This window comes from Dendrobium catenatum, unplaced genomic scaffold (genome assembly GCF_001605985.2).
Source record: "Dendrobium catenatum unplaced genomic scaffold, ASM160598v2 fragScaff_scaffold_621, whole genome shotgun sequence".
Classification (NCBI taxonomy): domain Eukaryota; kingdom Viridiplantae; phylum Streptophyta; class Magnoliopsida; order Asparagales; family Orchidaceae; genus Dendrobium; species Dendrobium catenatum.
Genome location: NW_021319083.1, coordinates 22,519,254 through 22,663,432, shown reverse-complemented (window position 1 = coordinate 22,663,432; position 144,179 = coordinate 22,519,254). Strand labels below are relative to the sequence as shown.

Genomic DNA, 144,179 nt, shown 5'->3' with positions numbered 1-144,179 from the left:
CATATGAGTTCTATATAAGAATCCTGTTCAAGTATATACTTTTCGGGATTAATATTATCAATGCTGTCCTCTCATGCCAAATGAGATGCTTAGAGAACTCTCATTTTAAAAGATCAATGATTTTCTAATGTCCAAACAAATCAAGTCTCTTCATTTCAATTGAGTTGAAATGATTTTCGATAAATGTCAGTATGATAGAAAATTCACATATGACACAAATCTATAAATTTATTTTTTAAATATCTTTTGGAGGTTCGCGTTGATGTCCAGGAAGCAATTACACCTCGTAATTTTTTCGAAAATTATAATTCTACGGTTCAAATAGTTTGAAATGTTGTACTATATATTTTCAGACTCTATATGTTTCAATGTCCGAAAATAGGGGGGCAAAACTGTATATCATCAAAAAATTATCTTGATTGGGCAAGAATATCGAATTTTGATATCATTAAGACATTCAAATGCCCAATAAGCGGTCTATGATCAAAAGATTCAACATCGGACGTCGATTCAAACCACCCACAATTTACCATTGATCTTCTTGATATTTACTAGCCATGCCACTCTTAGCAAAATATAAATTGACCCCTCATTTGTCATAGAAGGGAGCTCGAAAGGGGGGAAGAAAGAGGCCCAAGCAAGAAGAGAAGAGAAGAGAAGGAAGCAAGGATAATTAATAAGGAAGAGACTCCTCCTCGACCACCACTGAACTTTCACCTGGCAGCCTACCGACGCCGAAGTTCTGCCCGAATTTCTTCTAACGCCAGAGTTCTGCCTGGGCGTCGACTAACGTCAGACTTCTACCCGACGCCGGACCTCTACTCATCGCCGTATTTCTACCCGATGTCAGACTTCTACCTAATGCTAGAGTCCTACCTGGCCACCAACTAACGTCGTACTTCTACCCGATGCCAGACCTGTCACAGCTCAATGCGATAAGACTTGTCCTGTTCGTGTTGAGTAGTGACAGAACCTCCGCTCATCGCCCGAATTCAACTCGATGCCGGACTTCAACCTGACGCTGGACTTTTACCCGACGCCAGACTTTCGCCCGTCGTCGGATTCCTACCGGACGCCGGACTTCCACCCATCACCAGAATTTCGCCGTATTTCTACCTGTCGTCGGACTTTTGCCCGTCGCCAGACATTCGTCAGACTTCTATGCAACACTGGACTTATGTCCAACGCTGGACTTCTAACCCACGCCGTCCTCCCGATCTTCGTTGCCAGACAACGGTCTTTATGACCTCCGGCGCCCACCAACTACTGTCCTTCTGACTTACGTCGCCCACCGACTACAATCCTTCCGACTTCCGTCGCCCACCGATTATGGCCCTTTCGATCATGTGAACAAATCAACAGTGATTCTTCCTAATTTCACCATGTAACATACTCTGGACGATGCATATTTGTTACATTAAGCTAAGGCCTTCCCCCAATAAAAGGTCTTACTTGTGATCAACTGCAAATATTAGTGGATTCATTCAAATTGGACTTGGCCCGTGATTTTTTTCCCTTATCAAAGGTTTTCCACGTAAAAATCTTGGTGTCTCTTATAAGTGATGCACTCTCTCCTTTTATCTGATTGCAACTAGATCTTTGTACAATGCTAAGACGCTAAACTTTATATTTCTCTACCGCCGCGAATACTCCAAGACACAACAAAACTATTTACTAAATTTATTGTAATATCAAAATTCAATAATGAAGTCATCTAATTCATGAGAGATATTTTTAAATTTAAGAATTCTTGTGGCATAGGATGTACCAGGCCAATACTCTTAGCATTCTGATTGGAATAAAAAAATTTAAGAATTCTTGTGGGCGAAATTCGAGCTCTTGTCCTACTCCAAGAAAAAAGAATGACTATATGGAGAGGACATGTGTCTATCACCTAACAGAACGCAAATAATTTAATAAATAAGAAAAAAGTAATTATTTTTTTAACTTATATTAAACTAATTAAATAGTAGCTAAACTTGAATAATGAAAATTATATTTTATCATTATTATATAATCAAAATAATTAGAATTAATGAAATTAATTAATTTTCTTACGTGTTAGAAATTTTGTGTCGGTAAAGTTGATATTTTATGTCTTAATTTTGGACAAAAGTTTAACATGCACATATAAAAGTTACATAAGTTAAAAAAACTTCAAATGTAAAACTTGAAAAGGTAAAAAAATTACCATAACCGGTCCGGTTGAAAAATCCACTTTATTTAATGAGATACAAGAATCTTTTCTTCCTCAGACTTGGATAAGAGAGGATTATTTGAAAATAAAATGTCTGATTTCTCTATTGTAAGGATTTTAGAAAATATGGTGTCCAAAGCAGGGAATTAAAGCCTAATAGTGTGATTAGATCTTGGCTGAAGTCTATAGAAGATGGCGATAATCGTTGGTGGAGGTTGTCCGCTAGAGTTGATGATCGTCATCGGTAGAGGGAATTGGTGATGGACATCGAGGGTGACGAGAGCTAGAAAATGCTAAGGATCTCTCTTCCTCTCTCAACTCTTGAATGCCCTCTATATAGACAATGAGACTCTCTCTAAATTTATATGCTTTTTATCTTGGAATCGACTAATCTTTGGCACGACGTTATATTCATCTCATCAAATTGCTCGATTTGGCTATTTTAAAATATAAAATTTGAAAATTATTTGGTCATCCAATACAAATTTAAAGTTTCTAATCATGCTTTAAATATCTGATTTGATCTCATTTAGCCTCGGATTGGAACACTTTGTGTATCATTGTATTCGACTTGTCGATACATTGGATTATAAGTTTGCAGAAATGAAAATTAAAATGATATAAATTTTAAATTATTGAAAATTTCAATTTAAATTTTGCATTGCGATTCATGCCACTCATGTCATGCCAATTTTTGGCAGATATGTAAATATTTAATAATTATTCAATGTAAATTGTAATTAAATAATTCAACTCATCCAAGATTTGTGATATTTTGCTTAACATTGTTAAAATCTATTACTATTTAAATATAATAATTAATCAAGCTTCCAAAACATGACAAGAGTGTCCGGGTGAATTTCAGCTAGTACACTATCTTTAAAGTTTTATATTAATATTACAAGGCATATATCCATATATTCAATGTTTTAGGTATTTAAAACGTGCGGATAAATATTTGCATATGTTGTACTATCAGAGGACATGTGGGAACTTCAAAACCCTCAGCTTAATTTTTGGGTTGCAGAAGATTTTAAAATTTTAAAATATATTTTTAGATGTAACATGAATTAATGTCGAAAAATAGGATGGCAAATGATACTATAAAAAATTCATACAATCGACACGAATCTTGATACACATTTGAATTGAAAACCTTCAAAATGAATGTCATGATCATCAAAACATTGATGTCAGCAAACTTATATTCAAACTGAAGTCTTGATGAAACGAATCTATCGATGCTGCAAATGATTCAATCCAATTCCGAATGGGTTCAAATTAAGCTCTTATTATAAATTAATTGATCGAACAACCTGATTTTGACATTATTAAGACATTCAATTATTTGATAAACAATCCACAATTAACATGGTCAATATGGACTGTAGGATGCAGTGCCTCAAATTATGACCAAAATGCTCATCTCAAAAAAGCTTGTAAATAGGGGTTAGGAAGGTTCAAGAGTTAAAATGAACTAAATAATTCTCTTGTATTTCCCACCAACTGTGTCATAGCCAACGAGCACCACCAACAATTGTCACCACCATCACCAAATTTCTTTCAACATATAACCCTATTGTTACGTTTTTTTAATCATCCATCTATGGACATTAGATTTCTATAATTCCCATAAAGAAACTCCGATAATTATTCACAATTATAAATAATCTCATCTTCTCCATCTGTGACGACATGAAGATTCTTATATCTAATATTATATAGTAGATTGCTATAACTAGACTAAGTCTTGTGATCTTTTCACTTCTTGGATTTTCCACGTAAAAAAAATTATTTTTCTTAATAAAAAAAACGGACCCACAAACAAATGGGTTATAAATTACGATTGAAACAACTACGTTCAGAGCAGAGATATTGCTTCATTACGGGCCTTCTCCAGCTTTTCTTCTTGATTTCTGCCTTTGTATTCTTTAATAAGAAGAATGAACTGCCTCCCTTCTTCTTCAAATCTTTGTCTTTCTACTGATTTTGTGCAAAAATTTGGCTTCTTCCTGCCATTAAAAATACCGCACAGCGCTCAGTCTTTCTCATCAACTCCATACCTTCGCCTTTGCAAGAAGTGTTACTCTGTTGCTTCGAACTCTTCCACTTCCCTTCGAAGAACAACAAATTATCAGCCGAGCTTATGGGATGACAGTCAAATACAGTCTCTGAATACTACTTCTTTCACTGTAATATACATTTATGTCGTTCAGTGCTCTTTTTCTTCTTGTTTTATTATATATCAAATGTTTCTACACAGGGAGATGTGCATGAAAAGAGAAGAGAGAAGCTGAAGGAGGATGTGAAGCGTCTTATTAAGGAGAAGAGTTTTGCTGATCAGCTGGAGCTTTTTGATTCATTGCAAAAGCTTGGGGTGGCTTATCAGTTTGAAGAGGAAATCAAATATTTATTAAATTTGATGAAATATTCAGAAGAGAAGTTAAGAATGGAATTCACTGAGGACGTTCATGTCATGGCCTTGTATTTTAGGCTTTCAAGGGAGCATGGCTTTGAGGTCTCCAAAGGTAATCAATTAGCTATTTGGTTTGATGAAAAAGAAATATAAAATATTAAGAAAATGGAGAACTTCAAATTTTGTGTTCCATTAGCTGAATAAGGAATACAATATAAAATTTCAATGATCTTTTTTTTCAATTCTTAGTTCATTTTTATGTATTGGAAACTCTCCTATTTTTTATCAAATTATATTCTTTTTTTATCGTAAGCTAGTTGCTGTGTTAACACTGCCTCCCGCCACCCATCATTATCTGTTGAAGCCCACCACCATCTGCCAATAAGGGTGTAAGTAAGCCAAGATTTTTCATGAATTGGCTCAAACTTGTCTCATTAAAGAGTGAGCGAATCAAGTTTATCGAGTCACGAGCCTAACAGTTTTCAAGTAAGCTGAGCTCGAACTCAGTAAGCAAGTTCGAGCTCAACAAGAATTGAACAAGTTTAGCTCGATTAGGCACACATTCCACTCGACTTGTCCACACCCATAGCCTCAACTATCAGCTATCAACGCAACTGATCCCTACAAACTATCACCATCATTTAATTTTATATTACATTCATTTTACTTAAAGTGATTAAAAAATATCTCCTACATTCTTTTTGCACACATCCGACATATTCATAATATCATGTGATAACTCACTCATTCTTCTTGTTTTCATGTAATAATTTAGTCAGGTGAAATTTCAGTTGTCATTTTTCAGGAAGCAAAATGCTAATGTTTTGGTACCAGGTGACTAAAATCCAGTCGGTCCTGATTTCCCACACATTATACGTGTGGGGTTCTATGGCTGTTTTTTAACCTCATGTGTATTTGTCTTTTAGATTTTTTTTTTTTTTTTACATTTTTACTTTTACAGATGATAGTGATATATGGCTCAAACATAAAAAAAAAACTATAATAAATTGGCCCTAATTTGATCAATATATGTTTTAATTTTCCTGTAAATTATTTACATTTAATTAATTTTCTTCAAACTATTAACAAATTATTTATAAACAAAATTTGTACTTCTGTATAGATTTATTCGGTAAAAGCTCCAAAGATGATTTTTTTTTGTTCAATCCTTAGTTCATTTTTTATGTTTATTGTAAACTCGCCTATTTTTATCAAATTCTTTTTGTCACCTCAAGCAAATTGCGTTGACACTATTTGCCACCACCCGCCATTATCTATTGGTCGTCGCAGCCATCGCCAGCATCCCCGCTCGCTAAAGGCCACCACCATCTGCCTACGGCCATCTCCACTATCGCTTCCGCTAGAGGTGTAACATAAGCTGGCTCAAACTCGACTCATTAAAGAGCTAATAAATCGAGCTTATCAAGCCACGAGCCTAATAGTTTTTGAGTAAGCTGAACTCGAACTCAGTAAACAAGTTTGAACTCAACAAGAATTAAACAAATTTAGCTCGATTAGGCAAACATTCGACTCGACTTATTTACACCCCTAGCCGCTACTACCAGCTCGATGGCAATTGACCTCTGCAAACTATCACTATCATTTAATTTTATATTAAACATTTTACTTAAAATTGTTAAAAAAAAAAATTTCTCCTACATTTTTTTTGCACTCATCCTATTGTATTTATAATCATGTGATAACCAACTCATTCTTCATGTTTTCATGTAATCATTTAGTTAGGTGAAATGTCAGTTGTCACTTGTCAAACGTTAATGTTTTGGTACCAAGGTGACTAAAAACCAGTCACTCCTGGTTTCTGGGGTTATATGGCTGTTTTTTAACCTCATCATTTAATTTATAACACTAATTTGATCAATATATGGTTTAATTTTCCTGTACATTATTTACATTTAATTAACTTCTTCAATATGATCAAAATTTGTACTTATGTGTAGATTTATTGGTTAAAAGCTACAAGGATGAGAAGGAAAAATTATTCCGTCAGGTTACCTGATGTAGAGCTACATCAGGTAGCTTAGGGGTGTCAATTTCGGGTCACGGGTCGAGTTCGGGTCGAACCCGAACTGACCCAGGTGAAAAATGGGTCGACCCTAACCCGACCCGAGTAGAGAAACGGGTCGAAAATCCGAACCCTAACCCGACCCGGCGGGTTGCCGGGTTGACCCGACCCGACCCGCGAAGCAGAGAACCCGACCGCGGCAGTATGCGGCAGTGGGCGAGGGATTACTATGTTCGTGTATTGCTCGGTATTTGCTCAGTATTGCTAGGTATTACTCGGTATTGCTTGGCATTAACGAGAAATACCGCTATGTGAAGACCAATACCCAGCAATACTGAGTAAAACTTAAAAGAACTCGGTATTGTTCGGTATTGCTCGGTATTGAACTTCACATAATAGTATTTTTTATTTTTGTCGAGCAAAATCGACAAATACCTAGCAATACCGAGCAACGCAAACTCCTAGGTCCATTCCGGGTCGATCGGGTGGTCGGGTCACGCGGTAAATAGTAAGTGCAGGTGACGATATATTATAGGCTACCTGATGTATCTCTACGTCAGGTAACCCGACGGAATAATTTTTCATTGAGGGATGCTTCAAGCCTTATGTTTTTGATGATATCAAAGGACTTCTAAAAAAAAAACCTCTTACATTTTTTTGCACTCATCGTACATATTATAATATCATGTGATAACTCACTCATACTTTTTTGTTTTCATGTAATCAATTGGTCTGATGAAAGGCCAGTTGTCAGGAAACAAAATATTATTGTATTGGTACCAGCTGGTTACTAAAAACCAATCTGTCTTCCACCCGCACAGTATATGTTTGGGGTTATATGGTTGTTTTTTAACATCATGTCTTATGCTTTTTAGATTTTTTTTTTTTTTTTTTTTTAACACTTTTACAGATGACAGTGATATATGGCTCAAATATATATAAACTATATAAAAAAAAATTAGCCCTAATTTGATCAATATATGGCTTAACTTTTCTTCAAAATACTTACAAATTAATTATGCGTAAAATTTGTACTTCTATATAGATTTATTGGTTAAAAGCTATAAAGATGAGAAGGGGTGCTTCAAGCCTTGTGTTTTTCATGATATCAAAGGATTGTTAAGTCTCTATGAAGCTTCATTTCTTTCTATGGAAGGAGAAGATGAAATAGATGAAGCAAAGGAATTTGCTCTAAAACATCTAAATGATTGCATGAGATCAAATTCTTCAACAAATCTAATCCTTGCAAAACACATAGCCCTAGCCTTGGAGCTTCCTTTGCACCATAGAATTCAGAAGCTTCAGGCTCCAATGTTCATCGAGCACGCTCGCAACATGAAAGAGCTTGATGTGGACCCAATCTTGCTTGAATTTGCTCAATTGGACTTCAACATGACCCAAAGCATCTACAATAGAGAGCTCAAGGAAATTACAAGGTACATGTTATTAGATATTATAAAAACATTACATTCTTATTTAACTGAATGAGGATTAATAATTCACAAGCATATATTTATATATTGTTATAATGTTTTAGGTGGTGGACAAAAATAAGTAATCTAGCTGGTGGTGAGTTGAGTTTTGCAAGGGAATGGCCTTTGGAGAGCTACTTCTTAGCCATATGTTTAGCAATGGAACCTCGTTTCTCAACATGTCGAAAAGAATTTGCTAAAGCAGTATGCTTCATAAATGTTGTTGATGATATCTATGACATCTACGGCTCATTGGACGAACTACAACACTTTACCGATGCTGTTGAGATGTAAGTAATCAAAAAGAACTTCTAATTGCAAGCAATTTTTTCAATGTTTTTTGTTTACTTAATAATAATCTATTTTTTATTTAATTTATTAAACTACTTATTTATGTCATAAGTGCTAAACTATTGATTGATTGATATATATATATTTAATCAAAATATAAGATATTGTATAATAATGATATATAGGACAACTATTTTGTCCTGCAAAATAACAAACTCATTTTATGGCATAAGATTAAATTATGTTATCTAATGTATTTTTTTATTATTTCAATCAACAAAAAACAGAAGAATGCTTACATAGAAAGTCAAGACATTTGTATATTAAATAGTAAAGTTATTTTATGACTAAAAATGGAACTCAAATTAATTATTTGATCCAAGAATTTTTTTTTATTAAATGCACTATTTTATTTATTTGTTTTGCCTTAAAACAACAACCACAATAAGCGTTTATTGCATATTACATGAATCATTTCTTTTTTTCCATTATGTTCTCATAAGTGTCAAATTCTCATTATTAAATCTAATAAAAAATTATTTTAATACTTTCAAACCATTTTTGACATGAATCCTTTTTTGCCATACTTGTAAAAAAACTAGTAGGAGCTCTCATGTCATAATGTTTTTGTGTATTTAAATTTGTGGGAAATATCACACAAACAAAACATGATAAAAAAATAAATATACATATAGGTTTTAATACATCTTCAATTGATTACATAGGTGGGACTTTGCTACAAGCAAATCACTTCCTAAATACATGAAGATATGCCTTTCAGAATTATTCAACACAGTGAATAACTTAGCATGCAAAATCATGGAAGATAAGGGGTTGGATATTCTCCCATATCTTAAAAGAGCGGTAAAGTTGTTAAAACTCATAAATAAATTCAAAATTCTTTTTCTTGTGAGAATGTTACCGAAAGTTCTTGAAATTTATTATTATATTTCAGTGGCTAGATTTATGCAAAGCATACATGGTGGAGGCAACATGGTATTACATTGGATATTGCCCTACATTTGATGAATATTTAGATAATGCGTGGATTTCAGTTGCAGCCCCTTTAACCTCGGTTATGGCACTTTGTCTGAGTGAGAACTTAACAAATTTATCACTCGAAAGCTTCGACTTCTATCCAAGCATCATCCGCCAATCATCTATTATTTTTCGGCTTTGCAATGATTTAGGAACTTCAAAGGTAAGTAAATATTGATATATATAATTTCATTTGAAGCTAATTTTACCACACATGTTATCTCTTAATACAATTGAACTATCACTAAAAATATAATTTCATTTAAAAAATAAATGTCGCAACCAGACTGTTAACCATTCATAAATACAATACAACTACATCATTTAACTGATAGTTTAGTTGTATTTTCTAACATTGTTGCTATATTTTCTTTTAAATTTTATTATAATATCAAAAGTTTAGTTGTAATGTGGGATAACATGTTATACATGAAATTAATGTCATACATTTAATGAAATTAGTCTCATTCTAATACAGAATGCTTTCTTCCAATTAAACATTTATCTAATGATGATGAAAAATAAACATATTTTTCATGAATGTAGGGTGAGCTCCGAAGGGGAGATGTTTCAAAATCCATCCAATGTTATATGAAAGAGAAGCATGTTTCAGAATCAGAAGCACAAAAGTGTATAAGGACTATTATAGATAAATGCTGGAAAGATTTGAATAATGAATGGATGGAAGCATCGAAATATGAAGAAACATTCAAAATGGTTGTGATAAATTTGCCACGAGTTGCTCACCTTTTTTATCTACAGTCAAATGATGAGAATGTTGGTGAGCTTAACTTAGAGAATATCAAAGGCAATGTTATCTCACTTTTCCTTGAACCCCTTACTTTGAAAGAAGGATGATTAATGGTCAATTTTATTGGTTTGTAAATGGAAATAGAACTACAATTGGTAAATGTTATAAAATTTTTACATAATATTTGAATTTTGTTTTAGCTTGATTGATTGGGTCTCTTATGTAGTAAAAATAAATATCAAAATACTTTCTTCTTTCATGATGCAATAGATTCATTGTGAATACAATTGCCAATTGATTACCTACATAAACTTATATAGGTCCATTTTGAGAAAACTCAATTTTTTTTATATGATATTTCATGGCACATGCATGAAGATGCTACAATATAGAGAGGAAAACAACTTGTTGCTTTTTTTAACACATATATTTTTTCTATCATCTTAATCTCCAAATCAATCACCGTTTAAGTGAAAAAAGAAAGTATAATAATCTATTATTTAATATACCTTTGATATAAAAAATTAATGACACATTTTATTAACTTTAAATGTGTCTCAAAAAGCTTTTCTATATAGCGGCGTGCAATTTCAATACCATACTATATATATAGCGGCATGAATGTTAAACAAACTATCTTTCTGCCTTAGCAAATGCTTTGAGATGCAACAAAAAACATTCTATCAGATTTGTGCAAATCATAACTTTAAAATTAGATTTTGAACCTCCATTCAATTTTATCAAAAATATTTAAAAGAAATAGTTGAGAATCAAACAAAAACTCCAATAGCTACAAACTTTTTTGTCTAATGGGTTGCCTCATTGCTACATTTCCATGGTTATAAATATCACTCTGTTATGTGAACATCTAGGCCACGTAAGATTTTGATCCAAAAAGCTAATTTGAATCTTGAAAGACGTGATCTAGCAAGGGATGGTAATCAGCAATTATCTCCCCTCTTGTAAACTATAGTGTTAACATTCATGACATCATATCGTCTTCAATCACGACGCCATGCACCGATTTTGTGTAATTTATTTTGCCTATATTTTGACAATTCATATAGTTCTCTTAGGCTTCGTGTGGGACGGCTTCTTAAAGCTACCTTCTAGCATGAAAAATTAAAATTTTTATACTGGAAAACTGCTTTAAGAAGCAGTAATACAACCATCCCGAATGAAGCCTTAGTCTTCGCAAATTATTTGCAATGTTAAATTGCTCTTGATGGGGCATTGTGTGTAAGGTTTCATTTGGCAGAGCTTCCTTACTATTTTTTAAAATAATTTTTAATACGAAATTTAAAATTTTTATACTAAAAATTTATTTTGATAAATAGTAAGAAAGTCTCAAATGAAGCCTAAAACTCATGCAATTCACATTCCATTTGTAAATATCATAGTAATAAATAATCTTATTTAAAAATTGTCCATTTATAAAGTGTGCGTAAATAATCTTTAGTTTCATACTTTCATTAATAAAAATGAGCATTCTGTGAGTTATGTCTCATGGAGGATGCTTTAGAATTTAAATAATCTGTAATTTCGAAGGGACACGGCTTTGCAGCTGGCCACATTTAAGAGCTAATTGATTAAGGAGTTTTAAGTGTATTATATTTAGATTATTAAACATTTGTGGTCAAATATGTAGCTCATAGGTATAAAACATTTTGAAATAGACCGTGCATGCGACATTCATGTTTTATTTTTACTCACGTCATTGGTTATTAACGGTCTAATCCACACCGTTGATGCCATGGTCTTCTCTGTGCATCTCTTCTCTAGATGTATTAGGTGATACAGTAAACTTGAGAGGTGAAGCATTTCAGACATAAATACATTCGTTTCTATTCCCTCCTTTCTCTACTTTGTTGTATAACACATTTTGCAGGTGATACGTCATGGAATAAAATAGGAGTTGAAGTTCTACATGATATCAGAGCACTGCTTGTGCACAACAAGTGAAATTAGAAGTTTTCTCTTCCATTCTTAGCGGTTCCATTAAGTATATGATGGACCTTTCTCCTGCTTTTTCCATCTCATTACAAGCCACACAAGTCGTTAAGATGTTAGATACTCCTATTCCATCACAAATGAAGTTTTTGATGAATAATGTGACGTCAGTTCTTAACATACAACTTACTGCAGACAATAATCAATTGTGGAAATCCCAGATTCTAAAACTTTTTACTACCAATGGGTTTTATGGTTACCTCGAAGGATCTAGACACAAACCTTCTAAAATTTTTTTGATTACCTCTGATGATATTCAGTAGAATCTTGAGTATTATACTTGGTTAATTGTAGATCAAAATCTAGTCGTCATCTTATATTCCACGATTTCACATAAATTTCTTCCATATGTTTTGAATCTTTAACTCCTATTTGGAGATTTGGCAAATGATGGGGGTGTGAAGGTATGGTGGATTTCAAAACAACAACATCAAGCATTTGTCCCACTACATGTGGTTAGCTACATGATCCTTTTTCTCTATTGTGTCATGTTAAATGTCAAATTCTCTTTTAAATCTAATAAAGAAATATCATTTCTAATTGTTTCTAACCAAAGTCTTTTTAGGTTTACTTCTACCTTTCTTAATATAAGTCAAATGTAACACCTCTACTTTCCTAACTGGGTCATCAGAAGGCCATTGTTTTATGTGACCAAACCATCTAAGGCGACTCTCTGTAATATTATCTTCCACTGGAGCTACTCTAACCTTTTCAGGTATATGCTCATTTCATATCTTGTCTCTAAGCGTAAATCCACTCATCCACCTGAGCATTCTCAACTCTGTAACACTTAGCTTAGTATTATGTTTCTCTTTTAATGGCCAACATTCTGCACCATAAAGCATTACAAGTCTCACCACCATCTTATAGAATTTTTCTTAAAGTTTGAGGGAAACCTTTTATCACACAACATGTCTGATACATTGCTCCACTTCAACCATCCAACTTGAATTCTACTAATAATATCCTCATCTATTTCACCATCACTCTGAATAATAGATCCATGATATCTAAAATGTGCACTCTTATTAATGGCTTGATCGCCCAAAGTCATAAACCCCCACTAGGTCTATTACTATTAAAATTACACTCCATAAGTTCAGTTTTAGATCTACTCAAACAAAAATTTTAGATTATAAGGTTGACTTTTATAATTCACGTTTACTTTCAACTCCCTCACTAGTCTTATCAACAAGAAGATTATCATCAGCAAAAAGCATACACCAAGGTACATCCTCTTGCAATGACTAAAACAGAAGGATATGGGGTTAAGGCTGATCCTTGATGTAATCCAACCAAAATAGGAAAATACTTGGTCAAACCACCTTGTGTTTGAGCATAAGCAATAGCTCCCACATACATATCTTTAATGATTTGAATATAAGTAATATTAATTCCTTTCTTTTCAAGAACTCTTCATAGCACTTCTCTTGGAACTTTATCTTATTCTTTCTCTAAATCAATAAATATCATATGTATATCATCTTTATTCTATCCATTTTTCTCAGTCAAACCTCTCAATAAATGTATGGCTTCCATAATAGACCAACCCAGCATTATCCAAATTGATTTTGACAAACATTAGTATCACGCCGCAACCTACGCTCCATAACTTGCTCCCATAGTTTTAAAGTATGACACATTAAATTAATTCCTCTATAATTCATACAAACTTGTGCATCACCTTTATTCTTAAAAATAGGAATCAACACACTCATTCTCCACTCATATGTCATCTTTTTAGTCTTCAAAATAGTATTAAAAAAGTTTAGTAAGCCAAGAAATCCCTTCATCTCCTAATTATTTTCACACATCAATTGGAATATCATCATATCCAATAGCTTTTCTTCTTTTAATTCTTATAAAACCTCTCTAACTTTGGTTTTACTAATATGTTGATAAAAATAAAAATCTTTATTTTCATTTAGGGTTCTAAGGTCACTAAAGTCAATTGTATTCTCACAATCTTCATAAAATTTTTTAACAAAATATCTCTCATCCACCTATGTTGAATATCATCTTCTAAGAAACGTACTTTTTGATCTTCATCCTTAATACACCACACTTTAACTAAATCCTTACTACTCCTATCTTTTTATTTGACTAGCTTATACGTATATTTTTCTCTCTCCTTAGTATTTAATCTATTATATAAATCATCAAAAGCAAAGATCTATGCATTGCATATTGCTTTCTTAGATTCCTTATTTGCCTCTTTATATCCTTCCCAATTATCAAATTTTTTACAACTAAACATAATTTTATAATAATTCTTTTTTTTTAATCTTTTCTTACAATTTGAATTTTACCACCAACTATTTTTATTATTATAAATTTTTCCATTTGTTACTCCAAGCACATCTTTTGCAATATTCTTAATATCACTAACCACTATTTCCTATATAACATTAGCATTCTGAGACCCAGATAAAATCTTAAGATCTAAACTCTTACTCTCAAAATTTTTTTGTTAATATTTTTTTAAATACCCCCATCTAATCCTAGAATACCGCTTTACGGTGGAATTTGAATTATAAAAATAAATACTTAAGGCTCTATCTTCCCTAAATAATGCCTAGATTTTATTTGATATAAATTAATAAATTACACTTAATATACGTAATTATATGTGCCGAATAAAGTAATAAAATGATAGAGCATAGTATTGAACCCACGAGAAAGTATATTTTTAGGCATCATCTACGACTATTTACTCTAACTGTAAAAATATCTTACTTAAATATAATATTTTGTTATGGGGATTCAATTGCTGAATAAAAAATAGTTAATCAATTGATATAATATTTAAATAAAATATATTGGATTGACGAATATAAATTATATATCTTTCATAATAAAATCCTTAATTGTGATGTGATTCAAAGTATATGCATCCTTAGATGTCTGTCAAGCTTGTAGGGGTAAAAGTAATATATGCTAACCTCCTACAGTTATATCATCTCCTTAAAAATCTAGCATATTTTACATCTTATGTCTAGGTATGCAAATATACTATTTTAATATTCATGTTTGTTCTTAAATTCTCTCGTTAAAGCTATACATCACACTAGATTTTAACTATATATATTACCACTATATGTATTAAATAAATAATGAGATAATATTAAAAATATCTTTTAACTTTAGAGTATAAGAATTTTCGTTAGTACTTAATATGTTCTCTACATCATCAATCCAAAATTAAGGAATTAGCCAGCTATGAAAGAAAAGATAAACAAACTTATTTTCATTGAAATCATAGAAGAATCAAAATACAAGAGAATGATATCACCATGAATATTCAATGTACTACACTCCTTCCTTCATGTATGGAGTTTCCCAAACAAACGCAAACTAAACACTCTAATGATTGTATCAAGTACTTCCCTATAAGAGATTTAGAGAAGTAATCTAAAATATATTAAAAGTATATAAGTGACTGAACTCCCATACAAATATAACAATGACTATTTATAACAAAACACAAAGTCGGTAACTAATGCTCCAATGATTAAAAGTTCGGCGTCGTTTCCCTAGCAAATGAACTAACATCGCTATGCCATTGTTTTGGCCTCATTACAGTGCTTGTTGATGTGGATCAGTTACTTAGTGAACAATTATGTCATTTCACTAACAGGTCGTGTCCTTGGGAAGTTACACCTACTATGCTACAGCGTTGCTGACTTTCAAAAGCTACAACGCTACAAGGGAAATTTTTGCGCCGAGGTGTTATAGATTGTGATGATGAGTATTGGAAGATAGAGAGAATGGTACTGTAAAGCTGACCATTTTGACACTATGGTGTTGTCCAACAGATAAGTTGGCACCGCAATGTTAATGTTGTGGCGCTCCGGTGCTGCAAGGTTGATTTGTCCGATGGCTTGATGCTAGATAAGGTTTAGAATTTTGTGCCCTTTTTATTTTTTTTTATACAACACAACTAAAATAATATATTTTCTCTGTAAATATAACACATAAAACAATACATTATTTGCACTTATCGATTTCTCTCAAGCTTAAACTCTTGCTTGTCCCCCATCAAATAAGAATAATATTATAATTTTGATTAAATGATTAACCAAAGTAAAAATTGACAATTTAAATTTAGTAAAATATAGGATAATACATCATGGTCTAGAAGTAGAATGAACAAGATTATAATTCTAGTTTAAAAAATACTAATAATTACACTAATAATCATCTTTGTTATTGCTTAATTTGAATTCATAAACTATATATTTAATAGTTAATTATGAATTTATAGTGAATAATATAGTTTAATGATTAAATATATTAATAGTCAAATCAAAATTTTAATTAGTACGTTCACTATCATTTGTACTAGTTTTCTTATTTTATTTTATTTATATGAATTTAAGTATAAGATTGTAATCAGATTCTAAGCTTTTGACTGATATCAATTTTTTAATGTATTTATCTTATCTTTTTCTTTTATTTTAGAACTATTTTCACAGTTTCTTCTATTTTTTTTCTTTTTTAATATGGAGTATATAGTTAATAATTTTGAATATCAGTTTTTGCTTTGAACTCTTTTACAATCTTAATGAATTTAATATAAGGATTTAATAAGATTATCAATTCTAAATCTGGATTGCTTATGATTTCCAATTTTAAATTTGAAATATTTAATATTTAATTGTAATTATTCATTTTTATTTTAAAATTACTTAAATATTGATATAACGTATGATATAAAATTAAAGCAATAGCTTAAATGGTTTAAGTAAGTTAATTATTAGTTTATTCACTATATGAAGTTTAAATAGTATTCACTGAACTATAATATATAGGCTTTTATTATTATCCTAATTTTATAAAAATTTTAATTATCATTTTTACTAAAAATAATTAAATAATTATAATACAAAAATTATTGTGAGCATGAGAAAATTTTAATAAAATGTAAATAAAAGAAATACAATTAATTAACACTATACATGCTTTCATACAAATGATAAAAATATAACAAAATATAACATAACATATCATAGGATACAAGATAGCTATTGCACTATGCCCCATGCATATCTTATCAAGTGGGTTTCCTCTCATAAACACTAAGTTTTAAATCTTCAGCCAGACTATCCATTATAACATATCAAAGTAAAATAAACATGCTACCCAATAAAAGTAGTCTCCAAACTCACTCTCCCTCTCTAAAGCAAAGTAAAAAAAATAACCACTAACCCTTTGAATCAGGGTCTTCTTCCTCTTCCTTGTCATTATCCTAATGAACTTTCTCTCTAGACTGCTACACAAATGGTCTATAAGTAGGTTCAAGGGGAAACTCGAGCTACTCAGGATGCTCCAAAAAAGGGCTACTCTTAAACATGCCAACAAGTGTTTCATTAAAATATGATGTATAGCTAAAATATTGCTCCTATTGGTCCATGCTATGAGCTATCCTCATTTCCATTTTCAATCCCTAATTTCTTTACAATAGTGAGTCACCACTTCTATTTTTCCCCTTAAATCAGCCACCTGATCTCCTAATATTTTTAGAGCTCTAGCACTCATACTACTACTGGTGCTACATTGTCTACTGGGTAATCTAAGCTCACTGAAATCACATTCCTCCTCATCCTTTCCTATTTGCTTAAAGCTCACAATATTTCTCTTTTTGATAGCATGAATAGGATATAACTATTCTTCATTTTGATCCCCCCTAACACTGCTGCTACACACAAAGCGTAAACAAGAGAAGGATGCCCTAACCCAACATATGTGGTACCCCTAATGATATACATAAGAGATGAATATATTAGTTTCCCTATATCAATATAATACCCCATTTGAATTAAGTAATTCAAAAGGACACGGTCACAAGTAACTTCACTAGTATTACAACTAGGCAACAATCGGGCAGAAAGGAAATAATGCTATGCTTTAGAGGTTTGGGTCATAAAAGAAGTAGGAAAATTGATAATTCTATTATCATTTTTCTTCCAACATGCTCCATTATTAGGTCCATACATGACATTCAATTAAGATGTCATCAGGATTTATATGTGTATTAATGAAGACATTGTCCTCATCAAATTCAAAGTATCTAAGTCAGTAAACCTTATTAAAAGCTATAGAATCAAAGGAAACCCACTTACCCCAAATTTATTACCTATTATCCATGGCCTCTTTTCCATTTTAAAAAAAATCATGAATAACATTAATTATATAAGCATAGGGTTCTTCACAAAATCTTTCCTAACTTCTACTTGCTATGATTTGCACGATGGGTGGAATAGAAATCTCAAAACCTATTTCTAGAATTAGTTGTTTGTTTACCACTGAATTCTTAAATCTAGATTTAACATCCGCACAGATAAATTTTCTCTTATCAAAAGAGGAAGATCTCTTCTTACCAAACATCTTAAGGGCTATTATTTCTAGAGAAGATTTCAAAGAAAAAAAAGAAGAGTTTGAAGGAAATATAAGGTGTTGAATGAAATGGAAAATGTTCCCATATTATAACGCGATGAAATGTTGTGGCGTTATAAGATATGGTGTTGCGGAGCTCAATGCAAAAACAAAAATGACAAAATGGTTATCTGGCAAGCGCTGCAGTGGTTCAGGCCATGTGGTACAGCAGTCTTGATTTTTGGAAATTAGAGTTTAACTTTAGGAAGGGCCACCGCTGCGGCGTTTGACACATGTTAATAACACGATGCTTAAGTTAGTGAACCGTTGTGTCACTATAAGTGAAATAATTATGATGTTTGGTGATGCGGTGCTCGCTAATTATACCACAACTCTCACCTAACTTTAATAATTCAAGTTATAACTGTATAATGTATTTTTGACTTTTGGCTAGGGTCACTTTTTAACTTAAATGATCGCGACACTAAAAAAAATAAGCACTGTGATGCTAAATATTATATAAAGATAACTAAACGCACTAATATTTAGACTATAACTTTAATTATTTTCACAAAAAAGAAAGCAAAATAATTTTAGACAACAACTAATGCAATAATGATTATGCAATCACAACAACACATAAAATAAAGAATATAAATAAGTCTAATTATGCAATTAATTCAATAATATTATTAAAATTTTATAAAAAGTTAAATACATCCTGAGTAAAATTTCAACTATATGATATCCCATATATTGAAAGGTGAAGCAAAATAATAAAACTATAATTAAAGCAAAATAATGAAACAATCTTAACGACGTAATAAGCTTATGCAAAAGAGGTTCTTAGTATATTTAGAATGAGAATTATCAACAACTAATCTAAAAGTGGTTCATAGAATTTGGCATGAATTATTGAAGAAGGATGAAGGATGGTGAAGCCAACTAATATCATAATTGGAAGTTTTAGATATTTAACCATATACATCATGAAAGAAGTAAATATTTTGATATTTATTTTCACTACATAAGAGACCCAATCAAGCTAATATATATATATATATATATAGTATAATTTTAGTTCAATTTCCATTTACAGCCAATAACAAATACAATTGTCCATTAATCATCCTTCTTTCAATGTAATGGGTTTAAAGAAAAGCGAGATGACATAGTCATTCATTTTCTCCAAGTTAAGCTCAACAACATTCTCGTCGTTTGATTGTAGATAAAAAAGGTGGGCAACTCGTGGCAAGTTTATTGCAACCATTTTGAATGTTTCTTCATATCTTGAAGCTTTTATCCATTCTCTATTTAATTCTTTCCAGCATTTATTTATAATACTCTTCATGCACTTTTGTGCCTCTAATTCTGAAACATGCTTCTCTTTCATATAACATTGGAGGGATTTTGAAACATCTCCCCTGCGGAGCTCACCCTACATGCATGCAAAAATATGTTTATCTTTCATCATAAGTTGATAAATGTTTAATTGGAAGAAAATATAATGTTCAAATATCCTAATACATTTTGTATTAGAATGAAACTAATTTCATTACATGTGACATTGATTTCATGTATAACATTTTACCCTCATAACAACTAAATTATTTAATGATATAGTAAAATTTAAAAGAAAATACGGCCACAATGTTAGATAACACTACTAAACTATCAGATAAATTATATAGTTATATTGTATTTTTGAATGAATAATATTATGGCCGCGGCATTTATCTTTTAAATGAAATTATATTATGTGATAGTTTAGTTGTATTGAGGGATGACAACATATGTATTAAAATTAGCTTCAAAGGAAACAAAATGTATCCAAATATTCTAATAGGACTTTTTTTTCATTTTGATATTTAGTTACCTTTGATGTTCCTAAATCATTGTAAAGCCGAAAAATAATAGATGATTGGCGGATGATGCTTGGATAGAAGTCAAAGCCTTCGAGTGATAAATTTGTTAAGTTCTCACTCAGACAAAGTGTCATAACTGAACCTAAAGGGGCTGCAACTGAAATCCATGCATTATCTAAATATTCTGCAAATGTAGGGCAATATCCATTGTAATACCATCTTACCTCCACCATATATGCTTTGCATAAATCTAACCACTGAAACAAAATAATAAATTTCAAGCACTTTAGATAACATTCTCACAAGAAAAAGATTTTTCAATTAATTTAAGAGTTTTAACAACTTTACCGCTCTTTTAAGATATGGGAGAATATTCAACCCCTTCTCTTCCATAATTTTGCATGCTAAGCTATTCATTGTGTTGAATAATTCTGAAAGGCATATCTTCATGTATTCAGGAAGTGATTTGCTTGTAGAAAAGTCCCACCTATGTAGTCAATTCAAGATGTATTAAAACCAATGTGTATATTTATTTTTTTATCATGTTTTGTTTGTGTGATATTTCTTCATTTATGCAAGCAAATCCAAAAAAAAAATGTCATGAGAGCTCGTTCTGGTTCCTTTTTTTTTTTTTTCTTACAAGTTGGCAAAGAAGGATTCATGTCATGACTTGATTTGAAAGTATTTTTATTATATTTAAATGAGAATTTGACTCGTAATAGGACATAATGGAGAAAAATGATTATGTAGTGCGGAATAAATGCTTGTTATTGTTATTGTTGTTGTTGTTGCACTTATGACATAAAGTAGATCAATAAATTAAATAAAACATAGATTATTCAGTAAACAATGAACATATAAAAATTGCTTGCAATTTAGACTTTTTTTTATTATTTACCTCTCAATAGCATCAGTAAAGAGTTGTAGCTCGTCCAATGAGCCGTATATGTCATAGATATCATCTACTACATTTATGAAGCATATCGCTTTAGCAAATTCTTTTCTGCATGTTGAAAAACGAGGTTCCATAGCCACACCTACTGCTAAGAAGTAACTCTCCACAGGCCATTCCCTTGCAAAACTTAACTCACCACCAGCTAGATTACTTATTTTTGTCCACCACCTAAAACATTATAACAGTATATAAATATATGCTTATGAATTATTTATCCTCATTCAGTCAAACAAAAATGTAATATTTTTATGATCTCTAACAATATGTACCTTGTAATTTCCTTGAGCTCTTTGTTGTAGATGTTTTGGGTCATGTTGAAGTCCAATTGAGCAAATTCAAGCAAGATTGGGTCCACATCAAGCTCTTTCATGTTGCGAGCATGCTCGATGAACATTGGAGCCTGAAGCTTCTGAATTCTATGGTGCAAAGGAAGCTCCAAAGCTAGGGCTATGTGTTTTGCAAGCGCTGGATTTGTTAAAGAATTTGACCTCATACAATCATTTAGATGCTTCAGAGCAAATTCCTTTGCTTCATCTATTTCATCTTCTCCATCCATAGAAAGAAATGAAGCTTCATAGAGACTTAACAATCCTTTGATATCATGAAAAACACAAGGCTTGAAGCACCCCTTCTCATCTTTGTAGCTTTTAACCAATAAATCTATATAGAAGTACAAATTTTAAGCATAGTTAATTTGTTAGTATTTTGAAGAAAATTAATTAAATTAAAATTATTTACATGACAATTAAACCATATATTGATCAAATAATTAAGGCCATTTTTTATAGTTTATATAGATTTGAGCCATATATCACAATCATCTTTAAAAATAAAAAATGTTAAAAAAAAAAAAATCTAAAAGACATAACATGAGGTTCTAAAACAACCATATAACCCCGCACGTATAATGTGCAGGAAACAAAAACAATGACGTTTTGCTTCTTGAGAACTTATCTCACCTGACTAAATGATTACGTGAAAACATGAAGAATGAGTGAATCACATGATATTATAAATATGTAGGATCAGTGCAAAAAGAATGTTGGAGAATTTTTTTTATCACTTAAAGTAAAATGAATGTAATATAAAATTAAATGATGGTGATAATTTGCAGCGGTCAGTTGCGTCGATAGCTAACAGTAGCGGCTAGGGGTGTAATCAAGTTGAGTTGAGTGTGTGCCTAATCGAGCTAAACTTGTTTAATTCTTGTTGAGATCGAACTTGTTTACTGAGTTCGAGCTCAGCTTACTTGAAAACTATTAGGCTCGTGGTTCGATAAACTTGACTCGTTAGCTCTTTAATGATTCGAGTTTAAGCCAATTCATGAGAAAACTTGTCTCACTTACACCCCTAGCGGCAGCGAAAGCGGAGGTGGTCGTAGGCAGATGGTGGTGGCCTTCAGCGAGCGGGGATGGCAGCGATAGTAGTGATGGCTACGACAACCAACATATAATGGTGGGTGGCGGGAGGCAGTGTTAACGCAACAGCTTATGATAAAAAAAGAATTTGATAAGAAAATAGATGAGTTTACAATACATAACAAATGAACTAAGGATTAAAAAAAAATCATTGAAATTTTACATTGTATTCCTTGTTCAGCAAATGAAACACAAAATTTAAAATTCTCCATTTTCAAAATATTTTATATTTCTTTTTAATCAAATCAAATAGCTAATTGAATACCTTTGGAGACCTCAAAGCCACGCTCCCTTGAAAGCCTAAAATACAAGGCCTTGAAATTAACATCCTCAGTGAATTCCATTCTTAACTTCTCTTCTGAATATTTCATCAAATTTAACAAATATTTGATTTCATCTTCAAAATGATAAGCCACCCCAAGCTTTTGCAATGAATCAAAAAGCTTCAGCTGATCAGCAAAACTCTTCTCCTTAATAAGACGCTTCACATCCTCCTTCAGCTTCTCTCTTCTCTTTTCATGCACATCTCCCTGCGTAGAAACATTTGATATATAATAAAAACAAGAAGAAAAAGAGATCTGAAGAATATTAATGTATATTACAGTGAAAGTAGTAGTATTCAGAGTCTGTATTTGACTGTCATTCCATGAGCTCGGCTGATAATTTGTTGTTCTTCGAAAGGAAGTGGAAGAGTTCGAAGCAACAGAGTAACACTTCTTGCGAAGGCGAAGGTATGGGGTTGATGAGAAATACTGAGCGCTGTGCTGTATCTTTAATGGCAGGAAGAAGCCATAATTAGGTAAAAAATCAGTAGAAAGATAAAGATTTGAGAGAGTAGGGAGGCAATACTTCATTCTTCTTATTAAAGAATACAGAAGGGGAAATGAAGAAGGAAAGCTGGAAAAGGCCTAATGAAGCAATATCTCTGCTCTGAACGTAGTTGTTTCAATCATAATTTATAACCCACTTGTTTGTAGCTCTGTTTTATTTTATTAAGAAAATTTGGGATTTGACTTACCTTCCAAAAGTTGCTTTCACCCAACTCGATTAATATGTTATTTCGTGAATGTGAAAAGCATTTTACATGCATGGCCGTCAGAATGAGACTAATTTTTCATTTTAGTGCTTGATTAGTTTAAGAAGACTTGGAAAAAACCTTTTTGTATTGACTTTTATTTATTTCTCAATAATTCAATAATATTTAGTGATTTTAATTTTATTTCATTTATATTTTAATTTTTATCAATTACTACTGTTACTTGCTAAAAAATTTGTGTCGGTAGAATTGTTGTTTAATATCCTGTCTATTGAAAAAAAAAATCCAAGAAGACTTAGCCTAATTATAATAATCCATTATATAATATAAGATATAAGAATCTTCCCTTCGTCATAGTTTGGAAAATATGAGATTATTTATGATTGAGAATAACTATCGGAGTTTCTTTGTAGGAATTATAGAAACTTAATGTTCATAAAAAGATGATTAAAAAAGCCTAACAATATGTCTATATGTTGAAAAAAGCTTGGCGGTGGTGATGATAATTGTTAGTGGTGTTAGTTGGCTATGACACAGTTAGGAAGTAGAAGAGAATTATTTAATTTTCTCAACTATTGAACCTCCATAGGCACTATTTATAAGCTTTTTGAGATGAACATTTTGGTTAATTTGGCCATAAGTCAAGGCATTTCATCGTACAGTCCATATTGATCTTGTTGACCGTGGATTGTTTATCAAATATTTGAATGTCTTAATCATGTTCAAATCAAGTGATCTTGTGCTTGTTAGATTTGGCTCGTTAGTTGCTCGAGTTGAATATGAGCATGCTTTGATTGGAGGTTGTTCGATCAATTAATTTATATTAAAAAGTTTCCAAACATAACTTAAGAGCTTGATTTGAGCTCATTTTGAATTGGATTGAATCATTTTGTAGCATCGGTAGATTCGTTTCATCAACACTTCACTTCGAATATAAGTTTGTTAAACTCAAAGTTTGGATGATCAAAAACTTCATTTTGAAGGTTTTCAATTCAAATATATATCGAGATTTGTGCCGATTGTATGAATTTTTTATGGTATCCTTTCATCATCCTATTTTTTGCATTAATATGAGATACAATAATATATCTTCCCTTCTTCACATTTGCTGAAGATAGGATTATTTAGAATTAAGAACAATTGCCAAGTTTTCTTGTAGGAATTACAAAAATTTGATATCTATAAGAGGATGATTAAAATTCAATAACTGAGTTAAATATTGATAGAAGTCAGACAATGCTGGCGGCGATTGCTGGCAGCAGTCAGCGACGATGATAGCTTGGAAAATACAAGAGAATTCTTTATTTCTCTTAGCTCTTGAATCTCCCTCCTTTTTTTTATTTCTCTTAGCTCTTCAATTATATGTGGTGAATTAGATGACTTCATTATTAAATTTTATATTAAAATAAATTTTGTAAATAATTTAATTAAATATTTATTATTAGTTGTCACTTTTTAAACTATTATATAAATCTATATGGATGAATATAATTATGCCTAAAATTTGATTGTTTAAAGAGATTATAATATCAATTATTTTGACAATAGTATTCAATGACTAACAAAGCGCATAAAAGTCAAGGAACATGTCTTTAAAAATATTCACGTTCCATTAACAAATATCAAAAGACTATATTATCTTATTTAAATTTAAACATTTATAAAGCTTTCATACTAACGACCTCCATCAACTACCAAATATGATATTTCAACCTTAGTTGCCCGACTATGATAAATCTAACCTTCGTCGATAGTCAACCATCATCGCTCAATTATGATTCTTCAAATCTCCGTTGGTCGACGACTACAATCCTCCAACCATCATCACCCAACTATCATCGTTCGGATCACTGTCGCTCGATGAAGGTCATCTTACCATCATTTGAGATAATTATTTTATATCTTTATAGCCAAATCGAGCAACTTTATGAAATGAATACAACGTGCCAAAGTTCAGTCAATTTAGGGATAATTAAGCCACTTTATTACCGAGTAAATGTTTCCATGATCCAAGAAATCAATATGGACTGTATCATAGAGCATTTAAGATTCCAGCTAAATATATCAAAATGGCCCTCTTAAAAAGCTTATAAAAATAGAGAGAGAGAGCCTCATTCGCTACATAGAGGGTGTTTAAGAGTTAAGAGAGAAAGAGAGCTCCTTTGCATTTTCTAGCTCTCGTCACCCCCGATAGCCACCACCAGTTGCCTCTACCGATGACGATCATCAACTCTAGCCGACAACCTCCACCAACAATCATCGCCATCGTCTATAGACTTCTGCCAAGATTTAATCGTACTATCATGCTTCAATTCCCTGCTTTTGGACACCAGATTTTCTAAATTCCATACAATAGAGAAATCAAACATTTTATTTTCCAATAATCCTCTCTTATTCAACTATAAGAAAGGAAAGATTATTGTGTCTCATGATATATAGTATATTTTTCAACTTGGTCATTTATCGTTATTTTTTACCTTTTTAGAGTTTTCCATTTGAATTTTTTTTTATCTTAGGTAACTTTTATTTATGTGTGCAGAATTTTTGTCTAAAATTAAGACATAAAATACCAACTTTACCCAAGCAAAATTCCTAACACGCAAGAAAATTAATTAATTTCATTAATTCTAATTACTTTGATTATATAACAACGATAAAATATAATTATCATTATTTAAGCTTAGTTAATATTTAATTAGTTTAATAAAAAGTTAAGAAATAATTACTTTTTCTTATTTGTTAAATTAATTGTGTTCTGTTAGGTGACCGACCAAATTGCATTGCGTTCTATTAGATGACATCGCCATTCTTTTTTCTCGGAGTAGGACAAGAGCCCAAATTGCATTGCGTTCTATTATATATAGGAGTGTCAATTTCGGGTCACGGGACGGGTTCGGGTCGAACCCGAAATTGACTCGGGTTCAAACAGGTCATAAATTTGAACCCGGACCGGACCCGGGTAGGTAAACGGGTCGGAAATTCGAACCCGGACCCGACCCGGCAGGTTGCCGGGTTGACCCGACTCGGCAACCAGGAAGGAGAATAGCGCGGACCCGGGCGCGGTCGAGAGCGGACGATGCTCGGGCTGGCAAGCGCGGCGAGTTCGCGGGCGCACTGGAGCTGGAGCGTGGGCGGGTGCGCCGGGCAGGTGCGCTGGGACGCCGGGACGGGGGAGGGTGTGCTTAGGGGTGCGCACCAGGTGCGCTGCAGCGCGGCCACTGCGTTGGCACAGACTCATGCGCGGGCAACTGCGCGGGGCAGCCTCGAGCTGGCGGCTGACTGCGGGCAAGTCCACGGGCAGCGCGGGAAAATTCAAATTAAACGTGTTTTTGGGTTGACCCGGCAACCCGAACCTAACCCATTTTTTCAAACGGGTTGAATATGTGAACCCGAACCCGACCCGTTTTTCAAACGGGTCGGGTCCAACCGGATTTTCGGGTCGGATTTCATGTCATGTCAAATATTGACACCCCTATATATATATATATATATATATATATATATATATATATATTATATATATATATATATATATGCCAAAATTTTGATTGTTTCCAGAGATTTTAATATCAATTATTTCGACAAAAGCATTCAATAACAACAACATGTTTAAAAATCAAAAGTAGCGCACCTTTAAAATATTCACATTTAATTGACAAAATATCAAAAGACAGATTATCTTATTTAAATTTAACCATTTATAAAACGTGCATACAAACGACCTACATCAATTACCAAATACTATGTTCCAACCTTAGTTGCCCGACTTCGATTCTTCTAACCTTTGTCGATTGTCATTCCATCATCGCTCGATATGATTATTCTAATCTTTGTTGGTCGACAACTACAGTCCTCCTAACGATCATCACCCAACTACCATCCTTCGGATCATTGTTGCCTGATGAAGGCCGTCTGGCCATCATTGACCAAGTACATTCTTCTGACCTCCAACATCTGCCAACGACGATCCTTCCAAACAACATTATCAAACTAAGGTCGTCCGACCACTATCAATTAACTACGATTCTTCGATGACTATCCAACATATAATCTCTTAATTATTGTCACTTGGCTAAACCAATGCTACGGAGTTCATTCCTTGCCATGCTAATCAAGCCATCCTACACATGCATCACTTATATATGATGTCAACATCAACTCTGACTCCCTACTTTAGCATTGTGATTTGTATTGAATTCACCACATAGCTCTTTTGACTTCAACCAAAAATAATTCTATGTTCTTATCAATGCCTTCGCTTGAGGAGTGCATCATTTGCAATCAATAACAAACAATAGTAGAATCACTTAATTCCTATAGTTCTCTTAGCCTTCGCAAATTATTTGCAATGTTAAATTGCTCTTGATGCATGGGGCGTTGTAAGGCTTCATTTGGGACAGTTTCTTCCTATTTCTTAAAATAACTTTCTAATACAAAAATTAAATTTTTTTGTTAAATTTTATTTTAAGAAACAGTAAAAAAACCGTCTCAAATGAAACCTAAAACTCATGCAAAACATTTAAACCATACACATTCTAAAAAGAATTATCCTGCTCATCACCTAAATCAACACCCACCATATCACCTTGAACCACGCCAACCGAATCAATGGCACGAATAATATTAAGACCATCATGGTCATGAGAAATAGAAACATCGGCCACAGTCCCCTCCATGACTGGAGGAGCAGCACCCAGATTTGGAAATAAGATCATGCAACCATCCTTCAAATGACCCAAATTTTTGTAATGAAAGCAATATGATAAAAAATCTTCCATTTCTACCAATTGAATGTAGAGCTGTCAATTCGGGTCAATCCGTCGGGTTCGGGTCAACCCGTCGGGTTCGGGTCGAACCCGACCCGACCCAAATTTAAACGAGTCAACCCGAACCCGACCCATTTTTGCAAACGGGTCAGACCTTCCAACCCGGATCCGACCCAAGCGGGTTATGGGTTGACCCGACACGACCCGCTGACCCGAACAATTCTCATTTTTCTTGTCTTCCGCGAGTTGCCGAGTTAAGCCGACCCGAGTAAACCCGACCCGGCAACCCGATAATTGGTTTAATATATATATATGTATTTAATATATGTATATATATTTATTATTATTATATATTAATATATATATATAATATATATTATATATAATATTTATATTATTATATATTATGTATATATAATATATTATATATATTATTAATATATATATTATTATTTATATATATTTATATATAGTATATAATTTATATTTTATATGTATATATATATAATATATATGATATATTATTGATTATTATTTAAATATAATATATAATATATATTTATTATATATATATATTTGTTGCTCCTTAAAGGGAAAAATGCATACAACCATACATAAGTAACATAATTTAACTGAAAATCTTAAATAATAAATACATAAATTGTTACAAACTTTACAATAAATAGAAGATTACAAGTACTGATTGACAAATTAACTAAAAGTCTAAAAGTGTCCATTTACTAAAATACAATATTACAATTTACAAGTTACAATAAAATACAAGATTATAAAATAGAAATACAATTAACAAATTAACTAAAAGTCTAAAATGTCAAAGTCTTCAAAGCTGGTGCCTGCGTAGTGGCGAGCTCCTTTTTGTCTTACTCTTTCACCCTTTACCTTTACATAATTTAACCTGCAAGGCTGCAAAAGAAATAGTATTTGTAGAAGCATTGTCTAAAGTGATGCTAAAAAGCTTGCTATCAAGTTTCCATTCAACCAAAAATTGATGAAGTTTCTCGAATAATGCAAGTCCATCATGTGGAGATGGCATGAAAGCAAAATTTATCACTTTTTTCTGCAACCTCCAGTTATTATTAACAAAATGTGCACTCAAGCAAATAAGACCATCTGTGTTGATGGAAGTCCATAGATCAGAAGTTAAAGATACTCTACCCTTACAACTACGTAGAAGGGCTTCGATTTGAATTTTTTCCTTATTAAACATCTTCTTGCAATCATTTCTAGCTGTATTTCTAGAAATAAACTGTAAATCATGCCGTAAGTAATAAAGTAATGTTCTTAAACCTTCCCACTCCACACAATGAAATGGTAAATCATGCTTGACTATACATGCAGTAAATAAGCAACGAAATTCTTCATAATCAAATTTATTTGCAATCATCGACATAGAAGTGCTTGAGTTACTTTGAAGTATAAGTTGACCAATATCTTGAGACTTTTTCTTACAGATTTGCAAGTGGCGTCTTAAATTTCCTGTACCATGTTTACTATCACATAAGTATGTTACACCACATTTCTTACATTTGCAATGATGTTTGCCACCATCTTCAAGTGGCAACATTTCAAAATGACCTCATACCGTAGATGTCAACTTCCTCTTCTTTCTATGAACACTTCCCTCAGTTGGAATGGGATTGTTCAACTCATCACTATCACATTCCACTTCATTATCAGCAGGAGCATGCACATGTTCATTATGCTCAGAAGGATTACTCGCAACAATTATATTAGAATCCTGCATCTAAACATAAAATTGTACTCATAACATCAACAACATGCATTAACAACTCATATGATTTCATCAACAACAAGAACATGCATCAACAACTCATCACATTTCATAATATTCCATAATAACAGTTAGCAATTAGCATCAATAACAACCCATTCTCCATATTCCAATATTCCATAATAACATGAATACAGTTAATCAGTTATACAGCATTACAGGCTTACAACAACAGCAAGTCAGCAACCCGACAACTCCAAGAGGCCCAAGCGATCAAGCCGTAATCTCAACAGCAAGTCGTAATCTCAACAGCAAGAAAATTGGAAAACTGTAATAGTAAATCACTAAACGACACTCTAACTAACAGTATAACAGAAGGAAGAAGAAAAACTTATAAGAATAAAATGTGCAGCATACTACAGAAAAGTCGGCCATGGCACATACAGTTATACACTTATACTCATAACTCACAAGGAAGAAGAAGAACTTATAAGAATAAAATGTACAGCATACTCCAGAAAACCCATCAGGCCATCACAGTTTCGCTTTCGCACGACTAATGACTAACGCCGACCAAATTAGGGCAAATTGAAAGAGCAAATCCTCCCAAAAAAAAAAGAAATCTAAAATAGAAATCGAAACAACCGACCACCATCAAACCAACAATTCAAATAATTAAGAGTTATTCAAGATATTACCAACCATTGCAAGTCGCAACTAAGAAATGGAGAAAGGAAGAGGATTCAAGGAAGAATTCCGAAGCCAGATGTTTGAGAACTCAGAAGATCATAAGAGGATATCAAGAAACCTCCATCAGCACCTCCACGATTCGTCGATTCCACGACTCCACCCCAAAGCCAGAGCGTGAGAGCGAGGAGAAAGAGAAACCAATAAATGAAACCCTAGAACCCTCTCGAACAGGCGAACTCGCGGGCTCGGCCAGTCGGCCGCAGATTTTATTAAAACGAGTAAACGACTAAACGAGTGCTTAGCGGGTTATTCGGGTTGACGGGTTGACCCGAACCCGACCCGAATATATAATCAGGTCAAATCCTTAAACCTGTACCTGACCCGTTTCTTTCACGGGTTGACCCGAACCGGATTTTTTGGGTTGAGTTCGGGTCGGGTTAGCGGGTCGTGTCAGGAATTGACAGCTCTAATTAAATGTAACCCTAGACACGAAACCAAGCTAGACTTGAGAAGTGCATCATTTAGTAACATCTAATTCAACAAGTATGCGAGCTATAGAAGGTCTAGAACCATTAGTTATTGCATTACTCATTATCAAAGGTCTACCATACATCAACCACAATCCATGAAGTATGAGGGGGGAGAGAGAAATAATGAGGGCGCAAACTGGGGAAAGCAACCAAAATGGGAATTATAAGAGACTCCACATTTATATCAAAATGGGGAATCCACTTAAAATGCTTCATGAAGCAATTGCTAATGAAGTAGGAGCGGTGAGAAAAAAATCCTATAGTAATCTAAGTAATTAACTAGTAAATTAAAGGGTTCAATACAGTAACCAAAAAATCACCAAAAAGCTTTAGGTTAGAGAAGAATTTGTGAATCATATCAAGAGGCGGGCGTCAGCTCGAAAACTTCCCCACTAAAGCAAACTCGAAGGGCGCTGCAAATGAAAACATTTCCTCCTTCGAAAACAACAATGCAAACAAACCATGATTAAAAGACACTTTGAGCGAAGGAAAGTCTGGTGAAGCCATCTAACTCGACAAAACATCTCTAAAAACCTAGATTTAAGCTTCCCATCCAAAAAAACCTAGGATCTCTTAAGCAATTCACAACCATATGGAAGAAAATTGCAAAAAATCAAATGGGATTACGAGAGGAAATTTACCCAACTGAAGCAGTAGCAAGGAGTGGAAACCCTAGACATCACGTTTTGATATTGATTACCAATATCACTAAATCCACCACAATAAATGTTGCTAGCTATTGACGTCAAATATAAATTCATGAGTGTACATTAAAAAAAACATTTTTCAAACTTTCAATTCACGTCCACCACAATAAAAAATAACATTAATGGCTATTAAATGAATTTTCTTCTTCATAAAATTTTTAGATAAATAATTTTATATCTAGACTTTTAAACTTTATTCACCCACTTAAGTGTGTATGTAATCTCTAGTCACCAAGATACAAAACACAATATCTCATTCTACAAGTTCAATCTTTGAAAATAACTATCACATATTTAGAAATTTATTACATTCTCAACCAAATATAGTATATTTATAAGATTATTTATTACTTTTAGTTCAATTTTCTTGTACAAATAAGTTACCAATACAATTGACTACACCTTGTTTGAATGTAATGGGCTCAATGAGAAGTGAGATGATATTTTCCTTCATTTCCTCTACATTAAGCTCGCCAATATTCCCATCATTTGACTGCAAATACATGAGGTGACCCGCTCGTGGTATGTTTATTGCAACCGTTTTGAATGTTTCATCATATATTGAGCCCTTTATCCATTCTCTATTCAATTCTTTCCAGTTTTTATTTATAATATTCCTTATACACTCCTGTGCCACCAATTCTGAAACATGATTCTCTTTCATGTAACATTGGATGGATTTTGAAACATCTCCTCTTTGGAGCTCACCCTACATGCATAAAAAAAAAAACAGATTTTTCTTCATCATCATTAATAAAACATTTAATAAATTACATGTTTTGTTGATTTTCAATTTGGAAATGCAAATACCTTTGATGTTCCTAAATCATTGTAAAGCCGAAAAATAATAGAAGATTGGCGAACAATGGTCGGATAAAAGTCAAAGCTTTCTAGTGATAATTTTGTCAAATTCTCACTTAGGCAATGTGATATAACTGAGAGTAAAGGGGTTGAAACTGAAATCCATGCATTATCTAAATATTCTTCAAATGTAGGGCAATATCCAGTGTGACACCATCTTGCCTCCACCATGTATGCTTTGCACAAATCTAGCCACTGAAACAAAAAAACATATTTTCAAGCATTTTAGGCGACATTATAACTTCAATATATATATATATATATATATATCAAGTCTATTTAGAAGTTGCAAGAACTTCACCGCTCTTTTAAGATTTGGGAGGACATCCAACCCTTTCTCTTCCTTTATTTTGCTAGCAAGACTATTTACCATGTTAAATAGTCCTTCAAGGCATATTTTCATGTATTCAGGAAGTGATTTGATTGAAGCAAACTCCCACCTATGAAATCAATTGAAGATTTATATGCAACACAATTTTTCCTTTAAGTAAAATAATTAATTGTATGCATCGTCAGTGTTTACCTAAGTTGATTAGTATATTAAATAATAATTATATACTCAATAAATAATAAACATATAGATTAATGCTTGTAATTCCAAAAAAAAAATTTATGTACCTATCAACGGCATTAGTAAAGAGTTGAAGCTCATCCAACAAACCGTAGATGTCATAGATATCGTCTATAACATTTATGAAGCATAATGCTTTTGCAAGTTCTTTTCTGTATGTTGAGAACTGAGGTTCAACAGCCATACCAACAGCTAGAAAGTAGCTCTCCACTGGCCAATCTCTTGCAAAATTTAACTTACTATCGAATACATTACTTACTTCTGCCCACCACCTAAAACAGCATAACAACATATCAATGTGTGCTTCTCAAAATATTAATGTTCTTTGACAATGTAAAGCTTGATTTTTTTCATTTCAAAAAATAATAATATCAAGCTATATATGTTATAGCTATTAAAGTTCTTACACAAGTTGTCATATTAATATTATCAAATATGATTTAAATTTATAGTAGAAATATATAATAGCTAATATTATAACTAATTTTTTTATAACTAATTTTTTATTTTTTGAGGATATTCTTGTTAGCAATTCTTTTATTACTCTCTTGCATTGATGATATATAAGCATGTTTGTACTTGTATCATGCTTTAACTAAGTAAATTAAGATGTAGCCATTTATAATTTCTAATATGATATAATCTATAGGAATTATAAGTTTAATATATTCCTTCAATTATTTGAATATATTCTCTTACCTTTATATAGATATATTTATACTAGCATTATATATAATTCAGTCAAACTAAGATTTAGCTAGTCGATCTTTTATGATTTCTAACAATACGTACTTTGAAATCTCCTTGAGCTCCCTCTTGTAAATGCTTTGAGTCATGTTGAACTCCAATTGACCTAATTCGAGCACAATTGAGTCCACATTAATCTCTTTGATGTGACGAGAATGCTCGATGAACATTTGAGACTGAAACTTTGGAATTCTATGGTGCAAAGGAAGCTCCAAGGCCATAGCTATGTGTTGTGCAAGCAATGGATTTGTTGAAGAATTTGATCTCATAAAATCATTTAGATGTTTTAGAGCAAATTCCTTAGCATCATCTATTTCTTCTTCTCCATCCATAGCAAGAAATGAAGCCTCATAGAGGCTTAACATTCCTTTGATATTATCAAATACAGAAGGCTTGAAGCACCCGCTCTCATATTTGTAGCTTTTAACCAATAAATCTATACATAAGTACAATAAAATGCAATTAATTAATAAATTAGATATCATAAGAAAATTAAATACAAATGCAATCATGCCAAGGCAATGAATTAAAACAAAAATTAAAGCATATATAGGTTGTTACCTTCTATAGAATTATCTTTATTTTGTTTCATTTTGTAATTAGGTAGGGGTCTTTGACTCCTAGATTTTTTTTTTTTTTTTGTCATATTCATTGTAGCTCTTCGAGCAATAGTGACTTATAGATCCATTTAAGATCTTATAACCGCTTTTTTATTATTAACGCGCCCCAAAAAATAGAAATTTTTTTTATAAATAATACAATGAAATTTAAAAGGCACGCGCAAAAAAAACTATTTGATACTATAACTAACTATTAAATATTCATAAGTAAAATCATAATTGAAAAAAGTATGAGATGAAATTTTTGTAGGAGATTTTCATGCATAACGAGTTAAATAGTGAAGTATGTCGATAGATTTAAGGCTCAAGTCCTGTTGACCCGGACCCGAAGCGGGTCGGGTTTGGGTTCGAAAAACTAATCCATTTGCAAAAACGGGTCGGGTTGAATAGTGCGAGGTCAGTTTCGGATTCGACCCGAACCCGACTCGTGATGCCATATATATATATACCATTTCATGAATGATAAACAAGACGACATATCAGTATACCTGAAATGTAGAGATGATTGCAAGCAGTAGGTGATATATGATAAATTATTGAAAATTAGTTTTGTTTACTACAGTTGATTACCTTTGGAGATCTCAAAACCGTGCTGCCTTGAAAGCCTAAAATACAAGGCCATTGCATAAACGTCGCCATTGAATTCCATTCTTACCTTTTCTTCTGAATATTTCATCAAATTTAACAAATATTTGATTTCCTCTTCAAAATGATAAGCCAACCCAAGCTTTTGCAATGAATCAAAAAGCTTCAGCTGATCAGCAAAACTCTTCTCCTTAATAAGACGCTTAACATCCTCCTTCAGCTTCTCTCTTCTCTTTTCATGCACATCTCCCTGCGTAGAAACATTTGATATATAATAGAAACAAGAAGAAAAAGATATCTGAACAATATTAATGTATATTACAGTGAAAGAAGTTGTATTCAGAGACTGTATTTGACTGTCATTCCATGAGCTCGGCTGATAATTTGTTGTTCTTCGAAGGGAAGTGGAAGAGTTCGAAGCAACAGAGTAACACTTATGGCGAAGGCGAAGGTATGGAATTGATGAGAAAGACTGGGCGTTGTGCTGTATTTTTAATGGCAGGAAGAAGCCATAATTATGTACAAAATCAGTAGAAAGATAAAGATTTGAAGAAGTAGGGAGGCAGTTCATTCTTCTTATTAAAGAATACAGAGGGGGAAATCAAGGAGGAATTCAAATGAAAGCTGGATTAATTGAAGAAGGCCTAATGAAGCTATCTCATAATTTATAGCACAGCTGCTTGTTACAAAGGGACTCTCTCTTTTGTTTTTTTGCTTTAAGCAAGAGCAATTTCTATTTGAGTTTCTTTTTAGGTTTCGTTTGGAACAGCTTTTTTATTACTTTTTAAAATAACTTTTTAGTTAAAAATTTTTAACTAAAACACCATTTTAAAAAGCATTAGAAAAGCTGTCCCAAAACGAACCCTTAATTTGTCATTTCCTGAACGCTAAAAGCATTTTGCATGCGTTTACTTCAGGTACCATGTAGGAACCATATACAAACAGGAAGTCTACGAAGAGAAAATGGATCAATTATTACATCCGGTTTCCGAATGCGTTTAGAGACCAATAACTACGCGCCACGTCACCTAAAACTCAGTATTTTGGACTCGGTATTGCTCAGTATACATTCGGACCGTTCGGTTTTTGACCGGATGTAATAATTTCTCGAGAAAATGACACTGAGAAAGGTAAAGGCAGTCACCACATATGGCGCACGGAACATATGGATATATACAAAGGCTAAAACATCACTCCAACAGAGGTTTTTATAAGCTATTGGCCCTTTTTTTTTTTGGACATTTAGATCAATTAAGGAAAATTCATACACTCATCACATATATATGTAAGTTTCGAATTCAAGATATCTTGGATGATAGTTAAAGCTCCCAAATTAAGAGAATAATTGATCAACATTTATTTGCTTTTCCGAATAGCAGCTTTTTTCCTTGCCACTCCTTGCTGCTCTTGTTACCACTTTGCCCATAATACCTTTACATGCCCCCTCAAATTAATGACGGGATTAGCTCACGAGTGGAACCGACTGATGGAAAGAGACTTGGTAAAATTATTGTTAGGGATGCAGAGTAAAGCACGCAACGAAACAACAAGAAAGTAAAAATTGCGGAAATTATACGACAACAGGATTTCACGTGGAAAATTTTGAAATTGGAAAAAAAAATCACATTGCCACACCACACCAAGAAATCCATTATGAAAATTAGGAGAAATAAATACAGAGCTCTCTTCTCTCTCACTCTCTCCTTCCTTATCTTATCTTTTACACTGTTCTCACATACAAAAATAAAAGAGAGAACCATCTTTATACAACCAAGGGACGCCAACCATGAGAAAAACTAGAAAGAAAATTGTTCAGTCCTCCTTGAAGCGTTGCAGCGCCAATTGGGAGTGTTGCGAAGCTCAAACCTCTAATCCTGGTTCTTCTAACAATGTTGCAGTGCTCAAACCCATAGCACTGTGGTGCCAAATTTAGAGCGATGTGGCACTCCACTCTCTGCCATTTCTCCTGGCAAACTCAACACACCAGAGCATTCGGGTATAGAGCACCAGGGGCACTCAAGTACACAGCGTCGGAGCATTGAACAAAAAAAAAGTTCAAGTGCAAAGCACCCTAACCTAAGTTGGGGGAGAACCACCCACACCCCCCAACGAGTACGAGAAGCTCAGTTCAATTGAGGCCTAGGAGTCATTCCGATATTTATTATGGCATATTTGTTTATATTTTAGTCAATTTCAGTACCATTTTAGTAATTACCTAAATGCTTATTCAATTTAGGATCAGTATCTGCTTCAGCTTTACTTTTTATATAGTACTTTCCTTATTTCAATATTTTTAGCTCTTTGCTTTGAATTATTGATTCATGTTTTAGGTTATCATAACCTACTAAACTATGTTAGCTCACTCCTACTTTTTGCTTCCTTTTTCAGGCTAAGGAAAGAGTAAGGAGCAAACTATGTAGTTTCTCATATCAAGTTTTGATATGTGCTATAAGTATGGATTTTGATTAGTTTTCTTTTTATAGGCTTGGCTTTTATTTTTTGTTGTGAGCTTCTATTGCCAAGCGTTGTGTAGATAAATCTTAAATTGTACATGTATTTTTCGATGACTTAAAGAAAATATTTATGAGATCCTATAGTCTTCTTCTTTATATTGATATTCAATAGTTTCTCTATGTTGTGTATAATTTGGATGTTCAATTCCTCAACATTTCCCCAACTAGATATTGGGGTTAGTTTTTACTTCTTGCCACGATCTAGCATGCATGGTATGACCAATGAGATTTGGTCGGGTCATATCAAGTCGAGTCATGCAACATGTATCTCTACTTGCTTTAGAATAAAAATGGAGCAATGAATGTCTTTAAGGTCTTTAAGGCAGAAGTAAAGAAACAACATAAAAAAATTAATCAATATTGTGAGAACTAATATAGGTGTTGAGTTTTAAGGAAGATACACTCAAGATGGTAAAATGCTTAGTCCATTTGCAAAGTTTCTTTAAGAGAATAAGATTGTTTCCTAATATAGTTTGTCATGGCTCACCTTATCATAATGGTATATTTGAAATAAGAAATCGAACATTGATGGATATGGTGAGGAGCATGATTGGATGCTCCAAATTACCTAATTTCTTATGGGATAAAGCCCTCAAAATGATAATGTACAAATTAAATTGAGTTCCAACAAAGGTTGTTTCAAAACACCTTTTAAATTATGGAAAGGTAAGAAACTAAGTTTATGACATGTATGCGCGCGTATTGGGATACCCAGACATAGAATTTACAGTTGAGATGTTAAGAAGATGTCAAATTGTCCAATTATATACCACAAGCGAGCTATAAATAAGGTGATGAGGTATCTTCAAGGTACTAAGGACTACATACTTATATATAAGTGGATTGATAGTTTGGAGGTGACTAATTACTTTAATTTTAACTTTACTAGCTATATTGATTCTTAAAAATTAACTTTTTTACGCATCTTTATGTTTGCTAGTGGAGCTATGTTTTAGAGAAGTGTTAAGCAAACTTTAATTGCTACTTCTCCTATAGAAGTTTGGTCTGTATATAGTTTTGAGGCTACCTCACATGGTGTATGGAGGAAGAGTTTTATTTTTGGGCTTAGGCTTATGGATTCTATATCTAGGCCATTAAGGATAGATGGTAACAATTCAATTGCAGTCTTTTAAGCTAAAAACAATAAGAGTAGTAGTTGAAGTAAGTACATCAATATTAAGAACTTAGTCATAAGAGAACATGTTAAAGAGAAATATAGATTATTGAACACCTATGCACTAAGTTAATGATAGATGATCCTTTCACTTAAGACATGCCACCATAAGTTTAAGGATCATGCTGATAGTATGGATCTTAGTCATTTGGTTGATTTCATTGTATTGATAAATATTTTAAATGATAATCTTTTATAAATAACATTGTCATTGCTAGGTCACAAGTCCTGGATGAGAAAAATAGATGTTGTATTAGGTAGTCGATAGCCAACGTAAAACTTTTTTAATAATTATGACATAAATCTTTTAAAAAATTATATTATTAATAGGGCATTCCTTGAAAGCGACATATTGTATGGCCTGAATATAACGATAAGTGTGTAAAGGCCACTGCACCACTGCTCGAGTGTAGTGTTAAATAGGCATGGGTTCCCACATCAAGGATGAATGTGGGCAAAAAAGCTAGTCCATAAAACTCAAATTAAGATAGGAACTTAGAATATAAGTTCTTTTATATGAAAGTTAATAGAATTAATATATATTATTATTCATAGGAAGATAAATATTCTGTACATTCAAGAAACTAAATGGGTTGGAGAGAAGGCTAAGAAGATTCATAGTATAGGATTTAAAAATTAATATTCAGGTAGGAGTCATACAAGAAATGGTGTATGTGTGATTATAGATAAGAGTTTAAAGGATAATATTATAAATATTTAAACATTTGGTTGATTTCATTGTATTGATAAATATTTTAAATGATAATCTTTTATAAATAACATTGTCATTGCTAGGTCACAAGTCCTGGATGAGAAAAATAGAGGTTGTATTAGGTAGTCGATAGCCAACATAAAACTTTTTTAATAATCATGACATAAATCTTTCAAAAAATTATATTATTAATAGGGCATCCCCTGAAAGCGACATGCTATATGGCCTGAATATAACGATAAGTGTGTAAAGGCCACTGCACCACTGCCCGAGTGTAGTGTTAAATAGGCATGGGTTCCCACATCAAGGATGAATGTGGGCAAAAAAGCTAGTCCATCAAACTCAAATTAAGATAGGAACTTAGAATATAAGTTCTTTTATATGAAAATTAATAGAATTAATATATATTATTATTCATAGAAAGATAAATATTCTGTGCATTCAAGAAACTAAATGAGTTAGAGAGAAGGCTAAGAAGATTCATAGTATAGGATTAAACATTAATATTCGGGTAGGAATCATACAAGAAATGGTGTATATGTGATTATAGATAAGAGTTTAAAGGATAATATTATAAAAATTAATAGAATTAAAGATAGAATTATAGTTTTAAAGATTGTTGTTGATGCTAAGATTGCTAATATTATAAGTGTTTATGCTCCTCAAGTAGGTTTAGATATGGCTTAAAATTTTAAATTTTGGAATGACTTAGAAGAATTAATATAAAAGATATATCTTGAAGAAAGAGTTTTCATTGGAAGAAGTTTAAATCAATATGTTGGTAGAGATGTAGATGATTTTAAAAGCATTCATGATGGCTATAGGTTTGGAATGACATATGAAGGTGGTAAGATCATATTAGATTTTTCTTTTTATAATTTTTTAATTGCTAATACATTATTTAAGAAAAGAGATGAGCATCTCATCACTTATAAAAATGAATATAGTAAAACTCATATTGATTATTTTCTTAAAAAAATAAATAATTTAGATTGCAAAGATTGTAAAAATTATTCTGAGTAAAAATTTATATACCCAATATCAATTTTTTTTTTTGGACTTTAAGATAAAGGGGAAAAATAAAAAATAGAGTCAAATGGTATTCTAGGATTAGATGAGGACATTTAAAAAATTTAAAAAATATATTTTTGAGAATAAAATTTTAGATCTTAAGATTTTATTTGTGTATGAGGATATTAATATTATGTGGGAAAAAATGACTAATGATATTAAGAATATTACAAAAGTTGTGATTGGAGTATCAAAGGTAAAAGCTCCTAATATTAAAAATATTTGGTGATAGAATCCAAATGTGTAAGAAAAGATAAAAAAATAAAAAGTTTATTATAAAAATTATTTTAGATATAAAAATTTTGATATTTGAGAAAGATATAAAGAGACACGTAAGGAATCTAAGAAAGCAATATATATGCGATGTAAAGACTTTAGCTTTTAATGATTTATATAATAAATTAGATACTAAGGAGGGAAAAATATATATGTATAAGTTAGCCAAACAAAGAGATACGAGTAGTAAGGATTTAATTCAAGCGAAGTTTATTAAGGATGAAATCAAAATGTTCTTTTCTTAAAAAATGATATTCAATAAAGGTGGATGAGACATTTTCCTGATCTTTTTAATGAGGAATGTGAAAATATGATTGAGTTTAGTGATCTTAGCACCCTAAATGAAAATAAAGATTTCTATTTTTATCGGCGTATTAGTAAAACTAAAGTTAGAGAAACTTTAAAGAAAATAAAGTGTAGAAAAGCTGTTGTACCATATGATATTCCAATAAAAGTATGAAAATTTTTAGGAGATGAAGGAATTTCTTGGCTTACTAAACTTTTTATTAATGTTTTTAAGACTAAAAAGATGTCATATAAGTGAAGATTGAGTGTGTTAATCCCTATTTTTAAGAATAAAAGTGATGCACAAGATTGTGTGAATTAAAGAGAAATTATGTTAATGTGTCATACTTTAAAACTATGAGAGCAAGTTATTGAGCGTAGGTTGCGGCGTGATACTAATGTTTCTCAAAATCAATTTCGATTCATGCCGGGTAGTTCTACTATGAAAGCCATACATTTTTTGAAAAATTTGATGGAGAAATATAGAGAGAATTAGGAGGATATACATATGATATTTATTGCTTTAGAGAAAGCATATGATAAAGTTTTAAGAGAAGTGCCATGGAGAGTTCTTGAAAAGAAAGGAGTTAATAACGCCTATATTCAAATCATTAAAGATATGTATGCATGAGCTATTACTTGTGTTCAAACAACAAGGTGGCTTGACAATTTATTTTCCTATTTCGGTTGGATTACATCAAGGATCAACCATAACCCATGTCTTTTTGCATTCGTCATGGATGTTCTAACTAGACATTTGCAAGATGATGTTTCTTGGTGTATGCTTTTTGCTAATGAGATTCTTCTTGTTGATAAGACTAGAGAGGGAGTTGAAGGTAAACTTGAATTATGAAGATCAACATTAGAGTCTAAAGGTTTTCGCTTGAGTAGATCTAAAATTGAATATATAGAGTATAATATTAGTAGTAATAGTGAGGGGATTGTGACTATGGGCGATCAAGTCATTAATAAGAGTACACGTTAATTATGTTTTAGATATCTTAGATCTATTTTTTAGAGTGGTGATGAAATAGATGGGGATATTATCAGCAGAATTCAAGTTGGATGGTTGGAGAGGATGTATGGATTGAGCTTGTTGTATGAAAGAAAAAGTCCCCCTCAAACTTAAGGGAAAATTATATAAGATGGTGGTGAGACCTGCAATGCTTTATGGTGCCGAATGTTGGCCATTAAAAGATAAGCATAATACTAAGTTAAGTGTTGAAGAGATGAGGATGCTCTGATAGATGAGTTGCTTTACCCTTCAAGATAGGATACAAAATTAGCATATGCTCGAAAAGGTTGGAGTAGCTCCAATGGAAGATAAGATTAGAGAGAATCTCCTTAGATGGTTTGGTCACATAAAACGGCAGCCTCTGATGACCCGATTAGAGATGTTAATAAAGGTAGAGGTATACCTAAAAAGACTTGGTTAGAAAACATTAGAAATGATATTTCTTTATTAAATTTAAACGAGAATTTGACTTTCAACATTACACAATGGAGAAAAAAGATTCATGTATTCAACCCCACGTAGTGGGACAAAGGCTTAATGTTGTTAGTAATCTTTTATGAATATGATGATTTTCCTATTTAACTTTTTATGCACATTTATATTGGTTTGATAAGCATCGTTAAAGTTGGAGCTAAAATAAACATTGGGTTTATTCATTACATTATATGAGTAATGCATTAGAGGCAGTTGTTGCGATGCCTGAGAGAAAATACTCGCTCTTAAAGGATTTGCTAAGATGATTCATAAATTTTGTTTTGTAATATAGTAATGATAGAATATTTGGACCAAGTGAGAAAATGTTAGTTTTATAACTAATTATATTTTAAACAAGTTAAAATGCAATTTTCATATTTGTTAAACATATATATACAATAAAAATATACTTAACATCCGGATTATTATCTTTAATTTCTTACTAAAAACCTATTAATGTTTGAAAATTTCCTCTATAAGAAAAATGACCAAAAAATATACAAACCATACATTTGCATATTTTAAGATGTCTCTCTGATATTAGAACACATGCAAATATTTATACTCGCACGTGTTAAATAGCTACAACCTGAAAGACATGCATGCCAAATGCAATGCATTTGCTGAAATGCATACATCATACATGCATCAAGAGGCTCTTGACGTGCTTTGGAAGCTATAAATTATTCAGGAGAAACGTTTTTAATGATCTCTTCAATAATATGCGCGGACTTTTAAGGTTTCGTTTGTGATAGCTTTTTTATTACATCCTAAAGCAGTTTTTTAGTACAAAAATTTTAATATTTATACTAGAAAGCTGCTTTGAGAAGCAGTAAGAAAGCCGTTCAAAACAAAGCCTAAGGCTTCATTTAGGATGGCTTATTATTGCTTCTTAAAGCAGTTTTTTAGTACTAAAAAGTTGCATAAATAAGCAATAAGAAAGTCATCCTAAAGAAAGCGAATGGCTTTTTTTATTATTTTTTAAAGCAGCTTTTTAGTAAAAAATTAAAATTTTTATACTAAAAATTTATTTTAATAACAATAAGATAGCCTAAGGCTTCATTTGAGAATGTTTTCTTATTGCTTCTTAAAGCTATTTTTTAAACTAAAAAACTACTTTAAGAAGCTGTAAGAAATCCATCTCAAACGAAGCCTAAGTCGTTATTAAATTTTCTTTATGTTATAGAAAATTTTGTAAATAATTTAATAAATATGAATTATTAAAAAACGATTATATATGTGGCTGAAAAAAGTTATGCAGGAAAAAAAAAACTATTTAATCTTAATTAATCAAACACTAAGAAAAAGTTATTTGATAGAAGAATTAATAGTTAAGTATTTAGGAAAATATAATTATAGTAATCATTAATAAGATTAACATTTTTAATTTATTCTTTAATTCAATGCTCACAGAACCTTAAAAATTCGGCACAAATCGATCTACAGAAGATAATATTGAGCAGTTTAATTATTATATTTAAATAGTAATAGATTTTAATAATACTAACCTAAACATAATTAACCTTGAATTAGTTAAATTATTTAATTAATAAGTAACTACATTGAATGATTACTAAATTATTTTTTATATTTAATTATCATCTTTTAAGCTTAATTAATAGTTTAATTATTTTAATAAGAGTTCAAAAATAAATATTTTTTACTTATTAAATTAATTAATCATTTCCTACATAATTATCTTAATTGTTAAACATCTTCTAAGATAATTAGCCGACCAATTGATTGATGGGACAACTAATCTCTTGGCGTGGAAAGCATTTCTTGTGCATAGCTTTTAGGCTGGGACTTTTATTACATCTAGTGAACGTACGCTCCTCTACGTTCGGTTTAGGCAAAAAAGCGTCTGTACCGCGTTTTTTCAAAAAACTCGGTACAACTCGGTACTCGGTACAGGCGCTTGTTTTGCCTAAACCGAACGTAGAGGAGCGTACGTTCACTGGATAAAATAAAAGTTCTTTAGGCTGAGCATAGTGTTCAAGATGACTCGCTTCATTTTGGAATTTAATTAACATATGGAGGAATTCATTTGAGAATGTTTTTAATTGATATTTATTTGTATCATTTAATTTTAATTTCATAAATTAATTATTTATGATATAAAATTGTATCTTGGAACATTTTACCGACTTATAAATTAAGTGTGGATCTTGATGCAAGTACGTAAATCCGAAATTTTCAATCTCGACTCTTGTATCATATGAAGTTTGATTTAGGCTTCATTTGGGGGTAAATTATTACGTTCGGTGTCCGGATTAGTGCAGACACCAATTTAGACGCGCCACGTCACCAAAATACACCGAGTCCCACTGTATTTGGATGACATGGCGCATCTGGATTGGATGTCCGGACGTCCGGTGACTGGACGTAATAATTTGTCTCATTTGGGACGGCTTTTTTACCGCTTCTTAAAGCATCATTCTTGTACAAAAATTAAAATTTTTATATTAAAAAGTTGTTTTAAGAAGTAGTAAGAAAGTCATCCTAAACTAAACCTTAGTAGGGTTAGAAAGTTCATAACACTGTCTAAAAAATCAAATGTTATTCAAATCTTATGTTTTTATAGCAAAGCGAGAGTCTCGATAAGAGGAATCCCACGAACTGAAGATTGCTTAATTTTGATGTTATTCAGCAATTTAAATGTCTTAATGATCTTATATGATTTTTGAAATTAATGCAAATCATATGATAAAATATTTGAGAATTTTATATAAGAAAATTATAATATATATCACTTCAAAAAAAATTAAATAAATAAACCTCTCATTTATAAAAGTAACTCCAAATTAAAAGAGCTTAAATATTGAAAGAATTCTAGAGTTCTACTTAATGATTGCTAAATATTAAAAAGCACCAAGATATATATTCACACCAAAAAAGAGGAAATGATCTTGGACTTGTTCTCCCCACCCCCACAAGAAAAAAATAAATTCAGCTTTGAGTAGCTTTCAATGAAGATGTTATTCATGATAAAAATTTTGAAGGTGAAATTATAAAACAATATATAATAATAAAAACAATTATTAAAATATGTTCATAGATATATTTTTTAAAGTAGACTTAGGTTTTGTTTGGGACGGCTTTTTTATTGTTTTCTAAAACGGAGTTCTAGTATAAAATTTTTTATTTTTGTACTAAAACTCCGTTTTAGTATATATATTAAATTATGAATTTTAACTTTAAACAATCAAATGGCTCTTTCTTGAATTTAAAAGTCTAAACATAATATAAAGATATGGGAAATTTGAGTGTATTTGACTCATTATTCTCAAAATTGAAGAAATGTGTCATATGTTTTATTTCTTAAGGAAATATGCTCAAAAGTTTTCTAACAACTAAAATACCCTAGCTTAGAACTGTGGAATACTTTCTTTAAGTCTGCCCCAATCCAAATTAATTTGAATTACATTAAAACAATGTTCTAATAAAGCAAATATCCAAATTAATTGCTGTTTCTTCTCGGGATTTGTCGGCTTTACTGTTTGATTTGCTGCTACGTGAGGCTATGAGCAATGATGTGGTCAGGGCTCGCGTCCTGGTCGTTCTTTGCTGGTGACAACCGTAGGTGTGGATTCTCGGGTTGGATCGTTGGGATACTATCTTCGCTTACTGGAGGGTCCGTGCGGGACGCCATAGACGCTGGAAGTCTTGACTAATTCCTGAGCTCGCTTTTAGCTTCTAATTCTCTCTGTTGTTTAGTATTTTATTCTACTAGATTTTCTTTTCTTGCTGATGTAACCTTTGTTTTGTGTTATTAATATATTTCCTTTCAAAAAAAAAAAAAAAACCAAGGTTGAGATATTTCTAATAAAATTTTGATCCTTTTTCAAATATTCTACATATCCTAATAATTGAATATTAATCTTTGTTATTCAAAAAAAAAAAATTCAATCCCAACTATTTCAACAATTATATAAGCACACACTTCAGTACTCCATCTAGACTAGTTTATCTTTTCTTCATTAAAAGAGATTTATATGTAATTTAAACAATGAGATTCAACTTCCAAAAAAAAAATATTTTGGGCTAGTTAGGCATAGATATATAAAGAAAGAAAATGGATCAGGATATCTTGACCCAATTTTATTTAATATGGACTAAAAAATTTGGCGCATAACATTTTTATTATATTTAAATGATATAAAAATATTGCAATGACAAATGATGAAGTTAACAGATGTTGGTGTAGCCAAGTGTCATTGTTTAGTGGGTTGAAACTGACGACGATGGTTGGAGGATTTGACGACAATAATTAGAGGACTGTAGTATGGTGACAAAGGTCGAATAGTCATAATTGGGGGAAGAGGGTCTGAGGATCGTAGTATGGTGATCAGTGGCGGAGCGATTATTTATCTGCGGAGTCAAAAAATTTTAATTTCAAAAATACCTTCAAGTTTTTTCATTCGAGCTTGAAATTGATATTATGGTTTTAATTTTTTCTAAATATCTAACTTAAGGTTTTCATATATAATTTAAGTATAAAAATAATTAAAAATTATTTTATAACGAGCAATAAATATATAAAAAAGTTGCATCTTATTGATATAAATATATATATAAATTTATAATTAGCATATTTTAAGCTACTTGATTTAAATTTAAATATTGTAATCTTTTTCTAATGTAATTTGTTGACTTTAATTATATAAATTTCCTATAAAAGAGAATTCGAAGATTTTAAAATAATTAAAAAATGATGAAATTTTTAATTTAAAAAAAAAACTAGTAATGTGAAGATAAATAATTAAAATGGGAAAATATTTAAATAAATAGAGAAATATAAATGGAGAAAAAAACGGTTTAAGATGGTCTAATCAAAATCAACGAAACAATAGCTAACCTCACAAGAGAGATAGTGAAAAATAAATAAATACTGTTTAAAATCATCTCATCCTCATGGAAGAGAGAGAGAGAGAAAAGAGGGCTATAACTAGTAGCAAGTACAAAAGGATGCCAACAGTAAAAAAAAATTATAATAGAGAGAGTAGAAAGGAGAGAGAGGTAGTAGAAAAAAATTATTTCCTCCAATGGTTGCGTGATTTTATAAGGAAATAAAATAGGGGGAAATGTATAAGGAAAAATGCTGGTGAAGAGAATTGGAGGATCATAGTTGCAAGACAATGATCGGTGGACCGTAGTTAGAAGGTAATGATTGTATGAGTGTAGTTGATGATAATGGTCACACAATTCTTATTAAGTGATGGTGGTGTAAGATAATAATTGTTGGTTTAAACCACCACTATTCTGGTATTGTAGCAACAGTTTAAATCGTTGTTATAGGTCCAGAATAATAGCAGTTTAAACGGACACTAAATCTCTAAAATAGTGACAGTTTAAGCCGTCGCTAAATATATAGAATTTAATAATAATAATAATGTAAACGGCCATATAACCGCCGGTCAAAACCGCCGGTATTGACTGTTTTTCCTGTAGTGAACAGACCTTTCTTAAACTAATTTATATATGATATCTCTCTAAGCTAATACTTTCAAAATAATCAATCCTATTTTCTTTGCATTTATACTTACATATAGGTACTGATTTGACTATCCACACAATATACTTTTGTAAATCTTGAGAATCATTATATATATTTTGATGTTATAAGTCCTCACCCAAAACTACTTCATAATAATGATGTCATTATGGATTAGAATTTTCAAATCTCATGGTTAATAACTCGATCAACCTAAACTTTAATTTAACTCTATTTCTAAAATATAATAGGCCTTTGAGTGTCCTAATGTTTGGGGTTAGATGTTTCTAATCCTTCGGACTCCACTCAATATATGTTTTTTTTAAGTATATATTCTCTCATTCAAGAATCCTTCTTAATTAAGAGTTTTCTTAAAATTTAACCCTTTAACATTTAAGAATAAATTAAACTATTCATGATTTTATTCATATTAGACAAAAAAAGTATCTAAAATCTATTTGATTCATATATTTTCCTTTTAACCCAAGAAAATTTCATCTTCTACCTAACAAGATAGCATGATATATCCTTCATGAAGCATTCAGTAAATATATACAATATATGCTTTCATTTTGAGTTATGTTATATTGAATAGATCATTAAGGAAAAGAAGCAAAAAAACATTTCATTCTTGTGAGCTAACTCAATATATTAGGCTTCATGTTCACATAAGATCAACATCAAAATGCTTTCAAAAAAGTTAAAAAATATCATAATCTTTGAAAGGATAGTAATTTATTTATAGGCAAAATAACATAATATAATACATAGCTATTTGGTAATGAAGATGCAAGAAAACACATAAGTAAACTGGACAAAACCAATAAATATATACTGATGGTTTAATAAGTTATAAGGAGACAAACAATGTTAAACAAAACCACTAAAACAGTTGCCAGTTCTCTTTTACAATTTTTAGCTTCTCAAGTATGAATTTACCTTCCTTGTTCTTTTGTGACTCTTCATAAGCTTTTTCATACTTTCAACCCAAAATCTCATGGCAGTCCAAGCAATAAATATCACCAACTATATGTAATCTGGTCATGAGCTGACGATCTTCCTTCGGGTTGACTACGATGTTCGCGACAAACTAAAATCTACCATGAATGAAAGAACAAAGCTTTACACAAGTATATCTTTGTTTCATTCAGAAGAAATTTCAAGCAAAACCTGCTATGAAATACCCTCCTAGGCTTCGTTTGGGATAGCTTTCTTACTGCTTCTTAAAGCAACTTTTTAAAAAAATTAATTTTTATACTAAAAAACTATTTTTAAGTAGTAAAAACATTGTCCTTAACAAAGCCTTTAAACATTGCATTAAAGCAGCAACCAAACAGGCCCTTAACCCTACTCCACTAACCATATATACATGTTCATTTTCTCCTCTAACTTAATGGAACATAAGTTTAATTATATACTAATTACTATAAGCTTAAACATCTACTTCAAACTAAAATATTAGTATCAAAATACTTAATCGTTTGACCTTTACTCCTTTTATTTTTGCACGTAACACTAACTTTCAAAACTGATTATATGTATCTGCACTTTTATGTGATCTACCAATACTAAGAATGAAAAAAAAAATATCTGGAATTAGTTTATCTTTAGAATGCATGAAAACGAAAACAATCAAGTTTTATGGTGGTCTTCTAGAATTTCTTAAGAATATATGAATGCAATCAGCTAGCTGGATTAGAGCATTCAAACTTTATGTTTTAAAGAGAAGCGCAAAGTTTGTTTTCTCTGTTGAAATTCAAAGTTCTTGCCATTGTCTAAAGGATGTGTTGTTAGGTATAAATTTTGAACCTGATAAAAGAGCTAAGAAAAACATAAATGTCTTGTGGAACCAATGTACCATTATGCCATCCAAAACAATCATTCAAAAAAGAATTTGACTCAGTCGCTGGCTCAGGAGAAGCTCGCGTGAGGAGAAGCTCATGAGATGGCTAGGGCTTGATCCAAATCAGGGAAGCCGTTGTGTGAGGAGAAGCTTGCATGAGGAGGATATCGTGCACATGACGGCTAGGGCTTGATCGAGTGGGGAAATGAGGGAAAGGATTATGGTGAGTAAAAATAGCGGTTTAGACTAAATACTTAGCGACAGATTAAAAGGCTGCCTAAACTTAACTATAGCTGTGGTTTTCAAACTGCTCGTGTGAACTGCTATGAAAACATCTTTTTTTTTAGTTGTGAATCCAATGGCATGAGACCTATTCTTAAGATATCATTGGCTTGTTTATTTGGCTGATAGATGGTCTGAGGGAATATAGTGGGGTGGCTGATATCGATGGGATCGTAGTCGGGTAAGGGTGGTCGAAGGGACCATCATCAATCAACAAAGGTCAGAAGGACTGTAGTCTAACAATGGTAGTTAGAGGATAGTAATTGGCAGGAAATGATGCTCTAAGAATCATAGTCGGATAATAATGATATGAGGATTGTAATCAGAGAACCATGATACTTAAGGACTATAATCAACGAGCAACGCAAGTCAAAAGGGCTATAGACTACAAGAAAACCATTTATAACCTTCGGAGCTTCAAGCAGAAAAATATACACTGAAAATTACGGCGTTCGAATCGACGATTTATTCGACAGTAACATAACGGCGGTATTTCCGGAGTATATTACACCGGTAAATATCTGACGCATTATCTACCATTAAAGACGTCGAAATTTGTAACACCCTTATTATAATGCAGCATATTTTTTGCCGGTACTTTACGACGTACTCACCGATGGATATTACATTGGTGTATTTAAACACGACGAATACTTTCCGTCTAATAGTTCTACAGAAAAGGATCTGGCATCCTAGCCACCGAAAAATCCGCTGGCTGAAACTCTATTTCTCTCCCGAAACCATCTGACTTATCATTTCATTTTTCATCGTTTTCGTTCGCTCAGCTCGCCTCCGTCGCCTCAGCCGAACGTCGCCGTTGTCGATACTGACCCATCACCCAATGGACTTCGACCAAGTTCGTCGATGTTCACTGCCTCAGTCACCGACTTCCACCGTTCTTTTGACAAAAATCCAAATTAAGATTTTCTTTTTTCCATGGATTTTCTTGGTAGACATCAACAAAATATTGTATGATGATATATGCATTTTGTTCATGATATTCTTCTTCTTGAGTCTAGAGAGGGATTTGATCTGTATATTGTTAGTAGAATTCAAATTGGATGGTTAAAATAGATGAATGTGATGAGATGTGAGAGGGAGTTGATGTGTAGAATATGTGGTGAGACTTGAGAGGGAGTTGATGTTTGCAAGATGTGGTTAGACTTATAATTTGGAGATATAAAATTCCCCTCATTCTTAGGCAAGGGTTCTAGAATAAGATGTGCAAATTATGTTTAGAGAGAGTGAGAGAGTTGCTTTAGGATTGAAGATCATGGCCGTGAAAATATCTCCTGCGAAAATATCTTTAGAAAATCAATAAAAAAATGAAATTTATCTATTTGTCTTTAAAAGATTTTCTAACAATATCTAATAGCTTCATATTATATGTAGGCTATATTATGGGTATTAGATTTCAAAGAAGTTGGATGTACAACTGATTGGCACAAAGAAGAAAGACATTAATATTTTAGTTCACTAATGAGGTGAACATAGGTTTCCTATGAATCATACGCCGGTAATCCACCGGAGACAACGATAAAAAGAATTATGTACAATTTTCGGCGCATTATTTACGCCAAATTTTTTTATGTATAATGTGCATGTTATCTTTGTCGTATACTTTTTGGCTTACATAGCGACGTTTTATTCACCGGCACTACCAGCGTAATGTTACACTAAAATAAGACAGAAGGAAATGACGTAACCACAAACTATTTTTCGTCGGTTTTGCACCGGAAAGTCTGCAGGAAACATTTCTAACGTAATATTTACATCGGAAGCTATTTACCGACGCGTGAATTACCGTCGGATGGAAATGCGACAGAAATTCGACGGGAAACAACCTTTTTTCGTCAAAATTTTCATGTTACTGGCGGATGAAATCCGATGGTAATAATGTGTTTTCCTACAGTGATAATCTGGCAACGATGATCGGAGGATCGTAGTCAAGAAACGATGATCGGAGGATCGTAGTCAAGAAACGATGCTCTGAGGACTACTATTGGCGGGCAACTGAGGTCATTAGGGTCATAGTCAGACTATAATGATAGGAGGGATATAGTCAAGTGATAAAGGTCGAAGGGGCCATAGTTGAATGATGATGGTCGAAGGAATGTAGTCAAACTAAAGTGGTTGGAGGACCGTAGTTGACGAGCGACGTTGGTGCGAGCTCTTTCTAATCTTATATATCTCCTTCATGTTGAGAATAAAGGTCTATTTGTAGCATTATAAAAGTGATATATGGATAAATCTCGTTAAACTTTTTCATTAAACTATAAAATGAATCACATTGAATTATTTGATCATAAATTGATTGCTCAGCATTTAATATCTTAGCGACCCTCAAAAGGAATGATTTTGAGTCAATAAGATTCATCTCATCAAGCCACATGATTTGACTATAGGTTTATAAGATTTGATGATCATTTGATTTTTCAATGAATATCCTAAACTTCTTAACCATAATTCATATGCATGATTTTGCACATTATGACTCGGATCATATCCTAAACTTCTTAACCATAATTCATATGCATGATTTTGCACATTATGACTCAGATCAAATCAACTTTAGTATTATTGGATTGTGGTCCGGTTTTAAATTAAGTTGTTCATGCATGACATCACACTTTATAAATTCCTATAAATATAATGTATCGGTTGATGTAAGGGTTGGAGAAAAGAAAATAAAGCTTTAAATAATTTTCCTCTAACAGTTCATCTCTCCATCTCTTCTCTCTTCTCGCTCTCTAGCATTCAAGATCAAGAATGAGAGCTCTTCCTCGTACAAGAAATTCCAACAAATATTATTATTTGGTTCATCTTATCAAGACATTCAATTTGATTATAAATTTATTGAAATAAGACTTCAATAATCATAAATTTAATTTCAAAAAATTTTGATAAAAAATAATACAAAAAAATTTATACCCATTAGATATATATCAAATATAAAATTATGAAAGAGAAATCGTTTTATAGTATGAACGCTCTCCAGGATTTGGTATTTGTCATTATTTTCTTTCTCGCATTAAAAAAACAGCACAAAATTGGATAGAACAATGACTATAGACAGGCCTTCCATTATCTTCGGCCCGCTACATAAATGAAGTGTGAACGCGAGCGTTCACACTTGTATGCTTCTCCGCGGAATTAGAAAACTCTCGACTTTATCTCTCTTGTCAGTACACGTGGTTTCGGGTGACTGGGTGGTGTTGATTTACTAATGTGCTCCGACGGCAGATGGATTCCGGACGAAGCCTGGACTTCCGCCTTCGGTCCCTCGTTATTTAAAGCGGTAGGAATTTCTTCAGCAGATAAAAGAAAGAGAGGAAGAAAAAGTAATGGCTGCCTCAGCTTCTAAGGTATTATTATCTCAGCGTTTTCTTTTCTTCTTCTTCTTCTCTTCTTCTCATTGAAGTATATTGGAGTGCTGAGAATAAGATTTATTATATTTTTCCAATAAATATAGATGGCTATAAAGCCTACTTTTTATGAATGAAAATATTTTATTTAATAAAATTAGATGTTTATAAACTAAAAAATTTATAATTTATTTTAAGATTAATACAACAACAACAGCAACAACATCAAGCATTTATCCCACTACGTGGGGTCGGCTACATGAATCTTTTTTCTCTATTGTGTCCTATTAAAGATCAAATTCTCGTTTAAAATCTAATAAAGAAAGGTCATTCTTTTTAGGTCTGACTATACCTTTCTTAACATAAGTCAAATCTAATACCTATACTCTCCTAACCAGGTCATTGGAAGGCCGCCGTTTTATGTGACCAAACCATCTAAGGCGACTCTCTCTAGCTAATCTTATCTTCTACTGGAGCTACTCCAACCTTTTCACGTATATGCAAATTAATACATGTAATATAAATTAAAAGAGTTTTTTTTCTATTATGACTATTATAATAATTAATTACCAAATAAAATTAAAGATTGATCGATGTATAAATATATATTTAATCACTTATATTAAGAAAAAAATATTTGATTGTATTAATGATAAAATAATCATTTAACACTTTTAAAATATAAAGAGTATGTATTATAAATTATAAGTTTTTTATTATCATGTATCTTATTTTTTATTAATGTCGGCCTGAAAAAATTAAAACAATATTTAAATTATCTAATTTTTGCCCTCACTAAGAAAATTTTTGGCTCTGCCACTATTTAAATAATCAAGTAGAGACTTCATGTTGCAAATTATTGGGATAATATTTCATGAAAAACTAATTGATTTTCTTTGTTTTGAAAAAGGAAATTTTTTTATTTTACTTGACTTAATTATCTTTTAAAAATTAATAGATTTATTTTGAGATTAGTGTTATATATAAATAGCTTGTATTGTATTAATCTCAAAATAAATCAATAATTTTCAAATTTATTCTTGAAGTAATTTGTAATTAAGAGATGGTTTAGGAGGAGTATGTATGGGAATGTCCAAGGAAAAAAAAAAGATGATGAAGCATTAAAAAAAATTAATAAAAAAAATTAAGTTGATTTGAACATGTTGGAGGTCTCCTATTAGTGCTCATAATTGTGAAAGGTGAAAGGACTTAAAGAAGCTAAACAATTTGATCATCCTAGAATTGAATATTATACTAATTTTTACTTAATCAAAATGATAATATTTTCATTACTTTAATGAAAATATAAATCAAAGAAGTTTAGTTCTAAAAATAAATAAAAGAAAAATATATCAAAATTTGATAAAAGTAAAAGCTCAAATTTAAAGCATAAGAAGAAACTCACTGTAGTCAGTTTCCATTACTCATTAAGAATCTAATTAGTATTGTGCTAAAATGTGGTGCCTTCCTTCAACATTTCTTCTTGCCTCTAACACCTCCAATTCTATGAAAACAAAGAAATATAGTTATAGAACAAGAGTATTTTCATACCAAGATGAAAATATAGAATAAAGAAATTTAGTTCTTTGTGGACCTCCAAAGGAGCACCGCTCGTGGGGTACGAACGCAGAGGGTACGGCCGCACTATCCCGTAGGACAAAACGATCGTAGGCCTCTACACTCGACACGAATGGGTCGATGGAAGGGCAGATTGGATCGTGCATACGACTAACCAGTCAACATTCTTAAAAAAGAAATAAAAGAAAAAAATATCAAAAAGTAGTAAAGTAAAAACCCAATTTCAAAGTATAAGGAGAAGGAGAAACTAACTGAAACTAATACAACAACAAACATCATCAAGGCTTTATCCCACTACGTGAGCTTGGCTATATGAATCATTTTTCTCCATTGTGTCATGTTAAGAGTCAAATTCTCATTTAAATCTAAGAAATAAAGATCATTTCTAATAGTTTCTAATCAGAAATTTTTTAAGTCTTTCTCTACCTTTCTTAAAACGAGTCAAATACAATACATCTACTGTCATAATTGGCTCATCGAAAGGTCATCGTTTTATGTGAACAAATCATCTAAGGTGACTCTCTCTAATCTTATCTTCCACTAGAGCTACTCACCAACCTTTTCATGTATATGCTTGTTTTGTATCATGTTTCTAAGAGTAAGCCACTCATCCACCTGAGCATCCTCTTATCTGCAACACTTAATATTATGCTTCACTTTTAATGACCAACATTCTAAGCCATAAAGCATTGTAGGCTTGACCACCATCTTATAAACTTTTCCCTTAAGTTTGAGGGGGACTTTTCTCTAACATAACAAGCCCAATGCATTTCTCCATTTTGACCATCCAATTTGAATTCCTTTAATAAATATAATCTATTTCACCATCACTTTGAATAGTATGCCCAATATATTTTAAACATTTACTTTTATTAATAATTTGATTGTCCAAAATAACAATCCCCCACTAGATCTATTACTACTAAAATTACACTTAATATATTTGATTTTAGATCTACTCAAATGAAAACCTTTAGACTCTAAGGCTGACCTCCATAATTCATGTTTACTTTCAACTCCCTCTCTAGTCTTATCAACAAGAAGAATATCATCAACAAAAACCTCTTTGCAAATGTCAAAGTAAAAAAGATATAGACTTAAGGCCGATCCTTTATGTAATCCAACTGAAATAGGAAAATACTTGGTCAAACCACCTTGTGTTTGAGCAGAAATAACATCTCTTACATACATAGCCTTAATATAAGAAACAAACTAATGTGGTGCTAAAATATGGTGTCTCCCTGTTATATTTCTTCTTGACTCTAACACTTCCAACTCTATAAAAGTTCCTTTTAAGTAATGGATCGAGTTCATGGAGAGATCATCTTCGGATCTAATATTTTCATAGATGAAATTATGATCTTTCTAAATTCGTGAGAAATTGAGTGCAAGAGGACTTTTGGTGAGAATAAATGATCAGTAATAGAATTGTGATATGCTCGATCTGACTAGAGAAGGAGACAATGGAAGAAATATTTCGATAAAAAAGTAGCCTCACAAAATGCAGATCCTCTTGCATTTAGAGAAATAGATAGCTCATGATTAGTAGGAGCTGACAATGCTACTCCCTATCAACTATATTATTCATCTTGATTGACTAGAATTGAAAATTGAGATAGAAATCGTTTTGAGGGGCCGAGTAGAGTTTAATTGTTATAGAGAATGACAGGAAAAACTAGATCAATAATTTTGTTATCTTAGTTTTTTTTTGTACTCCTAAATGATAGTTATTTTAGAGCTAATTCGGATTTTTTTCATCACCATTCTTTGATTGTAACAACACTTCTCAGATCCCATCAAGATAAATTTAAAGTATTGTAGAGTAATATCAACTTTTGGTTAATATCAGAAGTGCTTTACTCATGCTATGAATTCAAGCATAAATATTTTGCACAAATGATATTATTAAGAGCCACTTTTTGTTTGTTCAAAACATATTAGAGATGCTGATATTACTTTGTTTTTTTTTTTTTTTTTTTATTTGTAATTAATTAAGCTTGATTCCTTCAGTATGATGACAACAATCATGATGCCATGGAAGCATGGTACATGGATGAGAGCATAGAGGACCATAGGCTCCCTCATCACCTTGAACCAAAAGTATTTGTCTCCTCAGATCAACTTAAAGGTCAACTTCATTCTCTATAGTGTACTTAGTATATTTTTCATGAATAAATATCTTCCATATACAAAACACCAAACACATCATTTCTTTCTTTTTCTTTCTTTTCTCTTATATTTTACCTTTTTAGAACTTGGAGTTCTCAGCTGGCAATTGAAGGAAGAAGAAGATGAAGTTAATGAAGATCTGAAAAACTTCTGTGCGGCAAAGGGATACACTCAGCAGGCATGGATGTATTTCTGACCTTAGTAAAAACTGAACTGGGCATTGATGGAAGTGTCTTTTTCTTCTCAGGTTGTAATAGAAGTAAGCCCTGAAAAGCTACCAAATTATGAGATCAATGTGAAGAAGTTCTTCAAGGAACATCTGCATGACAAAGAGGAGACTCATTATATAGCTGAAGGAAGTGGTATTATTCTGATTTTTTTTCTGAATAATTGCGCTGCTTGTTCATATAGAAGATATGGCTTTGCTTCTTCTTGTAGGTTATTTTGATGTGAGAGATAAGAGAGACTGTTGGATTAGAATAGCAACAAAGAAGGGCTGTATTATTGCCTTACCTGCAGGAATTTATCACCGGTTTTCACTTGATAGAACCAACTACATAAAGGTAATTAAGGAAGACAGATAATTAAGCAACGATTCTGATCACTGGTTTTGCATTTTCTGATCAAATGTTCTTATATTTTGATCATTTATCAAATGTTCTTATACTGTGACTGATCATATGATAACATAGACATATTTATTTTAGAAAAAAATGGGACATGCAAAGATAAGTACGTAATTCCAACTCACTCATGATTGACAGCAAATTTTGCTGACAATTGAATCTCTCAAGAAGAAAATGAGGGATCAAATCTTTCTTAAGAGGAAGACAGAAGCACCATTAGAAGGATTGTGAATCTGAAAAATCACTAATAGCTCTACCTCTTTGCAAGACAAAATCAGAACTCTTTATTGAGGAGAATTTAAGGAGAATTATAACTTTTCTTTTGCTCATAGGAGTATTTAAAGTTGAGGAGGAGATGAATTAGAATTTTTTTTATAATTTTACAAAAGATTTTGGGCCTTTTCGAAAATTTTGAGAGTTTTTTTACAAATTTTTAGGAATTTATTAAAAAATAAAAACTAAAATTATTTCCTAAAAAAGAAAATAAATAAAGAAGAAATCAAAACATTTAGATTTTACTAGGAAAAAAGAAAAATGGTGGTTGTTTGCACACTTGAGTCGGCCTGCTGGTCCCCCGCCAGGCCCTATCTTGAGCCCAACCAAGCCTATTTGGTCATTTTTGGGACCATTGAAACAAATTTTCATTATTTTAAACTTAATTTTGACACCTTGGAACCCAACAGTGCCTATAAATATTATTTTAGGCAATTTGGGAGCTTTTATTACTTTATTTTCATAGTAATTTTTTCAGAACCCAAAACTTGAAAAAACTTCAAATCTTAGACGTCCTTCAAGGACTACATAATAAAGATAAATTAATCTGTGCGGATATTGGACGCAGCTTTACTTCCGAAGGCAAATCAGGTGTAGTCATGTTAGCGGTTCCAAGTGGTACCGAGCAGTACAGAGCCGTTGTACCGGGTAAGGGGTGATGTGGCGCATTATGGGTTGTCTCCGGACGGCATTCGGCACCCGCACATAATAATTTTTCCTACATAAATCTAACATCACCAAAGGTTCATTTATTTGAGTCTAAATGGATCTAAATCAAGCACTCAATGTGATTTTGAGAAATCAAATAATCTTGAAATCTTTCATATTTGTTATTTAAGTGAGGGTCTCGACAAGAAAAATTGCATGAGCCTAAGAATTCTCAATTTCGATGTCATTAAAGCATTTAAATGTCTAAAAGATCTTGCATGATTAAGGAAATTAGCATAGGTTGTCGGATGGCATTTGGGATGTTGGCTAAGATAACTGAAGCAACATTCTAAAAAATTATAATACACACAAATTCATTACATTAATGATACTTGAAATGAGAGAAAGTTTAAAGATCTTAAGAATCGTAGAGCTCTTTCATATGATAGATTACAACAAGAAATATGTTAATTACCAACGGATTTTCAACAGACAATTTTCTGTCAGATTTCCGGCAGATTTCCAACAGATTTCCGGCGGATTGCGATTGAATATGTTCGACTGATTTTTCAACAGATTTTTCGGGGGCTTTTCCTGGGGGTGTCAGCATGCAAGGGTGAATTAGGCCGAGCGGATTTTTCGGGGTTTTTTTTTTTTTTTTTTTTTTGGTAGATATATTTTGCTGGAAATTTTTTGGAAAAAATTTTTGCCTGATTTTTTGTCGGAAATTTTGTTCCTGCACGGTTATTAACGGCAGATAATTTTCCATTGCAAATTCAGCATAAATGTAATTTTTCAGCCGGAAATCGAACATTTTCCTAGTGGTTCTCGATGATCATCACGTAGTTTCCATCACCCAACCATCGTTATCTTTTGCCAGTTAGACCAATAACAATTCATATTCTCCAACCAACACCTATGTTTTTCATCCAACATTGTTTCTCCAATTTTTCACCACATTCATAGGAAGTCAAACAAACAATCTAGACATTGCAATCTCCTCTTCTCTAAGTTAAACATAAAGGCAACTTTTTACAATCAACATCTACATAGTAGATTATTTCACCTAAGTCAAGCCTAATAATTTGTTAGTTTCTCTTATAAGCTTCTTTTATATATGTGTAAATCTTCAATTGTGCAATTTTAAGATGCAAAACTCTCCTCCTGCACAGAATTTGCATATTAATCACTAATAAGCATCAATAATCTTCTAGGCCGTTCGCCTTTTCTCCGTCGGTGAACCATTCTTAACAGCTTATGAAAGGCCTAATGAAGATCTCAGAGTCAGGTCAGATTGATTTTTTTTCTTTCCTTTGAAAGCTCAAATTGTCAAATTCTGTTTTCCACATTGTTTGATGTATTGGATTCCATTACTCCTCTCTGGTTTTGCTAAATAGGAAGGAATATGTTGAAGCTCTGATGAAGAAGGCTCACGTTGATGGGCATGAAGCTGAAGCTCTTTAATGGCAGATGGAAGTAATAAAAATTTGATCTTCAGTCCAAATGAAATAAGCCCGCTTATTTTATTGTATCTCATGTTGGAGAATGGGTCTTGGAATCTTGTTGTTGAAATCCAATCTATTAGTTTATATGTTGTGGTTTATTGGAGTAAAAGTTCAAAGTAGTCCTCCAACTATTAATAAATATGTAATTTAGTCCAAGAGTTTTGCATTGCCCCATTTTAATCTCTCCACTATTGAAAATTGAGTTAATTTAGGCTTCGTTTGAGACGACATTTTATTGCTTCTTAAAACAGCTTTCTAGTACAAATATTTTAATTTTTGTACTAAAAAGCTACTTTAAGAAGCAGAAAGAAAGCCGTCTCAAATGAAACCTTAGTCTCAGAGTCTAAAGGAGTTAAAGTTGAGTCCAGAAGTTGAATAGGAGGGATATTTTTTGTGTTTTAGATATTCTAAGTAAATATTAAGATAAAATTACTTGCATGTTTAAGATCCTAATCAGATCCTAAAGTTTTGATTTATATGAATTTTTTTTTTTTTTTTGTAAAATTTTTGTATTTAATATATATACAAATCTGTTGACATTTGGATGTATAGATTAGCCAAGTTTGAAATAAACTATGATAATATTTAGCTTGTCTTGTTGATGTTGGAGATTTTGGGAGAAAATAGTTCATTAAGAGAAAATATATGCCAATATATCCTACCTAAAATACATCACTAAGATTTCACTTACATTGAGATTAATGATTTATAAAATAATAAGAGTGTCAAAACAAACTTACGGGTCAAGTTTAAGCTTGACCAAAAATTGACCCGACATAAATTCAATCAACCTGAACCACCCTGCTTAATAAACGAATCAAAAAGATTAACCCAAATGACCCGAACATAATCTAATAACCCTTTTTTGTTAAAAGGAAACTTTTTGATATAATTTATTAATTATAAATTTAGGATAATTAATAAAAAAATAAAAATATTATACATACATGCAAAAAAATATCAAACATGTTATTTTCAAGTAAATAATGGGTTCGCTGGTCAAATCCAAATCCAACCCATTTAAAAATCAGATCAAAACACTCAACCAGATCAAAACAACTTTTTAATTTAAAATTTTCAAATTAACAAAATATTTATACTAAAAAGATGTTTTATAAAGCAGTAAGAAAGCTGTCCCAAACGAAACCTACGTTTTAAACCAAAAGGCCAAAATAAATGGAACAAATTTCTTAAAATAGTTCATCATATGTTACAAAGACTACAATTTTACACTAAATAATGCTAACATACATTTTACACTATTTATATATTTTTAGCGATACTTTCTATACTGAAATGCTGCTAAGCAACACCATAAGGCACTGAGTACCTCCATGAAAATGTTACAAAATATGGATCAATTGAAACAAGTGACACAATAAGTTTTTACTTTGGGGTAGAGGACATTTAGAGTCTCGCAAGTGTCTAATTCCCTTCAGATTGGATTTGAGTAGTGGAGGATGCAGCAGAAACACCACGCTCAATGCACTGTAGTAAGAAACAAAGAAGATTAAAGACTTCGACTAGGACGGCTTTTTTGCTGCTTTTTAAATTAACTTTTTAGTATAAAAATTTTATTTGTTGTACTATAACGCTGTTTTAAGAAGCAGTTAGAAAGCTGTCACAAACGAAACTTAACTACTGAAGATTTTGTAAGACAAAAATAGTAGAAAACAGACAAATCATCATAATTTTAAGCCACAAACATGATAAGATTTCTGAGTATAACATTTCAGTAAAGTATTGGATAAAATTTAGATATGGGGTTTCATATGGTCATACGGCCAACAAGACAGATGAAGCTTAGAATTTGAAAATATAAGTGTTGTGTAAACATTCGAAATGAACTTATTGGCATATGAGCCAAGAAAGAATATGCATTTATATTTTTTAAAACACAGATATCCCCCCGCGAGATTATTATGTGTAAACGCCGAACGCGTTCGGAGACCAATAAGAAGCCGCCACATCACGTAATGCACTGTGCATTGAATGATATGGTGGCTCCTAATTGGCATCCAGACGCGTTCGTCGTCCGCACATAATTATAATGGGCATGGCAAATGCAAAGTGTAGCCTTATAGACCTCTCTTGTAAGGGAAGTTTTTGCTGTCATTTACAATTTTCTGATATAAACAATTAAAAGGGACTAAATTTGCACGAAAAAAAAAAAAGCGCAAAACCTTAAAGCAAATTTCTAGGTTTTGAAAATATAATGATGATATTATTTCATTTATTAGAGGCATTTTAGTAATGCTTGTTTAAGGTCTTTTAATGAATTTATTTAAATTGATTTAAGTTTATCTATTTGTGAAAATTTAAGCTATTATTCATATGGTAATTTTCTATAAATTGGATCCCAAGGTTTGTTATGGAGTATTGAAAATTTTCTTTCCATTCTCCTCCAATGCTATAATCCTAACTCCACCCACCCTCAGTCTCCTTGGCTTATTTCATTTACTACCCTCAAAAACACTTTTCCTCCCTCATAACAACTCCTTAATCCCGAATCTCTTCTTCTACGTCCCAATCATCTCATCTCTCCCATAGGTATTCATTGAACTCTCCTCGTCTCCTGTCTCCTACACTCTACGACTCTCTTAATTCCTCTTTCCTCCATTTTCTTTTTTCTGTCATTTTTTGAGCTTAAATGATGCACGTCAATTTGAATTCAGTAGAAAATAACAGAAAGATTCATCATGAAATTAAAAGTAAATGGAAATAGCATATGAAAATATTGGGCTGTCCCATTCAAGACACTTTGTACCTCAAGAAGATAGTTGTGAAGCCGATCCAATGTCTGGGGAAATGTAGTTGCAGAAATATTAACAACTGTCAAGCCCTGCATCCGAGATCAAAAGCAGATCGGAATAACAAATATATATCATCATTACGGCTTCGTTTGGGACGGCTTTTTTATTACTTCTTAAAACGGAATTTTATAGTACAAAAAGTTTTAATTTTGTACAAAAACTTTGTTTTAAAAAGCAATAAAAAAGCCATCCCAAATGTAGCCTACATCTCTGCTTTGCAAACATAGATATCTGGGAAGTGATAAAGCACAAGATTTAATAAAAGGTTTTTCTTGTCTGTTTTATTTATCTGAATAATAAAGTGGTTGGTCATTCAAGCTCATATACTTGACATCCTCAAATTTGTCAATGTACATCATGGGAAAAACATAACAAGAAAGCCCCATGAAAACTTAAATACCCAGGTAATAAATCTTACTCAATATTTCCTTTTTGCCACAAATTTTCTGAAATACGTTCATTTACATACATTTAGAATAAGTCATAGAAAACATAGGACACCACTGATGTTTTACATGCACATAATGTGATAAAAAACAACTAAAAACTCCAATAAATGTTGTAAAGGCAATAGTGGAGCGCATTCTAAGTGGCTTATTTGGTCAGATGCTAATCAAAAACCATAAATGTACAAAACATGCTATTTGAAATGTTGTAATTATAGAACTAATTCAACAGGCTAGATTGGAAGTATGTTTTAACATAAAACAAATCAACTTTTCATTTAAGATAATTTAAACAATGTTTACAATAGTTCATTTTTAGTTTTTTTTTACTTAGTGTGTCAAAAGAAAATTGTCATATGGAGAGATTTGTGGAGTTAGAAATCATGCTGATTTCTAAAACCAACAAATGGGTGAATCTGACAAATTTCATCTATTGAAAAAAATGCCTTTTTGACTTACAAAAATTGATAGCATCTCCATTACAACTGACAAGTTATTTAAGAGCCAATTAAATGTACCTTTTTGCAGCCCATGAGCCACTCAAAATCAGTTCATGCAACAATTAGTTCTCAAGTCATATCAAGCATAAAACTGGTGGAATATTAACAAGCAAGAATAAATAACTTATGTCGAGTAATAAACCCTGTGACTTGCAGCATTAAACTCCACTTAGATATTCCTAAATAAGAAAGGCAGCTCATGGATGAATCCCCAGAAGGCCCAAAGGTTACTAAGCTATAAGTCGTATAAGGAATTCATTGTTTATCAACCCCTGGTTTGCTGGCAGAATCTAGACTAACATCTCCATAGGTAGAAACTACTTGTAGATATGATGATAAAAGTACTTATGATTAGACACTAACAAAATCAAGAGTCCTAAAAAAGGACTAATCACCAGAGAGGAAGAACCATAAGCTCCCATACCTTGAGAAAGTTATAAAGAAATGGGAGGGAGAGAGCATAGTTCACAGGGTGGACCAGGAACGTAAGTTAAGATTGATATGATAGACATTGACCTTAAGCATAAGTGAAAAATGTTATTCATGATAAAAAAAAAAAGTTCACATCACATAAATGCAGATAGTACTCCCAGATGTCTAGAAATAGACCTCATAAAAAATCATGCAAGATATATAATCAATCATAGATCTAATCGAAATACACCTATGATAAAGTTTGAGCTCAAATCATTGATTTCTACGATCTGTTGAACACTAGCCCACCTCACATCAGTTTACTCCCAAACGACGCAACAATTCTCCCAAACACCACAACCGCCCATTTGTTTCCACAAGATCGCACGTAGGAAGTGTTCGAATCAATTAGACTCTCCCCACGCAAGAACCACCCGCTTGACCTCTCACTCGTCTCCCTCAACCGCACCCAAGAAGGTGCACACGATCACTTTCGTCTCCCTCAGTCGCATGCAAAGAAGACGCGCATGATCCCTCTCGTTCGCTTGAAACAACACGCAAAGAAGTCTGACCCAGCCATCCGCCCCTAGCCACGATCACCGACCCCGACCTAGCCACCTCTATCCCTCACAATCCCGGATGCCTGATCATTCACTCAACCTCACAGACCCGGCTTGTGCCCACTCCCGCGATTCCAACCCAAAACCCGTGCCTATCTGCTTGCCCTCTCTCCTTCAATTGAGCCCGAAACATCAATCGACTCCACCTGCTCGACTTCCCATCTGACTCGACGCAGACCCCATCTCCGTCCCATTCCCAGCCACAACTACAATCTACCTATATATTATAATATTAAAAAATTCAAATCAGAAAATGTTGGCTCCAAAAATTCGGCCCGGCCTCCCCCATTGCAAAAACATTAAATATTTCATACTCCGTGTCTTGTGAGCATATCATCTGCTTGAACAATGAACGTCCTCCTCCAAACTAGTCTTAATCTTCATCGGTCTTTCCTTGTTTCTTCTTACTCAGTAGGTATAAAATGCTTATTGAGCAAGAAATATAGAGAGCATGTATCAAATGTTTTATTCCGCAAATATATTTGAGATCTTTCGCGGACATTTCATTTAAAAAAAGAACGTCATTCCTAAACTCTAAATTTGAGCAGGAAATATATGGGTTGGGTCAGTCGGGCTGACAAAAAAAATAAAAAACAAAATAGAATTAATTATCCACATATACAAGACACATTTCATGATTTTATTGGAGTCCGGACATAGTGCTATGTCCGGACTCCGCACAGAATAATTTTGCCAAATCCAGTTCAAGCACACTCCTGTGCCAGCTTCTTGCAATGCAATTTGATTAACTCTCAGTTTAGGCTACAACAAATCAAGAGCTACCCACTTACAAAAGTTTTTGAGAAACTTTGCATGTCTACTGAGTTCAAGACAAATTGATAAAACAAGAATACTACATGCCAAGTGCATAAAAGGATTATTATTGTCAAGTTATAGAGCCCATCTTCAGATTACAGATGGCTAACATAAACAAATACAAACTGGACATCTTTGAAAAATCCTAAAATCACCTTACCTGAGACTCAAATGAGCAAAGATAGTTCTGAATAGTCTTAAGATTGTGAATCAACTTATCTTGATCCTGCGAAACAGCAAATGTCACATCATTACTTTGCCACTTGGAAAACACAATAAAGTAATTAGGACAACTAAAAATTAAGCACCACGTGAATCACAAAAAGGAAGCAAAGAAAAACTCTATTTAGTTGAATGATTGCTTAATAGAATTAAGCCATCTAATTGATATGGGAAATAGAGGAAAAAAATCAGAGACCATAATTAGTCGAAGTAATTATTAAAGTGCACTCAATAAAGTAACAGTACCTGCTAATTACATGCAGCCAATATCAAACGTTATCAAAATAGATCTTACTAAAAACTTCCAACAATTGTCCTACCTATTCCCCTGCCCCATAAATCATCAGATCACTCAAACAATCACCTAATTCCATGATGTTGATATCATCTTATCATACTAACCATTATCAAATTTACATATTTCATCAACATCTAGCATATACGTCTGGCATACAAGCAAAGGCCAAAGATACCACAAATTACAAGTTTTGGGATTGAAGACTGACAACAATTGCAGAGAATTCATTGAGTTATATTCATTTCATCTCGCGTTGAATTTATACAAACATAGGGAAACCTTTTTTTTTTTTACAACCATAGGGAAACCTCTAATAAGAAATATTCAACAATTAGGGAATGAAATATAAATAGATATTTAATTATATATATGATAATTCATGGATTGATGAGGTAGCAATAATAATCTCACTAATCACTAAGGTGGCATGAAGTGAATAAGGATGGAGAAGAACTGCTGGGCTCAATGGAATATTGGAGGTAGAGGTGGAATTGATGGAGATTGATTCTATCTGCAAAAGCCAAACATAATTTCATAATGAAAAGATGAACTAAAGCTGCACTGTGATCTTAAAGCCAAAACTTCATTATCAAGAAATAAACTAGCCCTCAAAGCTTAAAATAAACACATTTTCCTCATTTATCATTTGAGCAGCCTCTTCCCAAATACTTGGGCCAGCTTTGTAAACCCTTTCAATCCATCTATAGATCAAGAGATCATTTTGAAATTGATTCTCATTTGGCTAATTAATTTTTACATCATCAAATTTGGTCTAAAGATTTACAAATAGATTTTTTTTCCTAGCCATGCACCCAGTAAGCTGATTGCAGGCAATCCAAGAACACAGAATAACTGATGGAATCTTTACGTTTATTCCCACAGCAAGCATCACATCAAGAAACAAGCAATAGTCTCAGCACATTCCATTTGTTTTCTTTTAAGTAGTTACTATGTTTTATTTGTCATTTATGTAACTAAGCACATAACAGAGATGATAGTTGATACTTGCATTTTTATTTCCTAGTCTTAATTTAGTTCATATGGTTTGGTATGATTTTAAACTTGACTTAGTTTGAGATATTTCCACAATGGCTTACTCTAATATGTAATTGTAGTAGCTAGTAGGGTTTATTTATTTCCGGATTTAATTGCTTGAAATATGTTTAAGAGGTGGATGTTTGCCTTATTTTTTGGTTTTAAGTGTTTGGCAATGGAAGTTGTATTATTATCTAGAATTAGATTTTGTTTGGGACAGCTTTCCCACTGCTTTGTCTTTTGTTGTAGTGAAAATAATTTTTAAAACTATTATAGAAAGCAGATTTCTAGTACAAATTTTTTTTTAAAAAGCAGCAAAAAATAATGTCCAAACATAAATTATGGTTGTGATCTAAAAGCAAAGCAGTAAGAAAGTTGTCCCAAATGAAGTCTTAGACCTTGCCAGTGGTTGTTGGATTTATCCTTTCGGAATTCTATGTTTGGTAGTGGAAGTTTGAATCGTTTGTGCGATTTCTGTGTTAAGACAGTTGTTGATGTTGCAGGTTTCATTACTTTGCAAATCAATTTTCATGGCTTCAAGTAGACGTGTACATGCAATTCTGTAGCATCTTTTTGGTGTTACTATTAAGTAAAGGCATGTGGAATTTATGCTAGCACAAGCTATGGGAATTCTGCTAGAGTGATTTGCGGCTTTTGTGATGTTGGATGACAAGATTAAGGTGTTTGGGTAAATGAATTATTATCCTTTGGGATTAAATTAATACTTGGATTATATTGACCATCTGCCAACCATATTTACTAGCTTAATGAGGAGCCTACAAATAAGTATTTTGAGGAATGATATTAATAATAGTGACTGCTAGTTTAAAATATAATTCCATCAAGTATGATGTAAATATGAATAACTAATTTTGGAGAAAACCATTTCTTCGTGCTATTGCGCTATTATGAAGCCTTTTTTTTTATACTCTCATTCCATGATCTAAATGGTTTTATATTGAATTAATTAGAGCTGTTAATTTTGATAAAAAATTAACATATTAAAAATCAACAACAACAACAACATCAAGCATTTATCCCACTATGTGGAGTTGGCCACATTAATCCTTTTTCTCCATTGCACCCTATTAAAAGTTAAATTCTCATTTAAATCTAATAAAGAAATGTTATTTCTAATATTTTCTAGCCAAGCCTTTTTAGGTCTACCTATACCTATCTTAACATAAGTCAAATCTAATACATCTACTTTCCTAACCAAGTCATTGGAAGATCACCGTTTTATGTGAACAAACCATCTAAGGCGACTCTCTCTAATCCTATCTTCCACCGGAGCTACTCCAACCTTTTCACGTATATGCTCATTTCAAATCCTATCTCAAAGAGTAAAGCCACTCATCCACCTAAGCATCCTCATCTTTCTAAAACTTAACTTAATATTATGTTTCTCTTTTAATGGCCAACATTCTACACCATAAAGCATTGCATGTCTAACCACCATCTTATAGAATTTTCCCTTAAGTTTGAGAGGGACATTTCTATCACACAACAAGCCCGACGCATTCCTCCACTTCAACCATCCAACTTGAATTATACTAATAATATCCTCATATATTTCACCATCACTCTGAACAATAGACCCAAGATATTTAAAACGTGTACTCTTACTAATGACTTGAACACCCAAAGTCACAAGAACTGCATAAGAACTATTATTACTAAAATTACACTTCGTATATTCAATTTAGGTCTACTCAAACGAAGGCCTTTAGACTCTAAGGTTGACGTCCATAATTCAAGTTTACTTTAGTCTTATCAACAAGAAGAATATCATTAGCAAAAAGTATACACCAAGGTACAACCTCTTGCAAATGTCTAGTGAGAATGTTCATGTTTAAAGCAAAAAAAAAAATGGCTTAAGGCTGTTCTTTGATGTAATCCAACATAAATAGGAAAATACTTGGGCAAACCACCATGTGCTTGAGCACAAGTAATAGCTCTTACATACAAATCCTTAATGACTTAAATATAAGCATTATTAACCCCTTTTTTCCTAGAACTCTGCATGGAACTTCTCTTGGAACTTTATCATATACTTTCTCTAAATCAATAAATATCATATGTAGATTCTCCTTATTCTCTCCATACTTCTCCATCAAACCTCTCAATAAATGTATAGCTTCCATAGTACTTACCCGGCATGAATCCAAATTGATTTTGAGAAACATTAGTATCACGCCTCAACCTATGCTCCATAACTCTCTCCCATAGTTTTAAAATATGACACATTAACTTAATTCCTCTATAATTTGCACAATCTTGTGCATCATTTTATTCTTAAAAATAAGAATCAACAAACTCATTCTCCACTCATCTGGCATCTTTTTAGTCTTCAAAATAATATTAAAAAGTTCAGTAAACCAATAAATTCCTTCATCTCCTAAGCATTTCCACACCTCTATTGGAATATCATCAAGTTCAATAGTTTTTCCACACTTTATTTTCTTTAAAACCTCTCTAACTTTAGTTTTTACTAATGCACCGACAAAAACAAAAATCTTTATTTTCTTTTAGAGAGCTAAGGTCACTAAAGTCAATCGCGTATTCATAATATTCATTGAAGAGTTTATAAAATATCTCATCCACCTTTGTTGAATATCCTTTTTTATTAAAAGCACTTTTTGATCTTCGTCCTTAATACAATTCACTTGAACTAAATCCTTGCTACTCTTTATCTCTATATTTGATTAACTTATACATATATCTTTGGCCCTCATTAATATCTAATCTATTATATAGATAATTAAAAGCTAAAATATTTGCATCAATTATTGTTTTCTTAAACTCCTTACAGGACTCTTTATATATTTCTCAATTATCAAATTTTTTTACATCTAAACTAATTTTTATAATAAATCTTTTTATTTTTTATCTTTTTTTGCACATTTTGATACCACCACCAACTATCTTTACAATTAGTCTATGATGCACAGACACGAACACTGCGACACAGATATGACACGACACGGACACAAGCCACGTCAGTTATTGAAAATACATGACACGGACACGGGTTGGACAATTTATTATAGTTTTTATATTTAAAAATAGTGTATAAAAATTAAATAAGTATAATTTTAAAAATAATTTTAAAATAATAAGTCATTTAACTAGAATTTGTGCTTAAAATGATTAGTATTAGGATGTCGAGAGTCAGGTATCGATTCTGTTTATCAGTCACAGAGAGAGGAGATGAAAATACCTTCACTGTCAAAAAGAAATGAAAATGAGAATATTCGATGATTGGGTATTAAGTGATTTAATTATAATTAAATTATAATTAATTCATATTAATCAACTTTAATAAATGATAATTAATTAATAATAATTAATAATAATTAAAAATCATTAATTAAAATTAATTATAACTATTTAATTAAAATTAAATAAAATTAATTATAATAAATATAATTAACTAAATATTTATAATAATATAAAAAAAAGAAAAATAGTTAAATCCCTCCCCCTCTCTCGGTTGAGGGGATTTACGGGATTTGGCTGAGGAAGCGCAGGAAAGGGAGAAAGTTACCTTCAGCCAGTGAGCTCCCGTGCTTGCTTCTGATCAAAATGTTGAAACTTCCGATCCCAACAGGAAGGAAAGTCGTCTAGGGCGCGAAGTCGAACAGCCACGGATGGGGCCGAAGCAGCGTCCGAACGGGAGAAGGTTATCTTCACACAGGCGAGCTCCGGTTCGTGATTCCGATCAAAATGGCGTACCTCCCGATCCGACAGAACAGGGCCGTCGTCGAGGGAGGTGGAGGTAGGTCGGTCCTTCTCCCTCTCTCTCTCGGTTTCTCTGAATCAAGGGGCTTGACGGTATGAGATTGGGAGAAAGAGCTCGGCTGCGGCTTGGGGAAGGAGGAGAGTTGGAAGTGGCTTGGAGTATAGAGGGAGAGTTCCGATCGTTGCTTCCGATAGGGATTTGGTCGCGGGAAAGAGAGGAGGTCGGAGAGGTATTGGGTCGGGAGCTTGGAGTCGGACAGAGGAAGAAGGCGGGAGAGCGAATGGAAGAAATGTGGAAGAGCAGAACGTTCGGCTTCGTTTTATAGCCATGAATGGGGCAGCGATCGAGAACTCGTCGCAAGATTTACGGGCAGGATTTACGGGATCTGATAGAATCGGCGCCGATTGACGGGATTTCTGCGGGATTTCTGGAGGGATTTCGGGCAGAATATCGGGGAATCCGGCAGAGGTATGTTGTGTTATATTTTTTGTTCTCTTTTGGGTTTGATCCGGAGGTCAACACCATCATTTCAAAGGCTTGCGGGTAACTTGAAGTTACAAATGTGTTTAAAAATCCGTAAAACTGTAAGATTCTATCATATGGTTTATGTTTTAATTGGATGTATTTACAGCTCCACTAGCACCTCCAAATCCCTCAAAAGTGATAATTTCACTTCCACATGAGTGAAATTGAAACCATCATTTCAAAAATATATTTTCTATCTAGAGCCAACCAAATGAACCCTAAAAGTATTTATTTAATTTTTGCATAGAACTGACAAGAGCCCAATCTATTTGTCAATACTGAATATCACACCATAGTGCAAGAGCCTTCCAAACTCATAAAGTCTGGTGCACGCTACTTTCAAAATAATGCAAATCATAAAATATGTCGGGTACTATTGGACTCTGGTAGAACATTGATAGAGCCACAGATGGAATTGATGCAGATTAATTTTTTCCACAAAAACCTAACCAAGTTTCATGATGAAAGCTCAACTAATATTGTATCCTTATCCAAGAGCCAGAACCTCATTAACAAGAAAGATGCTAGCCATCAAACCTTAAGATAGATACTTCATCCTCATTTATAATTAGCAACAGCTTTTCCCAAATCCTTGGGCCAACTTTGTAAACCCTTTCTATACATTTTTATTAAGAAATCATTTTGAAATTGATTCTCATTTGGCTAAATTATTTTTAAATTATTAAAATTGGCCTAATCTTTTTTCCTGGACAACCAAATCAACATAGCTCATGCCTTCTTAATGGTTATTCTACTCTCCACTGCACTCGCTGCAATCACACAATCTATTATGCTTAGACAAAATGTCAAACTTTGGAGCTTAAACTCAAAACATAAGAAATACTTCATTTTCAAGGTCATATTCATTAAATCTAAACTAGTCACTCAAAGAATCATTTTCATCATCATAAACAAAAATAACCTCACCTCCTTTACAACTATCTCCTGATGATTTTCATGTCATATACAAGGCCTAAATGAATAATCGTTTTCTTTTCCATTGCATATATCTTGAATTTTATAGGTTCTTTCATAGACACCACTAGCTCTCAAACCAAACTCAGTCAAAACAATTTAAAAAACCCATTAGGAAATCAAAATAGCAATATAGCATGCACTAACAATTTACACATTGCTACAACAATAGAACAAAAGATGCAACACAGTATGATGAAGAGCTTTAGCATGCGCTATGTAGTATTGACGAGTATGTAATAAAGCATTTTAGTGTTAGACATCAGCATATAGAATTAGATCCAAAAAAAATAAGATGCGAAGCAAAATAGCGCGTGCCATACCTATTTTCTTTCATTTAAATATATTTTAGTTGTATGAAGATTGACTACTTATTGAACTTGAAATTATGTTGGATTGTTATTTATTTGTATTGTCATTGTTTGCTTGCTATTATGAAAGTTTGTCTTTCAGTTTAATGATATTGCATATTCATGCTTATTATTTTATAATTATTTTATAAGCTGCGCCATGTTCAAAATGGCGCGCGTCGTGCCGTTCGCTATGCGCCATGGCTCAAATAGGACCTTTGCACCATGGTGCGTCATTCGCCGTTAACAAGTATGTGGGTTACAAACATGGCGGGACAACAAAAAACTAGGAAGCCTACCAAAGGAGGAGGCACAAATAAATAACAAATGGATCCACATATGTAATAAAGCACTAATCTAGTCTTTTTTCAGGTTTGATTAGGTAAACTAATTCTATAATAGTATAATGTAAACTTGGTCTACCCAAGTATTCTAAATATATTTCCTATTATAATGAAAGACTTATAGAATGAACAATTTCTGTATTTCTCCCTCTAATCTCTCTTCTTTACCCTCTTCTTCCCTCTACACCTACTCAAAAGGTGTCCTCCCCTTCTTGATATGGATCAAGAAGTATAACAATTGTGCTCTCGTTGAGATATCTCCACTTCCAAACCCTGCCAGCCAACAGTCTCCACCACACCTAGCCAATTAATTCCACTAGCATAAATAACAAATGGTTCCATATATGTAATAAAGCACTAATCTAGTCTTTCTTTTATGTTTGACTAGGTAGACTAGTTCTACATTATAAACTTGGTCTACTCAAGTATAATAAATACCTTTCCTATTATAATGAAAGACTTATGGAATAAATAATTTATTGTTTTCTCCCTCTCTAGTATCCCTTCTTTCCCCTCTTCTTCTCTTGGAGTCTACAGCTACTCAAAAGGTGTCTTCCCCTACTTGATATGGATCAAGAAGCATATCAACTAACAATTTACACCTTGCTATACCAATAGCACAAAAGATGCAACACAATATGATGAGCTTTAGCGTATGCTATGTAGTATTGACATGTAGCCCAAGCTTAGGATCCTAATCTAAATTGTAGAAAAATTATTGAAAAAATATACTTTGTGATTAATTTCTAGTAACTTTGTACTGCAAACATGGTAGCACAATACCTGGACGGGACAGTTTTCCCCATATGTTCTGGTGGATATCCACTCTTCCAATAATGCCTGCATTCATGAGGTAGCCAAAATTCAAGTAACATAATGTAAACAGAACAAATATGTTTCAAAATATATCATGACATCATCATCATCATCATCATCATCATCATTGGTCTAGTCCATTAATATGGGTCAACATTATGAATAGTATTGCACTCAATGTTTTAATAAGATCTGAGATTGGATTTCATAACATCAAATTTTGGAATTAATGGTGTTAAATCAAGAGGTATTTTGATCATTATTATATTAAATTATTTATGAAACATAATTTTCAAGTAAAAGTATTTTAAAAAAAATTATTAAATATTTATTTAATAAGAAAATTATTAATAATTCTAGTCTATAATGATTATAAAATAAAACTAGAATTATCAATAATTTTTTAAATTAAAACTATAATTATTAATCAATTTTTTATTAAAGAAATATTCAATAAACTTTTTAAAAAACAATTATTGAAAATTATATTTAATAAATAATTTAATCAAAAATGACTAAAATACCCTTTCATTTTACACTATTAACCCCAAAATTTGATGTTATGACCAAATATGCCTCTTTTTAAGGATCAAAAGAGTTTGGACCATTTTGGTCGCAAAAAGTTCAGGAACCATTTTGGTCCTTTTCTCTTGTTAAATACTACAAATTAATATTATTGAATGTATGATTATATTTGTCTAAAATAAGTAAATTATATGGTTTATATTTGGTGAATTAAATGATTATTATATGAACATAATATTTGAATTTCTGATATATAATTCATGAGCACTCTAGTAAGCAAAACTACACTTGGATTTGGGCTTTGGGCTTTGTGCATTGATGAAAAAAGGAACACTATGTTTAGCACATTGAAAACACTGATCATGGGCCCTTGTTTTAGCAGGATTTCACTGCTGTTAAATCATAACTTAATCCTAGGTAAGGTTGCCTTTCCAAACTCCCAAGTATATCGCCTTATTATGTTTAGTAACTAATATTTTAGGAACTTTCTAGGAGATTTAGAAACTCAATTCAAAAACTAGAATTTTGAAAGCCTCATAGATCATAGAGCTTGAATAACATTTCATCTTCAGAAGCCTTTTAGATTATCACTGGTTATGTTCCAACTCACTTCTATTAAAATCCAAAATCATATTCTAGGTGTAGGCATGATTTAGCTTTGTTATAGAATAATGTCTCTTCTTTCAAGCTTACAAAATTAAAAAGGCAACAACTTCTTATCTCATTCTTGCTCGAATTGGTAAGAGTATGGCTCGTTATGCTTCTTCATTAATGGAAGGCTTAGCTTTGCCCTATTTCTCTTTTGAAAGACATTTTTTCCTTTTAAATATTTTTGAATGTTTAAAGGTACCTCGTTATATAATTGTATACGGTCTTGACCACACCATGATCATTTTTACTTTGGTGAATTCAATCTTAAATTGCCAATCAAATTAATAGTACCTCAAGTTTAGATTTATCATTGTAAATGACTTTCCTTCTCGGATTTTCCTTTTTCTTTTTGTAAACAATAAGAACAGCTCTATGTTCGCTCTCTGCTTTTTTAGATTGCAACTACCCTTTTGTCTTTGACTTCCCTTCAACAAAGAGCAATTGGTTTGTTATTTTTGCTTATTATTTTTAGTTGACAATAGCACATGGGGACTATTTATAGGTGTTGGACAATAGGGGTTTTGGTGGCAGCAATAACTACATAGCACACAATGCTTGGATGGTGGCTACTGGGTGAAATATGACTTCTCCAAGGAGCAATAGCAACAGCAGGGATGACATACGGCAATTTACGTTTTCTCGACAATAAAAGATCAATGAATGGGAGCAAGAAGAAAGGAAGAAAAAAGAATTTTAGGAGAAATTCATATTGAATTTCATTACATTATTCCAAGCTTATTTATAGGATACATGTAATAGCCCGTATTTTAAACCAGTGAAATATTTTTTTTCAAGAGTCATTATGAGTCCAAATCACAAACCGTCTTCGTTATGGCATAGATACTGTAGTGCTTTAATTACGCTATTTTTTGTAATTTATGGGCATTGATGCAAATACTTAAAAAATTGACACCTATCGGTACAAGTAGAGGTTTTGGAACCATCAGGTGTTTGTTTTACAAACCAATTTCATCAAAATTTTCTAAATAAATTGGGCTATTTTATTGGTATTTTTCTATAATTCCTATCGGTACAAGTAGAGGTTTTGGAACCATCAGGTGTTTGTTTTACAAACCAATTTCATCAAAATTTTCTAAATAAATTGGGCTATTTTATTGGTATTTTTCTATAATTTTTAGAGCCCCAAAAGATTTTATAAGAATTTGATTAAATTAAATAATTATATTATTATTATTTTATTATAAAATCAAAATCCATTAACTAATCCATTATAAGCCCTTTCTCCCCTTCATTCGGCCATACAGATAAATAGAATTTAAAAATTAAAAGAGAAGAAAGGAAAGAAGATTTAGGGTTTGAAAGTTGTAGAGCGATTTTCATCAGTTGTCCCTACTGGGAGATTTGTTCGTCTCATTGTAAGGAACCATTATCATATTTCTTATTCCAATAATTTTGTGCTTTTGAAATTTTCTGATCAAATTTTTATATTTCTGTTGCCAAAAAATGAGGATAATTTTATTTTGGTAAAATTTTTAATTCGTAACTTTTCAAACGTTACAGAGATTGGGACTTTATCTTTCAAGAATGATTTATTGGGGAGATTGAGGATCAACCGGGGTTGTATCATGCTGGCTTAAATTTGGTATTCCCTCTACCTGCAAGAACTGCAAGATTGCTAGCTCTAAGACCCGACGACTATGAACCATAATTATTATAAGTCTTTCCTCGTATGTATTCTCCACAGTCCTGGCTAATTTAGCCACAGACAATCTGCTCTGTTGTTTTGACCTAGAGGAACTTGAGTTATTCTAACATTTGGCACTTGCTTCAAAAGCTCGAGAGTTAGCTGGTGGTAATGAGCCAATTCAAGTTTGTCAATCTAATAGATGCACAGGGCTTGATTTATCACAAGTTAAGAATTGCCGAAGATTTGGAAATTTTGAATTCTGACATCGATCGCAATCTTTAGTCCTGCTATTAGAGCTTCGTATTCGGCTTCATTGTTGGTCTGAGGTTCCGTCAAACTGAAAGAAAGCCTCATTATGCCTCCTTCAGCTGCTATGGAAATGAGACCGATACCAGCTCGGGCCCTTGCAAGATTTAAAGGTAGGGCAGGTTTAATCGACACTGCCCCATCAAAGTACATCTCCCAAAATTGTAATTTATCATTTTCCTCGACCTGCATGATATGCTCATCGGGCAAATCATCATTGAGTGGAAAATCTATCGAAATAGGATTTGCGGCGAGAAAATCGGCTAATGTTTGTCCTTTCATCGTCTTTTGCGGCCTGTACGTGATATCAAACTGCAACAGTACTACTGCCCACCTGACTAAATGACCTATCAACGCTGGCCTTGTCATCAAGAACTTCAGTGGATCGATCTTTAATATCAATGTAATTTTGTGTGACAGCATGTAGTGGCGGAGCTTCTGGATTGCAAAGATCAATGTCAAGCAATGCTTTTCAATTGGGGAATAACGTACTTCTGCTCCAATCAGCCTTCGACTGATATAGTAGAGCGTATTTTCTTTTCCTTCTTCATTGTGTTGGGTCAATAATGCTCCGAGGGACTCTTCTAGTGTTGTCGTGTATAGTATAAGAGGTTTTCCTGGAATTGGCATTGCAATGCGGGTTCAACAAGTATCTTTTGATGCTGTCAAACACTTCCTTCCACTCATCGTCCTATTTAAAACAGACATCTTTCTTCATCAGCTTTGAAAATAGCTGGCACCTATCCGACAAATTCGATATGAATCGGCGAATGAAAGCCAGTTGACCTTGCAAGTAGCGAAGTTGTCGAAGATTCTTTGGTGGCGGCATCTCCGTGATCGCCTTAATTTTATTGGGGTTGATGTCGATTCCTCGGTGACGAAGAACATATCCAAAAATTTCTCCGAGGATACCCCAAATGCATACTTGAGGGGGTTCATCTTCAGTTCTCTTGAATACTATCCTCAGGTCATTAAGGTGGTCCTTTCGATCCATGCTCTTAAAGATCAGGTCATCTATATAACATTCAACCTTTTGATGAATAGCTCGTCAAATATGTGCGTCATCACCCATTAATAGGTGGCACCAGCATTCTTCAAGCAAAAGGGCATGACATTGTAACAGAATATGTCGATGAGCATTCTGAATGATTTGTGCTTTTCATCTTCATACATCTTTTTTTATTTTGTTGTAGCCCGACGATCCGTCCAAGAAGGAAAACATATCGTAATTGGATGTGTTATCCACTAATAACTCTGACACCGAAAGTGAAAAATCGTCTTTCGGACACGCTTTATTGAGGTCCCGAAAATCTATACATATACGAATTTGGCCGTTCTTCTTTACCGAGATAATATTAATGATCCAATCAACATATTTTTCTTCATGAATGAAGCCCGCTTCTATGAGCTGCAATAACCTGTTCTTCAATCTCCAATCTCATTCTCCTTGGAGCTTGTTTGATGAGTGTCTCATTTGATATGATGGTCAATCTATAAATTGCTACATCAAGGGATAAGTCAGCCATAATGAAGGTTAGGCGAGGGTCCTTAGTCGGAAAGGATGTAGTTGAAAAATGATAGAATTTCTTTAAGGATTCTTCAAGATGTCAACCATCGAGAATATTATCAATAGGGGTCATCTTCAAGACCCACTTTTTATGAATTTCTTTAATGTCAGATCTCTAGGGGTACACATTAGATGTTACGCTAATCTTTTGTATATTATTTTTTTTCTAGGGGTGTTGATCTCTATATTTATTTTCCCTTATGTTAGGACCTTTCGACAGTGGATTCTTGGATATGCGTCCAAGTGTCACACCCCGATGCTCACCATACATATCTTGATTTTTTTTTTTTTGCTTTACCATCATAATAGATGGTTGCTTTTACCTCTATTGTGACCTTTTAGTGACAGCTTTATGGATATATATAGTAAGTGTCACATCCTGATATTCACCGTATAGAACTCAGTATTATTATTTTTTTAACTGCTACTATAGTATTTAGACGACTAGCCAAAGATGGAAAGAGAAATCAATGCCCAGTGGAGTCGTCAGAAATCTGTGGGCTCCAAAAATTCTGCCCCGACCTCCCCCACTACTTTTTCGGGGGAGTTTTAACGGATTAAGTTCTGGGGTAAATTTTGGAAGGTAAATGGATTTGTAGATAAGACACTGCCCAGAGATTTCGCCCTCATTTTGCGATGAATTTATGATCTGAGTTCTAGTTTTCTATAGGCGCAAGCCCCTATAATTAATTACCCGTCCCGATCACGAGAGAGAACTTTCGATTAAGGTTGGTCGTCAATCAAATACATAAAGATTACATATATCTGGCATATATTAGCAGCATGGGCTTAGGAATTTGGGAATTTGATATTTAAAATAGAAATTTTAGCACCTAGCACTTAAAGCGGATGATGGGGGAATGGATGATTGATGTAGGCAAAGGGGGGGCAACTCAGTGCCAAATTCTTGGGCTGCTGGTTGCTTCTCGATTTGGGCTTGGCTACTCAGTTTTTGTTGTGTTCTTGGGGCTGCTATTTCCAGCTCATTAATGCTTGAGCTGCTGTTTTTTCAGCTCATTATTATGGGAAGTTCTCCTACTTTTTAGCTCATTATGTGGAGTGGATTCTTGCTCTTTCCTCTTCTCTGTGGCCCTTCGTTTTCCCCCACCTGGCTCCTTTTCTCGTGGATGGTTCCTTCCCCCCTTGGCTGCTTGTTCCGTTTCCCTGTGGTGCCCGTTCCTGTCTCTCATGGCTGCCTTTTCCAGTTCCCTGTGTGGCCCTTCGGCGGCTGCTCCTGGACAGCCCCTTGGCCTTCTGTTTTCCCCTGTTTGGATTAGTTCGGTTGTCTTATCTAAGTTTTTTGTCGATTTATGGTTGTAAGTGAAAGGTGTAAATTTTGGCAATTTTTTTATTGCATCAATTTGGTATCAGAGCATAGGTTTTGGTGTCTTCCTTTCTAATTCAAAAAATTAAAAAATTTATGAACCCTCATCAATGATGGAGAAGGGGATTGAAGGTGAGGTCGGACCTTGAAGAGAAGGATGGAGTCGTGTGAAGGAAATGAGGGAGAGGAAGCAGGGATCCGACGTCTGAGGCTTCGATCTCATTTTAACGCAAGCGGGAGCAACGATGGAGGCAAAGCCTTCACACGCGGGTATGGGCTTCTGGCTTCGGCACCGTTCGCAGATATTCGACTGTAGCAGCGGCAGATCTTCATGTAATGGATTTGACAGAGGTAGGTAATGATTTTCAAGTATTTTTTTATTTTATTTTGTATGTTTTCTTTTGGTTTTAATGTGGAGGTAAACATCTTCATGAGATGGTCTTTAGTTATCTAATGAGAAGCGTATCCAACTTTTCCATTTTTTAAAAATAATAATAATGAAATGAATGGGCTATAAATTGCTCAACAGTAAAGGCATCAACTGTGCACGGGTAATATTCAAATAGCGATTTGTAAGACTATTCAATGAAGAAAAAGATGAATGCTAAAAAGCATAAGAAAAATTATTCAAATTTGAAAATCATCAGGGAAACGAATGATAGGGAACAAAGATTCATAAACAGGTAACAAATGGTTGGGATTGTGCTAATGATGATGCTGATCTAAAAAAATAAATGAAATCAAAACCTTGTGATCAAATTCAGCCATTTTTAAGACAATCGGTACAATAATAGGATCAACGGCAGGCTTCGCTTTATTCACAGGACAAATGCTTCTTGCATCTGGATCTTTTGGACCTTCATCTGCAGTAATCATAGAAAGTATGTAAAAAGTATCAATAGAAAAACCAACATTTGTAGAAGAGCTGCTGCAAAAAGAAATAAAAGAGAATGGCCAAGCAAAAAAGATTGAACTGTATTTCATAAGAGAAAAACCTTTTTCTCCAGTGTTAGACTCTTTATGGCTCGGATTTTCTGGACATTTTTTATTATCCAAATAATGTGAACTAGAATTGTTGATCTCAATGCCTTCCCTTTCATAATAGCACTCCTTATCTTCCTTATCTATGCATGTTGAGTTGAGTTCACTGGTGGAAGCACATTTTACCTTTTCTTCCGCAGGAAAATCACTCTTGGCATTTCCATGTTCTTTGTCCTCGCCACGAACAAGAGAAATTTCCCTTTTATCTTCATCCATTAAATAGATGCTAGGATCCAAATGAATTCCCTGTGAAAATCATGACTTGTAGTTTGAAATATAAAATATTAAAACCTGAATCAACTGAGCGAGAAAAGCAGAAATACAATAGAGAGGTTTTAATAGTTCTCTTATAAAAACAATATGTATGAATATTAATTTGTCAACAAACTTTGCATGCAATGATTAGGCCTGGAGCATAATTTTATGATGCAATTCAGGTAATGATAAGACTTTTCCAAACAATGGAGATTTTCTTTTCTCAAAAAGAACAAGGATTCAACTACTGATTGGCACAGTGAACCATAAATTTCTTAGTGGCCTAGTGAAATTTCTTCTAAATATTTACAAGAAACTTATTCAGGAATCAGTGAAACAATCTTCAAATACCTTCATTTCGCAATCATAAAAAATGGAATGCATCATTGAAACCCATAACAAATTAGAGTTCGAATAAACAAGACATCCAAAGAATCACTTTCAAGAGCATCAAAGATTACCAAGGTTCACAGCAAGGGAGCTCTCACATCAGAAAGGTATCATAGGTAACTTGAAAAGGACAAAGAAAACTGATGGAAGGGTGTAATTGGCTGTCCTAATGACAAAAACAAAGCCTATCTCTTTCTATATATTCATCTATCTTAAACAGACAAAAAGGAATCAGAAAATTCATTAAGAAATAAGAAAACTGCTGGAAGGTTGGAATTGTCTGTCTCTTTAAAACAACAACAACAAGCCTTTATCCCACTACATGGGGTCAGCTATATGAATCATATTTCTCCATTATATCGTGTTAGGAGTCAAATTCTCATTTAAATCTAATAAGAAAATATTATTTCTAATATTTTCTAACCAAGTCTTTTAAGATCTACCTCTACATTTCTTAACATAGGTTAAATCTAATAAATCTACTTTCTTAATCGAATCATCAAAAAGCTAATGTTTTATGTGACCAAATCACCTAAGGTGACTCCCTCTAATCTTATCTATCATTAGAGATACTCCAACTGTGTATTAAAAATGAACATCAAAAAATGCTTTTATTAGAATAAGATATTCAACAAAGATAGAAAAGATATTTTGCTAAAGTTTTCAATGAATATTAGGAGAATATGATTGTCTTTAGTGACCTTAGCACCTAAAATGAAAATAAAATTTTTTATTTTTATCAGCGTATTAGTAAAAATGAAGTTAAAGATGGCTTTAAAGAAAATGAAGTGTGGAAAAGTTGTTGGACCTGATGATATTCCAAGGTGTAGAAATGCTTAGGACATGAAGGTTATACATTTATTGAGAGGCTTGATGGAGAAATACATAAAGAATAAGGAGGTTCTACATATGACTTTTATTGATTTAGAGAAAGCATATGATAAAGTTCCAAGAGAAGTGCTATGGAGAGTTCTACCTACGAAAGTAGTTCATAATGCTTATATTCAAGTCATTAAGGATAATGCGTATGCGGGAGCTGTTACTTGTGTTCAAACACAAGGTGGTTTGACCAAGGATTTTCCTATTTCAGATGGATTACATTAAGGATCAGCCTTAAGCCTATATCTTTTTGCTTTAATCATGGATGTTCTCACTAGACATTTGCAAGAGGCTGTACATTGGTGTATGCTTTTTGCTGATGATATTCTTCTTGTCAATAAGACTACAAAGGGAGTTAAAGGTAAACTTGAATTATGGAGGTCAAACTTAGAGTCTAAAAGCTTTTGTTTGAGTAGATCTAAAATTGAATATATGGAGTGTAAGTTTAGTAATAATAGATCTAGTAGGGGGATTGTAACTTTGAGCGATCAAGTCATTAATAAGAGTACACGTTTTAGATATATTGGGTCTATTGTTCAGAGAGACAATGAAATAGATGGGGATATTATTAGTAGAATTCAGGTTGGATGGTTGAAGTGGAGAATGCATCGGGCTTGTTGTGTGATAGAAAAGTCCCTCCCAAACTTAAGGTAAAATTCTATAAAATGGTAGTGAGACTTGCAATGCTTTATGGTGCAGAATGTTGGCCATTAAAAGAGAAGCATAATATTAAGTTAAGTGTTGGAGAGATGAGGATGCTCAAGTAGATGAGTGGCTTACTCTTAGAAATAGGATATGAAACAAGCATATACGTGAAAAGGTTGGAGTAACTCCAGTGGAAGATAAGATTAGAAAGAGTCTCCTTAGATGGTTTGGTCACATAAAACGGTGGCCTTCTGATGATCTGGTTAGGAAAGTAGATGTATTAGATTTGACTTATGTTAAGAAATGTAGATGTAGTCCTAAAAAGACTTGGTTAGAAAATATTTAAAATGACCTTTCTTTATCAGATTTAGATGAGAATTTGACTATTAACATGACACAATGGAGAAAAAGGATTCACATAGCCGACCCCACATAGTGGAATAAAGCCTTGTTGTTGTTGTTGTTGGAGATACTCCAACTTTTTCACGTATATATTCATTTCGCATTCTATCACTAAGAGTATAGTCACTCATCCACCTAATCATCCTCATCTCTGCAACACTTAATTTTGTGGTTCTCTTTTAAAGGCCAATGCCTATCTCTTTAAAGGACTAAAAAACTGACTTCATAAGGACCAAAAAAATAGATGGAAGGTTGAAATTTTGTGTATTAATCATATATACTTTTCTAGTTTTTCTATCAAATCATGAGATTTTTCTGCGTCAAAGCAATAGTTTTTTTTTTATATTAGAAAGTCTATACAATCCAGAGAAAATCTCCAGATTATGATCTGTCAGAATGTTATTTGATGGTTGCATATGAATAGACTACCAGCAATGTATAAATAATAAACAAAAATCACAAAAAAATATATATATATATATATATATTGTTGGCATATAAGAAAATGTTTATCAGCATCTTCTTCATGACACTGATCCAAATATCTACAGTTATTTAAAGGCTGAAGTATTATCGTACGGCCCTTGAACACTAAAAAATAGTATTACTGATGCAGAGATACAACTACCATTCAATGAGAACTTCAAACAGAATTACCGAAAAAAAAAAATATCAGTGAGAGTGCACCTGCAATATGGAAAATTCTGAAATATTCAATAATATAGACCAATAACATCCCTTAATCGGCATCATTCAATGGAAAGGCATTTGCAAATAGAATCTTGGGAGAAGATCCATGCCATTTGACCTTATTAGAGCTCGTTCCAAAATTTCAGCCACATTATTTATTTAAAAACCAATATGCAATGAAATAGTTGCAATTCTTAAAAGATCGTTGCATAGTTAAAGAATGCTTTGCAAGCTTCATATCCTACTTGGAAAACATTAAATATGTGGAGATCAACCTCAATAATGATAGGCTTCCCATCTTTCATTGCCTTCTTCAAATCACCAGCCAACCCTAATAGCAGTTCAGTAATTAGTTCAGGAATGAATGCAAAGAAACTAAAAGCAGAGAATAACTTAGGTTTTGTTTGGGACGGCTTTCTTACTGCTTCATAAGGCAGCTTTCTAGTAAAAAATTTTAATTAATTTTTTACTAGAAAGCTGCTTTATGAAGCAAAAAGAAAGTCATCACAAACGAAACATTAATGACACATTTCAGTGTTAAAAGTAACTTACTAATGAGACCAATAGCTAAAAAGACATTGAAACAACATGTCAGAATAAAAGTTTTGCATTTACCTTTCCTCACAATTCTACACTCCCTACAGAATTCTGTGATGAGTTCTTCTGATGAATTAAATTCTCTTGCCCAGACTGGCGTACCTGCTAATGGGGCTCTGCATAGAGCATGAATGATGAATATTTACCAAGTTATTCAACATTTTAGGCTGAATGGGAAGTAAGAGAACAAGCTGCAAACTTATAGAAATATTAAGGTATCAGGCAGTATACACAAATAAACCCGAACAAAAGGATTTAAGAAAAAAATGAGACTCCTTTATGTTCCAGGTTGCCATTAGTTTCATTCTATGTCCGTGTCTGTATTTCAATGTTTTTACTCTTTATTTCATTCTTACGGGGTGGAAGCCTTTTTGGAGCTTGTTTCTTACAGTTTCCTCAATCCCAACTGGTTATCCCTCCCCCAATAAAAAAGAGTACAGTGTTCTCAATTCCCAGGAAATCTTCTAGGCATAAATTCATTAGCATATTTTAGGTGTAAATTTATCATTACTATAACAAACCTAAACTTCTATTTAAAACTTCAACTCCACAATTGTAACCCGTAAAAACATGGTAAAATCCATGAACTCATGGATGCAAAACTTATCTCCAAACAATGTTCAAATTTGAGTAACGGGCATTGAGGCGTTTTTCGTTCCTGAGGCAAGACGTAAGCCTCAAGACATTTTGAGGCGTAAGCCTCAAAATCAAAAGATTGCGTAAATATAAAATGATAAATTTTTTATATACTAATGAGTAAAAAATATAAAACATAAAAAGGCAAAATATATGAAGTGAAATCAAAATATCCCAATAATAAGCCAATATGAAATATAGTTCAACTCAAATTCTATCTTTCCCAAATTATAGTATTCTTTTCATTAACATATAATTCCAAAAATAAATAGCAATGAATACAACAATATGTCGCACAGTCGGGGGTCTAAGGGGATGCTGCCTCCTGGCGGGGTTCGAACTGTACCTAGCAGTACCGAGCATGTACCTAGTGGTACCAAGCATTGTTATACCGAGTGGTACCAAGCAATACCGAGCATGTACCTAGCGATACCAAGCGGTACCGAGCAGACAGACCAATTGTGGAATCTTATTAGGTTAGGATTTTTTTTTTTAAAGAGGCGAACGCCTCTAAAACATGAGGCGAGGCACGCCTTAGGGAACATGAGGCATACGCCTCAATGCCAGCTCTCATTGTGTAGGCTTAGAGGCTTAAAAGTCTAAAATTATGCTGAGGCACTCCTCTTATTGCACAATTTTAAACCATGTCTCCAAACCACATAAAATTTGTATCCTATGTGATCTTCTTATGGGTTTTTCATTTAAACTTTCCTTTTTGTTCTTAACGGTGGAGCGTTGAATTTTGGTCTTGATTGCAGGGGAACTCACTGGGCTCTTCGTTATAAGTTAAGTTCCAAATTTTTCTATAGCCATAGTCAACGAATAATTGAAGTTAAGTCCAGTACATTAAATTTTCACTTATCAAGAAAGAAAATATAAAATGCAATATGATTTTAGCTACCACAGAACCTTAATTTGATAATTATGATAACTTATACCAAGATATGTCATTCTGGAGATGATGACCGTCAAAAAATGAAAAATAAAAAAGGGTATTCTCATGTCCTGACTTGAAATGGAAAATTAGTCAAGAACTTACTCAGTTGATGTCCGTAGTAACTCATATACCATATCTGTCTGTGCAATTTGACAAAAATTAGGTGCAAATCTTTTATAAAAAGGAACAAACATAATTCAAGTTGCAGATTACTTGTAAAAGAAAACATTCACCTGTAAAACATTAGGCAAGTTAAGACGTTGGGCAAGTTGAGTGGAGATTGTGGATTTTCCAGTACAAGCCGTTCCACACACAAGAATAACTAAAGGCACTCGTTGGTGATGAAACCTATAGTATGAGCAATTAGAGGCCAATAGTAAAAATACCATAATAAAGCTTTTGATATGCTAAAACATTTGATAAATATCACAAAAATATATATTCAAAGATCTTCCATTATAAGCATCACCATGGATCACCATAAGCTATAAATATGCTTAAAAAAAAGTAAAAGCTTTAACAAACAAGACAGCATACAAGGGCCACTATGATACCTATAATATAACATCTATTCCAATTATACCATATGATTCACTTCACAGAACCTCCTAACAAAATACATTCTATATAATACTAGAACTACATGGGTGATATTTTAAGCTGAAATGCAAATGTATGTTGAGGTGGCATGTGCCACTTAACATATGCGCATGGAAACTACCTTGCAAAACCAAAATAAAAGCAAGTAAAGCTATGCAACAAAAGCAAAGCTCTTCAAATTGAAATAAAAGTATTTTTCAATTTTAGATTAAATATTTAAAGATATTTATCTGGGAAACAAACAAAAATAACCATTTTTACAAGGCAAATTGTTTTTACAAAGTGAATTTTAAACTTAAAAAAACATAATGCAAATCGAAACCATCTAATTTTATTGACATCACCATGAAAAAATATATATATATAATAAATTCTATATTTTAAAATTGATTTTCTCTAGAGTCAGATTTAACAAAATATGGCTAAATACCAATACATCTCAAGAAATTAAAATTCAATTTCAATTATAGTTCAATTTCATTTTATCAATAATAATTTAATTTTTGTTTTCATTAGCCTTCCTTGCAAGTTGCAACGCAAGGGTGTGTGTGAGTAGTGCTAATAAAAAGTTTAAGGTTGATAATGAAGTAAATTCCGCAGGAATGTAAATGAACAAGACAGACATGTGAGGACTCCAATTATCATAACAAGAAAAGGAAGGTCAAAATAGGTATTATACAACTCCGATGAAGTTAATAACTTGATTGATTTATAAAACATAAATGTTTATAAACAATCTTCATCATACTACTAACAAGTTATCATGTAATGACTTAAACGCAAAATAGAAGAACGAGAATACAAAATGAGGTGGCTCTTCTATTGAGTCCACTTGAACATAACACTTGCTAGATGATGGAACAAAACTGCAGGTCAGTTAGATACTTGCTACATGTGGAATAAAATAAGATATATTATAATAAAACTAGTCAAAGCATTTGATCTTTCCCATGATAAAGCAAAAGTGGAAAATTTCTCTTCGAGTTTCCTTTAAACTAAGATATTTCCATACATCTACTATTGCTATGTGGCATAGAGAAACTAAAAATGCACTCTATAAAATAAATCACAGATAATTTATATGACCAACTTCAGGATGCTAGCACAAAGTTGGGAGTATCAGTTTGATATTACGGCTCTCATATCCTAATTTGGTCCACAAATGTAAGGTTCCATTCTTAAAGCACAAGACCTTTTTTTTCAATTTTTGCCATGCACAACCTCATCCTTTTCAAAATGTTTTGCTTGTCAGGTTAGTTATATTACAATTGAAGCAGCAAATAACCAGAGACACCCCTCCTTAACATTAGAAATGAGAAAAAGTTCAAAATTGTCCCTAGACTATTTGTATGGGGACATAGTCCCAACCATTTTATGTGTTTCATTTAGTTCCTTGACTCCTCAAATATAATCCAAAATAGTCTCTTTGTTGGATTATTTTAGACCAGACTTAAGAAGCCAAGAGACTATTTTGGATCTTATTTGAAGAGTCAATAGATTGAATTGGACACATTAGATAGTTTGGGACTTAAACTGACACCGTAAATAGTCCATGGACTATTTTAACATGATTTCCCATTAAAAAAAAACTAACATCTTAGATCATTTCCATGAAACTTGACGTGATCCATACAACTCTCAGGTATTATAAGCACAGAAAGGAAATATCAGATAAGATATGATATTGAAATATGGAAACAATCCAAGTTCCATGATAAGACAAACATAAATGCCTACAAATCACCTGGTCATCATCTTGTAACGATTAATGTACTCTTCCCCATATCCTCGTCTCTCCATGAGCTGAAAAAAGAATATGGTAACCAAATAATATGTCAATATGTGAAGATTAAATGTGGCAGTGTTGTGGAATTATAGCTCTGATATTCAATCCATAGAACAAAGCAACTACAAAAGCATTAATCGAGTAGAATGTTATTCCTGTAACTAAATTAATTCTTGCAGTTATTTTTTAAATTTGGAAAAGAAAGCTCGACAGGTTTAGTCCGCTCTTCTGCTCATTAGAGTGAGACATTTTCAAGGGTTTGCAACAATTTCAATGTGATATGACAGCGAAAACATTCAGTTTTGATTAACCATGGCAATTTACAAGGTTTTAAAACTTGCTTTCAGTTTCGCTTTGGTCTTGCCTAATGAATTGTAGTTTTAGTTGCTTCAGTGGTTCAGTCTTCGAGCTTCCCTTACACAGCTTATTGCACTTTTCATATTCTTCTCTGTATTATATGAATTTCTACATATTTTCAAATTTAAGGATTATTAAATATTTTGTGTTATTATTATTTTAAATTTTATTGTATTTTCAATTGATTTGAGATGATACACAGGACATAAAATATAATGCATTTATAACATGTACATGAAGGCTTCTACACCTATGTACAAAAGCATAAATAAACTAAGTTGACTTGTGGTTACTATGCCGATCCAATTTGGCTGAATCAAATTTGCTTCAGTCAAATTTATTACTATGCCGTAGATATCAACTTGATGCACAACAACTACAAAACAATTTTTTACAACTGTTCCAGGATAGGAAAGAGAAAGTTCTTTGAATAGTAACTGCATAGTTGCATGGCAAATCATACATGAAACATATATTTTCAAGATGCTCTGGAGGAATGAATAAAAAATAACTAAGTAGAAAATATTTTTTCCTGCCTTGCAATAGCTTCAGGCTTCAGAGAGAAATTTTTGTCTAAGATCTCTGGCCTATTATTGATCAAAAAAAAAAAAAGAGTTGATAAAGCCTCCACGTATTGATCACAGAACGCTGCCCAGTTACTGCTAGAGATTCAAATACATGTAATTTCTTACAAAATTACTCCATGTGGTTACAGATTTCACCAAGTATATAGATGGAAAACAAATAAAGCTTCTGAAAATCAATAAATAAGAGAAGAATGCAAAGTATCATGTCACTTGCATTAATAAACAATTGATGACATTCCTACATATTGGTGGTAGAAAAATATAAATGAATGCTCAAAATACAACCAGCAGGAACAGTGAGATGAAAGCTCTGGATTAAACTTTGGAAACTAAAGTTCTCATACGGAATAATAAAAAAAAAAAGAAATTTTAAGAAACAAGAAAAATAGGTAACATGAATAGTACTATAGTTAATTACAAGTTTTGAGGAAAATACAAACACAATTTATCAAACATAATATGTAGAGAGGATTAATGGTCCAAATAAAATATACCTTGAAAAGATTAGCTTCCAAATCTGATTGTGAACTGCAATTGATGATCAGAATAATATATCAGAAGCAAATAAAATTATAAACTTAGACAAAATTGTCAAAGAATTCATCCACTTCAGCCATGCCCAACTTTTAGGGGTCAGATTATGAATCTTCCTTACCATTTATTCCTATTAGTAGTTCTTTTTGGTAACCTTTTCAGCATGCAATCAACTGGACTCGCTATCACAAAACATGCAAATTCGCTTTTAGTAAGCAAGCTACTGCACAATACCTAATAATGCAAGAAAATGAGTAAAAGCTCGAAATAGTTCCCCGATTATTAATAAATGTTCAATTTAATCTCAGACTGTCATAACGATCCAATCTTATCCCCCAACTATTAAAAAATGTTCCCATTTTGTCCCCCGTTCATTTATTTCTAACAAAGTAATGGAAAAAGCTGCAAGGTTGGCTTTATGTCGTGGGTAATTTAGAAGAAATAAATTTTCTTATCATCCCCAATACCTCCCGCTTTAATCCCTGGAGACACGAAACACATAAGAGAAAGACTTGTTGCTGCGAGGAAGACAACGTGCTTCTACAGATGAAGACCGTGAGCAAGACGACTTGTTACTGCAAGCGACACGACGGCTTCGTCATCTTGAAAATATATGTACATGTTATAAATACATTATATTTCATTTGCTTTTGTTGGGTATGTGGTTCATCTTCTAAAGGCACTTCTACCCAACTATCCTTTTGAAATTCATTTTGACATATGAAGGTTTATAAATGAATTTCAAAATTAACTAAAGTGCGAGTGTTTTCTAAAAAAAATATTCAATCCAACTTAGTAGTCAAACTTCGCACTTACACTTATAGTTGATGAGTTCAATTTGGATATTAATGAAAATTATTCATTGGGATGTTTTCTTCATGATTGCTTAATTAAATTTTTCATACTTTAATCATTACAATTCACATCTAAATAATGAAGTATTGTCTTATATTTTAATCATTTTAAATTTGCAACTTTTTATTTGGAATAAAGAATTGATCAAAAAATCACATTGCTTAAGAATGAGCAATAGCTTAAGCTAGGGGGATTTGTTAAGTGAAAATTATGTTTGTTTCTATTATGTTAAATTCCAATAAAAATGTATGTTTTAGTTGATGTTGTGCAGGAATGTCTGAGGAAAATGTAAAAAATTTAAAAAGTTAAAACCAACGCCACAACTCCCCAAACACCAATGTCGCAACACCTTTCAAAGCCACTATGTCAGAACTGAACGGACTATCGAAGTGGAGGCAACGTGTTGGTGAATGCTATTGCAAGCGACCACGACAACGAAAATTTGTGAGGTATAATCCCATGGAGACAAAATCGCAAGCAAGGCGACATGCTGACGCACTTCAACATTCAAAGATGGAGACCACGAGCAACATTCACAATGAGTTGGAGAAACGGTTTTTTTTTTTTTTTTTTTTTTTTTTTTTTTTTTGGCAAGGGTGAATTAAGGCCGAAGCCCATTCATTACTATAGTGAAAAAAATAAACAATAAAAGCTCAATTAAAAAAGGGGGAACTGCTTACAAAAAATTAGAACCAAATTGAGCTAAAAAATATTAAAAGACGAAAATAAATAAACTACCCAAAAGGACTTAGAAAGCAACAAAACAATCCCAAATTTCAACAAAGAAGTCAAACAAAGCAGTCACACCCCTGTTGTCGAGCAAAGCAAGGTAGTCCAAGGGTGGGAGAATATAAAGCCAGAGGTCTAATGGATAATACCCCGATTGCCAAGACACGCCAACAACCATCCAAGGATGACCAAGATTAGCAAAATGGTTGGTTTACCTTTATTTTTTTTCTGCTTAGGAACTATTTGTTCAATAAGATAAAAATAATTTGTAATCTTAGGAAATATTTGTTCGACTAGATAAATTTATTTTCCTATTTGATTTTATAATGGAAAAGATAATATTTTTTGTAGAAAGTGTTTTGGAGTTTTGAACTATCTTTCATTTAGATTTTACTTAAAAAACTTATATTCTTTGCTAATTATTCACCCTTATTATTTAGTAGATTAACTTTAATTTTGATTTTTATATTTATTATAATTTATTAAATGGTAACATAGAACAACATAAGCAATGTAATCTCACATATCTTTGTACTACCTAAAAAACTCTTATATTTAACTTTGGTATTAACTTTAATTGTTATTTTAAGTCCTGTGACTAAATTTGATCAATTTTTAATAGTTGGAAGACTAAATTAGGACAGTGAGAAACTCTAAGATCAAATTAAACACTTGTTAATAGTTGGGGGACCTTTTTGAGCTTTTTCTCACAAGAAAATATACAAGATTATTCCATTTCCAAAAGGCACTATGACAGATGAACCAATGGTGTAGTTAAAGCATGAATCCTTTAGAGGCTTCCCTTACAAAAGCATCTTCTCTTGCCTTTGTACTTGCCAAAACCACTGCAACTATTCTTTTATGATATTATATACAAAGCGTGCTACTCCCACAATTTCTCATACTTAAGAGAAATGCTATGATAGCTGAATATGACCAAGCCGGACAAGTTAAAAGGGCTGATTTGTAAATTAAAAAAAAAAAAAAAAAAAAAAACATGTGAACTATTTAGCTTGCTTGAATTTGGCAAAATTAGCACATCACTTGGGAGATTGTTTAGAACAGCTATACCTCTTTGTAAAATTAGTTGAGAAGTTTTTGAGATATCATGTATAGCCTTTGGTATTAGTACAGGTTGTATTCTTATTCAAGAAGACACCCCAGTCACCTAATTTAGTGTGATGTTGAATGAGGTTGGGCAAAGCTAACTAAACTTGTGATCAAGAATTTTATTCTCTCATTCAAGCTAAAATATTAGCAACATTATATGTTACCAAGGAAATTTGATCTCATTTTATATCGCTAGCCTTCCGATACATAAATGTAATGATCCAAAAGTCCTTAAGAAAATTAAGGATTATTTAAATATTGTTAATGCATGATTAAGGTTAATAATCAAGTTGTCCATATTAAATTCATTTAAAACGGATAGTTATTTAAAATAATAAATAGTAAATGATAAATAACAAAATTATTTGTCGAACAAATTAGGTGATGAAGTAGATTCCCAAAAGTGACTTTCATTTACAACAAATTAATTATGCAACAACTATATCATAACACTCATACACTATAAGATATAATCATTATAAATTATAATATAAAGAGAAGAGGGCTGAAGCGGCTTTAGGGCTTAATTTCCATAGGGCATGACATCAAGTGGGGAGAAGGGATAGGGGTGGCATCATGAGTGGCTTTAGGTCCAAGTTCGAGGCAAGTGGAAGAATGTGTGCATCAGAGAGAGAGCTATTGGACAGAAAGGGGAATATGAATTGATAGCTTGTATTATGGAATGGTTATTGATGATTGAATGAATATAATTATTTGTGAGACAAATTAAATATTCTCTAGATTAAAGTTGTGTACACTGTGTTCCTTCTCTCTTAGACTGCTCCTGCTCTCTCTCACAAACACGCTCTCACATATCTTTCTTTATAACTTATAAACTTTATGCATCAATAGTTGCCAATACTCTAAATTTTCTTTATTCTAATTGTTTTCAAATACGTCTTTTTCTAATCATGGCATCCTCTTAAGATTTATACTCAGGGTTTTCATATAATATATTTCTTAGTCATACAAACAAAATCCTACATACCTATCAAATCCCAAAAATCAATGTTAATAACTTCATTTATACGTTTTCCGAAATCATTTATTGCATCTTTCATTTTAATGGAAACCAATTACCATCATTCTTAATACACCTAAATTGATTAAAAATTTCTCATTTCCCTATTTAAATATTTGCATCTTGTTTGCCCCCTCTTAATAGCTATCCTAACATATAAATCATCAAAAGTTATATTCTTAATATTTTTAAAAACTCTTTCGAATTATTTTGGCTTCCTCATGTATGTTATAATGCCTCATTAATATCCATCATTTATTTTTTTAGTAGCTCCTTGCTCTGCCTCAAGTCATTTTGCCTTTAGACATATTAACTCTACAAAGAATCTCATTAAAATTCTTTGCAATACAGCTAACAATTTTCTCCGGATATCTAACATTCAAAATAGCCAGCAAAGGTTAATAAACTGTTCATCTATGAGAACGGTGTTAGAAAATAGAGACAGAGAATTGAAAAAAGGGAGGAGGATCGAGATGGAGAAAGAGAAACAGGACACATGGGGATAAAGAGGTTGGCATGTTCGCTAGGAGGCAAATATAGAGAGAGAGAGAAGTATGTGTTGTGTGCCATAAATATTTATCCTGTTTATATCATTTCATCCAGAATTTAATACTTAAAAAAAAACTCATTTCCCATTTTAGAAAGCTCATGCAGCATACCCTTTCAAAGGCTAATCGAAAAAATAAAGAGCTTTGTGACCTATATCTTTATGCAATGGTGCAAATCTCCTACATTGGCAATGACAGCTCCTAAGAGGATTGTAGAATCTTAAAAAGAATAGCCATAATTTTTATAATCTACAGACTCAGGTGACACTGTAATAATCTTGCATATAGAATTTTCATGATCAGGATTTAAGGCTATGGCTATTGCATCCAAGTTCCATGAATACTTTTGCATAATAGTATAGAAATTATAATACACACAAAGTTAGGAAAACATACACATCCAGAAGACTGTTATCTATGAGAAGCTTCTTGAGTTCAAGAGCAATTTTGATAGCAACATGATTGGGGATCTGTAAAATGAAATTAGAATTAATGACTTCTAACAGAATTGAATTAAATAGGTTCAGAAAATTATCATTTCAAGCAAATCCTAGAAACATGCAGTGCATTGGGATGTTAAAATGAGCGAAGAAAATCAGGGGTTACTAAAAAAATTATACAACTCCAGTGAATCATCACAACAGTCAATGCTTAATGCACCAAAACTTTCTAAATAAACATTGATTAGTTAGATAAAAGCAGTCATTGCAATTAAAGTAGTAATAGCAACTATGTCATGCAAATGGAGAGCAATCTCAGCACTTAAGAACTACTATTATATTTTTGGCATGTGTATGTTCTAGGGTTGCTTGTTTCACTGAATCTTTTTTGTCATTTGATGTTGTTGATTTGTGCCCTACTGTTGTTGTTTGATGACATCTTAAGATTGTAGCTATTCAGATATCATTTTAACCCAAGATGGTAGCGATTTAGAATTCCTCAATACCTACTATATCCATGACTAAATTAAGAAAAAAAAAGTGAAAATGCCAAAATCATTGCACTATCCTTGATAGCAGGTATTCTTTACCAGCAATAACATGGAACAAATCAAACAGCCAGACAGAGATTCCATTCCACTAATATCATGCATCGATACGCCAAAAACACAACAATATAAGATTGATAGGTTTGGAATTTGACTCGAAGATTGATATGCTAAAAAAGTAAATCTTTTTTTAATTTTTTACTCAGATCAAGCTTGGATCAAAATCAGCAAGCTGTTAACGAACAACTTGAATTGAACTTAAATTGAACTTAAATTGAACTATGCCTAGATTGAATTGAACTAGCATGAATCATACCAACAAGTATAAGCATACATATATGAATGCATGTATACCTATGTACATATATGTTTTCATGTGTGTGCCAGTATATATATCCATTTATACAAGTATGTAACGAGATGTGTTGATGCTTGCACATATGATGGACTAAAAATTAGATTAGAAGTTCAAAAATAGCATGGGCTTCTAGCTCGGATCAAGCTTAAATAGAATTTACTAGGCCAAGTCAGCCTTAAAATCGAGATTGGATCAATCCAACCTATAAGTAGGCCTTCTCGACTCTAGATCAGAGCGAATGGATTTAAGATCCACTCCTTAGGAGACTGATCCACTCAAGATTTTATCGCTAAAAGCCTCAACATTTCAATGGACTGAACTAGCCAGCCCTTATATATTCAGTCTTGCCCTAAAACCAATCAAATACAATGTCAACTGCCAAAAAGCTTAACAATCATCAGCCCAAAAAATATTCCTACAGATCAAAGGCTCTGTCTCACTCATCAACTAGGCAGCAGGATAACTAAAGCCAAGGTTCAGTTCTGACCAAAAAGTAAGGTGGTGCAACTACCAACTTTAAGCTTAAACATGATGCGAAAAGGCAAGTATTAAGGAGGAAAAATAGAACTTCAAACCCAAACTCCAGCCTTATACACTGAAGAATAGCTAAAGTGAAGTGAACCAATTGTAGTTAGTTTAGTAGTTAAAAGTGGATTAATTAATCAGAGTGATTAAGATGATGGCATATCAAATGAATGCATGAAATTCCCTCCCCGACCCCCCCCCCCGAAATCCCCCCCCCGCCCCCCCCCCCCCCTACTTGTATCTCCTCTCTTATATTCTCTTTAAGGAGCTTGAGCAAGGTCGAATTGCTCGGATATGATCGGGTTCCTATCTAAAAGCCTAACTTGACTCAACAATGAAAGCTGCATAAGAAAAGCAAGCGTTAAACTGTGCAAAATTTAACCTTTGTGACGGTGAGCATCCTGCTTAGAAGAAATCTGGAGAGAACATAGTAGTGATCAGCATTGTCCCCCAACCACACTTTGACCTAACGTGCAAAAGAAAAATAAGAAGGAAACACCGAATATACTTAGAATTTCGCCTCCTCTTTCACAAACTTGCAAGCTAAACCTAAAGAAGTGACAAACCTTGACAAAATCGTATTTTGAAGAGGCATTTCGAGCGGAGAACCTAGCCGACGGGATGGAAGCTGAATCAGCTTTGTTCTCCAAGGATTCGCCAGTGGAAGACGGCAACGATACAGAAACGGATAGCTTCGATATGCCCTCTCTGACTCCTCGCTCGGGCGCTCCCTCGCCCATGGCAGCCGTCCGTTCCAGGCGGCGCTGTCTCCGAGATTTCGGCACCAAGAATTATATATGACCGGACAAACACCTTTGGGAAATAAGTTCGTTTTTGTTTGTTTGATGACGGTAGATTAGGCCAGTTTTTACTAAGATTGAACGCAGAGACAGATAGAGTATTAATGGGTATATTTTGATATTTGTTAATATATATTTGTAATTTATATTTGAATTTTATTCAAATTATGATTGAATTTGGATATTGTTTCAAGATGAACAAGGCATAATTATGTCTTAATTAGGAAAAATTATTACGTGCGGTGTCCAGATGCGTCCGGAGGTCAATTCGGACGCGTTACGTCACCCAACACACAACATATTTCCAGGCGGCACTATCTCCGAGATTTTGGCACCACGAATTATATATGACCGAGCAAACCCCTTTCGGAAATAAGTTTGTTTTTGTTTGTTTGATTAAAGTAGATTAGGCCATTTTTACTAAGATTGAACTCAGAGATAGATAATAGTATTAATGGATGTATTTTCATATTTGTTAATATATGTGTAATTTATAATTGAATTTTATTCCCATTATGATTGAATTTGAGTATTGTTCCACGAATGAACTAGGTATAATTATGTCTTAATTAGGAAAAATTATTATGTACGGTATCCGGACGCATCTAGAGGCCAATTCGGAGGTGCCACGTCAGTGCAATGGGTGGCGTGGCGTATCTTGATTGCCCTCCGGATGTGTTCAGACACCACACAGAATAATCTCTCCTTAATTAGGCACATTTTTAATCATATCTTAATAAGATATTATTTTATCTTCAAATATAATTAGATCATATATTGAATATGTTTGATTATGATCCGATCATCACTTAATTCATTTTTCAATATATTCAAACATGATTCGAATCATGATAGAGCATAATAGAGCTGTTCGAAGAATAGCAATATTTTATACTAGCAACGTGTTTTTTAGAGATAAAATAAACATTAACATTCTTATATTGTATATAGGAGAATAAAAACAAAAAGTATAAGTTGTTTGAACATTCGTCAAAAAATAAAGCAAAAGATTGATGATGATGATGATTTAAAAGTATTTCACTTATAGACCTCAATGATTTGGAGATTATTACGTGCGGAGATCATACATAGAGAACCGTTCAATTTTGTCTCTATGAACTGTAAAATCGCAGTGGTGAATAGTAAATCCTAGCTCACTGTATTTTTATGATTCACAAAGTCAAATTGGACAGTTCTCTATGTCCGGACTCCTCACGTAATGATTTATGTCAATGATCTTATATATAAAATGGCAAAGTTTGATAATAATTGTTTAATATGAAATCGAAGGACATATACCACTTTGGTGAAGTATTATCAATTTCTCTAACTTAGCTATTTACATATTATAATATTGACTATTTTAGGTAAGATATGCTTGCCTATTCAACATTGGGCTTCTATATGTGTGACTATTATTCCTAAGAATATTTCAACTATAGCTTTTTGTGCAAATGAGAATGATGCAATATTAGTATGGTCACCACCTTCTACTGGTACAATTGATAATGTAAACAATTCATATGCAAACCTATGTGATATTGTGGGCCTATACGCTATAGGTATAGTGATTCCACATATGCTTCAATGCTAAGGCATTTGCCGGCAAATTATTACATCCGGTGTCTGGATTCGTCCGGACATCAATCCAGACGCGCCATGTCACCAAAATATACAGGGTCCTAGTGTATTTGAGTGATGTGGTGTGTCTGGATTGGATGTCCGGACGACCGGTGACCGGACGTAATAATTCGCCCTATTAGAGAGGGCAAACATGGTTTGTAATCAACCTAAAACTAGCAAATAATTGAGGTCTTTTGGTTCTTTATGTACTTTACAATTAAAAGCAACAATTCAAATTGTGGAGCTCATATAAATAACTCAGTGATATATTAGGGTTAGTCCCTAAAAAAACCTACAATTAAATGGCTACTAATTTAATGTTATCACACCCTAGTTTGTCCCCTACTCAATTATATGTTGGGCAGCTTTTTAAGAGTAAAGAGGAATTGAAACAAATGTTGCATATATATTAATATATGGTGTATTTGGAAATCTCCTAAATCTGAAGAGTTTCAAATACGAAAAATAAACTAGAGAGTGAATTTCAAATGCACCAAAGTTTTACGTTATATTTATTTTAATTCAAATCAAATTCTAATATTTCTAAAACGGTTGCATTTGGAATACTTTAAACTCATTTTACTTCAATCAAAATAGCCATTTAGTGAATCAGCATATTAAGCATGAATAAGTTTATTAATATAATTTTTTTTTTGTTTAGAGATTTTTTTATCAATTAGCTTCAATTGTTAGTAATCTTCTTTTTTATGGCTCAATTAATTTATGATTCTATAATAGTATGGTTGAGCTTGATAAAATAGCATTTTAAATGTGTACTTTAATCATAATTTTGATGCAATATTATAAAGATCATTAAGTTGATAACTTATCACATTTAAATGTATTTTTAAAATACTAGTAACTAGGGTTGCAAACAGGCGAAGTTGAGTTAAGTAGATGCTTGTTCATGTTTGAGCACGTTTATTATCAAATTGTTTAAGCTTAGTTAGAGTCGATTCAAAAAAATTTATCTATGTCAAAGCTTGATTTTTTTAAAATGGTAGATGTTCATGTTTGATTCATGATGGTTTAGTTCATTTCATGCTTATTAAGCTTTAATCAAATGAGCTTTATTGAGTTATTAATGGGCTTTATTTTCTAGATGCTCCTTAGCTTAACAAATGTGTCTTATCGAGCATAGGGATGTCAATTTCGTGTCACGAGTCGAGTTCGGGTCGAACCCGGAAATGACCCGAGTTCAAACGGGTCGACCCTAACCTGACCCGGATAGATAAACGTGTCGGATATCTGAACCCGGACCCGACCCGGCGGGTTGCCGGGTTGACCTGACCCGACACGGAACGAGCGCGGCAGGAACAAACGAGCTCAAAAAATGATTATTTTTGAACAAACTTGTTCATAAACACTTTAAACAAACAATCCAACAAACATAAGCAAATATCTCTTGTTTATGAGCAACTTAATTCTATTGAATGAGTAAAACATAAAAATATTTTTTTTTTATAAAGTAAGAATAATTTATTATAATAAATTTAAAAATTATGCAAAAATATATCAAATAAAGATTTATAACAAGACTTAATTGATTCTTAACAAGCTTATTCATAAGTTTTGTATTAAATATTAATAAAGTTTTTAACGAGCTTAATATCGAGCTTCTGATTTAGCTTGCTCATAAACTTTAACTAATATTATTCATGAATAGAAATGAACCAAAAGCATAATTATTCGAGATTGTAATTTAACAGTCAGTTATAGTTGCCTTATTCAACCTTCTCTCAATTGCAATTAAATTCAACAAAGAAGCTAATGCTTTCCCGAAAGAGAAAATTTTATTCTGTGCGTACAGTGGACGGCAACTGGAGACCAACTATAACGTGTCACATCATTTTTTTATTTGGTACCGGTGCTTGGTACCGCTCAGTATCGGATGATGTAACGCATTCAGTTTGGTCTCCAAACCGTTCTGCATCGCACAAAATAATTTCTCGCAAAAAAAGCCTAGATTAGTGATGAATTTGTATCATTCGGCTTCACGTTTAAAGTATGTGTAGCAACTCACTGAATGCTTCCAAAGGACATGAAAGACAAAGTAAGAGAAATGCCTATTTTCAAACAATGATGCAGAAGCATCTTTTACTGGAATCACTAAGTTCTTTATTCCTCGTGACTGTGAGTCTGTGACTATTAATTTTATTATATTTTTTTAATATTAAGCAACAAATTTATAAGTACATAGACGGAACCTTTTCATGAGAGTTAAATTTTGTTTTAAAATAAATGAAAAAGGCTGTATTTAAATAAAAAAAAATTTTGAATTTCTTGTAGTGGGCCATATATATTTTCAATTTTACCAGAAACAAAAGCTGTTTTTGGTATTTACAACTTTATATACCATCAAATTAGGCTTCATTTATGATAGTTTTTTTATTACTTTTTAAAGCAGTTTTTTAGTATAAAAATTAAATTTTTTTAGTAAAAAGTTGTTTAAAGAAGCAGTAAGAAAGCCGTCCCAAATAAAGCCTTAATTTTAGAGTATCAAGTTGCTCCAATTTAGTCCTTTAACTATATAAAATTGATCTAAAACTGACCATTTGGGATTAAATTAGGATTATTTTTGTATAGTCAAATGATTAAATTAGAATAAATGCTATATATCAATTACAAGAGAAGGAATAATTTTTGGATGAATTTTGTATAATTGAGGAACTAAATTAGAACAACTTGATACTTTAGGATTAACTTAGGCTTCATTTGGTATAGCTTTCTTTTTTTTTTCTAAAAAAAATTTTTAGTTAAGTTGTTTAAACTGAAATTTTGTACTAAAAGCTGATTTAAAAAAGAGTAAAAAAGCTGTCGCAAACAAAACATTAGTTACATGCGAATAATCTAGAAACTGTCTCATAATTTTTTTTGATAAATAACACTTACCTTTTTACGCAGCTGATCTTGGTCTCTTGGTTGGGAGTTTTGACCATCAATCAAGAAGTTTTAGATTCTAATCTTGCGTATGCAATGTTTATATGAATTTGCCTTAATTAGCTTAAATCTTTCCAGTGTTCTGAAAATTTCTATAAGTCGTGGTTAGCCTCGACATAATAATAATTAGTTTGTTTTGAAACCAAAAGCTTAATATTATGAGTGGAGCCAACCATTTAATATTTCTACATGAATCAAATTTTAAATTATTCTAAATGTGGCTATTGTAAAGTCTTAAATAGTGACTATCACAAAATCCTAAACAATAGTTATCACAAAATCTTAAATGTAGGCTATCATAATGTTATAAATAGAGGTTATAATAGAAGTTTATAATAAAGGCTAGAAAAATCTTCAATGGTGGCCCTACTCTTCACTGTATAAACACATGTAATTTTTATTTGAAAAGTTATCTCACAATCATCATAAACAAATAATAAAGAGCATAATGAGAGTATAAAAAATAAAAAAAAATAAAGAAATTCTCGCAATAAAGAACAGATGAAAATGAAAAGTATAATCCACGTTTTTTTTCCTCCACATCCAGCCATTGCCTTTACAACATGTGATTGTGTTCCCTCGCAATCATTAAAAGTTGACTCAAACCCTTACGAGTTATAAATCATATATATGAACCGCTCAATTTTGACTGGACCATCTATTTTGATATGAACTAAAAAGATATCAAAATTAAACTAGATACAACAATAGTCAAATCCAGTATGAACAAATCAAAATCTTAAACCAATGAATTAATAAAGATGAATTATCTAGTATTTTTTGCATCAATATACTTTTGGACTACCCTATATGCTCTATATGAGTTTAAACTACTCTCACATACTTAAAAACCTAATCTAAAACTAGTAATGAGTTCATATTATTTGTTAATGTTTAAAAAAATATTATTTGTTTATGCTTGAAGTATGATGAAATGGAAAAGATTATTATGTGCAGTATTCAGATGCAGTTTTTCATCCAGATTCTAATCAGAAGAAGATATCTGAATTTTGTCTCTCTTGTATGCACCCTATATACAAAAAAGAGAAAAAAAAAACACATGTTTTTACATAAATGGAGTCCGAATAGTATCTGAAATCTGCACGCAATAGTTTTTCGTGAATGTATGGCAATTCCAAGAATAATGTGACAAGCATAGTAAAGTGAACCAGACAAATGGAATAATTATTACTTGTTTTGAAACAATGATGTGAAAGTTGGAATAGAATCATTTGTATTTAGGTTAAACAATTGTCTCTTCCAAATAATTTTGGAGGAATATCTTTCTTCCTCAACCTACCAGATAATTTTGGCCATATATCACATGATTGTTTTCATTCCTTCTTGTTTTTTTCTTGTTAATATCATGAGGAAATGTACCTAAAGCATCATTGAGCTAAGCCTTAAGAACTTACATGCTATAAAACTGTTTATTTGCCTAAAAAATCTGCATTTTTATTTGAACAATCTGTGTAATATTTTAATTGGGTTTGGATTAGCTTAAGTGACTCAAAAAAATTAGGTTAGGTTCGAATTGATGTATATTGTTTTTGGGTAAACTCAAAATAATGTTTAATTATTTAATTGTTGTTTAATAAAAAAACATATTTATTTATGATTTATGGTGATTTGTATTGAGTTGATGTGTTCACATATGATAATTATGTATATTTTGGATTGGGTTGACACTAACCAATTATAGCTTATATATTTTTCATGTTATATCGAGTTTGGGTTAGATTAGGTCGAGCTCGTGTTCATCATCTTTTGATTCATTGTCCATAACAAGTTGTTTAAGAATTTATGTTTCGATTAGACTTGAGTGGTTCATGTGGCTTGTGCCTCTTATTTTAAAATGAAGATTAAAGAGGGATGTTTCTAATGATAGATTCAGGTGGTTGGCTGAGTTCTTCAAGCATGATATTGATTTGAAAATCTTTCCAAATTTATATTAGTTTTGATTTGAAAGGCTTTAATGGCTCATTATGTAATTGATTAAGGAGTTTATTGTTTCCCTAATTAAGTTGATTTGATTAGATATTTGATTGGAGAGTTGATTGATGCATTAATTAGGGGATATGATTATTACATAAATTGGGAGATTTAATTAACATGATTGGGAGATCTAATTGACATGATTAGATTTTGCCATATTATAACATTAATTAAAATTTCCTTTATAGGTTTGTTTCAAATCTTTAAATAAGACTTAAGGGCTATTATATTGTATGCATGAGAGGAAGAGAGAGCCAATTTGTATCCCTATTATTTCCAATACAGTAAAATCATCATCCCCTCCCCGTGGATGTTGGAATCTTTGCCAAATCTTATAAATCATTGTGTTCTTTGTATTGTTTGTTATATGGTTGATTGTTTCCATTGTGTTTATTGAACAACAATTGGTATTACAGCCAAATTTTTGTGGGATTTCTGGCGGCAACTTACTGAACAGGATATCTGTAAAACTCCTCAAATTTTTATTTTTGTGAGTGCTGTTAGTCCGGATGAACTGGCCTTAGTACGGGGTGAACTGAAGAAAATTGTGAAGAATTTGTATGGTTCGTCTGGACGAACCTATACGAGTCGGGACGATCCGTCGGGACGAAATTCGTCCATAGAGAAAATCGTCCCGGGACGAATAGAAATCGTCCGGGACGATCCTGTTTGATAAGTATCAGATTTGAGATATTTTGAGATATTTTGAAGAGAGAGAAAAAGCTGGAGAGAGAAAGAGAAGGAAAGAGAAGAGAAAAAGCTTGATTTCGGAAGTCGCGGAGCTCTTTTCGTCCATCACCGCTGTTGGAAGAATTGTTTATCTCGCAGTAAGGAATCCGAATCTTATTTCTGATTTCTAAGATATTGTGTTTTGGTATTTTTCTGCTCAGTTTTGTGTTTTTGTTACCGAAAAACGTGCATAACTTTCTATTGACGAAACTTTTACCGTGTAACTTTTGGTATGTTATGAAAATGATGAATTTGCACGATTTGAGTATTTTTCGAAAGTTTTCCTCCGGGTATTTTGAATTATGCGGAGTTTTAATCGAATAGAAAATGATCCGGATGTTGAAAAATATTGATTTAATACAAATAATGTTTTGAAACGTTGGTTTATACAATTTCTAGTAATTTGGTAATTTTCTGAACTGCGCATTTTATAACGACTTCTGTCTACCATACGCTATTTTAAGGAGATTTCTAAATTGAGCTAAATCATATTTTTATTGATTACTGTACGAGCATTGATTTCCGTTTCTACACGACTTATGATTCTGCATTGATTCAATGATCATGTGTAAGTGACTGATGTTGATTTGACTGATTGACATGCATATTGCTTCCGTACCGTGCTTTGATTTTAGTTGTAGGTTTTTGGTGACCTGCTGGGCTTTTTGAAGCTCATTATATGTGGTTAATATTTTCAGGTTAGGGCAAGGGAGCAGGAGATTGAGGTTGATCACAAATCTTCAGGTTTTTGTCCTTTTGTTATAGTGATTCTTTTTGTACTCAGGGCATGATGGATTATATGTGATTAATGTGTAGATCCTGAGTATTATAAATGAACTTTTGGGAATGAATAGAAATATGTACATGATGTTTTAAATTATAGATTTTGTTAGACTGTTTACTACTTATTGATGACTATAGATAGCTCTGGTAGAAGATTGACTTAAAGGATTGACTGAATAATTCTTTCCAAGTTAGATCATGGGGCGTCACAATATTAATCAGTTATTTCTGTTCGTGTGGTTCGTCCAAGCAAAGGAAGAGAGCAGGATTGGTGTAATTCTGGCTACATGAGATGACTATAATTTGGTGGAGGCTATGAGATCCAGTGGAGCCATTGATACATCAACTTTGATGGTGGAGAAGGCGTTGATCCATCAAGTTGTTGCACGTCCATTAAAAATTGATATGATGAAATTTGATGGCAAAGGTAACTTTGACATGTAGCAATGTGAGTTGATGGATGCGATGTACTCTTTGAATCTGAAGGAAGTTTTAGAAAGCAATAAATGTCCTGAGGAGATTTTAGAGAGAGATTGACTGAAGATGAATCAGAGTGCTTATGGATTGATCACAAATTGCTTATACTAGGAGATAAAGTTTGGAGTGATGATGGAGAATTCTATTTTAAAGACGCGGAAGACTTTGGAGAACAAGTATATGATAAAGATCATGAAGAACGTCTTCACATGAAATCTGAACTCTATAGGTTTCAGATGATACATAGAGTTATAATTGATGAGCATTTGAATGACTTCACAAAATTTATTATCAGATCTTGTGAATTTGGATGTGGAGGACGTTGTAGATGAAGACAAGGTGCTCTTTCTATCGAATTTGCTCTCGGATATATATGAAAACTTCATGATGATACTCATTCATGGGAATGAGGTCTTGAACTATGGTGGGTGACTACTGAATTACTGAATAAAAAGTTCTGACATTGGGATCAGGAGTTTGCAAAGATGGATTTAACTAAGACTCTCACACTCCAATAAATAATATCTAAAAAATAGATGGATAAAAGGGACGCCAATAATAAGCGGGACAAGTCTAGTAGATGCAATCTTAGGAAAAATCAATGTGCTTTTTGCTTAGAGATAGGGCATTGGAAGAAAGATTGCCAAAACTAAGGAGAAGGGAATGAGAGTTTCCATGAAAGCAAATTTTAGCATAGAAGAGCATGACAAAGATTCAAATGTATCAATATATGTAGACTCTCAGAGTTTGTATTTAAATTGTTCAAGTTAAATTCTGGATACCAATGCTACCTATCACATTTATCCCACCAAAGAGTGATTTTGCACCTACAGGGAGCTTGATTGGTGTTGTGACTATGAGAAATCATCAAGCTTATCGTATAGTTGATGTAGGGAGTATCATCATCATAATGCATGGTGGTACTATGAGAAAGCTAATATATGTCAAACACGTTCCAGATATCAAGAGGAATTTGTTGTATGTTGGGGCTTTAAAGACCAAGGGCTACAAGATAATCATTGAGGCAGGAGTTTTTAAGTTATATTAAGGAGCATTGGTTCTTCTAAAAAGAGTTTATTATCATAACATTTACTACCTTTACTGAAGAACATTGATTGAAATAACTGCTATTGCTAATGATTCTTTTGATGTCACTACATTGTGACATATGCAACTAGCTAATACTGGAGATGCTTCTCTTATGACTTTGGTGAAGATATGATTAATCAAAGGAGAAAGCACATATAAGCTTGATTTCTATGAATATTATGTATTTGGTAAAAATATATGTCTATTCTTTGGTACTGTCATCCACAATACAAAAGGTATCTTGGAGTATGTTCACACAAATATTTGGGGCCCAACGAAAGACAACATCATTCGACGGGTGGCAATACTTTGTCTCTTTTATTAATGATTACTCTATATATGTTTGGGTTTACACTATGAAGTGCAAGAGCGAGGCATTCGAGATTTTCATAAATTGGAAGAAGCTGATTGAAACTTAGACTAGCAAAAGGATCCAATGTATTAGATCAAATAATAGGGGGAGAATACACTTTGGATGCATTCTTGTAGGAGTGCTAGAGATATAGGATAGAGCATCACTTTAATGTTAGAGTTTTAGAAATACACCACATCGGAACGAGATGACAGCAGAGAGGATGAATCAAACATTGGTGGAGAAAGTTCGGTGTATGTTATCCAATGCTGAGTTAGATAAAGTCTGCTGGGCTAAAGCAATCTACTAGGTATGCCACTTGGTGAACCGTTTTCCTTTTGCAGCTATTGGGAAGCTAGAAGACCCCAAAGAAGATGTGGTCAGAACATCCTGTTAGAGATTTTGAGCACTTGATAGTGTTTAGATTTCTAGCTTACTATCATGTTCAGAATGATAAATTAAAAGCACGAGCAAAGAAGATGATCTTTATCATCTTTAGGCATGGAGTCAAATGGCTTCAAACTCTATGATTCATTAGAAAAGAAGATTGTCATTAGTAGGGATGCTACTTTCGATGAGGCGGACATGTTGAAGCCTTGGGACTCTGAGAAGGTGGAGAGTTCTATTGGGACCACAAAGGCAATATATAAGTTTGAGTTTCATGCAACTACATTTGCTAGCTCCATGTAGGCAGATCATTTCTATACATGTACTTGATTTAGCAACATATCCGGAGGTAGAAGATGTAGTTGAGGATGTGATTCCTGCTCAGAAATCTATTACGAATAATAGGTTCAAGTTCCATAATGTTTTAAAACCAACTTGGTTGAGGGATCACATTGCATTTGCACTTCCAACCATGAAAGCTAAAGTTTATAGTCATTATGAGGAAGTGGTTGACAACCCTGATAGTGATCTTTCGAAGAAGGCTATGCATTAAGAGATGGAGTCACTTCAGAAGGATGCTACTTAGAGGAAGTTACCACCAAGAAGAAAACTCATTGGGTGAAACAATGCGTGTAAAGAAGGAAGAATCTCATGGAGCTGATGTGCAATACAAGGCTATGTTGGTGGTAAAAAGATCTATATGGCGGGAATGGATTACTTATCATGAGGTGTTCTCCTCAGTGGTTAAGAATCTATTAACCTGTGGTTATTTGGCACTTGTAACATAATATGATCTTATTTTGGAGCAGCTCAATCTAAATATTGCAAAAGCAGTTGATGTTGGGAGCAGATTCATACATGATATAGGAAGTAGTCATTGAAAAGTTGTGAAGATTATCATGAGGTATCTGAAGGGTACAATTGATGCAAGTTTGAAGAGGCAGTTACCACAACAGTTGTTCAGGACTCATGATTGATTGTCCATTTATTTGAAGAACTATGCTATGCTTGATCCCTTAGGAGGGGGTGTACGTAGGCAACTATCTATGTGCAATCATTCTAATATTGGAGCCTTGTTTGTCACCATTTCACTTTTTAAAGTGAAAGATGAGGTATATATTGTTGATTTGAAAATCTTTTCAATTTTATATTAGCCTTGATTTGGAAGGCTTTGATGGCTCATTATGTGATTGATTAAGAAGTTGATTATTTTCTTAATTAAATTGCTTTGATAGGAGATTTGATTGATGCATTAATTAGGAGATTTAATTATTGCATAAATTTGGAGATTTAATTGACATGATTGGGAATCTAATTGGCATGATTAGATTTTGTCATATTATAACATTAATTAAAGTTTAATTTGTAGCTTTGTTTCAAATCTTTAAATAGGACTTGAGGGCTATTGTATTGTATGCATGAGAGGAAGAGAAAACTAGTCTGTAATCCCTATTGTTCTCCACTATAGTGAAAACATCCCCTTTCTCGTGGACATAGACATCTTTACTGAACCACATAAATCGTCGTATTCTTTGTGCTATTTATTGTGTGATTGATTATTTCCATTGTGTTTATTGCACAATCTATTATACAGATGACGCTTCTGTTTGAAGAGTAGTTGATGCAATGTAGAGAGCATTGAGAGAGAGATTAAACTTATGCAAAAATGCAAAGAGCGAATAAAAAAGGAAAAAAAAAATATTAAGGTATATGAGACTTTAAGTTTAGTTTTACATTAGATAGTTAAATAATAAGTTGATATAGACAGGGGAGGATCCAACCATAATTTTCAGAAAAGGGGGAGGGGGGACTTATAAGTAAAATTGTAGATTTTATTTTTCATAAATATCCTTACAAGCAAAAATTGTTTCAAGGGCGCTGCCTTTCGACCCCTATTTGTTCATCGTTATACGCTTCACAAATTTTTGTTGTAAGGATATTTTTGGATTGTCTTTACTATTTCTCTTTGTATTTGGTTCATCGTTTCCTAACAATAACATCTCTACTTAATGTGTTTAATTATGTTTGGGCAATTGCTTAAAGACTATAGTAAATTGTAGAATTTTTTTTTTCATAAATATCCTTACAACCAAAATTTGTTCCGAGGACGCTGCCTCTAGACACCTATTTGTTCATCGTTATACGCTTCACAAATTTTGATTGTAAGAAATTTTTTTTATTCTCTTTGTATTTGGTTCAACGTTTCCTAACAATAGCATCTTTACACATTGTGGTTAATTATGTTGGAGCAATTGTTTAAAAAACTTTAGTATTTTAAAACTTTTAGGGGGGGCAATTGCCTAAAAACTCTTGTAATAAAGACTAAAAAATACATGGAGGGAGACAAATTTCCTAAAAAATCATATAACAAGATTGTTTTTTATTTTTTTAGGAGGAAGGTGGATCCCCCCTTGAATATAGAGATACATAATAGTTCTGCTGCGTCAAGTGATATAGGTAATCCTAATTTTGTGAGGGGCAAACCGGATGAGCAATCTTCTGTCAAAAAAGCAGCTCAGGTAGTTGACCCCCGAAATACTCCTAAATTCTGCTGCAGCCATGACACTGTGAATTTGGCAATTCTCAGGCTTCGTTTGGAGCGGCTTTCTTGCTATTTCTTAAAACAACTTTATAGTATAATTTTTTAATTTTTGTGCTAAAAAATTGTTTTAAGAAGCAATAAGAAAGCCGTCCCAAACGAGACCTTAGTGTCCTAATTATCTCATTTTGCCAAAATGAAAGGTTGTTTCTGTCAAAGATTGTTCATATCCAAAACAAACATACATATTTGCAATTATTTTAGTCAAATTATAATAGTATACTTATGGTGAAAGCATCGCTAGATTGCTCCAAAGAGAAGCTTGTAGCAACCTTAATTTCATTCAGTAGGCAGGTTGTAAGAGATTACAAGAAGTAGGTGGACTTCACAATGTTCCTGCAACGGCAAAGGATAAAGCTTTTCTAAACTCAGCTATGCCATGGAAATCAAATTGAAAGATGAGATGTTAGTTTTTTTTTTTTGATGTATCTGAGGCAGCTTTGTATGTTGGTCAGATGGTTGGATCAGGAATTACACCATCAAGATCAAGAAATCTAGAAAAAACATCCTACATCCATTCACTTGTTGAGGAGAAATTATTCTGTGTAGAGACCGGACGTCCGGAGATCAAATAGAATGCGTCACTTCAGCGGTATCGAGCTGTGGTACCGAGCAGTACCAAGTCGCGAAACCAAGTAAAGAGATGACATGGTGTATTCTGGTTGAACTCCGGATGGCATTCAGTGTCCGCACAGAATAATTAATCCTTGTTGAGACATGGGATGAAATTTACTGAAATTTTACCAGATATGTTTTAAATATTTGCAGTAAGAACCATAATGGACTAACAATGTAGTTCTTATGTATCTTCTATCAGAAGGACAATCAATCAGAGTACAATAACATCTTCTAAAATAAAGATTTTTTTCCCTGATTGCTTTTTCAGTTCATGGTTTATGTAGATACATAAGTTAGTACATCCTGACACCATTATCAAAATCTCCACTTGAATGTTTTCCAAAACAACTTAAACTTGCAAGTTCCTGAAACATATTCTGCAGATGAGAAGCCATTTTTTCCTTCTTTTATACAATCACATCTATCACACTTGTCAGACGATGAGAGGGGATGAATGAACCAGTCAGTAGTCAATTCCATGGATCTGCAGCAGTAAATAATACACCATTCATTCAAAGATAACCTTAGGAAACGACAAACACCATATAAAACAGTAAAAATTTTGTATTTATCAGTCATTCTCACCTCATGCTCTGCAAGAGTTCTGCAGTAGTTCTTATTCGCCATTACAGTAGTTGTTGAACCACATTCACTCTCTATGAGTGACGCATTTGACTTATCAAGCCTGATGGACCATGGATATTCATAACTATTTGCTAACAAACCAATATGAGAAGAAGATCTCTGCATCCTAATCCCCCTTGGAACATTTCTTCCCTCTATAGTCTGTCTTCTCTTACTTGACTGCCTCTCATATGCTTCAAGTCTCTGCTTTGGTGCACTTTGGGACCTCAGCTTCGCTCTGGAAGACTCTGTGTTAGCCATGTAATTGGGATACAGAGGATAGTCAAAAGAAGTATGTGCAGGCATGGACATGGCAGATAGTTGTGGACTATTTTGAGCTGTGGGAAATGAAAACTCTTCGAAGTCCCTTGGATTGAACTCAGTTAAAGCTGATGGATTAGGTGAGAACTGTGGGGAAAGATCAGCCTTGCAAGGTGTGCGAGAAGAAGAGTTGTTTGCAGAGAACCTCTGATCAGTTATTTCAGTTTCTCCCAACGAATAGCTTCTTCCACCAAGATCCATCTCTACAATTTTGACATATTCTTCCTCATTACAATCCATCTCCTACAATTATAAAGTTAATGGAAATATTAATTGGATTATACAGTTCAAACCAAAAACTGATGAGCATGGAATAAAGATTTAGACTTCGTTTGGAACGACTTTATTCCTGCTTCTTAAAGCAGCTTTTTAATATAAAATTTTTAAATTTTTACAAAAAAGTTGCTCTAAAAGCCTTAGAAATTTGACTTACAAAAGGATGGTGTGGTGATCTTCTGTAGTTCTGCTGCCTTAGTGGTGTAGATTGTGACTCTTGAACCATACGGATTCTTTCAGCTCGAGCTCTGTCTTGAGCGTTAACGAGTGCTTGCATGCATCTGAGGGTTGCAGTGGCTTGTTTTCTAACCAGGTGTCCCCTCACCAAAGCTTGCATTTTTACTAATCCTTTCAGTGCATTTAGAGCTTTTCTTGCCTGCATATGATCAGTTTTTATAAATATTTTCCCTTCATAATAATCAATTATGTTCATCTTTTTTTTTGGTGACGAGGAACCTTCCGCTGCCACGCTTGACATTGCCAAGCGCATTTGGCGGTCCGTAAACCCCGACTGATCTACTAAGCCACCCACACCACTATATCCGCAGTCGGCGCTTAGGGCTCCTACTGAAGAGGCATAAGCCGCTCAAGGGGAATCAAACTCGGGATGAGGGTTCCCATCCGAGCACGCCCACCTAAGCAACGGTGGGTAGTTATGTTCATCTCAATTCTCAATTATTAATAATAATCAATTATTATTATTAGAGGAATTTACGTGCATATTATATAATTCTTATGCATTTACCTGTTTAATATTTAAAAGTTTATATTAATGTCCCAATCACATCAAAACATGCACATGAAAATGCACATTTCATCTGATAAAAATTAATATTTTTATGTGAATTAAAGATTAAAATATTATATAAATAAATATAAAAAATAGGTTTTATTATATTAATATATAAAAAAATAGATGGTATATGTGGATATTTACTTCATTCAAGCCAAATATATCAATGGACGAACTGTCGGTGGCAGAATAAGAATTTCTTAGTGAAGGAAAATGAAGAACTTAAACAAGTTCAAGGGGAGCAACGCATTAATAAATTTTCTTTCAGGAATGTTTCTCAAGGCAAGAGCTCCCACACTCCTCTTTCTGTGGAATCGCTTTTGTAGATAAGCAACTCATTATTTTCTTTCAGGAATGAACTGCTAATTAAAAGACAAGCATTCACAGAAAAAAAAAACTGGCAAATTCTTAATTAAGAAGCATAAACTGGAAACGTTTATTGATTCAGAGTACCAGATAAGATCTGAAGAAAGACTGGATTTTGATGGCAGATTTCTCCTCAATGGCTCTCGTTGTTCTATCATTTGCTTTACTGGTGAGCCGAACTACAGCTGCGGCAGCCTGTGCTGCTACCACAGCAGCTTCTGCAGCAGCTGCAGTGGCCACTGCTACAGCCATGGCATGCCTCTTCTGATCAAACTCAGAGTCTGATAATCCATGGCAAGGTTCACTAAAACTTGCCTCTGTGGAATTCAAGTCCTTTGAAGCTCCCATAGATCTCCTGAAGCTCCATCTCTTCTCCTTTGTTGCTGTATCGGGCACTGGAGAAAATCTGTTTTCTGTAGGCCAGTTAGGAGTTGAGTCTCCACCCTTCTCCTTCGCCTTCTTCCCTGCAAAGAAGTTTCTAAGCCATTTTCTTGCCTTTCCCATATTCTAAAGCTTTCTGCTGAGAGAAATCATGGGGAAGGTATCTATATATAGATATACTTCTGAGACTCTCTACGAATCTGGTCTCTTTGTTGCTCTGTGAAATTTCTCCTCTGGTGCATTAGTTGCTAAATAGGAAAGAGATCTGGTAAGAGGAAATCATACAGTAGCACAAGGAACTAATAAGATTTTCCTTATTATAGAATAAGATAGAGTACTGTTCAGAATTCATAGAATAGCATCTAAAATATTAAAATTCATATATTTAATATATAAACTTTATTATTCTAAATAGTAAATATATAGCATTCAAAACATAAAAATAAAATAAAATAAAATATAACACCTCTTATTATAAGGTCCTACCGCCTTCTGTTGTCGGACCACCCTTCGCCCTTCACAAGTCGCCATTGCCACCTCTCACCCTCATAGTCCTAAAACACACACAAGCTCGCAGTAGTGGTGTAAAAAAAAAAAAGGCTAGTTGGTCGGATTCAGATACAACTCAAAATTGATCTGACCCTAATCAGATCAACCCGAGCCTAACCCGTTTAATAAACAGGTCAAAAAAGATGAACTCAAAACAGACATACTAGCAAAACGAACCTGTCCTGATTACCAATCTAAAAAAAAATATTAACTTGTTTTCCATAAATTTTAGATTAATTGATTAAAAATAAGAAGTCAATTTGAGTCATTTTCAAGTCAAAATTAGATTGACGAGTCAATCTGAAACTGACCCATTTAATAAGCGGGTCGAAATAAACAACCAAAGTCTAACTAGTTTATTACAAGAATCGACCCAACCCTAATTTTTTTTTTGGTCGAGACCTAACCAAGTTGACGGGTCGACTCGTTTATTAACACCCCTAGTTCACAGATGAAGAGTTGAAGACATAAATGAGTCCAATCAGGAGCTCAAAGTCATGCGGAAGCTCCGCAATCATAAGCTTGATTGGAGAAGGCATTGATACACCTATACTTATTCTAGTAAATTCTAGATGACATAAATAATAAAGTTATAAATCTTAATATTTAAGGCGGTATTTTTATCATAGGATAATATAAAATATTTATTCAGATTTAGAGGAAAAATAATTTATTTTTTTAATGAAAGGCCAGGCTGGGTTCTCTGTAGAAGCGTGGGATGGGAACATCAGGTGTAAATGGCCATGTGGGTGGAACTGGCCTTAACGTGGACCGGTCTGTGGAGAATGCACTGCGATAGATAAGCTGGGTCCATTAGATGGTCGTTAAGGACCATTTGCTCTGTCTTCTAACAGAAGCGCCAGCTTTCTGCCTGTGCCTGTCCGTCTATTCGGCGATCTGTTTCAAAGGAAAATATGATTGATGCATTATTTTTCTTATCATAATTAGTCAAAATTTTTTTGAAATTAAGGCTTTGTTATGGATGGCTTTCTTACTGTTTTTTAAAGCAGCTTTTTAGTATCAAAGTTTTTATACTAAGAAGTTGTTTTAGAAAGCAGTAAGAAAATCGTCCTATAAATTTAAGACCATCTAATACTTTGTTTGGGTCAACCTTTTTATTGTTTTTTAAAGCAGCTTTCTACTACAAAAAATTATAGAAAGTTGTTTTAGATAACAATAAGAAAATTATCCCAAATAAAACCTATGCATTGTGATTTCTTCTCTTTATAATTATTTGTCACAACCTGGAGGATGATAACAAGAAATGATGAATTCGAGTTTGCCGACATTTTCAGATGAACAAAAGGAAAACATGAGAGGGGAAACAAGGAGTTGTTCTTTTTTACTCCTCCTAATGTCTCTAAATGAAGGCTATTTTGAGATATAAAATAGTAATCTTGATTCACTAATCACTAAATAACCACCAAACAAATCTACCTGACCATCTACTCTATTTCAAACTTTCTTACATTATTTATCAACTTAGGTTTCGTTTGGGATGACTTTTTTGCTACTTTTTAAAATAACTTTCAAGTGCAAAAATTTATTTTTTTGTACTAAAAAGCTGCTTTAAAAAGTAATAAAAAAGCCGTCCCAAACGAATCCTAAATTACGTAATACATTTATTTGATGCCATTACCTATCAATTTTGACCTAAATTTTTTTAACATTTATAGCAACGTCAAATCTTTATTCAACACGTAGGGTCGGCAATATGAATCATTTTTTCTCTATTATGTCCTATTAGGATTCAAACTCTCATTTAAATCTAATAAAAATATCATTTTTAATATCTTCTAACCAAGTCTTTTTAGGTCTATCTTTATCTTTCTTAGCATATGTCTGATTTAATAAATCTACTCTCCAAATTGGGTCAACACTTCATGTGATCAAATCATTTAATGGCTTATACAATTCTTGTTACCTATATGTGTGTTTGATTTTCATATAAAATTAAAATATTAAATTATTTTTAAATTATTATAAATATTCTAAAACATAAAAAAAGTGACTTATATTATTCACTTTCATTAAACATGCAATATATATATAATTTTCTCTTATCTTTTGAGACATTTGAGCTAATGAAGACAAATTCATACACACATCACATACGCAAGCTTCGAACCCAAGACATCTTGGTTGATACTTTTTTTTAGAAGGATCAGCCGAGCAAGCCAACCATATATTATCCACAAATAATGTCGGTCATATGCCTTCATAACCATACATCTTGGTTCATACTTAATGACCAAAGTTCCCAACCAACATACCAAGTTGAGCTGTGTTATTTTACCTTATTAACAAAAGTAATACAGATGGTGGTGCAATCTAGTTGGTCTACTGACGGTGATCTACGTCTGATTTTCGCACATAATAATTTCTCCACGTTTTGATCACTATTTTTCCCTGCTTTCAAAAAATTTTTATACTACAAAACTGCACTAAAAATAATCCCAAACAAAATATAAAACTATCATAATAAAAAAATTATTTAGAATATCTTTAATTTATTTTTTGAACTAACATACCCCAATAAGAGATAATCTCTTATATTCATAAAAAATTACTAAAATTTAAAATAAAAATCCTCAAATTAATAAAAATGTTAATTTTCTTAATTTATTTATCAAAATTAAATTTATTTAAATTAAACTTAATTTTAAAATTTAAATTTGAACATATTTGAACCCGTGAATTTCATATTATTTTATTTTAATTTGAATTCTGTTTGATTGCAATCAGTATATTTTGAATTCAGTTAGATTGCAATCACTAAAATAAAATTTTAATATAAATTTTTATACTGAAAAATTATTTTAAAAATTAATAAAAAAATGGTCCCAAACGAATCTTTTATTTTTATTTGAATAATGACAATTGCTTTTATGGGATTGATGATTGAATGCGATTATTAATAATTTTTTTGTATTTTGTGGTACGGAGGTTTTGGTTGATGGGAGGAGACGGATGAGGAGTCGGGATTTATGAAACGGGCTAAAATAAATCTAAGTAGTTAGTAAATATTTAAATCTTTAACTTTTGGAATGAATTAATTAAATTTTGCTTAAATAAATTTATTATTATATAAAGAGAGAGATGAGACATAGCTTGATAAAGAATTGTTTTATTAGAATAAGAAATCTGTACTACAATGTATATAATGAGTCTGTATTTATAGACCAATGGATTTACATATGTACACAGGTGATAGGCTTACAACGTCTTTCTTTAGCCGTACACTTGTTCTGTTTTGTCCTTTCTTGAATCCATGGGCTGATGTGTTATTACTCCCCCGCGAACTGAGGATGGTTCTTGAACCGTTAGTTTAGATCTTAGTGTGATAAATCTTGGTGTAACTAATGATTTTGTAAGAATATCCGCAGTTTGATCTGTTGTATTGATGGGCGCGACGAAGATTTCTCCACGTTGAATGTGGTCTCGTATGAAGTGACAGTCGACTTCAATGTGTTTTGTGCGGGCGTGAAAGACCGGATTATTGGCCAGCGCGATTGCTGACGTGTTGTCGCAGTGAAGAACCGTGGGCTCTTGAAGAGAAATCTGGAAATCAGACAGAATTCTTCTTAGCCAAATAACATCGGCTGCTGCGGATGCTAGGGATCTATATTCTGCTTCGGTGGATGAATGTGCCACTGTTTGTTGTTTCTTGACTGTCCATGAGATTAGATTATTTCCCAAGTATGTGCAAAAGCCGGAGGTTGATCTGCGAGTATGAGGATCGGACGCCCAATCTGCATCTACAAAGGTTGTCAGCTTAAGATTAGTTTTAAAAATAGGTAATCCAAAATCTTTTGTGCCTTTGAGATACCGAAGAAGACGTTTGAGCAAAAGAAAATGTTTCGGTAGAGGTGAGTGCATGTGTTGACATAGAGTGTTGACGGCGAAAGCGATATCAGGTCTTGTGATAGTAGCGTATTGAAGTGAGCCAGTTATTTGACGATAATGAGTAGAATTTGTGGATAGAAAATCTGTAGGTGTGTCCGCGGGAGGTTTGGTTGTTGATGGATTAGAGATGACATTGCATTTGCTAAGACCGGTTTGCTCAAGAAGTTTGTTGATGTAGTTTGATTGAGAAAGGAATAAGTAGTTCGGGTGATGTGTTATCTGGATGCCGAGAAAGGTGTTAGGGGATCCAAGATGTTTGACAGCAAATTGAGTTTTGAGTGAAGATATGAGTTGAAGAAGAGATGAAGAATTGGAGCCGGTGATGAGAATATCATCAACATAGATGAGGAGATAGGTGTGATTAGCATCCTGATTTATTATAAATAGAGAAGGATCCGATGAGCTGGAATGAAAGCCAATAGAGAAAAGAAAGTTTGAAAAAGTATGGAACCATTGGCGAGGTGCATGCTTTAGGCCGTAGAGGGATTTTTTAAGAAGGCACACATGTTTTGGATATTGTGTGTCCTCGAATCCACGAGGTTGTTTCATGTAAACAGTGTCGTTTAAAGAGCCGTGTAAGAAGGCGTTTGCAATGTCTAATTGATGAATGTGCCAAGAATTTGTGAAAGCGATGGTGAGGAGAATGCGAATGGTGGGAAATTTTGCGACAGGACTGAAAGTTTCTTTGTAATGTAATCCATATTCTTGACGATGACCTTGTGCCACAAGTCTAGCTTTGTAGGATGAGATGGATCCGTCAGAATTTTTCTTGGTTTTATAAGTCCAGCGACTGCCTAGGATAAGAGTATCGATTGGAGGAGGAACCAAGCACCAAGTGCCTTGCTGTTGAAGAGCAAGAAATTCGTTAGCCATGGCTGTGCGCCAGTGGCTATGTTTGGATGCTTCGGTGTAGGACGTGGGATCAGTAGTGATTGGTTTTGTGGTGTGAATCAGATTAAATATTGTTTTTGGCTTTAAAGAGCCTGTCTTGGATCTAGTTACCATGGAGTGAGATGGTGGAGGTGGTACAGGAAGTGTGGTGTTAGGAATGTCGGTAATTGTGTTAGTGATAGAGTGGCTAGTGTGATCGTCCTGAATAGAGTGAGGAAGAGGCTGAGGAGGTGTGGAGATGTTGTGCTGGTTCGGAAGATTGGTGTTGATAGTGTGAGCAGGAATGGTAGAGGTAGGGATAAGTAAGTGAGGATTTGAGTGAAGTTGAGATGAATTAGTAGTTGGAATAGGAGAAGATGCAGCAAATGGGAAGAGATCTTCTTCGAATGTAACGTGTCTAGAAATGAATATGCGACCAGTGGTGGGATTGAGACATTTATATCCTTTATAAGACGTGGCATATCCAAGAAACACAGATTGAGGAGATTTGAGAGACAGTTTGTGCCGGCTGTTAGAAGGAAGAAGAGGGTAGCAAGCGCACCCGAATACTCGCAGATGAGAGTAGTTGGGTGGACGGTTGTGAAGAAGTTGATATGGAGATGTATGCATGGTGTTAGAAGAAGGCATAATATTGATGAGGTAAACCGCGGTGAGAAGAGTGTCAAGCCAGAAGTGAAGCGGAATGTGTGCGGTGTGAAGCAATGTGCGAGTAGTCTCGATAATATGTCTGTGTTTTCTTTCTACTAATCCGTTTTGTTCGGGTGTGTATGGACAGCTAATTTGATGCTGAATTCCATGATTGCGAAGGTGTTGTTGAAACTTAAAATTAAGAAATTCGGTTCCACCGTCGCTGCGAATAATTTTTATAGGAAGAGCATATTGTTTTTCAATAGCAACATGAAACGCTGAAAAAATAGAAAACACGTCAGATTTAAATCTAAGTGGATAAACCCAAGTAAATCTCGTAAAGTCATCTATGAAAGCAATATAATATCTAAAACCTTGGTTGGATGTGATTGGGGAAGGACCCCATACGTCCATATGAATGAGTTCAAGCGGTTTATAGTTATGAGAACTAGAAGTAGGAAAAGGTAATTTGTGGCATTTTGTGGCCTTACACATGGAGCAAGAAACTATCGTTGTGGGTATGCCAAGATTGCGGTTATGTTTGGAGATGGTGGAGATAATTTGTTGATGCGGATGTCCAAGTCTTCTATGCCAGCGGGTGGAGGACGTCGTGGTAGCAGAGAGAGCTTGCGGTTTTGTTCCTGTATTGGACAGCCGGTAAAGACCTCTGTTACAGGGGCCTGACAGGAGCGTGCGATTGTTCTGCTTGTCCTTTATACAAAAACCAGATGCGTCAAATACAATGGACAGATTGTTGTCCTTGGTTAAAGAAGAAACAGATAAAAGATTATATGCTAAATTTGGAGTATGCAGAAGCTTAAAAAGAGAAAGGTTACGAGTAGGGGTGGGCAACAGTCCTTGTCCGGAGTGAGCGATTGGAATAGATCGCCCGTCTCCAATGGATACATTGTCTGAGCCATTGTATTCGGATGGCTGTTGAATGTTGTCAAGGTTGTTTGTGAAATGAGATGAAGCTCCTGTGTCGAGAATCCAATCGCTAGGAGTCTGAGTGTTGGATGCCGTGAGAGCTGTGGATGGCGTCATGTAATTGGCGTTGAAACGATGCCAACAGTTGTTGGCTGTATGCCTTCTTTTTCCACAGATTTGGCAGAAGACTGGGGCAGTGGATGTGTTCTGATTTGAGGAAGAGTTTGGTTGATTGCTGGAGGTGTTTCGTCCACGCGAGGAAGAGTTGGATCTTCCGCGGCCACGTCCCCTGGATCGGTTGGTATAGAGAGCCGTCTGTGTGTTCAGGTTTGATTGTTCTTTTGCAAGATCAGTAGAAAGATTGATTTCTTCGCTTAGAAGAAGCGAATAGAGGTCTTCGAGAGCGACCGGAGTGAGGGTGGTGCGGATCGATGTCTTAAATGCCTGATATTGAGGAGGCAACCCGTTGAGAGTGTAGAGCAAGATATCTTCGGTGTCAATGGGGCTTCCGGCAGCAGCGATATTGTCGACCAGCGTCTTGATGGTCGTGAGGTATTGCAGCATGGTTTGTTGGCCCATTGTGATGTGGTGAAGCTCGTTTTTGAGTTGGATTACCCTTGAGCGGTTTGTCGCCTGTAATCGTCTTTCCAGCGTGCTCCATATGTCCGCGCAGTTGTCAAGATTTAGTACATACGGGAGAATACTTGCCGAAATGGTTGAGCAAATGGCTGCTGCAAGGTTCTGATCTGCCAGAACCCATCTGCAGTAAGCTTCGTTGATAATGGAGGTCCCGGTGGAGTCGATGATCGTGCGAGATGGTATGACCGTAGTTTGATCAAGAAAGCTGTTGTAGTTGTTTGCTCGGAAGAGTTTCCAGATTTGCGATCGCTATGTCGCATAGTTGTCGTTGGAAAGTTGAATGGGGACGATGGTCTTGATATTAGAGATGAGGAACTTGAGGGAGGAGGGGATGACGATGTCATCTGGGAAGTTTCTGACCTGTTCTGTGTTGACGGGAGTGACATCGGAGGATGATTCGGCTGATTGAGAGATGATCGGAGTCGCCATTGATCCGATCTTTGGAAGAAACGAGAAGAACCAGAGGCAGGAAAGAAATCGTGAAACAAGAAATGGCAGTGAGCCTTAGTAGGCTCTGATACCATAAAGAGAGAGATGAGACATAGCTTGATAAAGAATTGTTTTATTAGAATAAGAAATCTGTACTACAATGTATATAATGAGTCTGTATTTATAGACCAATGGATTTACATATGTACACAGGTGATAGGCTTACAACGTCTTTCTTTAGCCGTACACTTGTTCTGTTTTGTCCTTTCTTGAATCCATGGGCTGATGTGTTATTATTATAAAGAAAGATAACAGATATTCATGAAATATTGGACTTAAATTTTTTTTTATTTTTTTTTATTATTATTTTTGCATATTGATATTGCTATAGTCTAGTTGATGCCTTCCCTATAATGTCTTGAAATTTTCTTCTTCGTCGCACATCGTTTGATCTGATTGATGTTTGCCCATTGTTCGTCAGAAACTCCCATTTTTCACACTCCGCCTAATCTCATTGATGCTTGCCCCGAGTTCGTCATAAACTTCTATTCTTCACATCATGTTGACGCCCGCCCCATTCATTCAATATATAATTTTTATTTTTATTTTATTTTCATACGAGAAAACGAAAAAGATTGTCCATTTAATGAATTTTGGAATGAAGAATGAATTAATGCATATGATCGATGCATTCCACCATTAATGACCACTTAACTTATTTGCTTTAGAAATTTCCCACTTCTTTTTGAATGATAGTAGTCTAAGAAGCCATTATGATACCTACAAATAGGGCTTCTATGCCATAAAAAATGACATATTTTGAATAATAAATAATAAAAATGAAGTAACTTGTTCTCTCATGATGCTTGACTATTTTTTATCTTCATAACATCCTCTCCAAATAATTAGTTTTATTCATCACACCTCGAGAAGGCCTTAAGCCTCACTAAATTCCACCAACTTCTCTAGATCATAATTTCATATGTTGACCAAAACTTAAGCAATATTTCCCTCCATTTAGACCACTTAAAATTTATTATAAAAAAGATATTTCAAATTAGCCCAAATTAGCTCAATTAGAACTAATCTTAATCTTCTCTCTACCAAACCCCTCCAAAGGTCTCATTTTCATATGAGAAACTCCATATAACATTTATACCCTATAAATCAAATATTCATAACTATTTTAGCTACTAATTCCACCATAACGCCTCCCACCACTAACATTAAACCAATACACTTAGGCTTCGTTTGGGACGGCTTTCTTCTTGCTTCTTAAAGTAGTTTTTTAGTAGAAAATGATTAATTTTTGTACTATAAAGCTGCTTTAAGAAGCAGTAAGAAAGCCGTCCCAAACAAAGCCTTAATTTGACCTAAGAATTGGATTGTAAGCCTTAACTATTTGGGCCTTCTAGGACTAGCATGCTTAGGTTCCAAACAACAATCAAACTCAATCAAATGTCTAAACATATAATAAATTCAAACCACTTAACTCCTTTGAGTTTCTTTAAAGCTAGCATTATAAAACCCGGCCAATACCTCTTTCAAGCAAAATCAATAAGTGATATCAATTTAAATACAAAATATAAACAAGTCAATGGCCTCAATATCCTTTTCCTAAAGAACAATATTGTATGGCGCATTTGTAGGGCTATGTAATATCAAAGATACAAGACTTGTAGCTTAGTTCCCTGACATAGCTATATTATAAGAACCACTAGTGGAATAACTTTAATGTTTGTATCATAAGTAAACTCTCAAGTGTTTTTTAAAATTAAAAGTAAAATATCATGAATATGAAAATAGTATAAAGACACAAATATTTAATAAATTCAATCTCAGATCAAAAAAAAAAAACACAAGCCTTATAAACTCAATCAAACTTTAATTGCTAAATTTTCATGCTCCTATCAAAGTAAGATTAAAGACAAAAATCTTTTCCCTATCTAAAATTAGAATTATAAGTCTTTCTTATGTCCTTTTTCGTCAAGATATAAACCCAAGACTTTAAGTAGATAAACACCCAAATCAAATCAACAAACCAATAATTCAAAACCAAATTAAATCCAAATCAATAAATAATAATTGAAAGTTAATTTGATAAAGTTTTTTGGGCCGCATTACACATATTACTAACTCGTAAGTCTCAATCTTTAGATTTAATCCTCTCCAGGTGAGAATACAACGGACATGTTTTAAATATTAAATGAAGATCTCACTAAAATTATTATATAATTCATTTGCATAAAGCTTCAAAACTCTTTTTAATAAAATTAATTTAACAAAACACATTCTTTTATAAAGTATTGATATGGTTGGACATCCATGCCAACTTAAAATACTAATTGGCATTAGTAATGGCTCATAACAAGTGCTAAACTCCCTATGAAACTTATGGGCACAATATTGATGTTAAACATCTTGCTACACAAACATAACACAATATCCTTGCTTCCTTAAGAAATTTATTACTATAAGATATAATACCTACTATGGCATAGTTAAAATTATAGTTGATGCAAGCAAAGCAAATAAGAATCTATCATATACAAAATGAGATTGAAAATCTATAACTTTTTTTAAAGAATATTTGATAATTTTTTATAAGTATTTTACTAGAAGTAAATTTAAGAATTCCTTCACTCCTTTTAGGAAATCATGTTATTTAACTTGCATAGACATATTTTCGCCCATTATACCAACCACAAATATTCTGCTTCACCTTCACCCTATGTAAATAAATAAAAAAAAATTGCTTGATACAACCCTTTTCATACTTACGCTCACCGAAGCGACCTATCATTAATGCAAAAATCTATTCTTAGCAGGAATTTCTTTTTTTCCAAAAAAAAAAACTTTGGCAGGCTTTCTCGAGTTTACCTTAGGAATGTCTTTTTTGGGAGAAATTATTGAAGACAATGAAAATGTGCCACATCATTCTCTACTCGGTACTGAACTCGATACTCAGCAGTACCAAATAGTACCAAGCTCAATATGCTCGGTAGTGTGAAGTACCTAACTCAATACTTCACAGTACCGAGCTCAGTACCATTCGGTACTGTGAACTACCAAACGGTAAACTATGTCCGGTGTCCAAACCCAATAACTCTTCTTTTTTAGAGTCTCTCAAAGGAGAAATTATTCAGTGCAGAAACCGAACGTAGCTCTATGTCCGAAAGATTATCAGAGCGCGCCATGTCAACCGATACTTAACATGTACATCTATGATACACAACAAAGAGGTGACATGACATGCTTTGATTTGCCTCCAGACGAAATCCGTTGTCCGCTAATTAATCCTCTCAAAGAGTCCTAAAAATGTTCTCAATAATTCTTCTTGGCTTCACCGAACCTATCCCATATGCTCTAAAACCCTCTCCAACATACAAACCTACATAAATTCCAACATTAATATAGAGCATAGTGTCACTTCAACATTAAAATACAGGCATTACAAACCCCTAAAATATATGGCTCAAATATGTGACATGAAGCAATAACATTCTTCACATATTCTTTCACTTCAATCCAATACAGTTAAAATCCCATTAAATGAAGAAACAGAGGCACAAATATCACAAAATCAAGCTTCATATGCTCGCTATTTTCTCTCAACTGTTTCAACTATCAGAAGCTCTGAACAAAGTAAGCAAGGAGAGGAACAGATTGATAATGTCCAAGTACAGAGCCACAGCAGCCCAGATATATTCATCATAAGCATAACGTTTGATCAAATTATCTGTATCATATATGATATATCCGCAGAAGATGAGAGAAGCAAGGCCCCCATAGATCATCAAGGAGATCCTTCCCAAAGGAAAGAAAAGCTGAAATACACAGTTATGCTAACAATCAGTTTCAATCCTGATATGTTCAGGTTCGGTTTTACAAAATCATGTTGAATTTTGCAAATGAAACTGTATCAATCACTAGTAAAAATCAAACAAATGAATTAGGATATCCAAGAATAAGGCTTCGTTTAGGACAGTTTTATTAATTTTTGTACTAAAAAAATTGTTTTAAGAAGAAGTAAGAAAGCCGCCCCAAATGAAGCCTAAGACTTAACAAAACTTTCTCAGGATACAAAATTTTTCAAAAATGTTCTTTTATATAAAGAAAAGTAACTTATATAGCCCGAGTAAGTATAACTTAACCCTTTGTTTACCTTTAAAAAGCAATTTTTCATATTAACAACCAGGGAAGACAGAGAGAGATCAAGATTACTTACCTGGATGATGGAAAAAACCAGCAATATCATGACTGCAGCAAACAAGAATGGAGCGAGGAAGCTGAAGTCGTGGCCTCTCTTTGCAGCCCAGAAGGTGTAGAGGGTGAGGCTGACAACCACCACGGCAGTGAGAATAACGGACTCTAGAATCACCTTCCCTGTTATCCATCAGCAAAAGACGATTACGATATGATATTTAAGAAAAAGCTTGCCTTCTCCATTTATGGGGGACAGAAGGGCTTTATTTGATTTGAATGTTAACGGCTATGTTTAGTTGGTTTTAAGGAATTGAAAGAGAGGAAATGAATTGGGTGTGAGACTGGAAATGGCATAAAAATTCAATTAAATTTGAAGTTTACCCTCTTGCTTGGTGAAAGGAAATATTGAGCGAAGAAAACTCTTATTTATTTGTTTATTTCATAAGAGATATAGTTTTTAGCATTTTTCACAAAGAATGGATAGACATTTATCAATACAAAAATCTATTTATTCACATTTCTATAAATTTAATATTCTTTTAATTTCATTAGAACCAAATACATAATATAAAACTATCAAGTTAAATCCATTAGCATTTCCCCAAATTCCATCAAATCAAGTAGACGTTATAGGTTCAGGGCAGTTAAAAACTTGCATACTTGTTCGAGTTAGAACAAATTGATGGAACTATTTTATGAAATTGATCAAAAATTGAATTTTTCTTTAAGATTGGGCAAGAATAAAAAAAAAATTCTATTTATATGTAACATGAAATTATGTAGTAAAAAGTCCATTAGGATTTATCCTTCAAATTAAACAGATCCTATAAATTTTAAGATAGTAAAAACTGATCAACAACAACAACATCAAGCCTTTGTCCCACTACATGGGGTCGACTACATGGATCCTTTTTCTCTATTGTATTATGTTAAAAGTTAAATTTTCATTTAAATCTAATAAAGAAAGATCATTTCTAATATTTTCTAACCAAGTCTTTTTAGGTCTACCTCTACCTTTCTTAACATAAGTCAAACCTAATACCTTCCTAACCAGGTCATCAGAAGGCCGCCGTTTTATGTGACTAAACCATCTAAGATGACTCTCTCTAATTTTATCTTCCACTGAGCTACTCCAACCTTTTCATATATACGCTCATTTCGTATCCTATCTCTAAGGATAAAGCCACTCATCCACTTGAGCATCCTCATCTCTGCAACACTTAACTTAGTATTATGCTTATCTTTTAATGGCCAACATTCGACACCATAAAGCACTGCAAGTCTCACCACCATCTTATAGCGAGAGCATCCACGACTACAACAAAAAGATATGGACTTAAGGCTGATCCTTGATGTAATTCAACCGAAATAGGAAAATGATGGGTCAAACCACCTTGTGTTTGAACACAAGTAATAGCTCATCCATACATATCTTTAATGGTTTGAACATAAGCGTTATTAACTCATTTCTTTTCAAGAACTCTCCATAGCATTTATATGCTTTCTCTAAATCAATAAATATCAAAACTTCAAATCAAAAGAAAATATGAACAGTTTTATGACCATCTCGAATAAGGTTCTGCACTTCAAATAAATATAATTTATACTTATCTTTTATGAAAATAAAATGCTCAAATGAATTGTCTCAAAATTAGTTAGCATTTCAAAAATCACAACAATATTCCAAGAGCTTACCTTCTGTAAAAGCACATGTCAATCCCACGGAAAAACTGATGGACACAGTGAATATGCCAAGTAGAAGAAGATTTATTGGATGCTGCTGGTAGTAGTGGTACAACGGACACATAACTGGAATTTTCCAAAAAAATTAAGATGTTAGTTATGATAAATGATATTTTTTCTGTCATTTTAAAATGACCAAGCAAAGCAATAACAGAACCAAGCTAGACTTTTTTAAACCATAATGTTGGCAAATCAAGTGAAAGAAGGAATTTTTTTGGCAAAGTTCCTTAAAAAGCATAATAATCCATCCCTTAATGAAGTGGTTAATTTATTGAAATGCAAGTGTATAAAAAACAATAAATGTATTATTTCCTTTAAAAAAGCCAATTCACGTTTGAAATGAGTTCACACAAACTATTTGCTGAAGTATGTGAACGGGTAGGATATTGTGCACTTGCTAGCACATATTCAATACATGAAGAATATACTATTTATTTGTACAATAAAATAAAATAAAACAAAATTAACGAACTTCAATATATCTTGAATAATAAATTTTAACTTTAAAATTTTCTATATAAATAGCAAATTAAGATATTTCTTTTTAATTTAAAATATAATACTAGGTTGATAGCTATTGAATTTTAATTTTATTTTTATTTTTTTAATCTTACTACAGTCTTATAGTATTAAATACCCATTATGATTTTTTTTTCTTTAAACAATATATCGATTACAGGTCTGCATTCTATATTTTAAATTAAAATTCAGGTTAACATGATCAGTTTAAGTATAACTCAAGTTGATTCTCAAACCCCAAAATAATTCATTTAATTTTTAATAATATTTACTTTTTATTATTTTGAAGTTTTTTAAGTATTTGAATCAATAATTTATAATATCATGTAACTATTTGTTATCAAACTGAATTTAAAATAGTTATTAAATTTAAATATTTTATGTTATGAGTAATAAAAATAAAAATTTATTTTATATTCATTTAATTTATGTTATTATTATATAAATTTTTTATTTTAAAATACAACATCACAGAATCATAACGCTATGTCAATTTCTCGTTTGTGTTTTCTGATTCCAATTAGAGTCAATTCAAGTTGCCAGGTCTAATTTAAGTCTAACTCAAAATATGATTGAAAATAAACACTGAAAAAAAATATTTTTCTTTGTATTATTACACTGAAATGCAACATTGAGATTTTATTTTTTCACTTTTCGTGATAAAAAAAGAAATCAATGGGAAAATGTGGGTAAAATAGCTTAGTTCTTGATCTGGAACGTTATTGTGCCATAGTTAATTAATAATTCAACACTAACTTTAAAAATCAGTAAGAAAACAATTAATATCAGAAGAATTACCAGAAAAAACTTCAACACATGAAGAAATGCCGCCAAAGAATAAACCAAAAATAAAAGATAGAATACCTAGAAATGGCAAGAAGATAAGGAAAATATAAAGTCCAAGACCACCACCGGAGGAGACGAAGAATTGAGAGATAGGCTTCACCGAAACCACGATAGAGGAGATGGCGATCGTGAGCAGCATCTGAATCGAAAGAATGCCATAAATCTTCCGCACAAATGCCCAGCGCAGCTCCGGTCTCTCCACCATCATCGGATAAAGCGGTCGCGCCGAGCCTCCTTCCTCGACGTCGCCGGACTTCCGGTATGGAGGGCGGTTCCAGTCCATCATCTTCGCCTTCTTTGGCTTCTCACAGAAGTCGAGCGAAAGTTTTCTTCTCCGATAGGCTATTCTGGTGAGTTCGGGTGTTCCATTATATAGGAAGGGAGAGTAGAGAAGGTTCTAGGGGAGTCTCGTAGGCGCGACGAAAATTTATTGGTCCATCGAGGAGTACGCTGTTCGATCGGAACACTGACGGGCCTGTGGTAAAATAGCTTAGTTGTTGGCCATTTGATTTAAAATTTGTAATGTAATATTAAACTATTTAGTATAAATAATATTGGTTTAATTTTGTTTCTAATATATAATAATTTGAATAAATTTTTTTGTTCATTTTGATGAATAAAATTGGGCTAGAGTACTATAAAATAAGTTTTTTTTTATTTGTACTTAAATTAGTGATATATATGAAAATCTATATTACACTAATCTCAATGCAAATCTAAAAGCATTGAGATTCATTCTAATATAAACCACATCATAATATTTTGACATAATGTTTTCCTATTTTAATTGTCTATATGTTGATTTCTTAAAGATAAAAATATTATACATTGTTGCTAAGCTTGGTAGGTGGGCGAGTATGATTGGGAACATGGGTGGAACCATAGGTTCTTTAGGGGAACAATTATTACGTCCGGTGACCGGACGTAGCTCTACGTACGGTCACCACTGAGTTACTCGGTATTGCTTGGCAATAACGAGAAATACCGCTCTGTGAAGACCAATACCGAGCAATACCGAGTTTTTCTAGAAAAAACTCGGTATTGCTCGGTGTTGCTCGGTATTTACTCGGTATTTGTCTTCACATAATGATATTTCTCGTTATTGCCGAGCAAAATCGACAAATACGTGGTTTTGTGCATGCTACGTGGCGCGATCTCAGTGCCGGCTGAACGTAGCTCTATGTCCGGTCACCAGACCAAATAAAAGTTCTCTTTAGGGGGGAAATTGCGCCCCCCCCCCCCCTCAAAAACTTTTTTTTCTTTAAAAATAGGAGAAGTTGAAAAATTAAAAAAAAAATTTGCCTCTCCAAAAAATTACACTTTCTGCACCCCTCCCCAAAATTCTTTTTGTCCTAACTTGCCTAAATAGTCTAATATTTTCTTATTCCATTTAAGTTTCTCTAATATTTATTTCATAACTTTTTCTAACAGTTTCAATTACACCTTTTTTCCTTGCTTAATTCTTTTAAAATATATAATATTTTTTTTTATATTTATTATTTGTGTGCTATATTGCCCCCCCCGCCCCCCCTCCTCAAAAATTGAAAGATGTGTTCCGCCTTGGTTTTGGAACCCCCAACCGTGCTTGATACTACCTTGAGCGGTAAAGCACCTCTTTATGGTGGGGCCCAATCAAGTGCAGACCAGGAAGTTTTTGGGGTGGGTGCCTCTTCTAGGTCAGCTGAGGACTAGTTATGCCGCTAAGCGCCCTTTCGAGGGTGGCAGCGGGTGAATTCCCTATTCCAAAAAAAAAAAAAAAGAAAGAGAAAAAAAAAATTAATTAAGTGTCATCAAATGATCTAAATTATATTATATTTAATAAATAAAATAACATTAAATTGAATAAATGTTAATGGATGGATATGTCATGTTTAAAAAGCCCTAAATTCTTAAGGATATTTAATAGATTTTTATATTATAATTTATTGGAATAAAAGATTTTTAATTATAGATAATAGAAAACACCTCAAATAATTCATAATTAATTAGGATATACATAGACAAATATAGCATTAGAAAAATTCAGGATATAATTTTTTTTAACAAAACAAATATTTATTCAAATAAAAGGAGAATATCAGTACATCAACTACAGATACAGGATATCATCCCTAGATACAACAAGTCAAAGGCAAAACAACACAAGGTACAAAATTAAAAAGCCCAAATCACCAAATGGACCAAAGAAAGCATCGAGAGTGGACTTAAGGTGGAGGCCCCTAGCACCAACCATGAGGCTAGCAAGGACCATCCATAGGTGATAAAACCGAACAGAAACCCCAAGCAACAAACGAGACACCCAGGTTGCCAATCAGCCAAGCCAAAGAGAGGAAACAGGGGCCTCCTCATCATAGTCCATCCAATACCAAACGAAGCAATCGACCAAAAACATTTGCACAATTACTTCCTACCTCTGCGTTCATATTTACCACGACCACGTCCAACAAAACGGCCTACTACATCTTTCTCAAATTCAAGACATTCCCCTTCTTCCCCTCTAGAAGGAGAAGACATGGAATACTCTAAATAAAGCCAGTCAGTTTGAACCAAAATCGAGTTTTTAATGGACTTAGCCATATGATATTGCATTTCTGCATTAGACAAAACAGAAATAGTGATATTAACAAAATTTCCATTACACTCAAAGCCATCGTTAGAAGCTAAATTCAATTACACCGGCTTATCCAAAACCATAACTGAAGAGGAAGCAGCATCCCGATTAACGGGCACACCACAAACAGTTGCAACCCGAATAGGAGAAACAGAGGGTAATGGTAAGCTCTCTTCAGATGACACAGCAGGAGAAATAGAGCAACCAGATTGCTCAGCAACCACACTAGGTGCATCAGCCTCAGCCAAAACACACATGGCAGACACATAACCCACTAGAGACAAAGCTATTTTAGGATTAAAACCACCACCAACGTCACTAGCACAAAAAATGAGAGGCCGGGACAACATGTTCAAGAGGATCCGCCTGAGGAGACATACACGTAGGTAAATCTCCAACAGACGCAACCACATCCTCTGCTGGAATCAAAGCAGTTCACAATCAATCACAGCCACAAAATTAAAATATTTTCCCATATTCATAGACGACGCAGCAGGGGATGAATGAGTCACAACAGGATTCACAGGTGGCAAAGCAGCATAAGACATATCAGCTAGATTAGGACTCGAGTTAATATTAGTATTAATCCCTAAATATGGCACAGAAGCAATAGGAATTTTCCTTTGGGACAGAGCTAAACACTAATACAAGATACAACATTCAGATTTGGAATGACCTAAGGATTTACAATGCAAGCAATATAATGGAAAATCCTCCAAAGTAACCGACTGGACATACCCCAAATTGTCCGGACCAACCCAAATCTTCGTAGGAAATTGCTTAGAGACATCCAATTCTACCAAAACACGAGCAACCAAAGGACGAGAACCAGTAGAAGTACCATGATCAAATTTAAGGGGCTGACCGAAAATAGAACCGAGGCCCTGAAGAATCCTCGAGGAGAAGAGATGAGGTCTCAAATTCGAAAAAGACACCCAAATAGGAATTATAGGAGATTCAACATCCATGTCAAAAGAAGACGACCACTTGATCAAATGCATGTAACAATTGTTTATGAAATAAGAACAATACACAAAGATCTAGCAATAGGCCAAGTCATTCCCTAATTTTATCAACACATTCTTCGGATTCAAAATCGTAATGGAGAAATCATCATTGATTTTCAGATTGAAAAAAAAAATTTGAATAGCCTCAAGGAACAGCTGGTTGGTCGGAAACTTTGTCCCGACCAACGCAAAATCGAAAGGAGCATTATGCGACAAAATTTTCGCAGGGAAGCCCACGATGAGTAGAAATTTTAAGTTCAGGGAAGAGAGAGACATTACCGGAAAGAGCCTCATGAAAAGACTTGGATGAAGGTTTACCATAAAAAAAAACCACCATCAAACAAACGATAACCAGTCATCTAGAGCAGAAGGCACAAAAAGGAAGGAAAAAAAATACTTCCCTGAAAGATGAAGCGCAGTCAGAAAGTAGCACGACAAAAATTGCCCCGGAAGCCGAAAACCAAAAATAATTCATAATTAATTAGGATATACTTAGTTAAATCTAGCATTAGAAAAATTCAGGATATACATATGTTAAATAACATCCTTGATTTCTAAAGGAAAATTTAAGTTGATTTAAAGGAGTTTAAAACATAAAAAATAGGAAAATTTCTTTAACTGATCCAATATATTAAATATGATAAAAAAATTCAAATAATTCAATGAAATGTAAGGACATACTAAAAAATTCCATAAATTTTAGATTTTTTAAAATAAAAATCTTGATTAGTAATATTTTTAATAGTTAAAATTATTCTTTTAAAAATTATTAGATATAATGCATGATTTATCAAGCAATGAGAAAATAATAAGAGGTTCCTTAAGATCTACTTAACCTCTTAAATGTGTTTGGGAAATTTTCAAATTTACTGGGTGCACTAAATAATTAAAATAATGAATATTTGATTTTCTTAATAAAAATAAAAAAATTACATGCAAGTATTCTTCTTCTAAATTCCTTAGCTCTCAATGCATTTAGGGTTAAAATTTCATTACATATGGTCAACAAATGTGATCACAAAAAAATTTAAATATATTTTGGAGGATATTCTTTAAAATACTTTCCATTGCATTTAGAATATTCTCCTTTTTGCTCCTCCATTCAAGGTGAACTAAGATGATGGGTTGTGTTGGCATGAGTTGGCTCGAATCCTACTCATTGGGTTTCTCCCTCATTTATCAACCAAGTTGAATGAAATCAATTTGGTTGGGTTTGGGAGGTGAAGGGCTTTATTTCAATGTGGTTTAACTTGATTTATGTAGCAAAAGTGGTCTGCCCTACCCAATTATTTAACAATAAACTAAGTTTCACACTTTCGTGGTCACTAGAATTCAAAGATTTAGATGCTCACCTTAAGAAAGATGAGAAGAGAAAAACCCTCCCTCAGTTTAGCTTGGGAGGGTTTGGCTTGCTATAATGATTCAGATCATGGTCTAGATGCATAAATATGGTGGCTTGGTCTTGTTGATTATGGCTAAGGTTAGTAAGCTCATTGGGAGCTTTTGAAATTGTATAGAAGAGGAAAAAATAGAGATAGCTCATTTCCCTATGGTTCCTTTTAATGCAAGGGAGCCAAGAGTTTGCCAAGAGGGAATCAAGATTTTAAGGGTGGTTATCATGTAACACCTAAGAAGTTAGCATACCATTCAATTTGTTCTTCGCCAATCAAATTCAAGGTAATTCGTTAAATTTATGCATATAAATTCTTATGCATGTGGCTGATAATTTCGTGTGCATGTGAGAGTATGCATATGTTTTGAAATGGGTTCCGGAAATATGTTTGCATGTTTGAGTAAGTCTGAATTTTTCCTCAGGGGCGTTGCGAAGCTTGGTCAGTTGACGGCTCTTCGACACTAGTGCTCTAAAAAGATTGGAGATAATTTATGGTAATCTGTTAACTTTACACCTGTAAAACTTTCATTGTATAACTTTCGGTATGTTATAGAGAAAATAATGTTGGGCTCATTTTTATATGAGGCCAATTTTTCTTGTGTTCACTTCTTAGTGCCTAGGTTTTCGTAGTCTAGAATATACATCACCCCTATAATTTTTTTTAGGAGAATGCTCGATGACATAGCATTAACTCGGCCCCGATCCCAATAATTGAACACTAATCAAACTAAATTCAATTAAATTATAATAACCCGCATCTTGACTCATGTAAATAATTTTTTTTTCTGGAGTCAATATAACTCCAAATCACTATCCGTCGTCTTTGCCATAGCATTTTTTTCTAAATAATTATTTAAAAATGATATTTTCTAAAACTCATTCTTACTTTTAAATCCCTTTTAGAATATTATGTTTATCTCTTGAGATAATTTAATATTTCTTTGATGCATATGATTGAAAGGATAGTCGAATTTTCAAAACTTGTTCCTCATTTTAAATATTTTTTATAGAATTTCATATTCATCTTTCTTGATAACATGTTATTCTTTGAATTGTGTTTGATTATAAAATTAACATTTTTTAAAAACCTATTTTGACATTGAATTCATTGTAGAATATCATGTTTGTCTCTCAAGATGGAGAACATTGAATCTATGTAGTGATTTATTCTCCCCCACTTACAATATAAAAGATAAAACTATAAAAAAGTTGTCCCAAATAAAATCTTAATAAAAGATGATTTCATTAGTGGTTGATTTATTTAAGTTGTTTGGATTTTAATTAATGGATTGATTTTTGTTTAAAGCATACAAAATACAAAATGCCGTCCTCAGATCAAACGCAGGCGGGAGCTAATGTCCTTAATTAATGCTTTGTTTGTTTGGGCGTTTTTTTGCTTTTCCGTTTGGAAATGGAGGATTTTTTTTTTGTTGCTGTTTATTTGTGACACTTTTATGGAAATATTTTTTAGGAAACTGTATTTTTGTACTATTTTAAAAAACTTTGGGGTATTTACTTCTCCGTTTGAAAACTCTGTTTTCTCAAACAATTATTTTAAAACAGGCTTTTAGAAAAGGTGGAGGATAATCAAACGAAGCCTAAGTACTTTGCTAAACTGGCGATACGTTAATAATTACTTTATTTTCCTTAGATGCTAGTAGCAACGTCGCATTCCAGTAGCCTAAGGGACCGTTTGGTTGCCATTAAAAAAAATACTAGTAAAATATTAGTGTTTGTAAAAGAAATATAATATATTTTGAAATATTTAGAATTGTGCTAATGAGTGTAAAATAAATATAATTTTTTTTGTTTTTCATGAAAAGTGGTTGGTAATGATGGCGGTATCTGACGGGCAGCAATGTGGTGGTGGTTGGCAATTGGCGACGGGTAACAATTGGTGTGTTGGTAGCAGTGTCTAGTGGTGGCCTACGGAGGTGGCCGGCACCAGAGATGATGGCTGGTGGCACTTGTTGCAACAATGTTAGAAAATATGCAATGCATTTGAAAACTAGCAAACTCTAATGATTTTCAAATACAACAAAATTGAATTAAAAGGTGCATTCAAATATTTCGAAATTTTAGTTTGCATTTCTTTTATTTCAGAGTAAAAATAACTTTTTTAAGAACTACATTTGAAATATTTTATACCTTTTTTACTTCAAATTAAATAGCCTCCAAATAAACACAAAAGACATCGTTTATGACTCACAAGCCCTAACATAAGTATCATAAAATCACACAATTAACCTCTCATCCTCTCACAATCTCACAATAGTTTTATTTGGTACGACTTTTTTGCCGCTTCTTAAAGCAGCTTTTTAATATGAATATTAAAAATTATGAAATTAAAATCCGCTTTAAGAAGAAGTAAGAAAGCCGTCTCACACAAATCCAAAGTCACAATTTTTTACTAGCCAGCTACACAAAGTCAAAGAGCACCTCTTTGTTCAGTGACTCTCTGCAGTCTCCATAGTATTTAAGCTTCACAAAACTCAGGTCCTCAAATTTTGAACTATAATTTTATTATTTTACTCCCACATGAATTAATGTTGTAAACTATCATGGAAGAAAAAAAAATTAATACTCTAAAATTCGGTTGAAATAAAATTGAATTGAATCAACAGAATTATATTAAGATTCTATTGTGAATTGCTTTTAATAGATTCTATTAATTTAATTATAAATTCTAAAAAATTAATTTGTTTAAAATTTTAATCAATCAATCGATTCAAAATGATGAAATGCACAACTCTTAAACTTGACACATAAACCTTCCACCCTAATTAGCCCTTCTTATTAATATTTGGATTTTAAATATATATATTATTGTTGCGTGTTAGAAAATACGCGGCGGTAGAGTTTGTAAATTCGCGTCTGAGCGTTGTACGTAAGTTTAACACACAAACAGGAAAAAGGAATGAACACCAAGAGTTTTTACGTGGAAAACCCAAAAATGGGAAAAACCACGGGGCCTCGCCCAGTTGCAAATTTCCACTAGTGTTTTCGTAGATTACAAATGGCGGATTTCTTCCCACAAGTCGGGATAATCCAAATACAACTTGTCTCTTCCACGAAATTCACAAAATCCTGCGAATTCCCTGAGTTTCCTGAAAATCCGGCAGAGTTCCGGCGTCTTCAAGCGGCAGGAAAAACTCCGGCGCCTCTTAAAAATAATTTTTTTCTACAAAAAATTTAATTTTTGTATTAAGAATTTATTTTAAGGAGAAATAATGTAAAAAAAATAACTTTTTTGAAAATTATTGCCGAATATAATTTCTTAGTATACTTTTTATTTAAAATTAAAAAAATAGCGATTAAAAATAAACTATGATTATAATCTGAAATGCAAACCAATAAGAAAATGATCCCAAATGGAATTTTAATGGATCATCATTTTTATTTTTATATTAAACCTATTAATATAAAATAGTATGTAATTGATTGTCAAAATTGTCTGCCAATATGTATAAAAAATTTTTTTTTTTTTTTGGAAAGAAAAAAAAATTGGAATCGTCACCGTGAGATTTTCAAACCTTAAAAAATTATATAAATAAAAAAAAACATAAAAATAGTTACTCATTTTGCAAATTAATTAAAAAAATTGGAATAAAATAAAAAATGCAACGATAAGAAACAAGTACAGAATTCAGATTTCGTCGTGGGCACCTTCTTCCTACTCCTTTTATTAACCCCGATAAATAATTCCTGTCAGGGCAATATCGAATGACAGATCAGAACCGTCTGATAGCGAGTTGACGGATGTCAGCATTCCGGACGGAATAGCATTGTACACCATGCCGTCCGTACCATGGCGAATTAAACCGGAAACTCTAGCAAACCGGTCTAGTTAAACCGGCCTCTGTGCCTCTGGCGCCGCGGTTTGATTTAGCTCATTTGATTTTAAGAAAGGATGTCAATGTTTGAAACGACTTGAAAATTTGACTTGAATCTGATACAAAAATTTCAGATTTGGGTCAAATTAAATCTCAAATGGGTCAGATTTGTGTCCTGATTTTTAACCCGTTTTGAATTATATGTCGGGTTCGAGTTGACCTGAAAACTTGAAAATTATATGGTTTGACCCGAAATCTTGAAGTTCGGTGTATTTACACGATTTGGACTTGCTTCACAGCCAGCCAACTTCATTGCTTCCGATCAAAATGTTGTAACTTTTGATCCGATCAGAAAGGAGTGTCTGTGGAGCGAAGTCGAGCAACAACGACGAGAAGGATAAGATAAAAAGCAAACCCTAGAGTTGCTTCGAACCAAAATGTTGTAACTTCCCATTCGATTGGAAGGGAGCATCGTCGGTGATTTTTAAGTTTTTAACGTTATAGTGGTGATATTAGCATTTAAATTATATTTTATTAATTATTTTCATAACTATTATTTGTTTACAGTTTTTATTATTAAATATTCAGTAATCATATTTCCATTTCATCATTACTTTATTTAATTTAATAAAATTTTCATAAATCCTTCAAATAATTTTTTAAATACCTTACATTAAAAATTTATATTTTCAAATAATTTGAAGAAAAGAAGCTTCACTTTGCAAATTATATGTGTTAAATATCATATTGTTATATGAATACTTTATTATTTTAGCTTAGAAGAAATATTTATCATACAATCATAAAAATAGGTACAATATTGATAAAAGAAAAATATATGAGATTAATTACAAAAAAAATAACATTAACTTTATAATGAATTATGACCCATTAAAGATCATCAATGACTCATAAAGTGCATCAATTATTATGAATCTTGTAGTTAACGGTGACCCATTAAGAGATCATCAATGACTTGTAAAGTGTATATATCAACTTTTTTGCACTTTCAAAATATTTTGGTATTAAACAATTTACAAAAATAGTTATACCGTTACTAATTTTTGTTTATAATCATCAAATGTAAGTTCACAAGAACCTAGGCTCATGGATTTAGCAACAACTACTTGTTTTAATTAGTGCCTTTTGAATTATGAATTACATATATATAAAACATGCACGCCGGCCGCTGTAATCGCCAGCAAGCCGTCGGTGAATGGACCGCCGGTTAGCCGTCGGTAAAATGGCCGGCGGTGCAACGGCTGGAACACCGCCGGTACACAATCCGATAATATCCGGCGGTATGGGCCGCCGGAAGGCCGTCGGCTAATAAAGCCGCCGGCAATGGTTCCAGAAATAACCGGCGGTATGGGCCGCCGGAAGGCCGTCGGCTAATAAAGCCGCCGGAAAAAGATCGTCGGCAATGGTTTCCTAAGCCAATTTTACCGGCGGCTTAAGATCCGCCGAAAAGCTGCCGGTATTTTTTAAAACCGCCAGTGTTACCAGATTAGCCGCCGGAAAAAATCCCCGGTTTTGCCTGAATTTCCTGAAGTGATGTTTGAGTTTCATCTACTATATCATGTAGTTAAATTAAAAAAAAGCCTTAGATCCTATGATATTTCTCATCAAATTGATATCAATACTTCAAAATTTTAATATGTTAATGAACAATGAGGTTTAATATTCGGGCCAATTAACAAATCATAGGGATATAATTTTTAGCTAATTTGTAAAATCAAGTGGGTGAATTGCTAAATGAAAAAAATAAGTAAGAGAACATCAATTTATTTAAAGAATGATGTAAATTTCTTGAAGCTAATCAATTTAGTGAAAATGAACATGATGTTGAATTTGGTCATAATGATAAACCACTTTACTTGAATTTTAATATGATTAGAAGGTTCTAAACTTATTGTTGGATTAATAGTTAAGAAATACATTACAATGCATATGATAATGAAGTTTATCAAAATTATATCTATTAAAATGTTGATATAGATAATAACATTACTAAAAACTTAAAATTAAAGCATATATTTTGAATGATAAAATATGTCCTAACTTGTTTTTTGTAATTTGTCAATAGGCAAAAATTACTTTTTTAAATGGAAAATATTGTTAGATGACCACCAAATAAGATTTGCTAAATGGAAGTTTTAAATGTATTCATCACTCTTAGATCAAAGGTAAATTAAAGAAATGCAGAGTAACCGTTTAAGTATTTGGAATATTGCGCCATCTAATCCAATTTGAAAATCATAAGATTTTATTGATTTCAAAATATACTGCAAAATCCTCTACCATTGTAGCTGCAATTCAGTAGCTCCATTGCTGTCTGCCTTTGCTATCTATCTATCACCTCTGGTCGGCAACGACCGCCTACAAGCTTCCTCTAGTGATTGCACACCATCATCTTTAGACTTTAAATTACATTTATTTTTCTTTAACTCAAATAAATATTTTTTTTAAAAAAAAAATTATAAAACATCAAATTTAATTTCTATGATTTTCATTCTTTAATTCATTTAGTTGCATTTAAAATTCTGAACTTTTCGTGCATCAGACATTCGTCCATATTCTACTAGTTTACTCTCTCTTTAGCCAAAGCTGAAGTTGGCACGTGTTGCCTCCCTACAGCATTAGCATTGTAGCGATAATAATACAAAGCCTTCTTGTTCTTCTCCAGTTAGCCAAAGCTGAAGTTCACTCTCTCTCTTGCCGCCCTCCTCCTCTCTTCCTTTATCTCTCTCTCTCGTTCCCTACCGTTACTTACATCTCGCTCTACCTTACGCAGTGTGAGTGAAGTCTCCATGCGTCGCCGCTGACTCGGGCGCCATGGAAGTTCGAAACCGCCATGGCTGCGCCCTGTCTGCAGCTTTGGCGTTGATCTTACTCTTCGTCATGGCTATGAGTAAATTCTTCTGAACTTTTCATCTTTTACTTTTAAATGGAACCTTTCGGTTTGAGGAGTATGAAATGAGGAAGAGACATCAATGTAAATTCAAGCAAAGCCCAGCATTCAATTTTTTTCATCTAAGTTCCTTTCAAACACTCAGAATCATCTCAAAATACTTTCTTTCTGAGTTAAGCCCTAAAAAAAATTGTAGTTTTGCTTTCGCTCAACTCTAAGAACGGACTATTTTTCATCTTTTCTGGTAAAAGGTTAGTCTCTTCTCACAAGCTATCTACGCTGGAAAAATAACAGGTACTGGATTGTTGGAAATCCTTCAGCAGAAGGAAGAATCGAGGTTCTTGAGGCCGAGCGTTCTAAAGGACGAGCAATGGCAGCTTTGGGCGGCGGACGGCCGCCGTCGACTCGCCGGACCAGGCTCGTCACCCCCAATCTGCCGTTCAAGATGTGGCGATTGTTTCCCCTGTCGTCCGATCCATGTCACAATCCAGCAAGGTCAAAGCATCCCTCTGGAATACTACCCCGAGGCTTGGCGCTGCAAATGCCGCGACAAGTTCTTCATCCCATGAAACATGAAACAAGAAGAAACAGGGGAGCTCGAGAAAGGAACAAATCATGCTGTGATTTCTTTAATATCTTCTTTTTCATCCATTTATATGTAAAATTTGCTCTTTCAGTCTGTTTCTGATTTTGACGCAACGAGACTTAAAAAAAAATCCAGTTTTGCTTCTGCTAAATCCGAAAGAAAGTCATTTTATTCCCCCTTTCTGCTTAAAATCTGGTTTCTTCTCGCAAGATCCCTCCTTTTTCCCTTCATTTGGAAAATAAATGAATTGGAGAGAAGAAGAAATACTGTTGGGGCTGTGGCTGTCGCTGTCGTCTTCTTCGCTTTCTTTGTATCTGTATCAGTGCCGTTAAGATATTGAGGAGGCTTATTTTAACTACGTTTCTGATTTTGAGGAGGCAATACTTATTACTGTTGTTTAAATAGAAAAGCTTCTTTAGGACAGAAATGATATTAGAAAAGGTCTTTGACTCTTTGTTGCAGTAAATAAGGATTTTTTTTGGGGGGAAATTTAAGGGAATCGGAGCTCGCCGGAGAGAAAATGACAATTTTTGCTCCTGAAAAAAATATGTGAGCACGCGAAGTAACACGTGCGAAGTTATTTTTATTTTTAATATTTTTTAACTATGAAAATTTAATCAGACAAAATCTCTTCATTGATACTTGATAGACTAAGCTCTCAAATAATAAGCTACAAGCTAAGGTGTTGTAGAAGTTTAAAAAAAGAAAGCGATTTAGAAAACTTAATAAGATTTTTAAATTAGATAAAAATATAATACTTATAAAAAAACAAGAAAAAGATATAAAGAAAATATAAATATATAATAAAATTAAAAATAAAAAAGGCTATTGAAGCATTAAATTTTTTTTCTAGTTTTTATTGCCACTAAGACTTCTTTTTTTTTAAATATATTTTTAGTATAAAAAAATTTTAGAATTTAGATTTTTTGTACTAAAAAGTTGTTTTAAAAAGCAGTAAGAAAGCTATCGTATAAGAAGTTTAAATCTCCTTTTTGATGTCTGAAGCTAAAAAATCAAAATTGATTTACTAGAGCTTCTCAATACAATTGAGTTTTGCAAATGCGCTCCCTTGTAGGTCAATAATAATTTCATCTTCCATAAAACATATAGTGCTTAAAAACTTGGGATTTGTTCGGGACAGCAACAACATTTTCTAAAGTTTGTTGTGAAGTTGTTGTGGAGAGAATAACTTAGCCACTCTAGTTATAAAAAGTAGATTTACATTACAGAAATTTTTAAGAAGCATTGTGAAACCATTAGCTAAACGGAATTATGATTAATGTCTGAAAAGCAAAACAATGATTTCATATTAACTAAAATTCCCAAAAAAAAAAAATATTTCATATTAATTTGATTATTTTTTAATAAATTTCTAATATTTTGATAAAATATTGCGTAGTGATGATATATTTTTATATGATGAGATTATATATATATATAATTGAAATAAAGTTATGTCATTATATAAAATTATAAATAGATTCTTTTTACTCGCATTAATGATTTTTAACATTGCATGCTTATGATTAAAATGAGTGTCTCGACAAGAAAAATCAAGCCTAAAAGCACTTAATTCTAAGTTCATTAGGGCACTTAAATTTTGAAAGAGTAACCTTTGATTAGATAAATCATCACGCATTGTATGATGGAGCGTTTTAGGATTTTAGCTAAATTTATAATAAAGTCACACTCAAAAAGTTTAAATGAACCTCAATTCTCTAATAAGAGTACCTTGAGTTGAAATTAAAGAGATCTTGGAGTTCTTAAAAACTCTAGAGCTCTGCCCAATGTTTAAAAGCTCTAACGTGTGTTATATTCTTCTATTTTTTCTATGTATGATAGATCTTTATTTAAGCTCAGATGTAAAAATATTCTAGCACGCAATAGATTTAAATAATTCAAGGGGGTAATCTAGCGATTGATGTCCATGACTGTTAAGGACACCACCAACAGTGGCTATTGCTTATTAGTCTTGCATGACAATCGCCTCTAGATTGTCGTTACACGACTAGAACC

At 33.0% G+C, this 144,179-nt stretch overlaps 8 protein-coding genes across 12 annotated transcripts; 3 read left to right on the top strand and 5 right to left on the bottom strand.

Annotated features, from left to right (window-relative positions):
* The first annotated feature begins 4,090 nt into the window (after positions 1 to 4,090).
* Positions 4,091 to 5,985, top strand: LOC114579671 (terpene synthase 10-like). The gene is made up of 3 exons (XM_028695016.1): positions 4,091 to 4,389; positions 4,461 to 4,725; positions 5,849 to 5,985. The coding sequence occupies exons 1-3, from the start codon at positions 4,141 to 4,143 to the stop codon at positions 5,983 to 5,985; spliced, it is 651 nt and encodes a 216-aa protein (XP_028550849.1). The 5' UTR covers positions 4,091 to 4,140.
* Positions 5,986 to 6,840: 855 nt separating this feature from the next.
* Positions 6,841 to 10,295, top strand: LOC110092382 (myrcene synthase, chloroplastic). The gene is made up of 6 exons (XM_028695015.1): positions 6,841 to 6,883; positions 7,682 to 8,072; positions 8,174 to 8,398; positions 9,125 to 9,263; positions 9,355 to 9,600; positions 9,984 to 10,295. The coding sequence occupies exons 1-6, from the start codon at positions 6,841 to 6,843 to the stop codon at positions 10,293 to 10,295; spliced, it is 1,356 nt and encodes a 451-aa protein (XP_028550848.1).
* Positions 10,296 to 19,454: 9,159 nt separating this feature from the next.
* Positions 19,455 to 23,727, bottom strand: LOC110092373 (terpene synthase 10-like). Of its 3 annotated transcripts, none has more exons than XM_028695060.1 (7): positions 23,414 to 23,727; positions 23,077 to 23,341; positions 21,663 to 22,053; positions 21,337 to 21,561; positions 20,787 to 20,925; positions 20,450 to 20,695; positions 19,455 to 20,011 (listed from the first exon to the last, which is right to left on the bottom strand). In XM_028695060.1, exons 1-7 carry the CDS (start codon positions 23,663 to 23,665, stop codon positions 19,700 to 19,702), a joined length of 1,830 nt encoding a protein of 609 aa, XP_028550893.1. In that variant the 5' UTR covers positions 23,666 to 23,727; the 3' UTR covers positions 19,455 to 19,699. The 3 variants fall into 3 exon arrangements, with proteins under 3 accessions (XP_028550893.1, XP_028550894.1, XP_028550895.1); XM_028695061.1 differs by lacking the exon at positions 19,455 to 20,011 and having other exon boundaries at positions 20,450 to 20,595; positions 20,663 to 20,695; XM_028695062.1 differs by lacking the exon at positions 19,455 to 20,011 and having other exon boundaries at positions 20,450 to 20,589; positions 20,663 to 20,695.
* An 8,736-nt stretch (positions 23,728 to 32,463) lies between these two features.
* Positions 32,464 to 36,306, bottom strand: LOC110092374 (terpene synthase 10-like). Its single transcript, XM_028695059.1, has 7 exons — positions 36,000 to 36,306; positions 35,663 to 35,927; positions 34,518 to 34,908; positions 33,773 to 33,997; positions 33,456 to 33,594; positions 33,104 to 33,349; positions 32,464 to 33,002 (listed from the first exon to the last, which is right to left on the bottom strand). Exons 1-7 carry the CDS (start codon positions 36,246 to 36,248, stop codon positions 32,652 to 32,654), a joined length of 1,866 nt encoding a protein of 621 aa, XP_028550892.1. The 5' UTR covers positions 36,249 to 36,306; the 3' UTR covers positions 32,464 to 32,651.
* A 17,762-nt stretch (positions 36,307 to 54,068) lies between these two features.
* On the top strand, positions 54,069 to 61,152 carry LOC110092377 (1,2-dihydroxy-3-keto-5-methylthiopentene dioxygenase 2-like). Of its 3 annotated transcripts, none has more exons than XM_020816898.2 (7): positions 54,069 to 54,181; positions 57,770 to 57,887; positions 58,012 to 58,106; positions 58,176 to 58,290; positions 58,367 to 58,491; positions 60,690 to 60,763; positions 60,873 to 61,152. In XM_020816898.2, exons 1-7 carry the CDS (start codon positions 54,161 to 54,163, stop codon positions 60,937 to 60,939), a joined length of 615 nt encoding a protein of 204 aa, XP_020672557.1. In that variant the 5' UTR covers positions 54,069 to 54,160; the 3' UTR covers positions 60,940 to 61,152. The 3 variants fall into 3 exon arrangements, with proteins under 3 accessions (XP_020672557.1, XP_028551090.1, XP_028551089.1); XM_028695257.1 differs by having other exon boundaries at positions 58,343 to 58,491; XM_028695256.1 differs by having other exon boundaries at positions 58,340 to 58,491.
* Positions 61,153 to 62,153: 1,001 nt separating this feature from the next.
* Positions 62,154 to 98,231, bottom strand: LOC110092375. The gene is made up of 15 exons (XM_020816894.2): positions 97,954 to 98,231; positions 97,770 to 97,853; positions 95,913 to 95,986; positions 91,214 to 91,247; positions 89,734 to 89,792; positions 87,623 to 87,737; positions 87,492 to 87,529; positions 85,835 to 85,932; positions 85,495 to 85,550; positions 81,913 to 82,204; positions 81,665 to 81,780; positions 74,864 to 74,920; positions 66,750 to 66,815; positions 63,748 to 63,822; positions 62,154 to 62,468 (listed from the first exon to the last, which is right to left on the bottom strand). Exons 1-15 carry the CDS (start codon positions 98,125 to 98,127, stop codon positions 62,406 to 62,408), a joined length of 1,401 nt encoding a protein of 466 aa, XP_020672553.1. The 5' UTR covers positions 98,128 to 98,231; the 3' UTR covers positions 62,154 to 62,405.
* A 13,710-nt stretch (positions 98,232 to 111,941) lies between these two features.
* On the bottom strand, positions 111,942 to 114,884 carry LOC110092383. Its single transcript, XM_020816906.2, has 4 exons — positions 114,247 to 114,884; positions 113,158 to 113,376; positions 112,365 to 112,967; positions 111,942 to 112,263 (listed from the first exon to the last, which is right to left on the bottom strand). Exons 1-4 carry the CDS (start codon positions 114,661 to 114,663, stop codon positions 112,243 to 112,245), a joined length of 1,260 nt encoding a protein of 419 aa, XP_020672565.1. The 5' UTR covers positions 114,664 to 114,884; the 3' UTR covers positions 111,942 to 112,242.
* Positions 114,885 to 125,992: 11,108 nt separating this feature from the next.
* LOC110092380 (protein LIFEGUARD 2) lies at positions 125,993 to 130,170 on the bottom strand. Its single transcript, XM_020816901.2, has 4 exons — positions 129,841 to 130,170; positions 128,410 to 128,523; positions 126,737 to 126,894; positions 125,993 to 126,335 (listed from the first exon to the last, which is right to left on the bottom strand). Exons 1-4 carry the CDS (start codon positions 130,106 to 130,108, stop codon positions 126,129 to 126,131), a joined length of 747 nt encoding a protein of 248 aa, XP_020672560.1. The 5' UTR covers positions 130,109 to 130,170; the 3' UTR covers positions 125,993 to 126,128.
* Positions 130,171 to 144,179: the final 14,009 nt, after the last annotated feature.

What these genes read in the sequence shown, in the direction of transcription:
- LOC114579671 (XM_028695016.1), top strand. Translation starts at nt 4,141, where the DNA reads ATGAACTGCCTCCCTTCTTCTTCAAATCTTTGTCTTTCTACTGATTTT. An exon ending in TGAATACTACTTCTTTCACT is followed by an intron (nt 4,390 to 4,460) that starts GTAATATACATT and finishes GTTTCTACACAG; the next exon opens with GGAGATGTGCATGAAAAGAG. An exon ending in TGGCTTTGAGGTCTCCAAAG is followed by an intron (nt 4,726 to 5,848) that starts GTAATCAATTAG and finishes TGTCACCTCAAG; the next exon opens with CAAATTGCGTTGACACTATT.
- LOC110092382 (XM_028695015.1), top strand. Translation starts at nt 6,841, where the DNA reads ATGCGGCAGTGGGCGAGGGATTACTATGTTCGTGTATTGCTCG. An exon ending in TTTACCGATGCTGTTGAGAT is followed by an intron (nt 8,399 to 9,124) that starts GTAAGTAATCAA and finishes TTGATTACATAG; the next exon opens with GTGGGACTTTGCTACAAGCA. An exon ending in TCCCATATCTTAAAAGAGCG is followed by an intron (nt 9,264 to 9,354) that starts GTAAAGTTGTTA and finishes ATTATATTTCAG; the next exon opens with TGGCTAGATTTATGCAAAGC.
- LOC110092375 (XM_020816894.2), bottom strand. Translation starts at nt 98,127, where the DNA reads ATGGGCGAGGGAGCGCCCGAGCGAGGAGTCAGAGAGGGCATATCGAAG. An exon ending in GGATGCTCACCGTCACAAAG is followed by an intron (nt 95,987 to 97,769) that starts GTTAAATTTTGC and finishes TTCATTTTACAG; the next exon opens with ATCCCCAATCATGTTGCTAT. An exon ending in GTGTAGAATTGTGAGGAAAG is followed by an intron (nt 85,551 to 85,834) that starts GTAAATGCAAAA and finishes AACTGCTATTAG; the next exon opens with GGTTGGCTGGTGATTTGAAG.
- LOC110092380 (XM_020816901.2), bottom strand. Translation starts at nt 130,108, where the DNA reads ATGATGGACTGGAACCGCCCTCCATACCGGAAGTCCGGCGACGTCGAG. An exon ending in TATCTTCTTGCCATTTCTAG is followed by an intron (nt 128,524 to 129,840) that starts GTATTCTATCTT and finishes GGAAAATTCCAG; the next exon opens with TTATGTGTCCGTTGTACCAC. An exon ending in TGGTTTTTTCCATCATCCAG is followed by an intron (nt 126,336 to 126,736) that starts GTAAGTAATCTT and finishes TGTGTATTTCAG; the next exon opens with CTTTTCTTTCCTTTGGGAAG.
- LOC110092374 (XM_028695059.1), bottom strand. Translation starts at nt 36,248, where the DNA reads ATGAACTGCCTCCCTACTTCTTCAAATCTTTATCTTTCTACTGATTTT. An exon ending in TCCCAAATCTTAAAAGAGCG is followed by an intron (nt 33,350 to 33,455) that starts GTGAAGTTCTTG and finishes TTTTTGTTTCAG; the next exon opens with TGGCTAGATTTGTGCAAAGC. An exon ending in ATGATTTAGGAACATCAAAG is followed by an intron (nt 33,003 to 33,103) that starts GTATTTGCATTT and finishes TTATGCATGTAG; the next exon opens with GGTGAGCTCCAAAGAGGAGA.
- LOC110092377 (XM_028695256.1), top strand. Translation starts at nt 54,161, where the DNA reads ATGGCTGCCTCAGCTTCTAAG. An exon ending in CAAAGGGATACACTCAGCAG is followed by an intron (nt 58,107 to 58,175) that starts GCATGGATGTAT and finishes TTTTCTTCTCAG; the next exon opens with GTTGTAATAGAAGTAAGCCC. An exon ending in ATAGAACCAACTACATAAAG is followed by an intron (nt 58,492 to 60,689) that starts GTAATTAAGGAA and finishes ATAATCTTCTAG; the next exon opens with GCCGTTCGCCTTTTCTCCGT.
- LOC110092383 (XM_020816906.2), bottom strand. Translation starts at nt 114,663, where the DNA reads ATGGGAAAGGCAAGAAAATGGCTTAGAAACTTCTTTGCAGGGAAGAAG. An exon ending in CTTTCTTCAGATCTTATCTG is followed by an intron (nt 113,377 to 114,246) that starts GTACTCTGAATC and finishes GATCATATGCAG; the next exon opens with GCAAGAAAAGCTCTAAATGC. An exon ending in GATCACCACACCATCCTTTT is followed by an intron (nt 112,968 to 113,157) that starts GTAAGTCAAATT and finishes TTATAATTGTAG; the next exon opens with GAGATGGATTGTAATGAGGA.
- LOC110092373 (XM_028695060.1), bottom strand. Translation starts at nt 23,665, where the DNA reads ATGAAGTATTGCCTCCCTACTCTCTCAAATCTTTATCTTTCTACTGAT. An exon ending in GAGCTCAAGGAAATTACAAG is followed by an intron (nt 21,562 to 21,662) that starts GTACATATTGTT and finishes ATAATGTTTTAG; the next exon opens with GTGGTGGACAAAAATAAGTA. An exon ending in TCCCATATCTTAAAAGAGCG is followed by an intron (nt 20,696 to 20,786) that starts GTAAAGTTGTTA and finishes ATTTTGTTTCAG; the next exon opens with TGGTTAGATTTATGCAAAGC.